This window comes from Acinonyx jubatus, chromosome X, assembly GCF_027475565.1.
Source record: "Acinonyx jubatus isolate Ajub_Pintada_27869175 chromosome X, VMU_Ajub_asm_v1.0, whole genome shotgun sequence".
NCBI classification, from domain to species: Eukaryota; Metazoa; Chordata; class Mammalia; order Carnivora; family Felidae; genus Acinonyx; species Acinonyx jubatus.
In genome coordinates, this window is record NC_069389.1 from 66189777 (window position 1) to 66333955 (window position 144179).

The following is a 144179-nucleotide window of genomic DNA, read 5'->3' on the forward strand; positions in this document are numbered from 1 at the left end:
AACTTCTTTTTTCTTTTAATGTTTTTTTTAATGTTTATTTTTGAGAGAGAGACAGAGACAGAGCATGAGAGGCAGAGGGGCAGAGAGAGAAGGAGTCACAAAATCTGAAGCAGACTCCAGGCTCTGAGCTGTCAGCACAGCCCGATGCGGGGCTCAAACTCATGGGTTGTGAGATCATGACCTGAGCTGAAGTCGGACGCTTAACTGACTGAGCCACCCAGGCGCCCCTAGCAACTTCTTAGTAGACATGTCTCTGGAAGTAAGAGAAATAAAAATTAAAATGAACTATTGGGACCTCATATTAAGGGATAAAACTAAATAAAGTTTTAATATAATATTTTAATAATAATAATAATTTTATAATACAATAAATAATTAAAAAACAATAAAACTAAAAGGCAACCAATGGAATGGAAGAAGATAGTTGCAAGTGACATAGTGGATAAAGGGTTAGTATCCAAAATATAACAAGAATTTAACAAATTCAACTCCCAAAAATCAAATAATCCAGTGAAGAAATGGGCAGGGGGCATGAATACACACTTTTCCAAAGAAGACATCCAGATACATGAAAATATGTTCTACATCACTCATCATGAGGGAAATACAAATCAAAACCACAATGAGATACAACCTCACAGCTGTCAGAATGGTTGAAATTAACTCAGGAAACAATAGATTTTGGTGAAGATGTGGAAAAAGGGGAATGTTTTGCATTGTTGGTGGGAATGCAAACTGGTGTATTCACTCTGGAAAACAGTATGGAGTTTCCTCAAAAAGTTAAAAAAAGAACTACCTTATGAAACAGCAGTTTCACTACTAGGTATTTATCCAAAGGACACAAAAATGCTGATTCAAAGGGGGACACGCACCCCAATGTTTATAGCAGAACTATCAACTATAGCCAAATTTTTCAAAGAGCCCAAATGTCCATTCACTAATGAGTGGATAAAGAAGAGGTGGTATATATATATATATATATATATATATATATATATAATACTACTTGACTATCAAAAAGAATAATATCTTGCCATTTGCAAAAACATGGATGGAACTAGAGTCTATTCTGCTAAGCGAAATAAGTCAGTCAAAGAAAGATAAATATCATATGATTCCATTCATATGTGAAATTTAAGAAACAATACACATGAATATTGAAGAAGGGAAGGAAAAATAAGATAAAAACAGAGTGGGAGGCAAACCTTAAGAGTCTCTTAAATACAGAAAACAAACAGGGTTGCTGGAGGGAGGTGTGGCAGGGGATGGGCTAAATGGGTGATGGGCATTACGGAGGGCACTTATGGGAGGAGCACTGGATGTCATATGTAAATGATGAATCACAGGATTCTAGTACTGAAACAAACACTATGTCATATGTTAACTTGAATTTAAATAATATTTAAAAATAAAATAATAAAATAAAGTAAAATAAATTCTTTATACAAAAGCAAATATTTCTTCATTGAAAGGTAGAGCACACACACATAAACACACACAGTATTTGTAAATTTTTCTGTTTTATTCATGTCAATCACAATATGAACATCAATCATTTAAATAAAAGGGTACTGCACAATGTTCTTATATTGCAATGAATATATTCTATAAAGCAGCTGTCCATTAGTGTCTCATGTCAGTTAATTTCATGAAAACTAAGATGTCTAATTAAGTATTAGTTTTTAACACAATGCTTTTTTTCTAAAGTATATGATGACTGCATCATTAATAAATCTTATACAGGATATAGAATTAATTTTTCTATTATGACAGATGTGTCATTTATATGCAATCAAATCCTGATTTACATTTTGTGGGAAATTTGAAATCATACTAATGCTTGAGAGTAAGTTCTCACAAAACCCGCTTACTTGGTATAATTTTGAATTATTTAGAGGGCTATGTAACTCTCCCAAATTTGAAATGGAACTTAAGGCTCTCAAATATCAACACTCTCAAGAAGTTTATCTTACCATAACCAACCCTGTTTCCACTAACTGACTTCATTTTCACATGCCAAAGAGGAGACTTATAGGAACAGAAATTGTACATTTGTTAGGGCTCAATCCAATGGAAGCTTGTATATTAATTTATTATCAACATATAGTGATAATGAATAGGTCCATGACAACTTGCCTAGATAGGAGCATTTTCATTTCTGAGGATTCCCAGCAGAATAAACTAGAGATCAGCAGTACATGATAGCTTCAATCTTTATGAAGATTGTAAACAGCATATATATATATATATATATATAGCCGACCTCTTAAATCCTCCATATTTTTGTTCATCGTAGCACCTTTCCTAGCCTTCACACTAGCCCTAACCATGTGAATCTCCCTATCCATACCGTACCCACTTATTAACATAAACCTAGGAGTACTATTTATATTGGCCATATCAAGCCTTGCCGTCTACTCCATCCTATGATCAGGATGAGCCTCAAATTCCAAATATGCCCTAATTGGGGCCTTGCGAGCCATAGCCCAAACAATCTCATATGAAGTCACACTAACTATTATCCTCCTATCAGTACTACTAATAAATGGATCCTTTACACTAATCAATACCCAATAATATATCACCTCTAGCTATAATATGATTTATCTCAACATTAGAAGAAAAGAACTGAGCCCCATTCGACCTAAAAGAAGGGGAATCAGAACTCGTCTCCGGGTTCAATGTAGAATATGCAGCAGGTCCTTTTGCCCTATTCTTCTTAGCAGAATATGCTAACATCATCATAATAAACATCCTAACAACAATTCTATTCTTCGGAACGTTCCCTACATACCAGAACTATACACCGTCAACTTTACAGTAAAAACCCTATTCCTGACAGTCACTTTCCTATGAATCTGAGCATCTTATCCACGATTCCAATAAGACCAACTTATACCCCTCCTATGAAAAAACTTCCTACCCCTTACTCTAGCCCTATGTATAAGACATGTATCCCTGCCCATTATTACAGCAAGCATTCTACCTCAAACATAAGAAATATGTCTGACAAAAGAGTTACTTTGATAGAGTAAATTATAGAGATTCAAGCCCTCTTATTTCTAGAATTATAGGAGTCGAACCTAATCCTAAGAATCCAAAAATCTTCGTGCTACCATTATTACACCACATTCTACAGTAAGGTAGCTAAATAAGCTATCAGGCCCATACCCCGAAAATGTTGGTTTATACCCTTCCCGTACTAATCTAACCCCTTATCTTTATATTAACTGTCATCTCAGGGACCATAATTGTAATAACAACCTCTCACTGACTTATAGTCTGAATTGACTTCGCAATAAATCTAGCTATTATTCCCATCCTTATAAAAAAATTTAACCAATGAGCCATAGAAGCACCCACAAAATATTTCCTAATACAAGCAACTGCCTCCATGCTCCTAATAATAGGAATTATTATTAATCTGCTATACTCAGGACAGTGAACTGTATCAAAAAATCTAAACCCCATAGCATCAGTCATAATAACCATTGCCTTAGCAATAAAACTGAGCTTGGCTCTATGCCACTTCTGAGTGCCTGAAGTCACACAAGGAATCTCTATATCCTTGGGCCTAATCCTATTAATGTGACAAAAAAATTGTACCACTATCAATCCTCTACCAAATCTCACCTGCCATTAACCCCAACCTACTACTAACAATAGCTATCATATAAGTCGTAGTCGGTGGATGAGGAGGACTTAACCAAACACAACTATGAAAAATCATAGCATACTCCTCAATTGCCCACATGGGCTGAATAACAGCTATCATACTATACAACCCTACAATAATAATCCTAAACTTAATTACTTACATCATCATAACATGGAACACCTTTATGTTATTTCTATAGAGCTCCACCACAACAACATCATCCCTATCACAAACATGAGACAAGACACCCCCAATCACCTCATTTATTTTAGTGCTGATAATATCTTTAGGTGACCTCACAACACTCTCTGGCTTTATCACAAAATGAATAATTATCCAAGAACTAACAAAAAAACAAATAATCATAATACCTACGTTATTAGCCATGACAGCACTACTTACCCTATATTTTACATACGACTAACATATGCCACAGCATTAACTATATTTCCTTCAACAAAGAGTATAAAAATAAAATGACGATTCGAAAGTACAAAAATAAAAATAACCCTCTTGCCCCCTCTCATTGTAATATCAACTATACTGCTACCACTTGCACCAATACTATCTATTTTGGATTAGAAATTTAGGTTAGAACTAGACCAAGAGCCTTCAAAGCTTGAGCAAGTCACACAGACTTAACTTCTGTACACCCAACCCTAAGGACTGTAAAAATCTATCTTACATCAATTGATTGCAAATCAAACACTTTAATTAAGCTAAGCCCTCACTAGATTGATGGGCTCCAACCCCACGACCTCATTAAAATCATTAACCACTCATTTATCGACCTACCTGCCACATCCAAGCATGATGAAACTTTGGCTCCCTATTAGGAGTCTGCCTAATCCTACAAATTCTTACAGGCCTCTTTCTAGCTATACACTACACATCAGACACAACAACCGCCTTCTCATCAGTTATACATCTGTCGTGACGTTAACTATGGCTGAATCATCCTATACAGGCACGCTAATGGAGCCTCTATATTCTTTATCTGCCTATTTATACATGTAGGCCGAGGGATGTACTACAGCTCCTATACCTTCTCAGAAACATGAAATATCGGAATCGTGTTACTATTTGCAGTCATAGCTACAGCTTTCATAGGATATGTCCTACCGTAAGTCCAAATATCCTTTTGAGGAGCTACTGTAATTACTAACCTCCTATCAGCAATCCCATATATTGGAACCAACTTAGTAGAAATGATCTAAGGGGACTTATCAGTAGACAAAGCCACCTTGACACAGTTCTTTGCCTTCCATTTCATCCTTCCATTAATTATCTCAGACCTAGCAGCAGTCCACCTTCTATTCCTTCAGGAAACAGGATCCAACAACCCCTCAGGAATAACATCCGTCTCAGATAAAATCCCATTCCATCCCTATTACACAAAGGCATCCTGGGCCTCCTAGTATTAATTCTAGTGCTCATATTACATGTCTTATTCTCACAGATCTACTAGGAGACTCAGACAACTATACTTACGCTAACCCTCTAAACACCCCACCTCATATTAAACCCGAATGAGATTTCCTATTTGCATGTGCAATCCTTCAATCCATCCCTAATAAACTAGGAGGAGTCCTGCCCTAGTCCTCTCTATCCTAGTTCTAGCAATCATCCTTATTCTCCACACTTCTAAACAATGAGGGATAATATTCCGACCACTAAGCCAATGCCTATTTTGATTTCTAGTAGCAGACCTACTAACCCTAACATGAATCGGCGGCCAACATGTAGAACACCCTTTATCACTATTGGCTAACTAGCTTCTGTCTTATACTTCGCGACCCTTCTAATCTTAATACCCATCTCAGGCATTATCGAAAATCACCTCCTTAAATGAAGAGTCTTTGTAGTATATAAAATACTTTGGTCTTGTAAACCAAAAAAGGAGAACATATGCCCTTCTTAAGACTTCAAGGAAGAAACAACAGCCCCACCATCAGCACCCAAAGCTGAAATTCTTTTTTAAACTATTCCTTGCCAATACTGCAACTTTCATAATTAATATATTGCATATACCCATATTGTGCTTGCCCAGTACGTCCTTATTTCCCATAAAAAAGACATGTGAAAAATCCCTATTACCACAACCCAGAACATATCATGTAAGATTAGTATATTGATTATTAACCCCATGAACATTAAACACGTACAACAACCCATTAATATCATGCAAAACACATTGCATACACTGAACATTAACTGCCAACTCACGAACATAAAGTGAGTACAATAATACATTAATATTGTACAAAACATACTATGTACATCATGCATTTTGTTTCATCATTGTGAAGGGAGAAAAAGTATTAATGAGGTAGAAAAAATTAAAATTAAAAAAATATTAAAATCAGGAAGTTAAACACACACACACACACACACACACACACAAATCAAATAGATGATACTAGATCCTAGGTGTGTTTTGATTTGTGTGTTGAAAGTGGTTTGATAGATTAGAGAAAAAAGGGGGAAAAAAAGGAAACATTTGAAAATGTGAAAAAACAAATACACTCAAGTAGACTAAAATGAAATAATGGAAGCAAAATAGAATTTGAAAAAATTTACAGAAAAGTAAATAATATAGTAGAAAAAATTAAGGGAAAATATTTTAATAAAAATTAAAAATAAAAATGTGTTTTTCTCTTTCTGTATTCTGTATTCTGTTTTTTTTATCTTTTACAATTCTTTTCTTTTTCTTGAATACACAAAGAAAAAAATTCATTTTTATTTTCAATTTAAATATCTTTCTTCTATTTTAATTACCATATTTTTTTTACTTTTGTGTATTTTTTTTCAAATTCTTCTTTACTTCCATCATTTTATTTTAGTCTACTTCAGTGTACTCACCTTTTCAAATTTTCAAACGATTTCCTTTGTTTTCTTTCTTTTTCTTTTTTCCATTTTCCATTTCTTTTCTTTTTCTTGAATGCAGAAAGAGAAAAACTTCAATTTACTTTCAATTTATATTAAAAATATTCTTCTTTAATTTTCATTACTATATTTTTTGCTTTTATGTAAATTTTTTCAAATTCAATTCTACTTCCATCATTTTATTTTAGTCTACTACAGTGTATTCATTGTTTCATATTTTCAAACAATTTCTTTTTTCTCTTTTTTCTCTTTTTTATTTCTTTTATTTTTTCTTAAATTCAGAAAATGAAAAAAGTTTATATTTATTTTTAATTTTTATTAAAAATATTTTCTTTAATTTTTTATATTTTATTCTTTACTTTTGTGTATATTTTTTTAAAATTCTATTTTACCCTCATCATCTCATTTTAGTCTACTTCAGTGTATTCATTTTTTCAAATTCTCAAATGATTTCTTTTTTTTATCTACCCCCCCTTTTTTTTCTCTAATCTGTCAAACCACTCTCAACTCCCAGACCAAAACACACCTAGGATTTAGCATCATCTATTCAATTTGTGTGTTTGTGTGTTTTTAATTTTAATTTAATATTTTTAATTATTTAATTAATTATTTAATTAATTATTTAATTAACTAATATTAATTTAATATTTTTTAATTTTAATTTTTTTAATTTCAATTTTTCTACCTCATTAATTACTTTTTCCCTTGAAAATGACAAAATGAAGGAATTCACTCCAAAAGAAGGAGCACAAAGGAACGAATGCCAGGGATTTAACTAACACAGATACAAGCAAGATGTCTGAACAAGAATTTAGAATCACGATAATAAGAATACTAGCTGGGGTAGAAAATAGATTAGAATCCCTTTATGCAGAGATAAAAGAAGTAAAAAATAGCCAGAATGAAATTCAAAAATGCTATAACTGAACTGCAATCACAGATGGATGCAGCAGCAGCAAGCATGGATAAGGCAGAACAGAGAATCAGTGATATAAAGGACAAACTTATAGAGAATAATGAAGCTGAAAAAAAAGAGGGAGATTAGGGCAAAGGAGCACGATTTAAGAATTAGAGAAATTAGTGACTCATTAAAAAGGAACAACATCAAAATCATAGGGGTCCCAGAAAAGGAAGAGAGAGAAAAAGGGGTAGAAGGGTTATGTGAGCAAATCATAGCAGAAAACTTTCCTAACCTGGGGACACACAGACATCAAAATTCAAGAAGCACAGTGGACCCCCATTAGATTCAACAACAAACTACCATCAACAAGACATATCATAGTCAAATTCACAAATTACTCATGCAAGGAGAGAATCATAAAAACAGCAAGGGAAAAAAGTCCCTAACATACAAGGGAAGACAGATCAAGTTTGCAGCAGATCTATCCATAGAAACATGGCAGGCCAGAAAGGAGTGTCAGGATATATTCAGTGTGCTGAATCAGAAAAATATGCAGCCAAGAATTCTTTATCTAGCAAGGCTGTCATTCCAAATAGAAGGAGAGAGAAAACGTTTCCCAAACAAAAATTAAAGGAGTTTGTGACCACTAAACCAGCCCTGCAAGAAATTATATACCCAAAGCAACAAAAGATAAGAAAGGACCAGAGAACACCACCAGAAACTCCAACTCTACAAGCATCATAATGGCAATAAATTCATATCTTTCAGTATTCACTCTAAATGTCAATGGCCTCAATGTTGCAAGCAAAAGACATAGGGTAACAGAATGAATAAGAAAACAAAATCCATCCATATGCTGCTTACAAGAGACACACTTAAGACTTAAAGACACCTTCAGATTGAAAATAAGGGGATGGAAAACTATCTATCATGCAATTGGTCAACAAAAGAAAGCAAGAGTAGCCATAGTTATATCAGACAATCTAGATTTTATAATAAAGACTGTATCAAGAGATGAAGGTCATCATATAAACATCAAGGAGTCTATCCACCAAGAAGACTTAACAATTGTAAACATTTATGTGCCACATGTAGAAGCACACAAATATATAAATCAATGAATCACAAACATGAAGAACCTCATGGAAAATAATACCATAATACTAAGATACTTCATCAACCCACTCACAGCAATGGACAGATCATCTCATCAAAAAATCAACAAGGAAACAATGGCTTTGAATGACATACTGGACCAGTTGGACATAACAGATATATTCAAAACATTTCATCCTAAAGCAGCATAATATACATTCTTCTCCAGTGCACATGGAACGTTCCCCAGAATACATCATATAGTGGGACACAAATCAGCCTTCATCAAGTACAAAAAGATCGAGATCATACCATGCATATTTTCAGACCACAACGCTATGAAACCTGAAATTAACCAAAAGAAAAAATTTGGAAAGGTAGCAAATACTTGGAGACTGAAGAACATCTTACTAAAGAATGAATGGGCAAACCAAGAAGTTAAAGAGGAAATTAACAAGTATATGGAAGTCAATGAAAATGATAACACCACAACCCAAATCCTCTGGGATGCAACAAAGCCGGTCATAAGAGGAAAGTGTAGAGCAATCCAGGCCTTCCTAAAGAAGGAAGAAAGATCTCAGATACACAACCTAACCTTATGCCTTAAGGAGCTGGAAAAAGAACAGCAAATAAAACCCCAAACCCGCAGAGGATTAGGAAATAATAAAGATTGGAGCAGAAATTAATGCTATTGAAACCAAAAAAAAAAAAAAAAAAACCCAAAAACCAAAAAACCAAAAAACAAACAAACAAACGAAAAAAAAAAACAGTAGAACAGATCAATGAAATCAGAAGCTGGTTCTTTGAAAGAATTGACAAAATTGATAAACCACTAGCCAGTTTGATCAAAAAGAAAAAGGAAAAGACCCAAATAAATAAAATCAAGAATTAAAGAGGAGAGATCACAACCAACACAAAGGAAATAAAAACAATAATAAGAGAATATTATGAGCAATTATATGCCAATAAAATAGGCAATCTGGAAGAAATGGACAAATTCCTAGAAACATATACACTACCAACACTGAAACAGGAAGAAATAGAAAATTTGAACAGACTCATAACCAGTAAGGAAATCGGATTAGTAATCAAAAATCTCCCAAAAAAACAAGAGTCCAGGGTCAGATGGCTTTCCAAGGGAATTCTACCAAACATTTAAAAAAGGGTTAACAGATGGGTATTGAGGAGGGCACCTGTTGGAATGAGCACTGGGTGTTGTATGGAAACCAATTTGACAATAAATTTCGTGAGCAGCTATTTTCTTGAAGCTGTTCAAAAAACAGAAATGAATGGAAAACGTCCAACCTCTTTCTATGAGGCCAGCATTACCTTGATTCCAAACCCAGAGAGAGACCCCACTAAAAAGGAGAACTATAGACAAATTTCCAATGAACATGGATGCAAAAATCCTGAACAAGATATTAACCAACCGGATACAACAACATATTAAAAAAGTTATTCACCACAACCAGGCAGGATTTATACCTGGGATGAAGGGCTGGTTCAATATCCACAAAACAATTAATGTGATTCATCACATCAATAAAAGAAAGGACAAGAACCATATGATCCTCTCAATAGATGCAGAGAAAGCATTTGACAAAATACAGCATACTTTCTTGATACAAACCCTCAAAAAAGTATAGATAGAAGGAGCATCCCTCGAGATCTTAAAAGCCATATATTAATGACCCAATGCTAATATCATCTTCAATGGGGAAAAACTGAGAGCTTTACCTCTAAGGTCGGGAACAAGACAGGGATGTCCATTCTTGCCATTGTTATTCAACATAGTATTGGAAGTCTTAGCCTCTGCAATCAGACAACACAAAGAAATAAAAGACATCCAAATCGACCAGAAGGAGTTCAAACTTTCACTCTTTGCAGATGGCATTCTACTCTATATGGAAAACCCAAAATATTCCACCAAAAACTGCTAGAATTGATTCATGAATTCAGCAAATTTGAGGGATATAAAATCAATGCACAGAAATCGGTTGCATTCCTATACACCAACAATGAAGTGACAGAAAGAGAAATCAAGGAATCGATCCTATTTACAGTTGTGTAAAAAAACATAAAATACCTAGGAATAAATCTAACCAAAGGGATGAAAAATCAATACACTGGAAAGTATAGAAAGCTTTTGAAAGTAATTGAAGAAGACACAAAAAAATCGAAAAAGATTCCATGCTCCTGGATAGGAAGAACAAATATTGTTAAAATGTCAATAATACCCAACACAATCTGCATGTTCAATGCAATCCCTATGAAAGAAACACCAGCATTTTTCACAGAGCGAGCAAATAATCCTAAAATTTGTATGGGACCAGAAAAGACCCCCAATAGCCAAAGCAATCTTGAAAAAGAAAACCAAAGCAGGAAGCATCAAAATCCCAGACTTCAAGCTCTACTAGAAAGCTGTAATCATCATGACAGTATGGTACTGGCACAAGAACAGACACATCAATGGAACAGAATACAGCATGCAGAAATGGACCCACAGACGTATGGCCAACTAATCTTTGACAATACAGGAAAGAATATCCAATGGCATAAAGAGGGTATCTTCAGCAAGTGGTGCTGGGAAAACTGGACAGCGCCATGCAGAAGAATCAACCTGGACCTCTTTCTTATAGCATACACAAAAAATAAACTCAATATGTATGAAAGGCCTCAGTGGAATTCAGGAAGCCATCAAAATCTTCAAGGAGAAAGCAGGAAAAAACCTCTTTGATCTTGCTGACAGCAACTTCTTACTCAACACGTCTATGGAAGCAAGGGAAACAAAAGCAAAAATGAATTACTGGGACCTCATCAAAATAAAAAGCTTCTGCACAGCGAAGGAAATAATCAGCAAAACTAAAAGCAACCGCCAGAATGGGAGGTGATATTTGCAAATGATATATCAGATAAACGGTTACTATCCAAAATCTATAAATAACTTCTCAAACTCAACACCCGAAAAACAAATAATCCAGTGAAGAAATGGGCAAAAGACATGAATAGACACTTCTCCAAAGAAGACATCCAGGTGGCCAATTGACACTTGAAAAAATTCTCAACTTCACTCATCATCAGGGAAATACAAATCAAAACCACAATGAGATACCACCTTACACCTCTCAGAATGGCTAACATTAACAACTCAGGCAACAATAGATGTTGGTGAGGATGCGGAGAAAGAGGATCTCTTTTGCATTGTTAGTGGCAATGCAAGCTGGTGCAGACACGCTGGAAAACAGTATGGAGGTTCCTCAAAAAACTAAAAAATAGAACTACCCATAAGACCCAGCAATTGAACTACTAGGCCTTTATCCACAGGATAAAGGTGTGCTGTGTTGAAGGGACACATGCACCCCTATGTTTACAGCAGCACTATCAACAATAGCCAAAGTATAGAAAGAGCCCAAATGTCCATTGATGCATGAATAGCTAAAGAAAATGTGCTGTATACAGTGGAGTATTACTCAGCAATCAAAAAGAATGAAATATTGCCATTTACAAGTACATGGATGGAACAAGTAGGTATTATGCTAAGTGAAATTAGTCAGTCAGAGAAAGACAAATACCATATGACCTCACTCATATGAGGACTTTAAAAGACAAAACAGATGAACATAAGGGAAGGGAAATAAAAGTAATATAAAAACAGGGAGGGGGGCAAAACAGAAGAGACTCATAAATTGGAAAACAAACTGAAGGTTCCTGGAAGGGTTGTGGGAGGGGGAAGGGGCTAAATGGGTAAGGGGCATTAAGGAATCTACTCCTGAAGTCATTGTTTCATATATGCTAACTAATTTGAATGTAATTTAAAAAAATAAAAAAATAAATTAATTAAAAAAAGGAAAAAAGAAAAATCTGTGTTTTGTTTTTAAATAAGTATCTCTTCCCCACTTACATCTTTACTTTCAGAATGGGGATACTAAAGACAGAACACAATCCAATGAAGTTAAATGAAAACACTAAACAATGAATATTAATGTTATCCACAGTTTTTGTACTCTCAGTATGTACCAAGATTGTGAATACTAAAAACATGTAAAATTATTGCCATTCTCATAATGCCTCTATAAAAATAATTACCGTTACGAAGTCTATTTTATAGATTAAAAACTGAACAAAAGGTAATCAGCTAGAAAATTCCACAGTTAAATAGAAATCCCAGTTTGTCTAATTTAAGATCTCAAACCATATTGATTTTATCATCCCCAAAATACCACACAGAGATCAGGGACATATATCAGAGAATGGCCATCCATGGTTTGACTGAATGAATTATTTTGACCAGGCTGATAGAACACCTTTCAAACTAGAACAACCACTAATGAGACACATGGTGCTTTTGGTATTGTTACAGAAGAAACAATATCAGTTACAGGTGTTAAGAAAATCAAGTCTGGAAGTAAAATGTGTACAAAAGTTTATGGTAACAGATAACAGGATGATAAGGCAAAATAGCATTACTTGTCTCAGACTTGCTGTGAAGTGTATGTTATTTATACTCTAAAAGTGCATAGACCATAAATAGAGAAGATGGCAATGGAGTAGGAGGACCCTAGGCTCCTCTAGCCACATGAACACAACTAGATAACTATCAAATCATCCTGCATACTCCAGAAATTTACCTGAAGACTTAAAGAAAAAAAACTCCTCAACTGAAGGGAGAAGAGGTCACATTTAAGAAAGAAGAAAGGGTGGAGACATGGTTTTGAGGAGAAAAGGATCAGGGTGTTGCAGAGGGGAGGGAGCCATGGTGAAGAAAATGGGAGAGAAAGAGGAGCACACAGGAAATGCACAAGGAGAACATTTACCACAAACCAATGGGCTGGAAAAATGAAAGAGCCCGTATTTTGTGAGTTCTTACAATCAGTGGGATTTAAACGCTGGAGTTTTAAAGGTCAGTAGGCTTGGGTGGGATAGAATACAGAGGGCAGTGACCTACACCTGGAGAGAAGGCAAGCAAACAACATAGGGACGGACAGTATGGAAAACAGTGATCTGAAGAACACCTGAGGGCATAGTTTTCACTAGTCTCAGAGCATAGTCTCAGATCACATCCTTGAGAGGCAGCTTTCATACAGATTGATCTCCAGGAACAAAGCATCTGGCTAGTGTCATTTCCCTCCCCTGCCCCTCATCATAAACAGAGATACCCACAGGAAGCAGTATAGCTTGGACATAAGCTGTCTAACTTGCTTACATTGCTTACATTGAGTCCCAGACCCCAGACCCCTGCACTCTGGCAGGATTGCCCTTCTCAGTCAACCTTGCCTCATTCCCAGTGCACCCCCAGAACACCAGCACAAGGCCCTGTCCACAACAATTCTCTAAAACCTGGAGTTTTAAAGGGTAGTATGTTGGGTTGGTATAGAACCTGTAGGAACTGTGCTGTACCTGGAGAGAAGGCAGGCAAAAAACCCAGGGGGAGACAGCTGGAAACAATGATCTGAAAAACACCTAGGGACACAGCAGGGAGATAATTTGATCTTGAAACACATTTCTGAAAGACAGTTTTCACAGACATGTCACTCAAATAATAAAGGAGCTGGTTGTTGCCATTTCCCTCCCTGTCTCTTCAGCATAAAAAAGAGAGCCACCTGCAGGAAGAAGCTCAGGGCTGACATTGGCTGCCTAACTTGCTTAGACCAAATCCCACACCCTACACTGGTCGGGCTGCCCCTCTCAGGCAAACTTGCCTCAGTACTTGCATGGCAGGCCCCTCCCCCAGAAGACCAGCACAAACCCCTACCCACACCATGTCTCCAGATAAGAGAGTTCATAGGTGCCTCAGTTCTCATGAAAGTGGCGTCAGGTCTCCTGTCACAAACACACCAGAGCACACCTAGTTAAAAAGCACCACATTCAGGTCAGGGATAAAACATTCTCCACAACAGGAGAGCCTATGCAGATGACTTCTCTGAAATATAGAGCAGCCCAAACACAACAGCAGAGGGCATGGAGCGCATACCAGAAACACTCCCTGAATCAACAGACCCTGGACATTACATGACCTCTTCTTCTTAAGACCATTACTTTCAGGATCAAGAGACATAAATGGCTTTCTTCACAGATAGAAGGTAGGGACTTAGGCAAAATGCCAAGACTGAGGAATTTATACTAAAGGGAAGAACAAGATAAGGCCTCAACCAGACAGCTAAGTGAAACAGATATAAGTAACATGCTCGATAGAGAATTTAAAGCAACCATAATAAGGATACTCACTGAGCATGAGAAAAGAATACAAGATATCAGTGAGACACTTGACACAGAGATAAAAAAGTTAAAAATAATCAGAGATGAAGAATGCAAAAAATGAGATTGGAAATAGGCTTGATGCAATAAACAGCAGGCTAGAATAAGCATAGTAATGAATTTGTGACCTAGAAGACAAAGTAATGGAAATTAATGAAACTGAACAAAAGAGAGGAAGAAATATAATGCAACACAAGAATAGACGTAGGGAAATCAGTGCCTCCAAAGAACATAAAAATGTTCATATTATATGAGTCCCACAATAAGAAGAAAGGGAAAAGGGGCAGAAAATTTATTCAAGAAATAATAGCTGAAATGTCCCTAATCTGGATATGGAAACTGAAATCCAGATTCAAGAAACACAGAAGACTGTCATTAAAATCAACAAAAGCAGGTCAGCATGAAGAAATATTGCAATTAATTTTTTAAAACATAGTGATAAAGATAAAAATATCTTAGCAGCAAGACTTAGGAATGTCCTAGCTTACAGAAGAAGATTCATAAAGCTGGCTGTAGATTTCTTAAGAGATATTTGGCAAACCAGAAGGGAGTTCCATGACATATTAAAAGTACCAAGTGGGAAATATCTGCATCTAAGAACAGAATACATCAAGGTTCTTATTCAGAATAAGAAAGATAAAGAGTTTCCCAGACAGATAAAAACCAAAGGAGTTAGTGACCACTAAACCAGCTCTGCAAGAAATATTGAAGGGGACACTTAAAGTGGAAAGGAAAGACCAAAAGTGAAAAAGACAAAAACAGAAAAAAAATCTCTAGTAACAATGACAAAACAAGTAATACAATGGCATAAATTCATTTCTATGATTAAATGGACTAAATGTTCTAATACACAGTGTGTCAGAAAAGATAAAAACAAGACCCATGTATATTATGCCTACAAGAGACACACTTTAGAGCTAAAGGCAGCCGTACATTGAAAATGAGGGGATGGAGAAATATTTATCATGCAAATGGATGGCAAAAAGAAAGCCAGAGTAGCCATACTTATATTTAAAACACTAGACTTTAAAACAAAGACTGTAAAAAACAGATAAAGTTGTTTATATCATACATAAATGATATGTAAGTTTATTATATCATAATAAGGGGTCTATCCAACAAGAAGGTCTAACAATTGTTAAGTATTTATGAGTCCAAACTGGGAGCACACAAATGTGTAAGTATATTAATAACATACATAAAGGAAGTAATTGGTAATAATACAATAATATTAGGTGACTTTAATGCCCCACTTCCATCAATGCATAGATCATCCCAGCAGAAAATCAACAAAGAAACAATGGTTTTGAATGACACACTGGGCTAGATGGATTTAACAGATAGATTCACAACATTCCATCATAAAACAGCAGAATACACATTCTTTTTAAGTGCACATAGTACATTCTCCAGAATAAATAAAGGTAAAAGTATGGAAAATAATGAAGATGAAAAGAAAAGGTAAAGAAATATATTGGATTATGAATGTAGACTTAGAGAATTCAGTGATTCCATAAAGGATAATAACAATCATATCACAGGAGTCCCAGTAGTAGAAGAGACGGAAAAAGGAGAAGAAAATTTATTTGAGGAAATAATAGAGGAAATCTTCCATAATCTGGGGAAGAAAACAGACATCCAAATCCAGGGGACAAGAGAATTCCCTTCAAAATCAACAAAAGCAGGTGAACACCAAGATGTATCATAGTTACTTTTGCAAAATATAGACATAAGAGTAAAATCTTAAAAGCAGCCAAACAAAGTAAGTCCCTATCTAACAAGGGAAGACAAATAAGGTTAGCTGCAGACCTCTCCACACAAAGTTGGCAGGCTGGAAGGCAGTTACTCAATATATTCAACAAGCTTCATGGAAAAAATATCCAGCCAAGAATTCTCTATCCATCAAGGCTATCATTCAGAAGAAAAGGAGAGATAAATAGTTTCCCAGACAAATAAAACTAAAATAGTTTGTGACCACTAAACCAGCCCTGCAAGATATATTGAAGGGGACTCCTTGAGTGGGAAAGAAAGACCAAAATTGACAGATAAAAAGGAACAGAGAAAATCGCCAAAGACAAATACTTAAAAGTAATAAAATAGCTCTAATTTCATATCTATCAAAATTCACTCTAAATATAAATGGACTAAATACTGCAATCAAAAGTAATAGAGTGTGAGAGTGGATGAAATAACAAGACTGATGTATATGGGGCCTATAAAAGACTCATTTGAGACCTAAAGAAACCTGAAGATTAAAAGCATGTGGATGAAGAAGAGTTTATTATGCTGATGGACATCAAAAGAAAGCTGGAGTAACCATACTTACATATGATAAACTAGATTTTAAACCAAACACTGTAACAAGAGATGAAGGACATGGTATATAAAGGCTTTATCCAACAAGAAGATCTGATAATTGTAAATATTTATGCCACCAACTTGGAAGCCCATAAATATATAAAACAATAACAAACATAAAGGAACTCATTGATAGTAAGAGTAGGGTACTTAAACACCACCCTTAACATGAATGGACAGATCATATAAGCAGAAAATAAGTACGAATACAATAGCTTTGAATGACACACTGGAACAGATGAATTTAACAGATGTATTCAGAACATGTCAACTTAAGAATCAGAATACATATTCTTTTCAAGTGCACATGGGACAATCTCCAGAATAGATCATATACTGGGTCACAAGTCACACCTGACAAAGCACAAAAATATTTACATAATATCCTGCATATTTTCTCATCATAACCCTATGAGTCTTGAAGTCAACCACATGAAAATATTTTGAAAATCCCCAAAACCATGGATGTTAAACAACATGTTACTAAAGAATGAATGCGTCAATCAAGAAATCAAAGATAAAGTGTAAAAAATACATGGAAACAAATGAGTGTGAAAACACAACAGTCCAAAAACTTTAAGATGTAGCTTACAATATAGGCCTATGTCAAGAAGCAAGAAAAATCTCAGAGGAAACACAACACAACCGTACTTTACATCTTAGGGAGCTAGAAAAAAAGAACAACAAAAGAAGCCCAAAGTCATCAGATTAAGAGAAATAATAAGGATTACAATAGACATAAATGATATAAAAACAAGAAAAAAAAACAAGAAGAAAACAACTAGTAGAACAGATGAATGAAATCAGGAGCTGGTTCCTTGAAAGAATTAATAAATTGATAACCCCCTAGGCAGATTTATCAAAAAGAAAAGAGAAAGAAACCAAATAAATAAAATCATGAATCAGGGAGGAGACATCATAACTAATACCACAGAAATACAATTATAAGACAATATTATGAAAAATAATAAAAAAATGTAAAAAATATTATGTAAAAAATATTATGTAAAAAAATGTAAAAAAAATTATATGTAGACAAACTGGGCAATCTGGAAGAAACAGATAAATTCCTATAAACATATAAACTACCAAAACTGACATAAGAAGGAACAGAAACGTTCAGCAAACTGGTAACAGCAAACAAATTGAATCTGTAAAAAAAAGTTCCCAACAATCACAAGTCTAGGGACAGAAATCTTCTCAGGGGAATTCCTCCAAACATTTAAAGAAGAGTTAATGCATATTCTTCTTAAAATTTTCAAAAAAAGTAGAAAAGGAAGGAAAACTTTCAAATTCATTCTACAAGGCCAAAATTACCCTGATTCTAAGACATGACAAAGACCCCACTAAAAAAGAGAATTATAGGCCAATATCCCTCATGAACATGGATGCAACAGTTTTAAACATAATACCAGCAAATTGAATCCAATAGAACATTAAAAGAATCATTCACCATGATCAAATGGGATTCATTCCTGGGCTGCAAGGGTGGTGCAATATTTTCAAATTAATCAATGTGATACACCACATTAAAAAAAAAAGGATAAAGGGGCACCTGGGTGGCTCAGTCAGTTAAGCACCCAACTTTGGCTCAGGTCATAGTCTTGCAATTCATGAGTTTGAGCCCCACATCAGGCTCTGTACTGACAGTTCAGAGCCTGGAGCCTTCTTTGGATTCTGTGTCTGCTCTCTCTAACCCTCCTCCGCTCAGACTCTGTCTCTATCTGAAAAATAAATAAACATAAGAGACTCTTAAAAACTGAGAATAAACTGAGGGTTGATGGGGGTGAGAGGGAGGGGAAAGTGGGTGATGGGCACTAATGAGGGCACCTGTTGGGATGAGCACTGGGTGTTTTATGGAAACGAACTTGACAAAAAAAAATCCATATTAAGAAAATAAACATTAAAAATTAAAAAAAAGAAATAATACGAACCATATGATCCTCTCAATAGATGCAGAAAAAACATTTGACAAAGTGCAGCATCCATTCTTGATAAAAATCTTCTACAGTGTAGAGATAGATAGAATATACCTCAACATCATAAGGCCATATACAATACACCCCCAGATAATATCCTCAATGGGGAAAAACTGAGAGCTTTTCTTCTATGATCAGGAGAAAGGGATTCCACTGTCACCATTGGTATTTAACATAGTACTGGAAGACCTAGCCCCAGAAATCAGAAAGCAAAAAGAAATTAAAAAAAATCTAAATTGTCAAGGAAGAAGTCAAACTTTCTCTATGCACAGACAACATGATACACTATGTAGAAAACCTGAAATACTCCATCACAACATTACTAGAACTGGTACATGAATTCAGAAAAATTGCAGGATACAAAGTCAACATACAGATATCTGTTCCATTTCTATACACCAATAATGAAGTAGAAGAACCAGAAATCAAGGAATCATGGTCATTTACACTTGCACCAAAAACCATAAGATACTTAGGAATAAACCTAAAGAAAACAGGTAAAAGAACTGTATTCTAAAAACTATAAACGCTTATGAAAAAATTTTAAGAAGACACAAACAAATGTAAAGACATTTTATGCTCATGGATTGGAAGAACAAATATTGTTAAAATGTTTGCAATACACTAAGCAATCTACACATTTAGTGCAATCCCTATCAAAATACTAAGAGCATTTTTCACAGACCTAGATCAAAGAATCCTAAAATATATATGGTACCACAAAAGTTCCTGAATAGGCAAAGCATTTTTGAAAAAGAAAAGCAAAGCTAAAGGTATCACGGTTTCTGACTTCCAACTATATTATAGAGTTGTAGTCATCAAGAGTGTATGGTTCTTCCTTAAAAAATAGACACATAGATTAATGGAACAGAATAGAAGACCAAGAAATGAACCCATGACTATATGGTCAACTAATCTTTAACAAAGCAAGAAAGATTATACAATGGAAAAAAAGACAGTCCTTTCAAAAAATGGTGTTGGGAAAAAGGGACAGCAACATGCAAACGAATGAAACTGGACCACGTTCTGGCAGCATTTTTTTGTTATAAAAATAAATTCAAAGGTTATTAAAGAGCTAAATGTGAGAGAGGAAGTCATCAAAATACTCAAGAAAGTAGAGAAAGTATCCCTTGACATTGGCTATGGCAACCTTTGTTAGATATTTCTCCTGAGGCAAGGGAAAGAAACAAAAAAAATCATTGGGAATTCATCAAAATAAAAAAGCTTCTTCACAGTGAAGAAAACAATCAACAAAACTAAAAGACAACATATGTAATGGGAGAAGCTATTTGAACATGACATATATGATAAAGGGTTAGTATACAAAATTTATAAAGAACTTTAAATTTCAACACCCCCAAAACAAATAATCCAAATAAAAATGGCAGAAGATACGAATATAACTTTTTCCAAGAAGACATAGGTATGAACAACAGACACATAAAAAGATGCTCAACATCACTCATCATCAGGGAAATGAAAATCAAAACTATAATGCAATATTATCTCACTCCTATCAGAATGACTAAAATTAGCAACACAGGAAACAATAGGTGTGGCAAGAATGTGGAGAACAGGGAATCCTCTTGCACTGTTGGTGGAATGTAAAATGGTGAAGCCACTCTGGAAAACAGTATGGAGACTCCTCAAAAAGTTAAAGACAACTACCCTACGACCCAGCAATTGCACTCCTAGGTATTTTCCCACAAAATACAAAAATACTAATTCAAAAGGATATATGCACCCTGATGTTTATAGCAGCATTAGCTACAATAGCCAATTCATGGACACTGTCCAAGTGTGCATTGACTGATGAATATATATATTATATATGCATGTATGTATATATATTCACTTTTAATATATATATATACGAATATATATATGAATATATATATATATATATATATATATATATATATTCACATATCCTATTTTTAGGGCTATATATCCTAAAAAAGAGGGAAATCTTGTCCCTACGACATGGATGGAACTAGAAAGTATTACAATAAGCAAAATAAGTCAGTCACAGAATGACATATACCATATGATTTCACACATATGTGGAATTTAAGAAACAAAACAAATGAGCCTAAGGAAAATAAGAGATAGGGATGAAGACCAAGAAATGGACTCTTAACTATAGAGAACAAACTTGTAGTTACCAGAGTGATTGTGGGTGGGGAATGGGTTAAATAGGCGATGAGCATTAAGGAGAGCACTTATTTTTATGTCTTGGTGTTGTAAGAAAATTAGATATAACAGAGAATGAGACAGACCATGTACCTATTCGTAAGGAACTTTAATTTTAGCAGAGGAAGAGAGAATGCACAAATGGATATCTGGATAAATTTTCAGGTCTTGACAAATAATAAGAAAAGATTGAAACAATTTAATGTTATAGAGAATTGAGAGGTACCTTAGATGGTCAGTGTAGGCTACTCCAAAGAAGTCAAATTTGAACAACAACAACAACAAAAGAGCCGTCCAAGCAAAACCTTGATGAAGAGCAGTCTAGATAGAACCAAAAGTGCAAAGGCTATAAGGCAAGAATAAGCGTGTTTTGTTTGAGTAAAAACAAAAAACTTGTGTTGTAGGAGAATTATGAGTGTGGGAGAAGGTAGGATGAGATAAAGATGAAAAGTAATTAAAGGTCAGATCATATAGGACCATGATATGCTTTTTACATTTTATTATAATTTTGATGGACTTAAGGTTCAGAGTTTTAAGCAAATAAATAAAATATATAATTTATAATTTTAAAACATTGGATTAAATTCTTTTGTGGAGAAGAGAAACTAGGGAACATAACAGAAACAGGAATACCAGTTAGGAAGCTATTTCAGTCATCCTGGATAGAATGGTTGGCATAAAGATGAAGAGAAATTTTGAAATAAGAGCCGACTAACATAGGCCAAAATTATGTAAATCTGTACAGTAGCAAAAGAATAGCATGTATTTATTAACTGAAAATCTCAATTTAAATTACATCTTCATATTCATTTAATGTAAGTTATTTAAGTAAAATTAATATTTATATCCTGTGTACCCTAAAAAAAAGTATGACTTGAGACCCCTTAAAATAAAAACTACAGACAAAATAATGATCATTATGATGGTAAAAAAAAAGCCAATAGATAAGAGGCAATATGAAAATTGGATAAAAAATTGTTTGCTGAAGTTGAGAATACATTTTTTTCCAAACTTCCTATTAGCTAGGACTAATTTATTAGGCAGAATACTATTTATCAAGAGGAATACATTTTACTCCTTTGAACTAAACTGTAATATAATGTTATCCTATGTATCTTTATACATAAGGATAAGGACATTAAGTGAACTAATAGATGATATTGGCTTCATTTTTAGTATAATTAGTACACTGTTTCTTTGATCCTTTTTGAATATAAACACTACCATTACTGAATAAGAATGCTGACTTTCCTCTAATGTATCTCCACAGCATCTAGTAAAAAGAAAATCTAGTCAAATCAGCTTATATGATTTTTAATACTCAATCAATAACCTTCCTCTTGCAATGCGCTACTAATCTTAACATCAGTATAATAATAACAGTACAAATAGTTTCACCTTTAGTAAGCACTTACTATTTGATATGCACCTTATACAGAATAATACCTATTACTATTATCCACATTTTATAAATGGCAGATTGAAATTTAGAAATATTAAATGATTGAAGCCCATAGTCACACCTAGAAACAAACCTGGAGCCCAAACTCAGATTTGGAATGGAAATACATGATCTTAATCATTATTGTATCTAAGTGGAGAGCATTTGTTAAGATTAGAAATGATGGTGTTTTATGAAGTTAGCTAATGCCAAATGATGGTAACCTCTATGGAATAAATTTAATCTTTGTCTCCCACCCCCTTGTGGATGGCTGAGTCAAGTGGTTCTGTACTCTTCTTTCTTTAACACTGTGTTCCATCTGTTTCAAAAATTACCATGTTTTCCTGGGACAATACCAATTTCTGCTTTTTGTCTCAGTACAAGTATTAATAGCCTCCTCTTTCAATCTCAGAAGCATTCAGTTTTGGATTATAAATTACTTGGTCACCTAATTTTCACCTATAGCAACACAAGTGGTTACTGGAAATTAAAATACCTTTCCCATCCCAGAACATTTTGGAAACAATTTTCCTCCTTTATCTTTTACTAAACAAAATCTTTCTTAAGTACCTCAGAAGAGAGGATAAGGTACAGAAAGCATAAATGGTGGTAGAGGGAGAGGTGGATGAAGATACACCTTGATGACATAATTTTGCCAAAGGCTAGAACCCCAATTGGATTTAATCTCATTTACCTATCTCATTAGCTTCTGCTTCTCTGTATGTTTGGCTTGCACTTTTAAATAACAGTTGTGTTTACTTTTATTAACAAATCCCATGTTCAGTTAAATACCAAACTCTAAATTTAAATACCAAATTGGAATTCTGCTTCTTGAGCCTTTGTGGATCTTATTTTTGTATAGAATCACTTTAATTCACATTTGTATAGTAAACAAAAGACATTGTTTAACAAAAGGACAATAATGAGGAAAAAATGCATTACTGGCCACGATATATTTTAGTAAATAGCATTCATTAGGAGGCAGCATGGTCCATAAATGGCAGGCTGTTCTAAAATGAGGGAGATTTCGTATCCAATATTGGCTCTACTTCAACCTTGTATATACTTGAGTAAGTCACATCCTTGTTGTAACCCTCAGTTTCTCCATATGTAAAATGAGAGCTATGTGTTTAATCTCTAAGCTTCTTTTCAGTTCAGACTTTCTTTGATTTTACTCACAAAAATTCATGACATGTTCATTCTCCAAGTGGCAGTTGTGATTTCAAATGCTTTGCAAGTAAACCTGAAATCATTCTACCAGAAATAAAAGCTGGACTGTCTGGCTGAGGGAATAATCTGGGAGAAGGGAGGGGTGAGTAAAATCATGCAAACATGATTACCAGGGGGAACATTTATCCCCCTTAAAAGAACAAACTGTTTTTATCACTTTTGAAGCTTCCATTTTCATATAAATCCATTTACACAAAAATTACTGATGACAAATAATTCTCAATTCATTACAGTAGCTCCCCGAGGCCCCATACTTGGCAACACTTTGTCAGCTTGGTTCAGGTTGCTGTAGCTCCTTGATTGTGGTAAAATTGCCTTTCAAATATTCTATCATTTTTCAATTATTTTTTTAAACAAAAAAAATTATTCAGACCCCTAATTAGACTGAATTAGCAAGGTTTCATATTACCACATTTTTTGTTTGTTAAGCTCTGCCAAAGCTCTAGCCATTGAATACCCATCTCCAGCTGTGTCCTGGCCTTTTCTCCAACTCAGTGAGTAGGAGAAGCACTGCTGCTCCATGAGTTTCCAATGTGCCAGGGAAAAGCACATGGACCTAATTGGAAAGTGTCTTCTCCTGTCATCCTAAAATATTTTCTTCCCACTTCATATTGGATGATTTCATGGGAGTCTATGCCAGACATTTCTTTTCATGAGCATGGCAGTTGGTTTGGGAGGAGCTAGGATAGACATGGTAAAACAATGCAGAAAACCACCATATCCTCAAAAAGTATCTGTAGAATTTTGAAACCAAACCGTCTCAAAAATGTTGTCCAAGAACTATGTGCATCAGCACCACCTAAGACACTTGTTTAAAATTCAGATTCTTAGAAAACACTTCTAGAATTATTGAGTTAGAACTTTTCAAGATGGTTGTCAGGAGGTATATTTTTTACATGCCTCTTGGATGATTTGGACACTAAATTATGAGAAGCATTGAAAGTCTATGTCACCAGACACAGAATGGCTTATAATTGAATGAAGAAAAAAACGAGCATTGGGAACACTTCTGAGAAAGTTAATCTTGGTATTCTTTATGGCAAGACAGTTCTCTCAGAGTCCACAAAGCTAGAACAATGTCAATAATAGTTGTTTATAACAGATAAAAATTATTGAGTACTTACCACGTGCCAGGCCTTTTGCTAAGTGCTTTATTATCGTAATTATCTCAGTTAATTACAGGCAGTACTTACAGAGCTTACTTCATTTTTTATTAGCTTTAGCCCACTGAATTTGCTCAACAGATCTATGGAGGAGGCATTGTTGTTGCTGTTGTCATCATCATCATCATTGTTATTATTATCCTTTCCCGATGGGGGGAAAAATCCTGAAGTTCAGAGAAGTTAACATGATTCTCTAAATTTTAAGTACCTAGTAAAGAGGTAGAGTCTGGAAGTAGCGTTTTCCTCACTAGACAGTGAGCTCCAACAAGGCAGGAACAAAACCTGTTTTGACTCTTGGTCCCATTTTCCAAAGTAGAGCTTGTACTCTAAAGTAGGGACATACCTAGAGTTGAACTGAAATGAAATTAAGGCTGTCCTAGAATGTAAAAGAGTGGAGTAAGAGCCTTTAGAGTAGGGTCATTTGGAGGACCTAGGAGCTGTGAAACATAAACTCCACTCTGACCACCTCCAGTAGGTTAAAGCACATTGGTTCCCGGAATCTCTCGCTTACCTTCTCCCCCATTAAACTTTATAAAGGACAACAGAATTGGAGTAAATAAAGCAGGAACAAGCAGACAATTCGTCCATAGCTATACCCTAATGGGGTCATATGCTCCTTTCCTCATCCTATACATGTTTTACCATTAAAAACAAATGCTGATATGACTAATAAAATGGGGTTTAGCTCCTTTCTTTATCCTTTATATCCCCTTAGGATGATTTAATTTTTCTTTCTAAAAAAATATTTTAATTTTATTTTATTTCAACTTCTTTAGTAATTGGAGTCCAACTAGCCATAAGACATGATTAAAGAGAATACTTAGGCTGCTTTCTGGTTAAGAAAAGTTGAATAGTTTCCAGCAGAAAAGAGATCACAATCTCTTCATCAAAATACAAAGCTTATATACAGCAAAAGAAACACTAAACAGAACTTAAAGGTTATGGAATGGGAGAAGACATTCGCAAATGACATATGTGACAAAGGGTTAATATCCAAAATATATTAAGAACTTATCAAACTCAATAACACACACACATCCAATTAAAAAGTGGGTAGAAAATATGAATAGACATTTTTACAAAGAAGATATAAAGATGGCTAACAGAAACATGAAAAGATGCCCAACATCACTGATCACCAGGGAAATAAAAATCAAAACTATAATGAGATATCTCACACCTGTCAAAATGGTAAAATCGACAATACAAGAAACAACAGTTTTTGGCAAGGATGTGGAGAAAGTGGAATCCTCTTGCACTTTGGTGGAATGCAACCTGGTGCAGCCACTATGGAAAACAATATGGAGGTTTCTTAAAACGGTAAAAGATAGAAACACCCTATGATCCTGTTATTGCACTCCTAGGTATTTATTCAAAGGACATAAATAATTCAAAGGGATACATGCACCCCAAACTTTATAGCAGCATTACATACAATAACCAAATTATGGAAATATCTCAAACGTCCATTGACTGATGAATGGATAAAGAAGAGGTGGAATGGATATATATATATATCTCATGACATCTTGCTCAGCCATACAAAGAAGGAAGCCTTTGCCATTTGTAATGATGTGAACGGAGCTAGTGAGTATTATGCTAAGAAAAATCAGTTAGAAAAAGACAAACACTATATGATTTCACTCATATACGGGATTTAAGGATCAAAACAGATGAACATACAGGAGGTGAAAAGAAAGATAGAGGCAAGCAAACCATGAGAGAGTCTTAAAGATACAGAACAAACTGAGAGTTGCTGGAGACGTGATTGGTGGGATGATAGGCTAAATGGATAACGGGCACTGAAGAGGGCACTTGTTGGGATGTGCACTGGGGTTGTATGTAAGTAATTAATCACTGAATACTACTCCTGAAACCAATATTGCAATGTATGTTAACTAATGAGAATTTAAATTAAATAATTGAAAAAAGAAAGGCAGCCAAAAAACATATTCTTAACTATAGAAACAAAATATAATGGTTACCAAAGAGAAGGTGGATGGGGGAGTGTTTTAAATAATTGATGAGGATTATGGAGTGAACTTGTGATGAGCATGTGGTGTGGTATGGGAGTGTTGAGTCACTAAACTGTACACCTGAGACTAATGTTACACTGTATGGTAACTAACTGGAATTTAATTAAATTAAAAAAAAATTGGCCAATGGACACATTTGGGTCTAACCTTGTTTTATGGGAAGAGTTTTCAGTACTAATTTAATTTCTTAATTTGTTATAGTTGTATTCAGAATTTCTATTTGTTTTTGAGGAAATTTTGTAAAATGTGACCTATTGGAATTTGTCTATTTCATCAAAGTTATAAAATATGTTGTTATAAAGTGTTTCATACTGTTCTATTATAATTTTTAATATGGAATCAGCAGTAAATTCTTTTTTATTCTCACTTTCCACAGTTTGCATATTCCTTCTTTTTGATTAGTCTGTGTAGTGATGTCAGTTTTGTTGAACTTTTCTTCTTTTTTTTTAATTTAATTTTTTTAAATTTACATCCATATTAGTTAGCATATAGTGCAGCAATTATTTAGCATATAGTGCAGCAATGATTTCAGGAGTATATTCCTTAGTGCCCATTACCCATTTAGCACATCCACCCTCCCAAAACCCCGCCAGTAACCTTCTGTTTGTTCTCCAAATTTGAGAGTCCCTTATGTTTTGTCCCCTTCCCTGTTTTTATATTATTTTTGTTCCCCTTCCCTTATGTTCATCTGTTTTGTCTCTTAAAGTCTTCATACGAGTGAATTCATATAATATTTGTATTTCTCTGAATAACTAATTTCGCATAGCATAATACCCTCTAGTTCCATCCACGTAGCTGCAAATAGCAAGATTTCATTAGTTTTGATTGCCGAGTAATACTCCATTGTATATACATACCACATCTTCTTTATCCATTCATCCATCGATGGACATTTGGGCTCTTTCCATACTTTGGCTATTGTTAATAGTACTGCTATAAACATTGGGGTGCATGTGCCCCTTCGAAACAGCATACCTGTATCCCTTGGATAAATACCAAGTACTGCAGTTGCTGGGTCATAGGGTAGTTCTATTTTTAATGTTTTGAGGAACCCCATACCGTTTTCTAGAGTGGCTGCACCAGCCTGCATTCCGACCAGCAATGCAAAAGGGATCTTCTTTCTCTGCATCCTCACGAACATCTGTTGCCTGAGTTGTTAATGTTAGCCATTCTCACAGATGTGAGGTGGTATCTCATTGTGGTTTTGATTTGAATTTCCCTGATGATGAGTGATGTTGAGCATTTTTTCATGTGTAGGTTGGCCATCTTGACGTCTTTGGAGAAGTGTCTAATCATGATTTTTGCCCATTCTTTCATTGGATTATTTGTTTTTTGGGTGTTGAGTTTGATCAGTTCTTTATAGATATTGGATACTAACACTTTATCTGATATGTCATTTGCAAATATCTTCTCCCACTCTGTCGGTTGCCTTTTAGTTTTGCTGATTGTTTCCTTCACTGTGCAAAAGCTTTTATTTGATGTGGTCCCAGTAGTTCATTTTTACTTTTGTTTCCCTTGCCTCCAGAAACATTTTGAGTAAGAAGTTGCTGCGGCCAAGATCAAGGAGGTTTTTGCCTGCTTTCTCCCCAAGTATTTCGAAGGCTTTCTGTATTACATTTAGGTCTTTCATCCATTTAGAGGTTTTTTTTTTTTTTTTTTTTGTATAGTGTAAGAAAGTGGTCCAGTTTCATTCTTCTGCATGTCGCTATCCAGGTTTCCTGGCACCACTTGCTGAAGAGACTGTCTTTATTCCATTGGATATTTTTTCCTGTTTCATGAAAGACTAGTTGGCCATACATTTGTGGGACCATTTATGGGTTCTCTATTCTGTTCCACTTACCTGAGTGTCTCTTTGTGCCAGTACCATACTGTCTTGATGATTATAGCTTTGTAGTATAGCTTGAAGTCCAGGGTTATGATGCCTCCTACTTTGGTTTTCTTTTTCAACATTGCGTTGGCTAATCTGGGTCTTTTCTGGTTGCATACAAATTTTAGATTATTTGTTCCAGATCTGTGAAGAATGCTGGTGTTATTTTGATAGGTAATGCATTGACTATGTAGATTGGCCAATTTGAACGCCTTTTATTTCTTTGTGTTTTCTGATTGCAGAGGCTAAGACTTCCAATACTATGTTGAATAACAGTGGTGAGAGTGGACATCCCTGTCTTGTTCCTGACCTAGGGGGAAAAGCTCTCAGTTTTTCCCCATTGAGGATGATATTAGTGTTGGGACTTTCATATATGGCTTTTATTATCTTGAGGAATGATCATTATATCCTTAGTTTCTTGAGGTTTTTTTTGAAGAAAGGATGCTGTATTTTGTCAAATGCTTTCTCTGCATCAATTGAGAGAATCATATGGTTCTTGTCCTTTCCTTTATTGATGTGATGAATCACGTTGATGTTTTGTGGATATTGAACCAGGCCTGCATCCCAGGTATAAATCCCACTTGGACGTGCTGAATATTTTTTTAATGTATTGTTGGATACAGTTGGGTAATATCTTTCTGAGGATTTTTGCGTCCATGTTCATCAGGGAAATTGGTCTCTAGTTATCCTTTTTTGTGGGGTCTATGTCTAGTTTTGGAATCAAGGTTGTGTTTGCTTCATAGAAAGAATCTGGAAGTTATCCTTCCATTTCTATTTTTTTGGAACAGGTTTAAGAGAAGAGGTGTTAACTCTTCCTTAAATGTTTGGTAGAATTCCCCTGAAAAACCATCTGGCCCTGAACTCTTTTTTTGGGGAGATTTTTGATTACTCATTTAATTTCCTTACTGGTTATGGTTCTGTTCAAATTTTCTATTTCTTCCTTTTTCAGTTTTGGTAGTATATCAGTTTCTGGGAATTTGTCCATTTCTTCCAGACTGCCCATGTCATTGGCATATAATTGCTCATAATATGCTCTTATTATTGTTTTTATTTCTGCTGTGTTGGTGTGATCTCTCCTCTTTCATTCTTGATTTTATTTATTTGGGTCCTTTTCTTTTTCTTTTTGATTAAACTGGCTAGGGATTTATCAATTTTATTAATTCTTTCAAAAAACCAGCTTCTGATTTCATCGATCTGTTCTAGGGGTTTTTGTTTTGTTTTGTTTTGTTTTTTGGTTTTTGGTTTTAATAGCACTAATTTCTGCTCTAATGCTGTAATCTTTATTATTTCCTGTCTTCTGCTGGTTTTCGTTTTGTTTCCTGTTCTTTTTCCAGCTCTTTAAGGTGTAAGGTTAGGTTGTGTATTTGAGATCTTTCTTCCTTCTTTAAGAAGACCTGGATTGCTATATACTTTCCTCTTATGGCCGCCTTTCCTGCATCCCAGAGGTTTTGGATTTTGGTGTTATCATCTTCATTGGCTTCCATCTACTTTTTAATTTCCTCTTTAACTGCTTGGTTAGCTCATTCGTTCTTTAGTAGGATGTTCTTCAGTCTCCAAGTATTTGTTACGTTTCCAAATTTTTTCTTTTGTTTGATTTCAAGTTTCATACTGATATGGTCTGAAAATATGCACGGTAGTATTTCAATAGTTTTGTACTTATTGAGGGCTGATTTGTCTCCCAGTATGTAGTCTATTCTGGAGAACGTTCCATGTATGTTGCAGAAGAATGTACATTCTGCTGCTTTAGGATGAAATGTTCTGAATATATCTGTTAAGTCCATATGTTCCAGTGTGTCATTCAAAGCCATTGTTTCCTTGTTGATATTTTGATTAATTTGTCCATTGCTGCGAGTGGGGTGTTGAAGTCCCCTACTATTATGGTATTACTCTCAATGAGTTTTTTTTTATGTTTGTGATTACTTGATTTATATATTTGTGTGCTCCTACTTTTGGCACATAAATGTTTACAACTGTTAGGTCTTCTTGGTGGATAGACACCTTGATTTTGATATGATGACCTTCATCTCTTGATACTGTCTTTATTTTAAAGTCTAGATGGTCTGATATAAGGATGACTACTCTGGCTTTCGTTTGCTGACCATTAGCATTATAGATGGTTCTCATTCCCCTTAATTTCAATCTGAAGGTGTCTTTAAGTCTAAAGTGGGTCTCTTGTAATCAGCATATAGATGGATCTTGTTTTATTATCCATTCTGTCACCCTATGTGTTTTTATTGGATCATTGAGTCCACTGACATTTAGAGTGAGTACTGAAAGATACAAATTTATTGCCATTTTGTTGATTGTAGCATTGGAGTTTCTGGTGGTGTCTTCTGGTGCTTCCTAATCTTTGTTGCTTTTGGTCTTTTTATTTATTTTTTCATCTTTTCTCCCCTCAGAGTGTCCTTAAAATTTATTGTGGGGCTGGTTTAGTGGTTACAAACTTCTTTAATTTTTGTTTGTCTGGGAAACTTTCATCTTTCCTTCTATTTGAAATGACAGCCTTGCTGGATAAAGAATTCTTGGCTGCATATTTTTCTGATTCAGCACATTGAATATATCCTGACATTCCTTTCTGGTCGCCAAGTTTCTGTGGGTAGGTCTGCTACAAACCTTATTTGTCTTCCCTTGTAGGTTAAGGACTCTTTTTCCCTTGCTGCTTTCATGATTCTCTCCTTTCCTGAGTATTTTGTGAAGCTGACTATGGTATGCCTTGTTGATGTTTGATTTTTGTTGAATCTAATGGGACTCCTCTGTGTTTCCTGGATTTTGATGTCTGTGTCTTTCCCTAGGTTAGGAAAGTTTTCTGCTGTGATTTTCTCACATAACCCTTCTACCCCTTTTTCTCTCTCTTCCTTTTCTGGGACCCCTATGATTCTGATGTTGCTGTTTCTTTAATGAGTTACTGATTTCTCAAATTTTTAAATTGTGTTTTTTTGCCTTAATCTCCCTGTTGTTTTCTGCTTCATTGTTCTCCATAAGTTTGTCCTCTATATCGCTGATTCTCTGTTTTGCTTCATGCATCCTTGCCACCATTGCATCCATTAGAGTTTGCAGCTCAGTTACAGCATTTTTTTATGTCATTGTGACTAGCTTTTATTTGTTTTATCTCCGCAGAAAGGGATTCTAATCTATTTTTGACTGCAGCTAGTATTCTTATTGTGGTAATTCTAAATTCTTATTCAGACATCTTGCTTGTATCTGTGTTGGGTAAGTCCCTAGCTGTTGTTTCTTCCTGCTCTTTATTTTGGGGTGAATTACTTCATTTCATCAATTTGAAGGGAGAAAAGGAATTAATGAGATAAGAAAAATAAAATTGAAAAAATAAATTAAAAAACATTAAAATTAAAAAATTAAAATAAAAAGAAACACACAAATAAGTCAAATGAATGATGGTATATTCTAGGTGTGTTTTGGTCTGGGTATTGAAATTTACACAAAATTTAAAAATATAGTAGAAAAAAAATGAAAAATATTTTTAATAAAAATTGAAAATAAAAATCAATTCTTTCTGTATTCAAGAAAAAGAAAATAAATGTAACAGAGAAAGAAAAATAGATGGTCCAGCGAACAGATTTATATAAGAGTGAAATTACTTTGTTTTCTCCTAGAAGTCAAACTATGAAGTACTTTATAGTCCATGAACTAAGCAGGCAGAGAGACTTGTGTTCTGGAAAAGCGAGGTTGGCCTAGTTGTGTGGGGCTTAGTGTCAAAGCTCTGTTCTCCCATAGAAGGTACTGCTTAGCTTACCAGGGTGGATTGTTGTGGCATTTGTAGGTGTGTATGAGCATGTATGGGATCAGTGAAAATGGTGTCACCCAGCTACCCAGTCTCTAGTATTGGAACTCTGTTGTCCCCAATCAGCAATCACACACCTGATCTTTGTCTTTGGTTTCTGTCCACTCCCCGCTTTTACACAGTCTGTAGCCAAGACCTAGGAAGCACCTCCCTCCTGAGTTTTGTCTCAGATGCAGCTGTTTTTCCCAACCTTACTTCTGAGGGACTACAGCTTTGACCCATTCTGCCCCTCTGCAGGAAAATCTCACTGAGCAATGGCCAGGTGCCAGCCATACCCAGGAACTTTTGCAGGACCAGGCTGCTGCTGATTCCCAGAGGCTGCATCCCAGTGCCAGCCTGCCCCAGAATAAGTTCACAAGATAGTGTAGCAGCAGATTTTTAGGGATTATGGAAAAACAACACACATTTGGCACCATGCTTCACCCTTAATGACTTTGTTCCAGCCCCAGCAAATGCAGTTGTTCTCCCAGGTCCCCTGGGGCCTTGCCATTGGGGCCCACACAACCTCTACCAGGATGTCCTCCTATCAGGGGAACTGCCTCTCTCCGTGTGGCCTGAAGAACCCTGTCCTCCACTCTGCTTCTGGGGATTTGCCCTTCCCACCATAGCACCTCCAGTTATCAAGCTGTGGAGTTTTAGACTCTGCACTCCCCCTGTTTATAGTCTTAATGGAATTTAAATGCTCTCCTTTCTCATTTCTCCCTTTTTAGTTCAGTCCCTGCAGCTGTTTCCACTTTTCCACTTTCTCTCCAGCTGCTTTTGGGGGGGGGGTGTGCTTTTCCCATATCCCTTCCCCCCATCTCTGTCATCTCTCCACATGCAAAAGTGGCTCCCTGCCATCCACAGCTCCTCTCTCCCCCAGTTGACCTCTCCACACCACATACTTGCTGATTTCTGTGGTTCAGGTTGTGCAGATTGTTGTTTTAATCTTCAGATCAGTTTTCCAGGTGTACAGGATGGTTTAGTGTTGGTTTGGCTGTATTTCATGGATGCAAGACACACAAAAAACTTCCATGCTGTTCCGCCATCTTGGCTCCTCCCTCTGAACTTTTTGAAGAATAAAGTTTACATATCATTTACTTTTACGATTATTTTCTCTGTTTTCCAATTGACTAAAATCAGTTCTAATCTTTATGTTTTTCACTTTTCTTATCTACACTTTGATTTGTTCTTTAATATATTAAAGGTGATATTAAGTCTATTAAGTTGAGAACTTTCTCTCTTCTAGTGTGGGAATTTAAACTTATAAATTTCCCTCTTGAGTTTATTTTTGTGTATGGTGTAAGAAAGTGGTCCAGGTTCATTCTTCTGCATGTCACTGTCCAGTTTTCCTAGCACACTTGCTGAAGACACTGTTTTTATCCCATTGGATATTCTTTCCTGCTTTGTCAAAGATTAGTTGGCCATACGTTTGTGGGCCCATTTCTCATTTCTCTATTCTGTTCCATTGATCTGAGTGTCTGTTCTTGTGCCAGTACCATAGTGTCTTGATGATTACAGCTTTGTAATATAGCTTGAAGTCTGGGATTATGATGCCTCCTTCTTTCGTTTTCTTTTTCAAGATTGCTTTGGCTATTCTGGGACTTTTCTGGTTCCATACAAATTTTAGGATAATTTATTCTGGCTCTGTGAAGAATGTTGTTGTTACTTTGATAGTGATTGCATTGAATATGTAGATTGCTTTGGGTAGTATCGACATTTTAACAATATTTGTTTTTCCTATCCAGGAGCATGGAATCTTTTTCCATTTTTTTTTTGTGTCTTCTTCAATTTCTTTCATAAGCTTTCTATAGTTTTGAATATATAGATTTTTCACCTTTTTGGTTAGATTTATTCCTAGGTATTTTATGGTTTTTTGTGTGACTGTAAATGGGATCAATTCACTGATTTCTCTTTCTGTCGCTTCATTGTTGGTGTACAGGAATGCAACCGATTTCTGTGCATTGATTTTATATCCTGAAACTTTGCTGAATTCAGGAATCAGTTCTAGCAGTTTTTTGGTGGAATCTTTTGGGTTTCCATATAGAGTATCATGTCATCTGTGAAGAGTGAAAATTTGACCTCTTCCTGGCTTATTTGGATGCCTTTTATTTCTTTGTGTTGTCTGATTGCAGACGCTAAGTCTTCCAATACTATTTTGAATAACACTGGTGAGAGTGGACATCCCTATCTTGTTCCTGACCTTAGGGGGAAAGCTCTCAGTTTTTCCCCATTGAGGATGATATTGGCATTGGGTAGTTCATATATGGCTTTTATGATCTTGAGGAATAATCCTTTTATCCCTAGTTTCTTGAGGGTTTTTATCAAGAAAGGATGCTGTATTTTGTCAAATGCTTTCTCTGCATCTGTTGAGAGGATCATATGGTTCTTGTCCTTCTTTTATTGATTTCATGAATCACGTTAATTGTTTTGCAGATATTGAACCAGCCCTGGTTCTTACTCAACACGTCTCTGGAGGCAAGGGAAACAAAAGCAAAAATGAACTACTGGGACCTCATCAAAATAAAAAGCTTCTTTGAAGCAAAGGAAACAATCAGCAAAACTAAAAGGCAACCGACAGAATGGGAGAAGATATTTGCAAATGACATATCAGATAAAGGGTTAGTATCCAATATCTATAAAGAACTTATTAAACTCAACACCGAAAACACAAATAATACAGTGAAGAAATTGGCGAAAGAGATGAATAGACATTTCTCCAAGGAAGACATCCAGATGGCCAACCGACACATGAAAAAATGCTCAACTTCACTCATTGTCATGGAAATACAAATCAAAACCACAATGAGATATCACCTTACACCTGTTAGAATGGCTAACATTAACATTAGGCAAAAACAGATGTTGGCAAGAATGTAGAGAAAGAGTATCTCTTTTGCATTGGTGGAATGCAAGCTGGTGCAGCCACTCTGGAAAACGGTATGGAGCTTCCTCAAAAAACTAAAAATAGAACTATCCTATGACCCAGCAATTGTAGTACAAGGCATTTATCCATGGGATACAGGTGTCCTGTTTTGAAGGGACACATGCATCCCTATGTTTATAGCAGCACTATCAACAATAGCAAAAGTATGGAAAGAGCTGAAATGTCCATTGGTGCATGAATGGATAAAGAAAATGTGGTGTATATATATATATGTATATATATATACACACACACACACACACACAATGCAGTATTACTCAGCAATCAAAAAGAATGAAATCTTGCCATTTGCAACTACATGGATGGAACTGGAGAGGATTATGCTAAGTGAAATTAGTCAGTCAGAGAAAGACAAAAATCATATTACTTCACTCATATGAGGGCTTTAAGAGACAAAACAGATGAACATAAGGGAAGGGGAACAAAACTAATATAAAAACAAGGAGGGGGACAAAACAGAAGAGACTCCTAAATATGGAGATCAAACTGAGCATGGCTGGAGGCGTTGTGTGTGGGGGGGATGGGCTAAATGGGTAAGGGGCATTAAGGAATCTACTCCTGAAATCATTATTTCACTATATGCTAATTTGGGTGTAAATTTTCAAAAATAAAAAAAATAAAATTAAAAAAAGAGAAGAATGTTAAATATTAAAGATTTTTCATAAATTTAGATAAAAATAGATAAATTTAGTCATATATTATTAAGAGCGCTTCATTTTTGTAATGATTTTACCTTTAAAAAAGGACAGTATACACTTGTCTATTTTTAACCCAGTCACTAAAATAAAATCTATGTATAACCTTAGGATATTTTTTAGGTATAAGTTGAATATATTGGGCTATCATATATTTTGTCATGGTTGGACTACACTATTAAAAATATATTAAAAATAAATTTAAACAAACAAAAAATAAACTTATAAATTTCCCTGTATCATTTCAATTGCATCTCATAAATTCTGACATCTGTGCTTTAACATTTATTCAGACAAAATTCTTATTTCTCTATTTATCCTACTTTCTACGTTCTAATTTATAATTATCAAGTATATTCCTGGAGTAGCTTGGTAAAATGACAGAATAGAAGGGCCATGAACTTAACCCATCCCACCTTTACAATTAGATATCAATTACCTTTATTCAGCCACCACAGCATATTGGGGCTTCTGGCATAGGATTAATGGCCTAACACAATTTTTTTTTTTATCACCACCATCCTGCTACCATGTTTCCTAGTGGCTGTGGCCCTCCTCAGCTAGCCCGCCTGGGTCACTCTAACATCAGAGAGAGCAAGCCCAGCCTACAAAATGCAGAGAATCAGTGCAGATGATTGTACTGAGCGGAAAAATGACTCAGATACAACAGCAAAGCTTAGGTAACACATATAGGATACTCTCCTGAAATGGCAGGTTCTGGTAAAAGAAGACAGAACACTGCAGAGTACTCTAAGATCTATTTTTCATAAAGTCACTACTTTCAAGAGCAGAAGACATGGCTAACTTTCTTAACACAGAGAAACAGATACAGAGAACAAAAAATGAGGGGACAGTGAAATGTACACCAAATTAAAGAACAGCAAAAGGCCACAGCCATAGATCTAAGTGAAACAGGTATAGTTATCATGCCTGAATCAGAATTCACAGCAATGATCATAAGAATACTCTCTGGATTTGAGAAAAAGAGTGGAAGATGTGAGTGAGATCTTTAACACAGAGATAAAGAAAAACAAAGTAGAGGTAAAGGGCTCAACAAGTGAAATAAGAAGCATGTTTGATGAAATGAACAGCAGGATGGAAGAAGCGGAGGAATGAATTAATATCCTAGAAGACAGCGAAATGGAAAGTAATCAAGTAGAACAAAAGAGAAAAAGGAATTATGCAATATGAGAATAGATGTAGGAAACACAGTGGCACCATCTAAAAATTGTAATAACATTCATATTATAAGAGTTCCAGAAGAAGAAGAGATAAAAGGGAGTGTGTGGGGAGGAGTGGAATAAAGAATGGTTTCAACCTTAAATGACCATCAACTTATAGTAACCTACTATATGCAGAAGAGGTTATATACAAACCTAATGATAACCATATATCAATAGCCACTAATATATATGCAAAGAATAAAGAGAAAGGAATTCAAATATCTCTAAGAAAATCAGCAAACCATGAGAGAGATAAAGATTATAAAGGATCAGAGAACATACCCAGGAACAACCACAAAAAATAATGAAATGGCAATAAATACATGCCTATACATAATTACTTGAATGTAAATAGACTAAATGCTCCAATCAAAAGACATGGATTGCAAGAACGGATTAAAAAACAATACCCCTGTATATGCTGCTTATAGGGAGTCATTTTAAATCTAAACACACATACAGATTGAAAGTGAGAGGATATAGAGAAACATTGACCATGCAAATAGATGTTAAAGAAAGCTGGAGTAGTAATACTTATTTAAAAAAACTAGAGTTTAAAACAAATTCTTTAACAAGAGACAGAGAAGGAAAGAAAGTCACTATACAATAATAAAGGGTGAAACTGAACCAGAAGATATAACAATTGGAAATGTTTAGGCACCCAAAATATGAGCACCTAAATACATAAAACAATTAACACCAAACATAAAAGAACCAATCCATAATAATACAGTAATAATAAAGGATGTTAATACTTCACTTACATCAATGGACTGATGACATAAACAGAAAATCAACAAGGAGGGGAAAGGTGAATTTAATAGATATATTCAGAAAATTCCATCCTAAAACAATAGAACAAACATTCTTTTCAAGTGTATATGGAACATTCTTCAGAATAGATCACAAATTAGCCCACAAAACCACACTCAGTAGATTCAAGAAAATCTGATTCATACCATGCTTCATTTATGACCACAGTGCTATGAAACTAGTAGTTAACCACAAGAAAAACTCATAAAAGAAAACAAATACATGGAGGGTAAATAGCATGCTACTAAACAATGAATGGGTCATCTAGAAAACATAGGAAGAAATAAAAAATGTACATGGAAACAAATGAAAATAAAAACACCAATGTTCCAAAACACTTGGGAGACAGCAACAGCAGTTCTAGTAGGGAAGCATATAGCAATACAGGCCTACCTTAAGAAGTAAGAAAAATTGCATATAAAAAAAAACCTAACCTTGCATCTAACAGAACTAGAAAAATAACTACAAACAAAAGCCAAAAAACATCAGCAGGAAGGAAATAATAAAGATTAGAGCAGAAATAAGTGGTATAGAGTTAAAAAAAGTCAATGAAACCAGGAACTGGGACATTGAAAAAAAGAATAAAATTGATAAACTTTTAACTGGATTTATTAAGGAAAAAAGAGAAAGGACTCAAAGGATTACAATCACAAATGAGACAGGAGAAATGACAACCAACACCACAGAAATACAAAAAAATATATATAAGGAAAATATTATGATAAATTATATGCCAACAAATTTGACAAGCTAGAAGAAATTGATACATTCCAGAAACATATAAACTACCAAAACTGAAAGAGGATGAAATAGAAATTTTGAACAGACTGATTACCAGGAAAGAAATTGAATCAATAACCAAAAATCTCCCAGAAAACAAAAATTCAGGATGAGATGGTTTCACAAGTTAATTCTGCACACATTTAAAGAAGAGTTAATACTTATTCTTCTCAAACTATTCCAAAACATTTTAATAAAAGGAAGGAAAATTTCCAAACCCATTGTATAAGGTCAGCATGTACCCTGAAACAAAAACCAGAAAAAGACTCCACAAAAAAGAGAATTATAGGCCAATATCCCTGAATAACATGGATGCAAAAATACTAAACAAATTACTAGAAAACCAAATCTAGCCATACATTAAAAGAATCATTCACCATGATCAAGTGGGATTTATCTCTGGGTTGCAAGGGTGGTTCAATACATGAATATCAATCAATGTGATACATCATATCGATAAGAAAATGGATAAGAGCCACATGATCATTTCAATAGATGAAGTAAAAACATTTGACAAAGTATAACATACATTCATAATAAAAACCCTCAAAAAAGAAAGTTTAGAGAGACCATAAAGCAACTTACTATAGGCCATATATGAGAAACCCATAGCTAACATCATTCTCAATGGGGAAAAATTGAGAGATTTCCCATAAGATCAGTAACAAGACAAAAATTTCCACTCTCAACACTTTTACTCAACATAGTATTGGAAGTCCTCGCCACAGCAATCAAGCATTAAAAAGAAATAAAAGACATCCAAATTAATAACGAAGAAATAAAACCATCATTGTTTGCAGATAATGTGATACTAAATATAGAAAACCTGAAAGACTCCACCAAAAACTGCTAGAACAGATAAACAAATTAAGGTCATAGTATACAAAACCAGTGTGCAGAAATCTATTCAATATTTATATACCAATAATAAAGTAGCAGAAATAGCAATAAAAATCTAATTTATAATTACACCCTGAGCAATAAGACATCTAGGAATAAACCTAACCAAAGAGGTGAAAGAAGTGTATTCTGAAAACTATAAAAAACTGATGAAAGAAATTGAACACATCACAAAGAAATGAAAAGATATGCCATGCTCATGAATTGGAAGAATGAATAGTGTTAAAATGGCTATACTACCCAATGCAATCTATCCGCTTAAGGCAATCCCTATCAAAATACCAACAGCGTTTTTCACAGAGCTGGAACAAACAATCCTAAAATTTGTATGTAGCCACAAGAGACCTGAATAGACAAAGCAACCTTGAAAAAGAAAAACACAGCTGGAGGCATTACAATTCCAAACCTCAAGTTATATTACAAAGTTGTAGTAATCAAAAGAGTATGCTACTGGCACAAAAAGACACACATAGATCAATAGAACAGAATAGAAAACCAAGAAACAAATGCACAATTACAAGGTCAAACTTTGACAAAGAAAGAAAGAATATCCAGTTGGAAAAGGATACTATATTCAACAAATGGTGATGGGAAAATTGAACAGCCACATGCAAAAGAATGAAACTGGACCACTTTCTTACATCATACACAATAATAAATTCAAAATGAATTAAAGACCTAAATGTGAGACATGAAACCTTAAAAATCCTATAAGACAACACAGGAAGCAACTTATCTGACGTCATCCATAGCAACTGTTTTTTTACCTTGAATTTTTATTCAAAAGTCTATTAGTTTACATACGCTTTAACGTTAGTTTCAAGTGTACAATATAGAAATTCAACACCTTCCCACACACCCGGTGCTCATCACAACACGCACTCTCCATAGTCATCATCATCACCTATTTAACCCATCCCTCAACCCACCTCCCCTCTTATAACCATCAGTTTTTTTTCTCTACTGTTAAGAATCTGTTTCTTGTTTTATCTCTCTCTCTATCCCCTTAACTCATTTGTTTTGCTTCTTAAATTCTACATATGAGTGAAATAATATGTTAACTTGTTTTCTCTGACTTAATTATTTTGCTTAGCCTAATACTCTCTAGCTTCATCCTTGTCATTGCATATGGAAAGATTTTATTACTTTTCTAACTATGTAATATTCCATATATTATTCTCCTTCATCCAGTCATCAGTCAATGGACATTTGGGCCATTTCCCTACTTTGGCTGTTGTGGATAACACTGCTATAAACTTAAGAATGCATATATAACTTTGAATTAGTATTTTTGTATTCTTTGGGCAAATGCCTATTAGTGCAATTGCTGTTTTGTGAGACACTTCTGTTTTTAACTTTTTAGGAATCCCCATACTGTTTTCCATATTAGTTACACCATTTTCATTCCCATCAACTGTGCAAGACTGTCCCTTTTTCTACACCCTCTGTAACAACTGTTGTTTCTCATGTTATTTACTTTATTCTGAAAGGAGTGAGGTGATATGTCATTATAGTTTTGATTTGTATTTCCCTGATATTAAGTGATGTTGAAAATCTTTTCATGTGTCTGCTTTCCATCTGTATGTCCTCTTTTGAAAAATATCTATTCATATTTTTGCCCATTTTTAAAATGTGTCATTTGGCTTTTGAAAGTTGAGATTTAGATTTTATTTATATATCTTTGATAGTAACCCTTTATCAGATATGTCATTTGCAAATAAATTCTCCCATTACATAGGTTGCCTTTGAGTTTTGTTGATTGTTTCCTTCTCTGTGCAGAAGTTTTTTTTTAATGAAATCCCAATAGTTGATTTTTTTTTCTTTTGTTGCTTTGCCTCAGGAATCGTATCTAGAAAGAAGTCAGAAAGAATTGTCAAGGGATAACTGCCTGCATTCTCCTCTAGAACTGTTATGGTTTTCTGTCTCACATTTAGGTATTTAATCCATTTTCTATTTATTTTTGTGTATAGTATAATAAATTTGTCCAGTTGCATTCTTTTTTATATTGCTCTACTGTTTTGACAACACCATTTGTTCAAAGTACTACCTTTTTCCCTTTGTACATTCTTGACCATACAGTTGTGGGCTCAACTCTGGGTATTCTATTCTGTTCTATAGATCTATGTGTCCATTTTTGTGCCCATACCATACTGTTTTCATCACTACAGCTTTGTAATATAACTTGAAGTCCAGAATTGTGAAGCTTCCAGCTTTGCTTTGCTTTCTCAAGGTGGCGTTGGCTATTTGGCATCTTTTTTGGTTCCATACAAATTTTAGGATTGCTTATTCCACCTCCGTGAAAATTGCTGTTGATATTTTGATAAGTATTGCACTAAATGTGTAGATTTCTCTGGGTAGCATAGACTTTTTTAAGCTTATTTATTTTTTGAGAGAGAGAGAGGGAGAGCAGGGGAGGGGAAAAAAGAGTGGGAGTGGGAGAGAATCCCAAGCAGGCTCTATGCCCAGGGTGGAGGCTGACATGGGGCTTGATCTTATGAACCTTGATATCATTACCTGAGCAGAAAACCAAGAGTCAGATGCTCAGGGCGCCTGGGTGGCTCAGGCAGTTAAGCATCTGACTTCACCTCAGGTCATGGTCTCGCAGCTTGTGAGTTTGAGCCCCACATTGAGTTCTGTGCTGACAGCTCAGAGCCTGCTTCAGATTCTGTGTCTCCCTCTATTTCTGCCCCCCCCCGCCCCACTCACTCTCTCACTCTCTCTCAAAAATAAACAAACATTTAAAAATTAAAAAAAGAGTCAGTCACTCAATTGGCTGAGCCACCCAAGTGCTCTGGGTAGCATAGAATTTTTAACAAAATTTGTTTTTGTTATCCATGAGTATGGAGTGTCATTCCATTTCTTTGTGCTCTCTTCAATTTCTTTTGTCAGTGTTTTATAGTTTTCAGAAGACAGGTATTTCACCTTTTGGTTAGGTTTTTCCTAGGTATCTTATGTACTGTGGAAGTGGGATAAATTCCTTGATTTCTCTTTTTGATGCTTTATTATTAGTGTGTAGAAATGCAACATATTTCTGTACATTAATGTCGTATCCTGGAACTTTACTGAATTTGTGTATCAGTTCTAGCAATTTTTTGGTGATTTCAGGTTTTATATAGAGAGTATCATGTCAACTACAAGTAGTGAAAGTTTTAATTCTTCCTTGCCAAATTGGATGACTTTTCTTTCTTTTTATTGTCTGATTGCTTTGGTTAGGTCTTCCCATACTATTTTAAATATCAATGGTGAGAGTGGACATCCCTGTATTGTTCCTGACCATAGAAAAAAAGTTCTCAGTTTTCCTGATTGAGGATGATTTTAGTTGTGGGGTTTTTATATATGCCCTTTTGTGTTGGCATATGGTCCCTCTAAATCTATTTTGCTGACAGTTTTATCATGGAAGGATCTTACACTTTTTCAAATGTATTTTTCTGCATATATTGAAAAGGTCATATGGTTCTTATCTTTCTTTTATTAATGTGCTATATCATGTTGAGTGTTTTGTTAATATTGAACCATGATGGCAACCCAGGAATCAATCCCATGGTGATCATGGGAATGATTCTTTTAATGTACTATTGGATTGGATTTGCTAGTATTTTATTGAGAATTTTTGCATCCATGTTCATCAGGGATATTTTCTCATTTTTTATGGAGAAACTTTGTCAGGTTTTGCTATCAGCGTAATTCTGGTCTTCTACAATAAGTTTGGAAGTTTTCCTTCCTTTCCTATCTTTTGGAATAGTTTGAGAAAAAGACTCTTCAAATAAACATTTGCTAGTATTCATGTGTGGAACCATCTGGCCCTGGAATTTTGTTTTGTGTTAATTTCTAGATTACTGATTAAATTTCCTTAGTTGTCTGGTCAAATTTCTATTTCTTCCTGCTTCAGTTATGGTAGTTTATATGTTTACAGGAATTTATCCATTTCTTCTGGGTTGTCCAATTGTTGGCATATAGTTTTCATAATATAATTGTTTTTATTTATGGTGTACTGATTGTTATTTCTCCTCTCTCATTTGTGACTTTTATTTAAATTTTTATCTATTATTCTTAATTGATCTATTTAGGGTTTATCAATTTTATTCATTTGTTTTTCAAACAACCATCCCTAGTTTCATTGACCTTTTCTATATTTTTTTTAGTTTCTATATACTTTATTTGTTCTCTAATCTTTTTTTTCTTTTTCCTTTGTCTTCCTGGCTATAGGTTTCATGTTTGTTCTTTTTCTGGGTCCTTAGGTATAAGTTTATGTTGCGCATTTGAGATTTTTCTTGCTTTCTAAGGTAGACCCGTATTGACATATAACTCCCCCTTACGGCTCCTTGTACTGCATCACAAGGTTTGAATCATTATGTTTTCACGTTCATTTATTTCCATGTATATTTTTAAATTTCTCCTTTGATTTCATCATTGATCCATTTATTCTTTAGTAGACTGTAGTTGAACCTCCATGCTTGAGGTCTTCCCAAACTTTTTTTCTTCTTATTGACTTCTAGTTTCATAGCATTGTGGTCAGGAAAGATACATAGTATGATTTTATTTATGTTATATTTGTTGAATATATATATATATATACATATATATATATATATATATGTATATGTATATATATATGTTAGTTAACGTATAGTGTGGTCTTGCCTTCAGGAGTAGAAAGTAATTCATTTCTTATATATAACACTCAGTGCTCATCCCAAGTGCTCTCCTTAATGCCAGTCACTTGTTTAAGCAACTATGCTCCCAACCCACCTCCAACAATCATCAGTTTGTTCTCTGTATTTAAGTCTCCTATGGTGTACCTCTCTGTTTTTTTTATTTTTGTTTCCTTTCCCCTATGTTCATCTGTTGAGTTTCTCAAATTTCACATATGAGTGAACTCATATGGTATTTGTTTTCACTGACTGACATTTCACTTAGCATAATACCTTCTGGTTCCATCCACATTGCTATAAATGGCAAGTTTTCATTCTTTTCATTGCTGAGTACAATTCCGTTGTGTATATATACCACATCTTCTTAATCCATTCATCACTTGATGTACATTTGGGCTCTTTCCATTATTTGGCTATTGTTTATAGTGTTGCTATAAACATTGGAGTACATGTGCCCCTTCAAATCAGCATTTTTCTATCTTTGTATAAATTCCCAGTAGTGCAATTGCTGGGTCATAGGGTAGTTCTATTTTTACTTTTTTGGGTAAACTCCATACAATTTTCCAGAGTGGGTGCACCCGTTTGCATTCCCACCAACAGTGCAAAAAAGGTTCTTGTTTCTCCACATCCTTGCCAAAATCTGTTATTTACGGACTTGTTAATTTTAGCCATTTTGACAGGTGTGAGGTGATATCTCAGTGTGCTTTTAATCTGTATTTCCCTGATGATGAGTGATGTTGAGCATCTTTTCATTGGTCTGTTAGCCATGTGAATGTATTCTTTTAAAAACTGTCTGTTCATACCTTTGGTCATTTATTCACTGGATTATATGATTTTGGGGTGTTGAGTCTGGGAAGTTCTTTAAATTTTTTGGATACTAACCCTTTATGTGATATGTCATTTGTAAATAGCTTTTGTCATTCTGTTCATTGCCTTTTAGTTCTATTGGTTGTTTGCTTTGCTGTACATAAGCTTTTTATCTTGGTGAAGTACCAATAGTTCATTTTTGCTTTTAATTCCCTAGTCTCTGGAGACATGTCAGGTAAGAATTTGCTGCAGCTGAGGTCAAAGAGGTTACTGCCTGTTTTATCCTGTAGGATTCTGATGGTTTCTTGTCTCACATTTAGGTCTTTCATCCATCCATTTTAAATTTATTTTTGTGTATGATGTAAGAAAGTAGTCCAGTTTCATTATTCTGCATGTTGCTGTCCAGTTTCTCATCACCATTTGCTAAAAAGAGACTGCATTTTTTTCCATTGAAGACTTTTCCCTGCTTTGTCAAAGATTAGTTGGCTATATACTTGTGCGTCCATTTATGGGTTCTCTATTCTATTCCTTTGGACTATGTGTCTGTTTTTGTCCTAATAGCATACTGTCTTGATGATTTCAGCTTGTAATATAGGCTAAAGTCCAGGATTGTGATGCCTCCAGCTTTGGTTTTCTTTTTCAACACTTTGGCTATTGGGGTCTTTCTTGGTTCCATACAGATTTTAAGATTGCTTGTTCTAGCTCTGTGAAGAAAGCTGGTTTTATTTTAATAGGGATTGCATTGAATGTGTAGATTGCTTTGGGTAGTATCGACATTTTAACAATATTTTTTCTTCCAATCCATGACCCTGGTATTTTTTTTCTATTTCTTTGTGTCTTCTTTAATTTATTTCATAAGATTTCTGTAGTTTTCAGTGCACAGATATTTTACCTCTTTAGTTAGGTTTATTCCTAGGCATTTTATAGGATTTGACACAATTGTAAATGGGATTGATTTCTTGATATCTCTTTCTGTTGCTTCATTATTGGCATATAGAAATGCAACTGATTTCTGTGCATGGATTTTACATCCTGTGATTTTGTTTTACTTGTGTATCAGCTCTAGCAGTTTTTGGTGGAGTCTTTTAGGTTTTCCATGTAGAGTATCATGCCATCTGCAAAGAGTGAAAGTTTGACTTTTTTGCCAATGTGGATGCCTTTTATTTTGTTTTCTTGTCTGATTACTGAGGCTAGGATTTACAACACTGTTAAACAACAATGGTGAGAGTGGACATCCATGTCATGTTCCTGATTTCAGGATAAAATATCTAAGATCTTGCCCTTTGAGGATGATATTTGCTGTGGGCCTTTCATATATGGCTTTTATGATGTTAAGGTATGTTCCTCCTATCCCTACTTTCTTGAGGATTTTATGAAGAAAGGATGCTGTATTTTGTCAAATGTATTTTAGGCATCAATTGACAGAATCATATGGTTCTTACCCTTTCTTCTATTAATGTGGGGCAGTATGTTGAATTATTTGTGAATATTGAACCAGCCTCAAATCCCAGGAATGAATCACATTTGATCATGGTGAATACTTCTTTTAATATACTGTTGAATTCGATTTGTTAGTAACTTGAGAAATTTTGCATCCAGGTTTATCAAGATTTTGGCCTGTAGTGCTCCTTTTGGTGGGGATCTTTGCTCTTGTTTTGGAATCAAGGTAATGGTGGTTTCTTAGGATGAGTTGGAAGCTTTCCTTCCATTTCTTTTTTTCTTTTTTTTTTTTTTTGGAACAGTTTAAGCAGAATATGTAGTAAGTCTGCTTTGAATGGCTGGTAGAATTCCCCTGGGAAGCCATCTGGCCCAACACTCTTACTTGTTGAGAGATTTTTGATAACAGATTCAATTACTTTGCTGATTATGGGCCTGTTCAAATTTTCTATTTCTTTCTGTTTGAGTTTTGGTAGTGTGTGAGTGTCCAGGAATTTGTTTTTTTCTTCCAGGTTGTCCAGTTTTTTTGTGTTTTTTTTCATATATATTCTTTCAAAAAAAGCTCTTTGTTTCATTGAACAGTTCTATTGCTTTTTTTTAATTCTATGTCACTAATTTCTGCTCTAGTCATTATTATTTCCCTTCTGCTGCTGGCTTTGTGCTTTATTTGCTGCTACTTTTCTAGCCCTTTAAATTTTAAATTTAGGTTGTGTATTTGGGTCCTTTCTTGTTTCTTGAAATAGGCCTGAAATGCAATGTAGTTTCTTCTTAAGACTGCCTTTGCTATATTGGAAAGGGTTTAGACTGTTGTGTTTTTATTTTCATTTGCTTACATATATACATATATATTTTTTTCATTTGCTTCCATATATATATACATATATATATATATATACATATATATATGTATATATATATATGTATATATATATATGTATATATATATATATATATATATATATATATATATATAATTTCATTCCTGGTTGACCCATTAATTCTTTAGTAGGATATTTTTTTTAACCTCCATGTTTTGGGAACTTGATAATTTTTTTTTTGTTGAGGTTGATTTTAAGTTTCATAGCATTGTGATCTGAAAATATGAATGGTATGATCTCAATATTTTAGTACCTGTTGAGGAATGCATTGTGACCCAAAATGTGATCTATTTTGGAGAATGTTCCATGTGCACTTGAGAAGAATGTTTATTCTGCTGCTTTAGGATAAAATTTTCTGAATATATCTGTTAAGACCATCTGGTCAAATGTATCATTCAGAGCTGTTTTTTCCTTATTGATTTTCTGCCTAGATTATCCATCCACTGTTGTAAGTAGAGTTTTAAGTCTCATACAGTTATGGTATTATTATTAAGTTTGCTTATGTTTGTGGTTAATTGATTTATATATTTGGGTTCTTCCACGTTGTGGGCATAAATATTTACAGTTGTCAGCTCTTCTTGATAGACACCTTAATTATGATATAATACCCTTCTTCATCTCTTACAGTCTTTCTCTTTTTTTAATATAATTTATTGTCAAATTGGCTTACATACAACACACAGTGCTCATCCCAAATGCCATCCTCAATGCCCATCACCCATTTTACCTCTCCTCTACTCCTCCCATCCACACTCAGTTTGTTCTCTATTTAAGGGTCTCTTGTGGTTTGCCTCTCTCCCTCTCTGTTTGTAACTATATATTTCCCCTTCCCCCAAAATCTGGTTTTCTGTTAGAGATATGGCTTCTCTGGCTCTCTTTTTATGTCCATTAGCATGATAGATGGTTCTCCATCCCCTTACTTTCCATCTGCAGGTGTCCTTAGGTCTAAATGTGTCTCTTGTAGGGAGCATATAGATGGTTCTTATTTTTTTACCCATTCTGATACCCTATGTCTTTTGATTGGGACCTTTAGTTCATTTACGTTCAAAGTGATTATTGAAAGAGATGGCTTTAGTGCCATTGTTTTATCTGTAGATTTGATATTCGTTGTGATGTCTCTATTTCTTTGTGGTCTTTGCTGCCTTCAACTCTGAGAATCCCCCTTATGATCTTTTGCAGGGCTGTTTTAGTGGTCCCAAATTCCTTTAGTTTTTGTTTGTCTGGGAAAGTCGTTATCTCCCCTTCTATTATGAATGGCACCCTTGCTGGAAAAAAATGATTCTTGGCTGAGCATTTCTACTATTCAGCACAATGAATATTTCTGTCCTGCCACGTTTCACTGGACAGGTCTGCTACTACACTTATGTGTCTACTTTTGTAGGTTAAGGACCATTTTTTCCTAACTGCTTTCAGAATTCTCTCTTTATCTTTGTATTTTGCCAGTTTTACCATGATATGTCATGGTGTTGACCTGATTTGTTGATTTTGAAGGGAGTTCTCTGTGCTACTTAAACTTGGATGCCTGCTCCCTTTCTCAGATTAGGGAATTTCTCAGCTATAAATTGTTCAAATAGATCTTCTGTCCCATTCTCTTACTCTTCTTCTCCTGAGACTCCTGTGATAAGGATATTGTCATGTTTAATGGAATCACTTAGGTCTCTAATTCTCCCCTCATAATCTGGTAATTTCTTTTCCCTCGTTTTTTAGCTTCATTATTTTCCATAATTTTTTCTTCCCTTTCACCTATTCCTTCCTCTACTTCTTCCATCCTTGCTGTAATTTTACTGAGTTTATTTTGCATCTCCGTTATAGCATTTCTTAATTCATCCTGACTAGTTTTTAAGTCTTTGATCTCTACAGCACGAGTGACATTGCTGTCTTCTATGCTTTTTCCAAGGCCAGATATTAGTTTTACCACTGTTATCCTAAATTCTTGTTAATATAAATTGTTTAAATCTGTTTTGTTCTCTGATTTCTTCTTGAACTTTCTTTTGGGGAGAATTTCTCTGTTTTGTCATTTTGGCTAAGTTTCTGTATTTTGCATGTTTTAAAAGCTTGTTATGTGTCCTTCACATGAGAATACTACTATATTAAAAAGGGGTCATATACTGTCCAGGGCTTGACACTTCAGGAAGTGGTTTTGGTGTATGTTGCATGCACTCTGTTGCTGCGTTTTGGCTGCTCTATCCCACTGGTCAGTCCTCTGATTATCTCTTTCTTGATTTTGGTGGTGGAGTCTTTGGACCTGCAACCAGGTGTGCTTTGATATGTTTATTGAAATAACCCTGGGAAAAAAAAGGAAAAGGGATGGGGAAACCTGATCCCATAAAAAGAGAAAAAATGAACAGGAGGAAAGAAAACCAAACAGAGAATCAAAAAACTGTAAGGCTAAATCAGAGAAAGAGGAAGAAAACTAAAGGTCTAGAAAAAGAACAGGTGGAAGAAGAATAGAATAAAAATTCCTGATTAAACAAACAACTACAACAACACTGTGTGTGTGTGTGTATACACACACACACATATATATAGCATTTATTTATATATACATATATATAACACTCATGTGTATATATATATATGTATAACTATGACTATAACTATATAACAACTATATATGTACATATATATATAACATATATATGTACATATATATGTATATACATATGTATATAGCAATTATATATATAGCAACTATATGTGTGTATGTGTATATATAAATGTATATATAAGTGTGTGTGTGTATATATATATATATATATATATATATATGCCTGATTATAAAAGACAAATAGAAGATGAAAGAAAGAAGAATTTTTAAAATTAAAAAAAAATTGTCTGTCGGTGGTGCCTGGAACCAGTCACTGTGCTGGTCTGGTAGAAAGGCTGGCTGAGTTGGGTGAGTCAGTCTTGCTCTAGGAGATAGTTGTTGCCAGGAACAAGGGGCGGGGTTTGGTGTAAGCACGTGGTGCCTCCACTGTGCTGCTCTCTGAGGTCCCATCATGTTGATGTTGGGGAGGAAAATGGCAACACCCCCATCTCTCCTCCCCATACTGGGTATTAAACACCATTGCTATTCAGGCAGCCCTCAAAGAATAGCGATGGTGGTCACCCTGTCCTGTTATAGTTCTCTCTCACCTTCTAGGAACTTGTCTGGAATTCAGACCCTGAAGTCTTACTGGACCCAGCTTGGTGTGGCTCCTCTCCCTGTTCCAGAGTAAAGCCACTCTACCTTGCTGATCAAAAGCTCTTGGCTGGTATCTGCAAGGGCTTCAGTCCTTGGGAAGACAATAAATCCTCTTCCTAAAGTACTCCCGGAAGGGGACTGTTCTCTCCCAATGTGCCTCTGAGATTGCTACATTGCACTATGTGCTCCAGGGCTGGCTTCCCCCTCCACAGGAGTAGGCACCAAGGCTCCCAGATTTGCTCCAGAAAAAGTCACCCACTTCTGAACCTCTGAGTTTCAGCTCCTAAGGCTGTTTGCAAAGAATAAACTGGCACTCTCCGTATTCTTTGTTCTCCAGTCCATGATCTGGAGAGGTTTTCCTCTTGTGCTAACTCAATGCCATATTTTCATAAGCCTCACTCTTTCTCTCCCTTTTGTCTCTCCAGAGAAAGGGTTCCCACTGCTCTGTGCCTATGCTATTTATCTCCTCCAACTCATATACATGAACCTTGATCCTGCCAAGTTGTCTCCTTCCAAATGTGGAGGTCCTTCTGCCACTCTACAGATTGATTTCCTGAGTGTTCCAAGTGATCTAACCTCAGTATGGTTGTGTTTGAGGCATGAGGAAAATCCTGGTCCCTCTACTTCTCTTCCATCTTAACTCCCCACTTCCCTGAATATATCTTAAGTCCAGCTGGTCCACTGTGTCATTATAAGCCATTGTTTCCTTGTTGATTTTCTGTTTAGATGATCTGTTCATTGATATAAGTGGGGTGTTAAAATCCCCTACTATTTTTGGATTTATTATGAATGAGTTCCTTTGTGTTTTTATTAATGGTTTTATACATTTGGGTTTTCCATGTTGGGGGCAATATTTACAATTGTTAGATCTTCTTGTTGGATTCCTCCCTTTATTATCATATAGTGTCTTTCTTTGTCTCTTGCTATAGTCTTTGGTTTAAAGTCTAATTTGTTCAATATAAGTATTGCTACTCTTTTGATGTCTTTTGACATCCATTGCATGATAAATGTTTCTCCATCCTCTCATTTTCAATCTGCAGTTGTCTTTAGCTTTAAAGTATGTCTCCTGTAGGCATGATATACATGGGTCTCATTTTTATCTGTTCTGACATCCTATGTCTTATTGGAACATTTACACCATTTAATTTGAAAGTAATTATTCATAGATATCTACTTAATGACATTGCTTTACTTGTTTTATCATGATACTAGAGATCTTTTCTGTTCCTTTCTTGTCTTTTTCACTTTTGTTCTTTCCTTTCCACTTTAAATGTCCCCTTTAATATTTCTTGCAGGGCTGGTGTAGTGGTAACAAACATTTTTTAGTTTTTATTTGTCTGGAAAACTCTATATTTTTCCTATTCTGAATGCAGCCCTTGCTGGATAGAGTGTTCTTGATGGCATATTTTTCCCATTCAGCACTGTGTATATATCATAGCACTCCTTTCTGATTTGCCACATTTCTGTTGAGAAATCTGCAGCTATTCTTATGGGTCTTCCCTTGTAAGTTCAAGACTTCTTTGTCTTACTCCTTGTAAGAATTTTTTTTCTTTTCAGTATATTTTGCAAATGTAATTACAATATCTCTTGGTATTAATCTGATTTTGTTGATTTTTATGGGTATTCTCTGTGCCTCGTGGTTCTGAATGTCTGTTTCCTCCCTTAGATTAGAGACATTTTCAGCTAGTATTCTCAAATGTATTTTCTGAGCCTTTTTAAAATTGCTTCCTCTTCTGGAATTCCTATAATGTGAATGTTATTACATTTGATAGTTTCACTGATTTCCCTAAGTCTATTCTTTTGTTCCATAATTATTATTTTCCACACTGTTTCAGCTTTATTATTTTTCATTATTTTATCTTTTATGTCACTCAATCATTCCTCTGCTTCTTCCAGTCTTTTCTTCATTGCATCAAGCCTAATTCTATTCTCATTTATTGCATTTTTTTAATCTCTGATGATTCTCTTTTAGCCTTTTTATCTCTGGTAATGGTCTCACTCATGTCTTTTATTCTTTTCTCAAGCTCTGTGAGTATCCTTATGATTGTTGTTTTACATTCTCCATCAGGCGATGGTACCTACACCCCTCTCACTTAGATCTCTGGCTGTGGCCTTATCTTATATTTTCATATAGGATAAATTCCTCTGTCTTGACATTTTGTCTATGTCTCTGCTTTCTTCTCTGTTTTAAAATAGCCAGTCATGCTTCCTCCATCTGAAAATACTGGCTTTATGAAGAAGTCATGTAGCATCCAAGGCCTGGATCTTCAGTAAGTGTCCTTGGTGTGTGCTGTATGTGTTCTAATATTGCATTTTGGTTGCTCTATGATTCAGGCCACTTGTCTGCAGAGGAACTTTTGCTTTATAATTATTGCCCCTAATGTGGTAAATTAACTAGATGTGTTCTGATCTGTCTGTAAAATGAGACCCACTTCCACTTTGAAGAAAACTGAGGCCTTGTATAATTCTATGGTTAGGAGACATAGTGTGAGCAGGACATTTGCTCCAGTCTTCTGGAGTAGGGGCCCACTTCAATGGGACTAGGCAAACTGGACTGAGAAAGGCAGTCCTTCCAGGGTGCAGGCATGTGAGGCTTGGTTTATGCAAAAATTCAGCCAGAGTTAATGCAGCTCTGTTTCTTGAAGGTGGCTCCTGTTTATGCTGAGGGGCAGAGGAGTGAAATGAGGCCAGCCAGCTACTTTCTTCCTGGATAAGCATCTCTATGAATGCTTCCTCTCAGGGAAGTTTTCAGAGAAGATCAAATAAATGCTCTCACTACTGTGTGTCTCAGGCATTTTTAAGATCTCCGTTTCTACACTGTCTGCAACTAGGCTTTTGCCTTCCTTCTCTCCAGGAGCAAGATAGTTCCTTCAGGGTTCTGTTCCAACCAAGCCAGCTTACCTTTAAATCCAGGTTTTAATGAGCTGATGGTTGCATGCACTCAGGAAATTCAGCCCTTCATGCTTTTCATGCAAATAGATTTGGGGAAATGTTTGCGTGTGTACTCATTGTGCTATGTGTTCTGATAAAGAGATATTTATCCAAAAGAGACATACAGATGCCCAACAGACTCGAGAGAAGATGTTCAACATCACTTAACATCAGGGAAATGCAAAATGAAGCTACAATGAGATATCACCTCACATCTGTCACAATCAACAACACAAGAAACAAGAGGTCTTGGTTAGGATGTGGAAAAATAGGAACACTCTTTCACTGTTGATGAGGATGCAAACTGGTGCAAGCACTGTTGAGAACAGTGTGGAGGTTTCTTGAAAACTTAAAAACAAAATTACCCTATGATCCAGCAATCGCACTGCTAGGTATTTACCGAAAGAATACGAAAACACTAATTCAAAAGGATACATGCACCCCTATGTTTATAGTAGCATTGTTTACAATAACCAAGGTATAGAATCAACCTAAGTGTCCATTAACTGAAGAGTGGATGAAGAAGATTTTGTAGGTATACAATGGAATAGTATTCGGGCATAAAGAAGAATTAAATTTTGCTATTAGCAAAGACATGGATGGAGCTAGAGAATATAATGCCAAGTAAAATAAGTCAGATAAAGAAAAATACCATATGATAGTACTCATATGTGGATTTTAAGGAACAAAACAAATGAGCAAAGGGGAAAGAAGGAGAGAAAGAAAGAAAGAGAAATCAAGAAACAGACTCTTAATGATAGAAAACAACTTGAAGGTTATCAGAAGGGAGTGTGGTAGGGGGGTGGATTATATAGGTTGGCATTAAGGAGTGCACTTTTCATGATGAGCACTGGGTGATGTATGAAATTTTTTAATCACTATGTCGTACACCTGAAAATAACAACAGTGTTTGTTAACTAGCTAGAATTAAAATAAAAATTAAAAAATATATATATGTATTCCCATTGAAATGACTATTTCATCATTATAAAATGTCCTTCACTGTGCCTAGAACAATTATGCATATATTGGTAAACTTCATGGTGTTCCACATGTATCTTTGTTGATTCATTTTTATTGAAATACAATAAGCATGTTATTGTGTATAATTTAAGTTGTATGATGCATTAACTTAATAAATTTACATATTATAATATGATTACCACTGTGGTGTTAGCTAACATCTCTATCACATCACATAATTATTACTTTCTTGTGAGAACTATTAAAATATAATCTTTTAGCCACTTTGGTGTTTATCATATAGTGTTTTTGACTATAACCTCTGTACTGTCCATTTGATCTCCAAAACTTATACACTATTTGCAAGTTTGTACATTTAAATGACATATCCTTATATTCCCTACACCCATGCCTCTGATAACCACCATTCAACTTTCTATTTTAATGAGTCTGGCTTTTTCTGATTCCACATATAAATGATTGCATACAATATTTGTTTTTCTCTGTCTGACTTTTTTTCACTTAGGATAATGCCCTCAAGGTCCATTCATATTCTTGCAAATGGCAAGATTTACCTCTCTCTCATGGCTGAATAATTTCACTGTGCATCTGTATAAGTGTGTATAGATATATAGATACAAATATAGATATAGGTAAATACCATATCATTTTTATTCATTCATCCACTGGTGACACAAGTTCTTTTTTATATAATGGCTATTGTAAATAATGCTGCTTTAAACATGGTAATACAGATAGCTCTTGGATATCCTGTTTTCATTTCCTTTGGATGTATACCTAGAAGTGGGATTGCTGGATCATATTTTTCATTTTTATAGGAACTTTCATGCTGTTTTCCACAGCAGTTGGAACAACTTACAATTCCACTACAGTGTAGAAGTGTGGCTTTTCCCCCACATCTTCATTATCTTCTTTTCTTGATGATAGTCATTCTAATAGGTGTGAGGTTATATCTCATGGTGATTTTAATTTATATTTCTATGATAATTTGTGATATTGAGCTCCTTTTCATGTACCTGTTGGTCATTTGGGTGTTCTTTTTGGGAGAAATGTACTTTTTTTCTTTCTGTGTTCATTTTTCAAGCAGATTGTTTTATGTTATCGAGTTGTATGTGTTATTTATAGATTTCAGAAATTAACCCCTTATCCTATACATATTTGGCAAATATTTCTTTTTTCCCCACAACCCATTCCATAACTGTGAAGTTTTGTTAACTTTTATTCTCTCTTTTCTTACTTGTTATTCCACAAACTGGATATTACCAATTGATCTATATTCAAGTCTGGTGATAAAAATCACGTTTCTATGTCAGTTCAAATCTGCTGTTTAGAGTATAAAGTGAATTTTTCATTTTATTTATTGTACTTTTACTTTTTAGCTGCAGAATTTCGCTTTTCTTCTTTTTAAAAAAGAAATTGGCCTCTTATTGATCTTTTCTATTTGGTGTGATTTCATCCTTATACTTTCTTTTAGTTTAGTAAGCATGGTTTCTTTTAGTTATTTGACCATACTATAATTGTATATTTAAAGTATTTGTCTAGTCAGTAAGTCCAAACTCTAGGTTTTCTTTTTTTTTCAATATATGAAATTTATTGTCAAATTGGTTTCCATACAACACCCAGTGCTCATCCCAAAAGGTGCCCTCCTCAATACCCATCACCCACCCTCCCCTCCCTCCCACCCTCCATCAACCCTCAGTTTGTTCTCAATTTTTAACAGTCTCCTATGCTTTGGCTCTCTCCCACTCTAACCTTTTTTTTTCCCTTCCCCTCCCCCATGGGTTTCTGTTAAGTTTCTCAAACTCTAGGTTTTCTAATGGACTATTTATATTATTTTTACCTGCATTTAGACCATAATCACCTATATATTTGAATATTTCCCATCCTTAAAAAAACACTGTATATTTTAAATATTACATTGCAATATAACAACTATGGAAATCCTAAATCCCTCAAAATTTCTCATTATTGCTTTTCCTTGTTATTATTTTCTGCTTGTTTATTTAGTGACTTTGCTGTAAAACTTCTATAAAGTCTGTATACTTTGTTGTGTGTGTCCACTGAAGTCTCTGCTTGATTAGCTTGGTGGTCAGATAATAAATAGACAAATACTTCCTTAAATGCTTTGAACCAATAACACTTCCACATTTTTCCAAGGGGTTATGCATGTTTTGGAGCATGAATTCATCACTCATATAGTATAAAACTCTGCCATAACTTTCATTTCCTTTTTGTACATTTGCTCAATGTCAGAAAGAGGTGAAAGATGGGGGATCTCTGAATTCTTACCTGAGAATGCACAGAGCCCTGCACATGTGTCTGGACTTCCATCTCCCCAGGAGGAACATATCAGAGTTTTTCAAAGCTCTTTATGGGCATTATGTTTCCTAGATATTACTTCTAATTTTTTGGTCAAGCACTTGTTAACAACTATAGTTATCACAGCTTCACACAGCTGCAATATTAAACAATTGTTTCTGACTGCTGTTAACACTTTGGGAATACAACTTTTCCTGAAGAATTAACAGAGTTAAGTGAAAAAAAAAAACACCCTGAAATGGAAGCTTTTACAAGGATCTAAGAGAAAGTTCAAATAAGGATAAGACTTTGAGAATGGGGCTTTTTCAAGAGCTCCAAACCTGGTCTGCTTGCTACAATGACTGTAAGATTGATGTTTTTCACAACTACCATAATTGTGAGCTTTCTGGTTGTCAGTGCTACAGTGAAACTGAGAAGAAATGGATGAATGCAAGCCAAATTAAACCATCACAAACTCTAGTGTTCTTAACAAACTTGAGATTTTTTTTCTTGAAAAAATACTACTCAGATTTTTGTAAGCCTTTGCTTATATATAAGAGTCTGATAAAAGTTGATTTTGACCAATTTTTTCAAGGGTTTTTGGTCAGTTTTACAAAGGAGTAGATTTATAAAGGTGTTCACTTCACCATTCAAGAAGTCCTATTGTCTATATAGTTTAATTTTAATACATATGATTGCATCTTGCCAAAGTGGGTATATAAAATATCATGCATATTTACTAAATTAAACCTGTGTTTAAGTATTCACCACTATATATTGGAAATAAAATATACACATAATACTTTGAACCTTGGGGAAAAATTATTCTGCATCACAGCACTAACAATCACATGGTCTCATAACACTGTGTTGTACAAAATCATACTGTGGCATATTTTTTTTTTTGGCTAAATTTACTAGACTACCACAATGAATCTACCTAAATCTCAACCAGTAAGGTGTTTTCCTTATGAAAAGTGAGAGCTACATATATTCAAAAGAAGAAAATTTACTAACCCATGGGTTTCTGCATTATATGCTGACAGATTGCATTTTAGTTTAGCTTTATTGGCATTAATGCTAACTGTCCTAAGGCAGTGGTCCCAAAGATACCTAACAACATATGCATCTTGTTCTTTACTATTTTACTCTGTTTTAAAAGTTTAGTGGGGAAGATCCTTCATGATTCATATGGTTATGACAAAAAATACTCCCAAATGCATATTGAACCTTTCAAAATAACAAAAAATGTTGAAAGATGGTCATTACATACATGCTGGACTTATGCTTTTTTTTTTCCTAAGTAAAAGATGAGGTTTGTTTAATCACTTGGAGAATTACTCATTAGTGGTTGTACTTATGTTACAGAGCTGTGATTCAAGGAAGAAACTGAAACACCCTTCAAAAATGTGCAAAACTCGATGACAATGTACTAGTTCATGAAGCAATGAATAATTATTTTGTACAGTTTGCTGTCATGAGGAAGTGAACCTGTTCCTTTGCTACCAGACACCTCAAGAAACTTTTTACAAAATATGGCCTTTTTTTGAAAATTGGAATTAGATCTGGTAAGATTTACTTATCTAGAGCATACCAGCCATAGGATGGGATTCATAGTTCATTTTTTTTATACTCAATAATTTACATATGCATCCTTGATATTCACCACCTTTATAATTTGTTGTTTACATATGTATATCTAATATTATCCATGAATCCTTTTTAAAAAATAAGTGTCATATTTTTCTTTACCTCTAATGCATATCAAAATGTCTACTACATATGTTAGAGTAGGCAGTTAGATTAGGTTCTAAAAGGACACCTGGAGACCAGCAGAGAGGAAGTCATGGCCAGCTATCTGGAAAGTCAGATGCCAGTACTGGCAGCATTCCACAAGAAGCTGGACCAAATCAGACAAGCCCAAGATGGTGGGTGCCATGACAGGTACCCTGACCGAATAAGGGGAGAAAAAAAGCATAAGACCCTGTTTCCAAGAAATCCCTGCCCGAGGTAATGAATATTCTATCCCCTAGTTAACAACTGTCAATTTGATATAGAGACCAAAACCCCAGGGTGCACAGTGACCCCCCATCTCTCTCTCTCTCTCCCTCTCTCTCTCTCTCTCACACACACACACCGTGAGAGTTTACTTTCACTTTAGTAAACTTTCCTACTTGTGTTGCTCTTGTCCGCGGTGTCATATCTGTCCTCGAATTCATTCTTGTGATGAGCACAAAATGTCCATATCATCTTGAGGATTGAATGGATTGAGTCGGCATGGCCCAGGGTCTCCCTAATTCACCTGGTAACATACAGGAAGTGCTTAACTAATATTTTTTAAAAGTAAACAAAATTGTCATTCCTGAATAAAAATGCTACGCAAAGGTTAAACACCAAAATACTGAATAAAGGAGGAGAAAGATTTACTGAGTGTTTACCAACTGCCAAACACTGTTGTAGGCACTTTATGTGCAGTAACTCCTTTAATCCTTTTAAAAACAAATAATTAAGAGATAGATATTTTACATTTGAAGGCACTGCAACAGAGAAGTTAAATATCTTGCCTCAAATCCCCACATTTAGTGATGGATAAAAGGAATAAATCCCAGACAGTGATAGCAAGTGAAGCAGTGGTTCATATACTTAAAAAAAGTAAAGTTCTATGGTAAGTTTTGTTTTTGTTTTTGTTGTTTGTTTTTTTTTTTTTTGCTTTTGTTGTCTTTTGTTTTTGTTTTTTTTTGTTTTTTGGCTAATTGAACCCCAGGACAATTATTCATCAATAACTCTTTCTGGGGTTTTGGATACCTTTTCAAGTTGTGCTAAGGAGACTGTAGAGGAGTAAAATCTAATAACCATTTGCCTAGTTCAAGAGACGCTATCCTAAAAAATAATTAATAGAAAGACAAAGCATGTGATTCTGAAAAAGAAAGTCAACTAGCTTCACTATACATTTGAATAAAATTATCTCCATATAGGAAAGGTTCATAAAACACAGTTATTGGTTTTACTAGATAGTTGGGTAATTACCAATTCTTTTGTGTTAGACATGGAGAAATTCCAAGCGGAATTATTATATATATTATAATATTTATAATATATATTATATGTTATATAATATATATGTATATGTATGTAATATATAAAAATTATTATAGATGAGGCTTCAACATAAGTTCTCCACATACATGCTTTCAGATCCAAATTTCTAGACTAATTAGTCTTTCTGTACCTCGGTTTGTTTATTCATCTAAAGTGGCAGAAATGAATAACTATCTCATAGGGTTGTTTTAATGATTAAATAAAATAATGTGATTTGTGTCATGTAATATGGTATGTATCAGACAATAAAATGTGTGTCAGATAAAATACATTATTGTATTTAATCTGTTTAAGTGATAAAGATAATGATAATAATCTTGGCATTTACTTGGCAAATACTTGGCATTTACTGATGGATGACTCTGAGCCAGGCATTGAATTAAGCACTTTTTATTAAGTTTTATAATCCTCACAAAATTATAAGGCAAACACTATTATTATTTCCGTTATACTGATCAGTTCACTGAGTAAGATGAAATTAAGGAAAATTCTGAACATCAAATAGCTAGTACTTTGCAGAGCCACAGTAGAAACTTAGGCAGTCTCGTGCATTTGTTGAGTTAATACAGATCAGGACTTTTCCTTCTTTTATTTTGTGGAACCCACTTCTATCCAACAATGTGGTAAAGCATACCAGTAAATATGGCCTTACTGGCCTCTGTGCAAATACTTCTGATATTTGCAACAACAAAACTTTATTCCTTTATGGAAGGATGCTGAAGTAACAGCAAGGAAGCCACCAAGTGAATTATTGCAGTAATTCACTTTTCTTTTCCTTATGTGACAATGGTTATATGGTTTTTATTCTACTTGGAATTTCTCCATGTCAAATTCATAGTGAAGCTAGTTGACTTATTTTTCAGACTCACATGCTTTATCTTTATATTATTTTTTAGGATAGCATAACTTGAACTAGGAAAATGGTAATTAGATTATACTCCTCTACAGTCTCCTTAGCACAACTTGAAAAGGTACCAAAAACCGAATATATAATACAATAATAAATTGTAGATTCCTAGTTGTATTACAGTTGAAATATCCCTCATCGGTCTGACAAAACAGTTAAGCACATGAGTTCCAAAGTTAGATCATTTGATTCAAATCATAGCTTCACCACTTATAAAGGCTAGAATCTTTGACAATTTACTTAATCTCTCTAAGCTTCATTCGCCTCATCTATAAAATAGGGATATACAAGTATCTGCTTTGGGGGATTATTAAGATTGTTACTATATAAGAAAAATGCCTATTATAGGACCAGACACATAGAAAATGTTCTGAAAAGGTTAACTATACACACTGAAAATGAGAAATGCACATATCCCATGTACTATGATTTTCATAAGCAATTATCTTTCCAGACATATTTTATATCTTCGAATCATGACATGCTCACATTGTACACAGCTTACACATTAAGCCCACCCAAAGTAAAGTATGTGCTTTTAATCGTTTTCCTTCAGTAGTAGCAACGGATTTGCAGAAAAACATCTTTATTGCATCTACTTTTGTAAATAAGATCCCCTTTTGCCAGATTACCAGCCAGAAACAAAAGGGTATATGTTGCCCATTAAATGATTGACCTCTTGAATAAAGTATTTCTAGGTTACCCTAACAAGCCAGGGATAGAAATAAACAGACATAGTCAGTTAAATTGACTTAGCCCTTGTTTTAGGAGCCATTTCTTGAAACTCAGGGTCTTATTAAATTTCAGTCTTCATTGATAATTTATCAAAAGTAAAATATCTGTTTTGCAGACAGAATGGGAGAATCTGTAATAACTGGATTTCCACATATTAAAAAATCAACTTTTCATCAGGATTTTAAATAGCACTTACAACTATACATAGCTGTTGGAAGGCTTTCTTTCTTTCTTTCTTTTTTCATATCTCTGCATTTCCAGTACTATTAATGGAGAAAATCTGTTTCTAAAAACATAATGAATGAATATATGGGCTTTCCTCAACAACAACACAATAAGGTCAATAAAATGCCCAGTTGCATAGTGGGTGCTTGCCTGGATCATTGAGAAGAGTGTGCAACTCTTTATCCTGGTCATGGGTTCAAGTTCCACATTGGGGCTACATAGAGATTATTGAAAAAAAAAACTTTAAAATGTAACTTTGCTCTGGATTCCTTCTTTAGTTATTTATTAAGAATGGTTCCAAAAATTAACAGACAACCATGCGGTCACTATTACCACTAGGTAAGCAACAAAGTTCTAATTTCTTTTTCTTTTGATTTTACTAAGTATTATATCCTTAGAATAATTTTTATTAAAATTTATGTAAATTGAATTTGAAATTCCTTATTTATACTTTTCTTTATTTCTATTTTACTCAGGATCTGTATTGTTTCTGGTATTGTTAGCTTTTGTGAGTTCCTTCAAATTTCAGAATTTTCTATAAAGTTAGCCTCAAATAATGTTATATCCTAGATGATATTTTAGCAATATTAATGATCAGTCTTCTTACAGAAAATCCATAGTGTGGGAATCTTCAAATAAACTTTTCAAACTCAAATTTAAGCATGAAGAACTGGTCCCTTGAGAAGATCCTGTGAAAAGAAAGTGACAATAATATGTACCTTCTTCACTGCTTAATGTGGATTTCTTTATTAATGCCATTGTTTTTTTTAATGCTTGTTTATAATTTTATACAAATACAAAAACGGTTACTGGGACCACTAAATCTTTTCAAAAACACAAGGGAGTAGCAGAGAGGAAACAGGTAGGATCTATTGAATTTAATAAGGCTTATGTAAAAATAAGTGCATTTGTCATTTGGCAAAAAGGAACTCTAAACTTAGATGAAAAACTATACCTTTGGTTTTAAAAATGAAAGAGGGAGTGTTCTGACTCCAATTAATGAGTTTGAAAATAAATGTGTGTATTTTAAGATATTGGTTTATTGAAACAATGAAAATGAAATTAATTAAAATCAGGTAAAATGAGATTATATATATATATATAAATTTGTTGTCAAATTAGATTCCATTCACCCAGTGCTCATCCCAACAGGTGCCCTCCTTAATACCCATCACCCACTTTCCCCTCCCTCCCACCCCCAATCAACCCTCAGGTTATTTTCAGTTTTTAAGAGTCTCTTATGGTTTGCCTCACTCTCTCTCTGTTTTTTTCCTCTTCCCCTCCCCCATGGTCTTCTGTTAAGTTTCTCAGGATCCACATAACCGTGAAAACATATGGTATCTGTCTTTCTCGGTATGACTTATTTCACTTAGCATAACACTCTCCAGTTCCATCCACGTTGCTACAAAAGGCCATATTGCATTCTTTCTCATTCCCAAGTAGTATTCCATTGTATATATAAACCACAAATTCTTTATCCATTCATCAGTTGATGGACATTTAGGCTCTTTCCATAATTTGGCTATTGTTGAAAGTGTTTCTATACACATTGGGGTACAAGTGTCCTTATGCATCAGCACTCCTGTATCTCTTGGGTAGATTCCTAGCAGTGCTATTGCTGGGTCATAGGGTAGATCTATTTTTAATTTTTTGAGGAACCTCCACACTGCTTACCATAGTGGCTGTACCAGTTTGCATTCCCAACAGTGCAAGAGGGTTCCCATTTCTCTACATCCTCTCCAGCATCTATACACTCCTGATTTTTTTCATTTTAGCCACTCTGATTGGAGTGAGATGGTATCTGAGTGTGGTTTTGATTTGTACTTCCCTGATGAGGAGTGACGTTGAGCATCTTTTCATGTGCCTGTTGGCCATCTGGATGTCTTTTTTAGAGAAGTGTCTATTCATGTTTTCTGCCCATTTTTTCACTGGATTATTTGTTTTTCGGGTGTGGAGTTTGGTGAGTTCTTTATAGATTTTGGATATTAACCTTTGTCCCATATGTCATTTGTGAATATCTTTTCCCATTCTGTTGGTTGCCTTTTAGTTTTGTTGATTGTTTATTTGGCAGTACAGAAGCTTTTTATCTTCATGAGGTCCTAACAGTTCAATTTTGCTTTTAATTCCCTTGCCTTTGGGGATGTGTCAAGTAAGAAATTACTGCGACTGAGGTCAGAGAGTTTTTTTTTCCTGCTTTCTCCTTAAGGGTTTTGATGGTTTCTTGTCTCACATTCAGATTTTTATCCATTTTGATTTTATTTTTGTGAGTGGTGTAAGAAAGTGGTCTCAAATAGATAAAATCATGAATGAAAATGGAATTATTACAACCAATCCCTCAGAAGTACAAGCAATTGTCAGGGAATACTGTGAAAAATTTTATGCCAACAAACTGGACACCTGGAAGAAATGGACAAATTCCTAAGCCTCCACGCACTTCCAAAACTCAAACAGGAAGAAATAGAAAACTTGAATAGACCCATAACCAGTGAAGAAATTGAATCAGTTACCAAAAATCTCCCAACCAATAAGAGTCCAGGACCAGATGGCTTCCCTGAGGAATTCTACCAGAAATTTAAAGCAGAGATAATACCCTTTCTTCTCAAGCTGTTCCAAAAAAATGGAAAGGGAAGGAAAACTTCCAGACTCATTCAATGAAGCAAGCAATCAATCTAGCCTGATTCCCAAACTAGACAGAGACCCAGCAAAAAAGAGAGAGAGAGAGAGAGAGAGAGAGAGAGAGACAGAACTACAGGCCAATATCCCTGATAAGTATGGATGCAAAAATTCTCAGTAAGATACTAGCAAATCAAATTCAACAGCATATAAAAAGACCTATTCACCATGATCAAGTAGGATTCATTCCTGGGCTGGTTCAACATTCGCAAATCAATGTGATACATCACATTAATAAAAGAAAAGATAAGAACAATATGACCCTGACAATCGATGCAGAAAAACCAATTGACAAAACTCAGCATCCTTTCTTAATAAAAACCCTCAAGAAAATCGGGATAGAAGGAACATACTTAAACATCATAAAAGCCATTTATGGAAAGACTACAGCTAATGTCATCCTCAATGGGGAAAAACTGAGAGCTTTCTCCCTGAGATCAGGAACACGACAGGGATGTCCACTCTCACCTCTCTTATTTAACATAGGGTTGGAAGTCCTAGCATCAGCAATCAGACAACAAAAGGAAATCAAAGGCATCAAAATTGGCCAAGATGAAGTTAAGCTTTCACTTGTTGCAGATGACATGATGTTAGACATGGAAAACCTGATAGGCTCCACCAAAAGTCTCCTAGAACTGACACATGAATTCAGCCAAGTTGAAGGATACAAAATTAATGTACAGAAATCAGTTGCATTCTTATACATTAAAAATTAAACAACAGAAAGACAAATAAAGAAACTGATCCCATTCACGATTGCACTTCTAGGAATAAACCTAACTAAAAATGTAAAAGATCTCTATGCTGAAACTATAGAAAGCTTATGAAAGAAATAAAAGTAAATACAAAGAAATGGAAAAACATTCCATGCTCATGGATTGGAAGAATAAATATTGTTAAACTGTCAATATAACCCAAAGCTATCTACAGATTCAACGCAATCCCAATCAAAATTGCACCAGCATTCTTCTCGAAACTAGAACAAGCAATCCTAAAATTTGTATGGAACCACAAAATACCCGAATAGCCAAAGTAAGTTTGAAGAAGACCAAAGCAGAAGGCATCAGAATCCCAGACGTTAGCTGCTACTACAGAGCTGTAATCATCAAGACAGCAGGGTATTAGCACAAAAACAGATACATAGACCAATGGAATAGAATAGAAACCCCAAAACTACACCCACAAAAGTATGGCCCACTAATCTTTGACAAAGCAGGAAAAAATATCCAGTGGAAAAAAGATGTCTCTTTAACAAATGGTGCTGGGAGAACTGGATAGCAACATGCAAAAGATTGAAACTAGACCACTTTCTTACACCATTCACAAAAACAAACTCAAAATGGATAAAGGACCCGAATGTGAGACAGGAAACCATCAAAACCCTAGAGGAGAATGCAGAGGAAAACCTCTTTGACCTCAGCTGCAGCAATTTCTTACTTGAAACATCCACAAAGGCAAGGGAATTAAAAGCAAAAATGAACTATTGGGACCTCATGAAGATAAAAACCTTCTGCACAGCAAAGGAAACAATCAACAAAACTAAAAGGCAACCAACGGAATGGGAAAAGATAGTTGCAAATGACATATCAGACAAAGGGCTAGTATCCAAAATCTATAAAGAGCTCACCAAACTCCACACCCAAAAGACAAATAATCCAGTGAAGAAATTGGCATAAATCATGAATAGACACTTCTCTAAAGAAGTCATCCAGATGATCAACAGGCACATGAAAAGATGCTCAACGTCACTCCTCATCAGGGAAGTGCAAATCAAACCACACTCAGATATCACCTCACGCCAGTCAGAGTGGCTAAAATTAACAAATCAGGAGACTATAGATGCTGGAGAGGATGTGGAGAAATTGGAACCCTCTTGCACTGTTGGTGGGAATGCAAACTGGTACAGCCACTCTGGAAAACAGTGTGGAGTTTCCTCAAAAAATTAAAAATAGACATAACCCAATGACTCAGCAATAGCACTGCTAGGAATTTACCCAAGGGATACAGGAGTGCTGATACCTAGGGGCACTTGTACCCCAATGTTTATAGCAGTACTCTCAACAATAGCTAAATTATGGAAAGAGCCTAAATGTCCATCAACTGATGAATGGATAAAGAAATTGTGGTTTATATACACAACGGAATACTTCATAGCAATGAGAAAGAATGAAATGTGGCCTTTTGTAGCAACGTGGATGGAACTGGAGAGTGTTATGCTAAGTGAAATAAGTCATACAGAGAAGGACAGATTACATATGTTTTCACTCCTATGTGGATCCTAAGAAACTTAACAGAAGACCATGGGGGAGGGGAAGGAAAAAACATGGTTAGAGAGGTAGGGAGCCAAAACATGCGACTCCTGAAAACTGAGAACAAACTGAGGGTTTATGATGGGTGGCAGGGTGGGGTGAGTGGGTGATGGGTATTGAGGAGGGCACCTTTTGGGATAAGCACTGGTTGTTGTATGGAAACCAATTTGAGAATAAATTTATTGATAATAAAAAAAATAAATTAATAAAAAATTATGGAAAAAGCCAATATGTCCATTGTCGGATGAACAGACACACAATGGGCTATTAGTCAGACATAAAAAAAGAATGAAATCTTGCCATTTGCAATGATGTGGATGGAACTAGAAACTATTACACTAAGTGAAATAAGTCAATCAAAGAAAGTCAAATACCATATGATTTCATGCAAATGTGGAGCTTATGAAACAAAACAAATGAACGTAAGAGGGAAAATAAGAGGAGCAAACCAAGCAACAGAATCTAAATTATAGAATACAGACTGAGGGTTACTGGGGGGATGAGTAAATGGCTGATGGGTATTAGCAAAGGCTCTTTTGATGAGCACTGGGTGTTGTATATACATATTGAATCACTAAATCCTACACCTTAAAAAATATTATATTGTATGTATGTTAACCAACTGGAATTTAAATAAATAATTGGGGAAAAATGAAGTATCACTCAGGTATAGTGTTAGAAATAAACTAATAATGAACTGATGTGGGAGATAGGCCAAGTAGGAGTTTATTACAGGGTGATCCAGGGAGGAGATTGTGGTGTTTCAGACCATGACTGTAACACAGTAAGAGATGACAGGGTTTAGATTCTTGTATTTTGAAGACACAGTCAAGAAGATTGGTTAATGGATTGGATGTGGAATATGAAAGAAAGTATTGTCAAGGATAACTCTAAAGTGAACTCTGCCACACACTTCCCCAGAGACAATGAAATTATATATGAGAAAAGGGAATGATGGCAGAGGGGAACAAAATGTTATCTCAAAATTATATTCAGCCATGACTGCTTTAACATTTTATTGCTCCCAGAAATTTTATTCAAAGATAAAGAACCTAACTTACTCTAACATTAGAAACTAAAAGATAAAGGACCTAAACTAGTGTAATAATAGAAACTAATTTATAAACTACACCTCATAACTATGAAATACGTGTGGTGTGTTCTGAAGGCAAATTGTCTGAATAACACTAAGTTTCAGTATACACAGTGACAAGGAAGAAGCTGTGGATGCTTTAACCCAAACTGTGTTTTATATTAATTAGTACAGTACACTAAGTATGTGATATACTTAAGTGTTGAATCAGCTCAAATTTAAATTGAAATAAGTAAAAGTAACCAGACTTTCCTATAAAATGATAGAGAGACAAATACCCTTGTCAGAAAGTGAATTTTGACCTTGAGGAATCCTAGGACTAACTCATGTGACAATTTCCACATTTAATATCTATCGTTAATAAGAGTTTCAAAAAGTTTGTTATTTTTGTTGTGCTCATTATTAATTAAGTGGAGGTAACAAAGGCATGTCAAGAATTTGGAAGATGGCAGCATAGGAGGACACTGGGCTCACCGGGAATTGCTGATCACTTAGATTCCACCTACACCTGCCTAAATAACCAAGAAAACCACCAGAAGACTAGCAGAATGGAGTCTCTGGAGCCAAGTGCAGACTAGAGGCACACAGAAGAGGGTAGGAAGGACAGAGAGGCGGTGCGTGCTACACGGACTGGCAGGAGGGAGCCGGGGCAGAGGGGCAGCCCACTGGCAAAGCAGAGCCCACGAGTCTAGCTTGCAAAAGCAGAGGGGGCAGATGGAGTGTGTTCTGACAGCAAGCGGGCCTTAACATCTGGAAAGTTATAAGCTAATAGCTCTGCTTGGAGAACGGAAGGGCTGGAGGACAACGGGAGGGAGAGTTGTTGAGCCCCAGATGACAGAGCGCAGCTTAGCGGGGAAAAAAGGCACTTGCCAGTGCCATCTACCTGGCCCATCCCCCAGCGAAAATCCCAGAGGGAGCCAGTTCCTGCCAGGGATCTTGCTTGCACAAAGCAAACACCCAACACTGTACTTCTGCAGATCCATCCCTCCAGTGGGTCTGACTCCCTCCCAGTGCCGCAGGGCCCCTCCTGAAGCAGATCTCCTAAGGAAAAGCGAGCTGAGCCTGCTCCTCCTGCCCCTGTGCACCTTGCCAATCCACCCCAGCTAATACACCAGATCCCCAGTACCACAAGCCTGGCAGTGTGCAAGTAGCTCAGACGGGCCACGCCACCCCAGTGAATCCCGCCCCTAGGAAAGGGAAAGAGAAGGCACACACCAGTCTGACTGTGGCCCCAGAGGTGGGCTGGGGGCAGACATCAGGTCTCACTGCAACCCCACCCACCAATGCAAGTTATTCAAGACAGCACAGGGGAAGTGACCCGTGGTTCCACACCACTCCAGGGACTATCCAAAATGACGAAACGGAAGCATTCCCATCAACAAAACATCCAGGAAATAATGACAGCTAAGGAACTGATCAACAACGATTTAAACAATATAACAGAAAGTGAATTTGGAGTGATAGTCATAAAATTAAACACTGGGTTTGAAAAGAGTATAAAGGACAGCAGGTAAAATATTGCTACAGAGACCAAGGGACTAAGGAACAGCCAGGAAGAGCTAAAAAATGCTATTAATGAACTGCAAAATAAAATGGAGACAACCACGGCTCGGAATGAAGAGGCAGAGGAGAGAATAGGTGAACTAGAAGATAAAATTATGTAAAAAGAAGAAGCTGATAGATCCTGGGAAGATGGCGGCGTAGGAGGACACTGGGCTCACCGCGCATCCTGCTGATCACTTAGATTCCACCTACACCTGCCTAAATAACCCAGAAAACCGCCAGAAGACAACAGAACAGAGACTCCAGAGCCAAGCACAGACGAGAGGCCCATGGAAGAGGGTACTAAGGGTGGAGAGGTGGTGCGCGCTCCACGGACTGGCAGGAAGGAGCCGGGGTGGAGGGGCGGCCCGCCAGCCAAGCAGAGCCCCCGAGTCTGGCTTGCAAAAGCGGAGGGGCCAGATGGAGTGTGTTCTGACAGCAAGCGGGACTTGACATCTGGAAGGTTATAAGCTAACAGCTCTGCTCGGAGAGCGGGAGGGCTGGAGGACAATAGGAGGGAGAGTTGTTGAGCCCCGGACAGACGACAGAGCTCAGCTTGGCGGGGAAAAAAGCGCTTGCCAGCGCCATCTCCCTCGCCCATCCCCCAGCCAAAATCCCAAAGGGAACTGGTTCCTGCCAGCGAACTCGCTTGCACCTGCAAACACCCAACTCTGTGTTTCTGTGGATCCATCCCTCCAGTGGGTCTGACTCCCTCCTGGTGCTGCAGGGCCCCTCCTGAAGCGGATCTCTGAAGGAAAAATGAGGTGAGCCTGCCTCCCCCCGCCCCTGTGCACCTTGCAGATGCACTCCAGCTAATACGCCAGATCCCCAGCACCACAAGCCTGGCAGTGTGCAAGTAGCTCAGAAGGGCCACGCCATCCCACAGTGAATCCCGCCCCTAGGAGAGGGGAAGAAAAGGCACACATCAGTCGGACTGTGGCCCCAGCGGTGGGCTGGGGGCAGACATCAGGTCTGACTGCAACCCCCCCCACCAATGCAAGTTATTCAAGACAGCACAGGGAAAGTACCCCGCAGTCCAGCACCACTCCAGGGACTATCCGAAATGACAAAACGGAAGAATTCCCTTCAGAAAAAATCCAGGAAATAACACAGCTAACGAACTGATCAAAAACTATTTAAACAATATAACAGAAAGTGAATTTAGAATAATAGTCATAAAATTAATCGCTGGGCTTGAAAACAGTATACAGGACAGCAGATAATCTCTTGCTACAGAGATCAAGGGACTAAGGAACAGCCAGGAGGAGCTGAAAAATGCCATCAACAAGCTGCAAAATAAAATGGAGACAACTACGGCTCAGATTGAAGAGGCAGAGGAGAGAATAGGTGAACTAGAAGATAAAATAATGGAAAAGGAAGAAGCTGAGTAAAAGAGAGATAAAGAAATCCAGGAGTATAAGGGGAAAATTAGAGAACTAAGTGATGCACTAAAGAGAAATAATATACGCATAATTGGTATCCCAAAGGAGGAAGAGAGAGGGAAAGGTGCTAAGGTGTACTTGAAGAAATAATAGCTGAGAACTTCCCTGAACTGGGGAAGGAAAAAGGCATTGAAAACCAAGAGGCACAGAGAACTCCCTTCAGACATAACTTGAATCCATCTTCTGCACGACATATTATAGTGAAACTGGCAAAATACAAGGATAAAGAGAAAATTCTGCAAGCAGCTAGAGATAAACGTGCTCTAACATATAAAGGGAGACCTGTAAGACTCGTGACTGATTTCTCTACTGAAACTTGGCAGGCCAGAAAGGAATGGCAGGAGATCTTCAATGTGATGAACAGAAAAAATATGCAGCCGAGAATCCTTTATCCAGCAAGTCTGTAATTTAGAATAGAAGGAGAGATAAAGGTCTTCCCAAACAAACAAAAACTGAAGGAATTCGTCACCACTAAACCAGCCCTACAAGAGATCCTAAGGGGGATCCTGTGAGACAAGGTACCAGAGACATCTCTACAAGCATGAAACCTATGGACATCACAATGACTCTAAAGCCATATCTTTCTATAATAACACTGAATGTAAATGGACTAAATGCACCAACCAAAACACATAGGGTATCAGAATGGATAAACAAACAAGACCCATCTATTTGCTGTCTACAAGAGCCTCATTTTAGACCTGAGGACACCTTCAGATTGAGAGTGAGGGGATGGAGAACTATTTATCATGCCACTGGAAGTCAAAAGAAAGCTGGAGTAGCCATACTTAAACAAACTAGACTTTAAATTAAAGGCTATAACAAGAGATGACGAAGGGCATTATATAATAATCACAGGGTCTATCGATCAGGAAGAGCTAACAATTATAATTGTCTATGCGCCGAATACGGGAGCCCCCAAATATATAAAACAATTACTCACAAACATAAGCAACCTTATTGATAAGAATGTGGTAATTGCAGGGGACTTTAACACTCCACTTACAGAAATGGATAGATCATCTAGACACACAGTCAATAAAGAAACAAGGGCCCTGAATGACACATTGGATCAGATGGACTTGACAGATATATTTAGAACTCTGCATCCCAAAGCAACAGAATATACTTTCTTCTCAAGTGCACATGGAACATTCCCCAAGATAGATCACATACTGGGTCCACAAAACAGCCCTTCATAAGTATACAAGAATTGAAATCACACCATGCATACTTTCAGACCACAATGCTATGAAGCTTGAAATCAACCACAGGAAAAAGTCTGGAAAACCTCCAAAAGCATGGAGCTTAAAGGACACCCTACTAAAGAATGAATGGGTCAACCAGGAAATTAGAGAAGAAATTTAAAAAAAAAATATATATATATATGGAAATATATATATATATATATATATGGAAATATATATATATATGGAAATATATATATATATATGGAAAAAAAAAAATATATATATATATAGAAAATGAAAATACAACAATGCAAACGCTTTGGGATGTAGTGAAGGCAGTCCTGAGAGGAAAATACATTTCAATCCAGGCCTATCTCACGAAACAAGAAAAATCCCAAATACAAAATCTGGTTTTTCTGAACAAAAATAAACAAAATTGATAAACCTCTAGCCAGGCTTCTCAAAAAGAAAAGGGACATGACCCAAATAGATACAATCATGAATGAAAATGGAATTATTACAACCAATCCCTCAGAGATACAAACAATTATCAGGGAATACTATGAAAAATTATATGCCAACAAATTGGACAACCTGGAAGAAATGGACAAATTCCTAAACACCCACACTCTTCCAAAAGTCAATCAGGAGGAAATAGAAAGCTTGAACAGACCCAAAACCAGAGAAGAAATTGAATCAGTCATCAAAAATCTCCCAACAAATAAGAGTCCAGGACCACATGGCTTCCCAGGGGAGTTCTACCAGACGTTTAAAGCAGAGATAATACCTATCCTTCTCAAGCTATTCCAAGAAATAAAAGGGGAAGGAAAACTTCCAGACTCATTCTATGAAGCCAGTATTACTTTGATTCCTAGACCAGACAGAGAACCAGTAAAAAAAGAGAACTACAGGCCAATATCCCTGATGAATATGGATGCAAAAATTCTCAATAAGATACTAGCAAATCGAATTCAACAGCATATAAAAAGAATGATTCACCATGATCAAGTGGGATTCATTCCTGGGATGCAGGGCTGGTTCAACATTCGCAAATCAATCAATGTCGTACATCACGTTAATAAAAGAAAAGATAAGAACCATATGATCCTGTCAATCAATGCAGAAAAGGCCTTTGACAAAATCCAGCACCGTTTCTTAATAAAAACCCTTGAGAAAATCGGGATAGAAGGAACATACTTAAACATCGTAAAAGCCATTTATGAGAAGCCCACAGCTAACATCATCCTCAACGGGGAAAAACTGAGAGCTTTTTCCTGGAGATCAGGAACATGACAGGGATGCCCACTCTCACCGCTGTTGTTTAACATAGTGCTGGAAGTGCTAGCATCAGCAATCAGACAACAAAAGGAAATCAAATGCATCAAAATTGGCAAAGATGAAGTCAAGCTTTCACTTTTTGCAGATGACATGATATTATACATGGAAAATCTGATAGACTCCACCAGAAGTCTGCTAGAACTGATACATGAATTTAGCAAAGTTGCAGGATACAAAATCAATGTACAGAAATCAGTTGCATTCTTATACACTAACAATGAAGCAACAGAAAGACAAATAAAGAAACTGATCCCATTCACGACTGTACCAAGCAGCTTAAAATACCTAGGAATAAATCTAACCAAAGATGTAAAAGATCTGTATGCTGAAAACTATAGAAAGCTTATGAAGGAAATTGAAGAAGATATAAAGAAATGGAAAAACATTGCATGCTCATGGATTGGAAGAATAAATATTGTCAAAATGTCAATACTACCCAAAGCTATCTACACATTCCATGCAATCCCAATCAAAATTGCACCAGCATTCTTCTCGAAACTAGAACAAGCCATCCTAAAATTCATATGGAACCACAAAGGCCCTGAATAGCCAAAGTGATTTTGAAGAAGAAGACCAAAGTAGGAGGAATCACAATTCCAGACTTTAGCCTCTACTGCAAAGCTGTAATCATCAAGACAGCATGGTATTGGCACAAAAACAGACACTTAGACCAATGGAATAGATTAGAAACCCCAGAACTAGACCCACAAACGTATGGCCAACTCATCTTTGACAAAGCAAGAAAGAATATCCAATGGAAAAAAAGACAGTCTCTTCAACAAATGGTGCTGGGAGAACTGGACAGCAACATGCAGAAGATTGAAACTAGACCACTTTCTCACACCATTCACAAAAATAAACTCAAAATGGATAAAGGACCTGAATGTGAGACAGGAAACCATCAAAACCCTAGAGGAGAAAGCAGGAAAAGACCTCTTTGACCTCAGCCGTAGCAATTTGTTACTTGGCACATCCCCAAAGGCAAGGGAATTAAAAGCAAAAATGAACTCCTGGGACCTTATGAAGATGAAAAGCTTCTGCACAGCAAAGGAAACAACCAACAAAACTAAAAGGCAACCAACGGAATGGGAAAAGATATTTGCAAATGACATATCAGACAAAGGGCTAGTATCCAAAATCTATAAAGAGCTCACCAAACTCCACTCCCAAAAAACAAATAACCCAGTGAAGAAATGGGCAGAAAACATGAATAGACACTTCTCTAAAGAAGACATCCGGATGGCCAACAGGCACATGAAAAGATGCTCAACGTCGCTGCTCATCAGGGAAATACAAATCAAAACCACACTCAGATATCACCTCACGCCAGTCAGCGTGGCCAAAATGAACAAATCAGGAGACTCCAGATGCTGGAGAGGATGTGGAGAAACGGGAACCCTCTTGCACTGTTGGTGGGAATGCAAATTGGTGCAGCCACTCTGGAAAGCAGTGTGGAGGTTCCTCAAAAAATTAAAAATAGACCTACCCTATGACCCAGCAATAACACTGCTAGGAATTTACCCAAGGGATACAGGAGTACTGATGCATAGGGACACTTGTACCCCAATGTTTATAGCAGCACTCTCAACAATAGCCAAATTATGGAAAGAGCCGAAATGTCCATCAACTGATGAATGGATAAAGAAATTGTGGTTTAGGGGTGCCTGGGTGGTGCAGTCGGTTAAGCGTCCGACTTCAGCCACGTCACGATCTCGCGGTCTGTGTGTTCGAGCCCCGCGTCGGGCTCTGGGCTGATGGCTCAGAGCCTGGAGCCTGTTTCCGATTCTGTGTCTCCCTCTCTCTCTGCACCTCCCCCGTTCATGCTCTGTCTCTCCCTGTCCCAAAAATAAATAAACGTTGAAAAAAAAATTAAAAAAAAATTGTGGTTTATATACACAATGGAGTACTACGTGGCAATGAGAAAGAATGAAATATGGCCCTTTGTAGCAACATGGATGGAACTGGAGCGTGTGATGCTAAGTGAAATAAACCATACAGAGAAAGACAGATACCATATGGTTTCACTCTTATGTGGATCCTGAGAAACTTAACAGAAACCCATGGGGGATGGGAAGGAAAGAAAAAAAGAGGTTAGAGTGGAAGAGAGCAAAGCATAAGAGACTCTTAAAAACTGAGAACAAACTGAGGGTTGATGGGCGGTGGGAGGGAGGGGAAGGTGGGTGATGGGTATTGAGGAGGGCACCTTTTGGGATGAGCACTGGGTGTTGTATGGAAACCAATTTGACAATAAATTTCATATATTGAAAAAAAATAAAAAATTAAAAAAAAGAATAGAATAGAATAAATAGAATAGAATACCTAGGAGTTAATAAATTCTAAAAAAGACTTGCTCTTGCACCGCTATGAAACCCAAATCCATGTACTCATGAAAGGCGTAATAGAACATGTCATTTCTCTATCAATAATCCCATAATGTTTAAAGGCTGAACTACTAGCATGCCAGTATTATTTATTGTTTTGGTTTGTGCTTTAATGATTTTATTGCATGTGTCACCTTACCCAAAGGTCCTGTAAGTAACTCAAAGACTAATATGTCTGAAATCCAACTTACTCCCTACCCATCCCAAGAGAAAATTTCCATCGCTTCCAGTATTCTCTATTTCAGGAACCACCTTTATACTTTCAAAACTTGAAAATTTTCTTTCTAAATATCTCTCTAATGTGTAAGCTTCTGTCCTCCATCACTGGAACCATTGTAACATTGCTGTCATCTCTCACATGGGCTACCACAGTAGTATCCTAATTTGTCTTTTTGCTTCCATTATGGCATCCTTCTATCAATTTTGTACACATTGACCAATGTCCTATTTTCAAAACATAAATCTATTATGTCATTTTTTCAATTCCTACTTAAAACCCCTCAAAACTTCCCTTTGTTGCTGTGTGCACTGACCCATTTCTCTCTCTTACCTCATCACTCACATCTTACTCACCATCTCTGCACTCATTTCATACTAGATATTCACTTTCTCAAAAGTACCATGTTTCCTTCTTATATATATATAGACCCTGTCTCTGCTTATATCATTACCTACTCATCCCTCATATCTCATCTAAAGAAAGATATCCTTTACTCCCCAGGCCAGGTTTTCATAATAGTATAGACCTCTGTGCCATTGGAATTTTACAGTTATTTGTGTGATTTTTGAATAATGTGTTTTTTGAAGCCAATAACAATAACATTTAAGTTCTATGAGGGAAATACAGCAACTGTTTTTGTTAGCAAAATGGCAATGACTTTCATATAGTCTGTGTTCAATAAATATTTATTAAATAAATGAGTAAATCAAGTGTTCAGTTTTTGTTTTTATAAGCTTCAGTATTATCTAGCTAGTATTATCTAGCACAATTCTGAAATCATAGCAATGGCATAATAAGTTCTTTGGGGCCTATGGCTTGATATTTTACCTTAGACTGAACAACAACAAAATGGTCAGAATTTCCACATTAACTTTATAACCAGGAACCTAAATTTGGAATTTTAAGTTTAAAAAAAAAGGAAATTAAAGAAAATATAGTGACCAGTTTCTTAAAAATGTATGTTTTGAAAATGCAGATAAATAAAAACATCAAATCAAATACAGTGGATGTCCTTTCACTAAAATAAATTGAAAAGTGAAACATTCTGACTTAATATATTCTTGATTAATAGGTTACACATATTAATTCCCAACTTTTGAACATCTATAATAAAATAAATGAGAAACATGCAATGCTAAAACTATACTGAACTTACGTACATTTTATTTTGAGTATTTGAAATGTATTTTAATATCTTACAGTGCTCCAGAATCATCATTGTAAACACAAATTATCACTGCCTTTCAAGCTGTCTGGATACACCTGCTTAATGAAATATTCCAGTTAAGGGAACATATCTTAATGTTTTTGCATAGCAATAGGTCTAGTATAACTGAAATGATGGATCTGAGGGTGATCTTCATTAACATATATACATGTTCCTTTAGTAGCAGGTTTCAAAACAGAATACAACTGGGTGTGAATTTGTACAAATTCATATTTGCATTTGGCATAAAGGTGGGCATCCTCCAAAAGGTCTTGTCTGCAGATGGATATTGCATTGCAAATTGCCAAACCAAAATAGCCAGGCATTGTAGGAAACTTTTTAACCTCTATTTTTTTTTTTTGTACAGAGCCAGGGAGTCTCCTTCCTCCATTAACTACTCTGAAGTAGACCAAATTTAATATGTTTTCATTTAGTTATGATTTCCAAAGCTACTGGTAAAGAATGTGAAATGTATAAACAGACCCATGGATATGAGGAAAAATGTGAAGGGAAACAAATGTTTAATTAGGACTAATTAAAGTGATTAAAGTGAAAGAAGAAAACCTAGCATATTTCACTTGATATTCGCTTAATATATAACACTGTGTAGAAGCATGGATGAGACATTTTCAAGTAGAAAATGTATTTCAACAAACATATACGAAATCCTGTTATTTAAACAGTTTTCAGTAAATGTGGCCAGTGTTTTAGCAACTGAACTGTGACTATTTGATAAAATATTCAGAAACAAATAAGTTGTAGAATTAATTCTGTTCCCTTCCACAATGGAACTTTGAAGAGTTAATTATTTCATCAAAGTCATAATGGTATAGCTACCTGAAATTTTTACCCCTTCCCTCCAGGTGGCTCAAAGTATTGGCTAGTCCAAATTTTTATTATTTAAGAGAGTAAAAGAGGGAGAGAAAGTGGGGGAGAAGGACAGAGGGGGAGAGAGAGACTCTTAGGCAGGCTCCATGCTCAGTGAAGATCCGGATGTGGGGCTTGATTCCACGACCCTGGGATTGTGACCTGAGACAAAATCAAGAGTTGGATGCTCAGCAAACTGAGCCCCCAGGAATCCCTTGGCTAGTCCACATTTTGTACTGAACCTATATCATATGTCTAGTACCCCCCAAATATTGCCCCATTTACCTAGTATCCCCCAATCCACTCTCCCATCACAGCAACTGGAGACCCTAAAAGGAACAGGCAGTAAGGGAAAGGAGTGGTATTGGGCCATTAGAGTTGAGGGGGTCATAAAAGAGAGACATAGTAGGAGTAGTGTTCTCAGTGAATGGCAATAAATATAGCTATCCTTACTTCTAGGTAAAGAACAAATACAAGACTTCCACATATAGTTTAACTGAACCTTGCTGCCATTAATCTCCCTCGACTTCCACACACACCAATAGGTCATGTTATGGTCAGAACACTTGTGTCCCTCCACCTTCCTCAACTTCATAAGTGGAAATCTTTAGACCCTTCATGAACAGAATAAGTATTTTTATGAAAGAGATTCAACAAAGATTTTTCACCCTTTCCACTATGTGAGGACACAGCAAGAAGGTGCCAGTTACAAACCAGGAAGAAAGCCTCACCAGAATGCAATCATTCTGGTATCATAATCTTGAACTTCCAGCCTCCAGACCTTCAGAAATAAATTTATGTTGTTTACAATGCACTCATTCTGTGTTATTTTGTTATAGCAGCCCGAATGGAATAAGACAGCCAACCAAATAACCTATTAGCTTTCTAGGAACTTTTAGATTTATGAAAAGCCTGCATTAATTTTTTGTAGTACTTACAAAGCTTCTGATATGTTGGGCTTTGTAAGATCAGAACTGAGCTCCTTGAATTCCCAAATAGGGATTTGTGTCACTCTTCAGAAAATGCTAAAAGCCGTGATAAAGACTGAGCTTTACTCACTATGCCACTATTTTTCAAAGTGTGGTAAGGAGAATTCGTACATTAGCTGGAAGCTTATTAAAATTCAGATAAGTGAGCTCTATCCCATGCTACTAATCACATCCCTGGGGCTGGAACTCAGGCACCTATATTTCAGAAAGCTATCTAGGTGGAGCTGATACATAGTAAAAGCCAGCTATTTCTTCTTGGCAACTGGAGGAGAATAAGCTGAATATTCCCATCCATATTCTGGTTTTGATGTGAAAGAAAAATTGGAATGGAAGGAAATGGGAATCATGGAGACCAGTTAAGACCAATTTCAATTATCCAATTGGTAAATAATGAGGGCTTGAACATTCAGAAGTTCAATCAATAAAATTTTGTAATGTGGCTTGACCGTGGTTGAAATTTACATAAAAAGAAAACTCTGGACTAAACTATCTGAATATATGTCGTAGTATCTCTATACAGCAAAATAAGGAAGAATTTTCCAACTAAATGCCTCCTTAAAACTTACACCATTCTAAGTACAGTAACAATTACATTTAAAGTACAATGGTATGTCCAGTTCAAAGTATTTGAGGCAGGAGATCTTAAATTCCACCTTCCTATAATCTATATTAACGATAAGACTGGATATACACATAACAAGTAAGAGAAAACAGGACACAAGTAAAATGTCCATAATCTCTTCTATTACTACCAATCTTGATTTTTAGAGCTTACTAAAAATATTTTGAATAGTCTATGATTCATATCTGCCCTTAAAATCCTTTAAGGGTGACAGCATATCTCTATTCTTATTAAAGACAAAAAAATTAAACTAAATTACTACCCTATTGGACTAGTTAAAACTTCCTTAGACTTAGAGGAAATTTTATGTATTATTACAGCTGTGTAAATCTCTTCTATTAATCCTAATCTCTTGTATTTTACATACATTATGAAAATACAGGTAGTAGAAAAGGGCTGTAGTACTAGATTTCAAATGGTACTACCTAAAATCTATTAAAGAATGTCCTTTATTTACTTCCAGTCCCATTTCTCTGAAATAATGGCTTTACTAAAATCTAATTGTGGCAGTAATGAATTTTGCCATTTCTTTTTCAGGATATGGAATCTCTCCTCTGAACACTAGTTCTTGGCGAAGGCCTTAATACCTACAGATTGCTTTCCCTGATGACAGATTTTGCCTGCTTATTTGGCTTTCCAAATGTCACCTGTCCCTAACTTCCTTACTGCTATGGTCAGATGACCCGTCAAGGTAAATTGTTATTCCATGTTAGGTCTCCCTGTTGCCAACTGTGATATTAGACTCTTCCCCTTGTTTAAACAAGTTTTGCCTGGAGACTGGTTTTTCTTTGGAGAATTGTTCCTTCTAAATGAGAGTTGAAGGTTTCAGAAGCTAATAGTAATAAGCTGATTTATTTATTGCCCTTCTGTTTTAAAATGTTTATGTATTTATTTTTGAGAGGGAGAAAGCATGAGCAGGGAAGATCAGAGAGAAAGGGAGCCAGAGAATCCCAAGAAAGCTCCATGCTGTCAGCACAGAGCTTGATGTGGGGCTCAAACTCACAAACTGAGAGATCACAACCTGAGCTGAAATCAAAAGTTGGATGTCCAACTGACTGAGCCATTCAAGTGTCCCTAGTTATTGCCCTTTTATGGACATGCATACATAGCCTATCTAACTCATAAACAAGATAATGTACTCTTATTCTGAGATTATATAAGAGAATACTAATACAGAATTTAACAAGTTGGTATCACAGAACTAAGAAATCATCTAATTTCAGATTCCATTTCTTCTACTTAGTCCAATCAGATTCCATTTCCTCTACTTAGTCCAATTCACTGTGGTAATTGAAGCATCATCATCTTGTCACAAGATGTAATCGACAGTTGTTAAACCTAAAATTAATATCAATGGGCATTCTAACCTGAAATACACACACACACACACTTACTTTTCTGAGTTCTTCAGTTTAAAAGACCAATCAGAACACTTAAACAGTTTTTATTACAGTTTGGAAATTGGGGCATCATTGCTTTTTTATATTAACATTTTATTGAGTGAGTTCAGTTTAAGGCTTATTAAATTCCTAGAGAAATAATACTAGACCTGGATAAATAACACAACTGTTTCAAAAATGATCCAAATGTATAATTGCCATGTATTACAAAATACCTAAAAGGATATAATCCATATGCATATAGGAATATGGGTCTCCAGTTTCAAAGTGAATGCAAAGTGAACAATACATAAATGTAAATTTGGGTGGGCTAAAATTAAAAAAAAATGAAGTTGGCATACATGTATATATGGAGAAAAAAGGTGCTAGCATCTTTTAAAAACCAAACCAAACTAAATTCAGAGGCCTCATTGAATTTCAGTCATATTTCAGACAGTGGCTTTTATAGTTTTGCATTCTTTAATAATTGTGGTGCTGGGACCCAGCTATATCCCACTACTTCACATGCTATCATTGACATTTGTTTGGCCAAGTTATTTTGCATGTCTTTTCTTTGTGAAGCAAACAATACCAATTATTCTCCTTTTTCAACAATATCTACAAACATGCTTCATAGCTGCTAAGTGTATGACACTTCTAAATCAAGATTTTGCTAGAGTGTAACTTTTGACATATAAGGCCAGAAAATTATTTGCTGTGAGATGTTGTCCTATATGTTGTAAATCTTTATTTAGCATTGTTGGTGGCCTCTACCCAATACATACCAAATACCTTACCCTACCAGTTGTGATAACCAAAAATGTGTCCAGATATTGCCAAATATTCCCTGGAGGACAATATCACTCTCAGTTGAGTACCACTGATCTTAACAGAAAACTAGTCAATTAACTACATTTCTTATATTACTCCCTCAACAAATTCACCGTCCTTTTCAATGGAAAAATTTGTTATCTATGATCAAATACTGGGTTGCTGCTTGGAAATTCTGAAGTACAGTTAAAGCATGGAAGCTTTACTACTCCGTGGAGTGGATTTTAACAATTAGTTTAATTTGGGTTTTAAAGTCACGACTATTAATTTGAGTATTTATTCTATGTTCCCTGACATGGGAACACACACACACACGTGCGCGCACACACACACACACAATTAATAAATATACAGTTTATGTCTTCTATCTGCATGACCACATCTCTATTCATGACTGCATATGTATGATTCAAAAACAATTATTTAATATACTAAATATACAGAATAAGACATTTGTCTTTGATTCATTTATTTCCCCCTTTATACTTTTCTCTGACAAATACTTCCTTAAGGTTCAACTGTGGCAGGGATGGAGAAGGGAGCCCTTTATGGAGAACTCATTCAGCTGCTTAGTCCAGCAGCATAAATTTGATCTCGTAATTGGTATTCAACTCAGCATCTTGGACAGAAACCAGTGTTACAGCCAAGAGGTGGTTTAAATCACGTAAATCATAGATCAATGGCAGAACTCAAAGCACTAGATAGATTATAAAAGTAAAGCTTTAGTTAAAAATAGATAACTGTTTGCCTGCAGGAATTTTTAAATTCTCAAAATATATAAAACAAACAAAATTATATTGAATCATTTTTGGTAACATACACATGTAAGTTGAGATACACTTTCCCTTAACAGCCACAGTGATGTTTTGGAAATGTAGAAATGTAAAAGTATTCTCTTACCATGAAAATATTTCACATTTCTAAGACTTTATGCACAATATTGTAAGAAACATAAAATACATGTGTTATAGTAGCAACTACAATAATGATGTGAAACCTGTTTTGAATTACTTTATGAGCATCAGATTTTTAACTTAAAACTCAACCAAAAATATATTTCTAAAGAAACAATGTATATCATTCAGTCTAAATCTTGTAACTACCAAAGTTAAAGATTTTGAGGTTACAGTAAATAAAACTACTAAAAATGGTAGATTGTATGAGTTTTATAATACAAAATCATCCCATCACCAAATAATCAGCTTAGTAGCTCTTTCCATTTGAATTCAGAATTTTTCAAAGTTATGCAAAAATGACTTGTAGCCATTTAAATATATACATCTTCAAATGTGGCATATATAAAGTTCTCAATAAAATTGACAATTCAACTTTAAGTGTCATTAAACCTTCACTTTTCTGGAAAACCAATTCCTTCTGCTTGAAACTAGAAATAGTTTTTTATTACTGGCACTGAGGAACAAAATAAAAAAGGATAGGTTTTTTCATTCAACTTCAGACGACTGTGAAAAACAAAGAAAAAAAAAAAAGTAAAATGAAGACAGTTTAGATACATACCCTGTTACTTAAGATACTCTTTCTTGGAGGAGGTAAATCAACTTGAAGGTTAAATTAACTGGAAAAATGATCAAATATAATGAAAGAAGCTAACATTATGCAATTGAATTTTACAACTGTTACTCTTAAGGAAAGAAAATTAAAATATATCTGGTATGTACCAATTACAGAATCAATATCAACATATTAAAAGTATCTTTATGTTAAAATGAAATAACATGTAAGTAATTTTTTCACTGTGTTTCCTCTCAAGTTTTATACATGTGAAATGTGAGATGTTCTTGTGGCTCTTCTTTATGAGGAAAACGAAAATATTATCAGATCTTAATTTTATTACTAAGCAACAAGGTAAATAAAAGTCTTTGGCAATAAAATTTGTTTGTATGTATCTTTAAAATATGATACTCAAAAGGAAAATTTCATTTTATTGTTATTAATGGCTGCATAAAAACGTTTACAAGTTAAAATTGGTAAGAAAACATGTTAACTATTTACAGCTTACCAAATATTGTTTTACAACTTAGTCAAACTACTTAGTTAGATTAAGTTTTATATTTATAAGTTTCTAAAAGAATTATGTAAAATTCAGAGTGTATCGCTGATGTTTGGGTTAATTTATGTAAACCTACAATTAATAAATAAAAATAGAATAAATAATTAAATATGATAACATATGTTGTCTTTTTATTTTCAGTCTCCAAGCCTACCTGTGGTTAGCTTATTCCAAATTATGTTTCCACTCTTTGTCTACCATAATCAAAACCTTAAGATTTTTTAAAAGTACAATGTATATAAATAGAATCAATTTGTTAAAAAACCTTGGTCATATTACTAGAAATCCAATGAAAACATATTAAGAATCCACAGGGTGCTCAAGCATGCTCCATCAGTGGATTACAAATCACAAAATCTCTTTCAATAGTTTTAGATGGTAAATTTTCAAGGTCTCTGCTGTTTAGATACATTTAACGAGCAATGTAAACAATAGACATACTCAAATTCAAAAGAAAAAAATAATTTTCCAAAAATACAAGTAGCATCTGAGGATAAAAAAAATCCACAACAGAAACTAGTATTTCAAGATGTAAACATATATTTAAAGTTGGCATTTGAAATATTTATTTTCAACCATTAGAAATGAGATAAGTTTACAGCACTTGAGCTTTCCTTCCATTCAATTTATAAGGAGTAAAAGGATGCCACATTACATTCAGTATTCACCTGATGAAATGTGGGAGTCATTAAATGAATTAAGCAGAAAATGCACGCATGAGAGTTCATCATTTTATCTTGTGGCATCATTATGTCAATTTCTAAGTCACATTTTTCATTCAAAATGGAAATAACTTAAAAACAGAAATTAATATATCATTGAGAAAGTTTTTCAATGGGATTCAAACTCACAAATGTGTATGCATTTTAATGAGTCAAGATATCAAATGTTTTATAAGAAAAAAATAAAGGACGAGAGAGGAATTTGGGAAACTTTCTCATCTGTTGCAAACTAATGGAATTTTTAAATACCACGTAATGCAAATCACACTCTATAGCTAGTCATAAGATTAAAAGATTTTCAAGTTGCTATCTTGGGAAAATTATTTCAAGGAAATTACTACAAAGCCTTGTTTTAGTACATTCCCCTACTGTGCTTCCCACTGTGTTTTTTTAATAAGGAAAGCTATCCATCCATAGAGGTGTATCCTGTTTTCCATGCTTCAGTGTCTAGCAGCAGGCAGATACAGTAGATGCTTAAGTGTTTGACTCCTTAATTTTCATTCCATAATGTACATTCCTGCTTTTGCTGACTGAGGCATGTATCTTCACGGTTGTTTAACTATGAGTGGGGACAGATTTCCCCATACCATAAACTCCCCCTTTTCAAGTTACCCTCAACCAAAGCAATACATAATCTGAGGTGTCTCTACATTAATAAGGTAATAGATGCTTGATGTAATCATATAAAAAATATCAACCTGTACGGTTCAAATTATTGAAAAAGAGAAAGCAAATTTAATTACATAGAATCAAATTATTTTATTATTAATATATAACAAGTAAATATCAGAAACTACTTTAAAATTCTGCATTTTAAGTTTCATTAATAAAAGATCACTGAAAAAAATTATGGACTTAAAGTATCTTATCAAAATTTGCTTTCATACCATAAAAAATCAAATTATCAGAATTAAATTAACAAAGAAAGGCAAATATTATTTTTAGCACATAGGGATCTCTTTGTTATTTTAAAGTTAAAACACCAATTGTCTGTTATGGGGAAAAATGACATAGACCCTTTTGATTAAACAAAACCGTAAAATAATGTGTTTTTTTTAAACAAGAACAAATAAATGTATACTCACAAATAATGAGAAAACATATTGGCCATTATACTCTAAAACATATTGGGCATTATACTTTATAGGCAACCAACTATGAATTTGGCTGTTTGCAAATTAGTTGACTTTGTCCCTAGAGACACTTTGTGTTACTGTATAACAAAATCTAATTTTTTCATAATCCTAAAATTCTTGCCTTCTATAGAGTTGTGTATTGTTTTTAAAGTCCCAGATATGGCCATCAGGTCTGAGGCCAGCATTCTTATGACCAATTTTTTTCACTACCAAGATTAGTTACACCAAGAAAATGTGTACTTACTCTGTCTTAATAAGTTCTTTATAATTGATGGCATAGATTTTGTAAGAAGATGAATGAAACATGCAAAATTTTCTGTAAATTCAGAAAATAAACATGCTGTTTTTATTATTTTTACTACCTGTGTCTACACAACTCACCCACAAAAGAGTATGAATTGACTGAGTTAGGAAAAAAAATGATTTTGTTATAAAAAAAGCAGTAAAATTCATGGTCTTTTGTTTTGGATTTTCATAACAAATAGTGACATAAATATTTTGTTTAAAAAGAATGTTTAAAAAAGCATTCTTATGCTCAAAAATTTTCAATAGATTCTAATATTTTAATGTTTCAAATATTAAATATAGCAAGTTTTTTTAATATAGTGATAGAATTTTACATGCAATATTCTTAAACTTGGTAGATTAAAATGAGATTGTAGAAAGACTAGTGATACAGTGCCACTAGTATTGGGTTGTGCTGCATCCATGACAACAGAATGGAAGGTTGGTTTTAATACTATTATCTTGCATACTCACAGCTGAATGCTAATGCAGCTTTACTGGAAAAAATCAAGTTTCAGATTTGAAACCACTGAACTTACATACACTATGCACAGAGTTGCAAATATAGAAAAAAATAAAAAAAACTAATATTACAACTTGAAAATCTCTCAAATGGTCATTATTTCAAAATGTACATAAATGAATTAATTAATTGTCAAATACTGAAGGAATATTTATTGATGCAAAAACAAATTCAGTGACATGGAACGTTTTGCTGCTAGTTTGTTTTTGAGAGCATAATCAGTACACTAAGAGATTATTTAATTTTTCTCTGTAGTGAAACTGATGATCACTTCTTTCAAATAAACATTGACTCAATAGGGTGTTGCTTGATCTACTTTTGAAAAAGAGACTGATAAAAGGGGAAGCAAAATGCAACTATATGTCTTTTACTGATTTTATTAAGTAAAGCCTAGCTGTCTTTAAAAAAAAAAAGGAATACAGTACTCAAGTTTCAGATTCTTCACTTCACTTGTTTTAAAGATAAGAATCTAGTACTCTTTATAAATAGATGATAATAAATTATAGAGTGATAGACTATAGATGATAGTTTAGGTAGGTAGATGATGAGTAAATAGATGAGAGAGAGAGAAGGAGGAGGAGAGAGAGAAATACCCATGAATCTCTTGTCTGAGGCAATCCCATTTGGATCCAAATGATACAGGTGTCCGTAATTTAGTAAAATCCATGACTAAGCTGCCTTATGATGGAGATTCTAATTACATTACTGTTAACCTTGCATTTTCTCAGAAGCTAAGAGAACCTTTCTATAAATTCCTACGTAATACCTATGTAATATCTCCTTTTTAACTCTAATGAAATGATTTCTTTGTCTATACACAGGCAGTGTGAAATATAAATAAGGGCTAATTCTGTCCATTATAAAATTTAGAAAGAGATATGGAAATTAGCCAACTCATTGGAATAATGTCTACTGCCAAACTAGAAAACCCAATACAAATAGAAATACACATACATAGTATGAAGTAAAGCTTGAATTATGCATTATAGAGCAGTGCCTCCAAACAACAATATCATGAATTAGTCCAAAAAGTTAAATGTTTAGTTCCCAGATTTCTTTCCACCCTGTCTACCTTGACAGTGTTATACTGCTATCTCTAGTAATAAATTTAGATTGCACTGGTTTATAGAATAATTTGAAATGTGGAATATTTGTCTTGAGTCAAGTATCAGATAAAACTGAAATTATCCCTTTTTCCTTTCACTTTGTTTTAGGAAATCCTCAGTGTAAAGTTTAGGCAATTAAAACAACACCTCAGGAAAAGAAGGTACTACTAAATCAAAAGTGAGATATTTGTCTTGCCTAGTAATTTACATTGATTAACTATGATGGGTAAGTGCCCAGCTTTCTTCTTCATTACTATACTAACATGGTCAGATTATCTTACAAATTTGACTATATACATTAATTCATTCATTGTCTCTAATTCATGCAATAAATGTTTACCAAGCATTTATTGGTGTGTCAGGTACTGAACTTTCTAATAAGAAGCAGTGCAGTATAGTATTATGGACTCTAGTGCAAAACTGCCTGAGTTCAAAATCCAGTTCACTTAATAGAGTTATGTGGTCTTAGGTAAGTTGCTTGTCCTCCCTGTGCCTCTGTTTTCTCATCTGTAGAATGAGGATGATGATATCACTATCCATGGGGTATTGTAAGGATTAAATTAGGTAACTGAAGTAAAGCACTCAGCTCAAGAATTGTCATATGATAGATGCTAAAATGTGTTTGTTAGCATAATTTCCTTTATCCAGATGAACCACCAATAAAACATGTAAAGACAAAGAATAGTCCAAATATGACGAAGACCACAATCTTAATTAAAATTCTGATACATGACAGAAATTGGAAAAAAATTAAAAGGAGGAATATGAAGCTTCCTTAATCGAGTTACCCTAGCAATAGTGGATTCAGGTGGCTGATCATTTCAACCTCTGAATCCAACTACTATTTATGACTAAAGAAGGCTATCTTGAAAAACAATAAAAAGCCTAAATTACAGCATTTTGTTGTCAAAATGCCAAATTACTACATGCAATGCTTTATTATAACAAACTAGGCTTTTGTTTTCACTTAACAGTTAACTTGTCTATTTATATGTGTCATATTGTTTTCTTACCCACACACCCAATTTATATTTTCTTCTATTTAATTCTCATATCTCTTCTAGGGTCTGTTCCTCTCACTAGCTTTGCCTATTATTTATCAGCTCAACTCTAAACACTTTTTTCTACCTTAATGTACCATTGCATTGAATTACACAAAAACAGCTTTTCTGGTTACAATGATATTAGTAGCTAATATTCATGGACTACTTACTAGGTACCAGGGTCATTGCTAAATGATTCACAATGATCTTACTTAATATGTATAATATCACTATGCAATAAGTGCTATTATTGTCATACTCATTTTATGGAAGAGGAAAATTGAGGGTCAGAAATGATTAGTGATTACACTTTTAGTGTAGAACACATTTCTAATAATTAATAATTATTTACATGACCCAATATAGAAAGCTGCCCTTGTGGAGCTGTAAGAAATGCTTAAAAAGTGACAATATCCTTGCCATTGTTTTTTTTTCTTTTTTTTTTCTTTTCTTCCCCAATATTTATTTAAATTCCAGCTAATTAACATACAGTGCAATATTAGCTTCAGGAGTCTCTATACGATATTTTTTATATCCTTGTCTAAATGTTGTTGCTTATATTGGGCCAAATAATTTTTAATGTTGCCAAAAGTAATATTTTTTAGCATTTGATTTGTTTATGAGTTCTTAAACCATGTGCTAGGTTAAGGAGATGGATATGAATAAGAAGAGCATTATATTAGATTCTGAAGACATCTAGGCTTATCTTAGAGAACACCAAAACATTTGGGTCATTTAAGTAATTCAATCATTCTTCAAAATATTTTATTAAGTCACTCAATATAATTTCTCACCCTGAACTAAGACATATGAGGACAATGGGGTCAAATATTTGAAATTAGAACCGTCTTAGAAAATACAGGGCATATGGTCACTATATCTATATAACAAAAAACAAACAAACAAACAAACACAAGTAGGACTGAACTGGCCAAATATTTTAGCACCATATATACATAAGTTTATTTGTAAAGATTTTATACAAATTTGAGAAACCACTGTATAACTATGTTTTAAAATTGTTCTGTTTTGTTTGTTTTAAGGTGTTTAAAATATTCAGAACAACAAAGGGCAGAGTTCATTGTGAGGATCAGTACAGTTCTGAGAGAAAGCCAGATTGGAAAATGTAGAATTTAGTTAAAGAGATCCTCTATGATGTAAATTACCTATAAAGAGAAGGTAGTGTTCCCTGAGGCTCCTGGGAAAGAAAAGTTTTAAAGTAGCCAATTCTCTGCAGTTTTAAGGAAAGACAATTAGATTCTTGTACAAGGAATAGAATTGCTGTGTCCTAAATTTCAAAGTACTAAGGCTGATAAATTGACTTAAACTAGGTTAAATTCCAAATATCCAAAAGTGATTCTGACAGAGAAGTTCATCTAAGGAGTTACACTTTCTAACTCAAGCTGAAGTGATAACAAATACTTAACATGAGTTCACCAATAGACAATCCTACCAAATTAAGCAAATATCCCTTTTTGACGGTTCATAGATTAATAATCAGCCCCTTTCTCTTCACAAACTTGAACCAATTATTCCTTTCATTGACTCATCAAAGTACATTATCAGAACTTCTGCTTAAACACAGCTTAGTGTACATTACAGTTAATTATATTATAGTCTTTTTTTTAACTAAGCTGTGGGTGCTTTAAAGTCAATAGTCTGTTGTTTAACATAGTGCTGGAAGTTCTAGCATCAGCAATCAGACAACAAAAGGAAATCAAAGGCATCAAAATTGGCAAAGATGAAGTCAAGCTTTCGCTTTTTGCAGATGACATGATATTATACATGGAAAATCCGATAGACTCCACCAAAAGTCTGCTAGAACTGATAGATGAACTCAGCAAAGTTGCAGGATACAAAATCAATGTACAGAAATCAGTTGCATTCTTATACACTAACAATGAAGCAACAGAAAGACAAATAAAGAAACTGATCCCATTCACAATAGCACCAAGAAGCATAAAATACCTAGGAATAAATCTAACCAAAGATGTAAAAGATCTGTATGCTGAAAACTATAGAAAGCTTATGAAGGTAATTGAAGAAGATTTAAAGAAATGGAAAGACATTCCATGCTCATGGATTGGAAGAATAAATATTGTCAAAATGTCAATACTACCCAAAGCTATCTACACATTCAATGCAATCCCAATCAAAATTGCACCAGCATTCTTCTCGAAACTAGAACAAGCAATCCTAAAATTCATATGGAACCACAAAAGGCCCCGAATAGCCAAAGTGATTTTGAAGAAGAAGACCAAAGCAGGAGGCATCACAATCCCAGACTTTAGCCTCTCCTACAAAGCTGTCATCATCAAGACAGCATGGTATTGGCACAAAAATAGACACATAGACCACTGGAATAGAATAGAAACCCCAGAACTAGACCCACAAACGTATGGCCAACTCATCTTTGACAAAGCAGGAAAGAACATCCAATGGAAAAAAGACAGTCTCTTTAACAAATGGTGCTGGGAGAATTGGACAGCAACATGCAGAAGGTTGAAACTAGACCACTTCCTCACACCATTCACAAAAATAAACTCAAAATGGATAAAGGACCTGAATGTGAGACAGGAAACCATCAAAACCTTAGAGGAGAAAGCAGGAAAAGACCTCTCTGACCTCAGCCGTAGCAATCTCTTACTCGACACATCCCCAAAGGCAAGGGAATTAAAAGCAAAAGTGAATTACTGGGACCTTATGAAGATAAAAAGCTTCTGCACAGCAAAGGAAACCACCAGCAAAACTAAAAGGCAACCAACGGAATGGGAAAAGATATTTGCAAATGACATATCAGACAAAGGGCTAGTATCCAAATCTATAAAGAGCTCACCAAACTCCACCCCCGAAAAACAAATAACCCAATGAAGAAATGGGCAGAAAACATGAATAGACACTTCTCTAAAGAAGACATCCGGATGGCCAACAGGCACATGAAAAGATGTTCAGCGTCGCTCCTTATCAGGGAAATACAAATCAAAACCACACTCAGGTATCACCTCACGCCAGTCAGAGTGGCCAAAATGAACAAATCAGGAGACTATCGATGCTGGAGAGGATGTGGAGAAACGGGAACCCTCTTGCACTGTTGGTGGGAATGCAAATTGGTGCAGCCGCTCTGGAAAGCAGTGTGGAGGTTCCTCAGAAAATTAAAAATAGACCTACCCTATGACCCAGCAATAGCACTGCTAAGAATTTATCCAAGGGATACAGGAGTGCTGATGCATAGGGGCACTTGTACCCCAATGTTCATAGCAGCACTCTCAACAATAGCCAAATTATGGAAAGAGCCTAAATGTCCATCAACTGATGAATGGATAAAGAAATTGTGGTTTATATACACAATGGAATACTACGTGGCAATGAGAAAAAATGAAATATGGCCTTTTGTAGCAACGTGGATGGAACTGGAGAGTGTGATGTTAAGTGAAATAAGCCATACGGAGAAAGACAGATACCATATGGTTTCACTCTTATGTGGATCCTGAGAAACTTAACAGAAACCCATGGGGGAGGGGAAGGAAAAAAAAAAAGAGGTTAGAGTGGGAGAGAGCCAAAGCATAAGAGACTGTTAAAAACTGAGAACAAACTGAGGGTAGATTGGGGGTGGGAGGGAGGAGAGGGTGGGTGATGGGTATTGAGGAGGGCACCTTTTGGAATGAGCACTGGGTGTTGTATGGAAACCAATTTGACAATAAATTTCATATACTAAAAAAAAAATGAAAAAAAATAAAGTCAATAGTCATATTTGTAAGTTATTAAGTAGCAAATTCTAAAAAAGAGAAGGGGATGGGTGAAATCTGAAGAGGATTAAGAGGTACAAACTTTCTATTATAAAATAAAGAAGGTACAGGGATGAAAAGTACAGCATAGGGAATATAGTCATAATATTATAATAACTTTATATTGTGGCAGATTGCAACTACACTTACCGTAGTAAGCATTTGGTAATGTATATAATTGTATACCTAAAATTAATTTAATATTCTATGTCAACTATATTTCAATTTTTTAAATAAATAAAAATGGTTTTTCAACAAATGAGAGGATGTTATAACTATAATGTAGGTTTATTTTAGTAAAATCCTTGATAGTTTTCTGGAAATCATAAACTATATAATAGTGCTATTAGGTTAGATTGTGTTTGGTTTAATAGTCATAAAAGAATATGAGTTAATGAATGCATATTAAGCTGAAAGAAGTTCCCTCTCCTGTCCAACATTTATAGATACTTCAAAGATATTAATGGCTTATTGCTCAATTCAATGCATGACAAAATTCTAAGAGATTGCTCAACTCAACACATGACAAAATTCTCTGAGATAAGGCAAAATTCACAAGTCTAGATTAGAAGAAAACTAGAAGGATGGAAAATGGACAAGAAAACAATGTAACTTCTCTATTAAGGATTGAGTAAAAGTAAACTGTAAGTACAGACTAAATTTAATTATTATTTGTGTAAAATAGGAGACCTCAAGGTTATATACAGGAATAAAATGAGCCAACAAGAGAAGGATAAATGAATCAGTCGCTCAGGTGGCTTGGAAGGCAGCATAAAGTATAAGTTTACAGCCATTTGTGGAGTTAAGCAAGTTAATCAACTCAAGATTTGAGTTCAAATCTGCAATCTATTTTCTATGAATTCTTGGGCATCTTACTCAACATTTGTGTTTCTCAGTTTCTTCATCTATGAAATGGAAATAATAAAAGCACCTACCTAGTTGGGTTGTGGGGAAGATTAAATTAGATAATGCATATAAAGTACAAAGGAGTTTCTGACACATACTAAACACTCAAAATAATGGTATCCCATAGCAGAAAAACAAAACAAAACAAAACAAAACAAAACAAAAAAAAACGTTTCTTCGGATACAAGTTATCCTTCTGCCATCTGCACTGTTCCTAATAAAACCATAATATATCCCCATTTGTGATTCATTTTTAAGAATAATTTTGGCTCACTGGAGATGATGTAGCAAGAGCTCATTGGATCTTAAAAGATCTGGAAAAGTTTTCATATAAGAAATTCAAATAGATTGGAAGACAGGAAGGGCACGATTATGTTGTTTTAAGTGAAGAAATGTCATCCTATAAAATAGGAATTAAATTTGTTCTGTATTGTCCCATATGGGATAAAAATAACTATATATGCAAATAACAAAGAGATAAATGTTAGGTTAATATTTGAAAGGATTTTCTTTTTTTTTTCAGTTTACTTATTTTTGAAAGATCCAGAGACAGAGTGTGAGTTGCGGGGGCGGGGGCGGGCAAAGAGAAAGGGAGACAGAATCTGGAGCAGCCTCCAGGCTCTGAGCAAGCTGTCAGAACAGAGCCTGATGCAGGGCTTGAACTCACAGACTGCGAGATCAGGACCTAAGCCGAAGTTAGACGCTTAACCAACTGAGCCATCTAGGAGCCCCTTGAAAGCATTTTCTAACAATCTTCTCAGATGGTAAATTAGGCTGCCTTTAAAAAAAAATGAGCTCCTCGTTTTGAAGGTACTTAAGCAAAAGCTAAGTGAGTTCTCATTAAAGATGCTGAAAAATAGATTCCTATGCTAGTAAGGCTAGATCTTTTTTACTCTAACATTTCTGATTCTATAAAACAAAGACTATATTCATATGAGGCAAATAAACTATTATTTTGAACTCCAAATACTTGAAATTTCCACAAAGAATTTATTGTTTATCCACAAAAAAAATCAATCAAAGTGACCAATAAAGGGTGAGGGTGACAATGGTTGAATGTAACTGAGGGTTGATCTAAACATATCTGTATAGTCTAGTGGAAAGAACATAGGACTGGGGAAACTATATATTAATAATCTCTTTATCCTTAATGAGATATCCACTTTTATTTGGTCTCAGTTTTCTATCCAAGAAACAAGCAGGTTGGACTAGATTTTCTTTAAAGGTATTTTCCTCTATTATAGCATCCTATTATTTACTCTTTGGAGCATCATTTACCTATGCATCGATAGCCAGCCAAAACAGTAAAAAATGGTCAAAATTGATTATTCTCCTTTCACACCATTGTAGTCATATAAAATTCCTATTGATTAAGCATTTTCACTAAGCTATCTCTTTCACTAGTGTTGAACCCATTTCTTTCAAACATTTTGCAGAAGAGATTTTAATAGTGAATGGTGCTACCCAAAACTCCCAGTCACACATATTTGTCAAAACTTTGGTTTGCATTAATATAATTCTATATACCATTAGTGCATGAGGGAGTAACTTCTTCCTAGTCACAACACATCTGTTGGTTTTCAGAAAGCAAGAATGAAAAACATAAATATTTTCACTGTTTGTAGTATGAGCCAAATAATTGTATGATGATAAACATAACAAATTATGTTATTTTATATTAGAAAAATAAATTATAAACTTGAACATCATTGCATACTATGCACATGTTTATTCTAGCTCTCTCTCTCTCAACTTTCTTGAAACATGTATCAATTACAATTAGTTCTGCACCCTAGGTACCCCACTGTTCCTTTCTTCCTTGGGAAAAAATAGCAACTTTTCTTTTCCTTCACCTATGTCTAGTAGCAAATTAATGTCACTGGGATTCAAGAGAGATTTTAAAATCCCATTTTGAAGGGCTTCCACCCATGGATTTAACACTTTGGACTGTTGCCAAGGGGAAACGAATCCCCAAGAAAATGAAAGAAGGCCTAGAAGTTGGAGAAAAGGCTTTAGTTTTTGCTAAATGGTCCAAGGTGGCACAACATTTGACCTTCTGATGACCTCATTGAAGACAAATGGGTTGTAAGTTAAAGCATCTTCTATCTATGTACTCTTTCTACATTCATATTTCTAAATGAGCACCATGAAGAAATTCCATTATTGTTAATGTTCTTTTTCCAGATCTACATTTCATATAATACCCGTCCTTCCACTTGATCACTTCTACAAAACGAAATTTGAAGGAGGAAGCTGGTGAGCTCATTTTCCAGTTCAGAAATTCTTAAAATAAATTAGCCCTTAGGTAGGTATTTTACTGTAAATTATTTTTAAATACTGTAAGAAATGACCTCTGATATTGTCCCATCTATTTCTTTTGATGACAGTCTTGCTATTTGAAGTTGTTCTTCAAGTTTCGCCAGCTCAAGGAGAAGAGTTCCTTTGTGGAAATTTCCAAAAAGAATCTGCACCCCAACAACTATCATTAGCTCTCCAGAAGCCATAAAAATTCCTTAGGGCTTCCTCCTTCCATTTGGGTAAAACTTGGGAGGTTCATATAATTAAAACACAGCTAAGTCTCTAAAGTTACATTTTTGTTACATTTCAAACATGTTCTATACTGACTTACACAGTCAGTTTTCTTAGAATCTGAGAAACCTTTAAGGGCATAAATATATTCCTGGTTGTTAATATAGTACTATATAGTTAACATAGTAATATAGTAAATGTGAAAAAGCAAAAAAAGAGAAAGTGTGGAAAAATGGGAAGTCAGCTGTTCTGTTATTTAGTATGTGACTAGTCAGTGTTGTTGGCTTAATCATGGCATTAATGAAAACATGGCAAGTAGTCTTATCTCAGGAGGGCCAATTAGCATCACTTCTTTTCTTATTTTAATGCTTATTTATTTTGGAAAGAGAGAGAGAGAAAGAGAGTGAGCAAGGGGAGGGGCAGAGAGAGAGGGAGACAGAATCCAAAGCAGGCTCCAGGTTCTGTGCTGTCAGCACAGAGGCCAACGTGGGGCTGCAACTCATGAGCTGTGAGATCATGACCTGAACCAAAGTTGGACGCTTAATGTAGTGAACACCCAGGTGCCGCAGCATCACTTCTTTTCAATAAGACAAACTGCAATCATTGACTTAGTGAAACAAAAGCAAACACCTAATTTTGTCACAAAGGAAACGAGGTGAATGTGACTAGCTCAGTGTAAACTCCGTCCCATGACCTGGAAACTTCTTTCAAGAGGCAAGCTCTCCCGATAACTCTCCATGTACAAAATCCAACATAAATAGGAAGAGAAAAAGAACATTTGTGTGACATATTTTTGTCTGTAAAGCATATTCGTATATATTATGGTATTTGATCCTCACAATGGTTCTATGAGGGAGGTGATTATCTTCATTTTACAAAGAAGGAAAAATTTATTATACTTTATGCAGACTATGATGGACCCTATTAAGTCCTACAAGTAAAAAGAAAATTTCACAGCTTCAAGTACTAAAAGGAATAAAAATAATTTTGTAGCTTTGAAACATTGTAAATAGGGGTAAAATGTTAATTTTTATAGAATTTGCATAAAAAGAAAGGAAAATATAAAGCTGGCTCAAATCACCATAAATATTTCCTTTAAAATAATCAAAAAACCTAAATCTAAAGTGAGGTTTCTATTTTAATTCTCTGAATAATGGCTTCAATTTACCATTTTATTACATACATATACACATAATATACAATATTGAAGGATTTCAATCAGATAAAGCTTAAAAATTATTTATTCCCATTCTAACACTTGCAATGACTCCATGAAGTAGATATTTTCTCTATTTTTATAGGTAAGGAAGTAGACTCAGAGAATATGTGACTTACCCATTTTAGGTACAAAATCCTTTGCATTTAGGAGTTACACAATCAAAGATCTATAAATAATGAAAACCCTCCTCAGACAACATTAATTTGGCCATCAAATAAGAACTGCCTGTCTTGTTTTTAGTTCCACTTTGACTCATAATTCCATAGACCCAACCTAAATTACAAGCAATTACCATAAATAAGCAGAAGGTACTCTCAGATTTTTCAAATTTTTTTAAATTATGTATTTATTTACTTTGAGAGAGAATGAGCAGAGGAGGGACAGAGAGACAAGGAGAGAGAGAGAATCCCAATCAGGCCCCACAGCATCAGCTTAGAGCCTGACATGAAGCTTGAACCCATGAACCATCAGATCATGACCTGAGTAGAAACCAAAGGTTGGGCTTTTAACCGACTGAGCCACCCTCAAATTTTTTAACCCCCATTTGACTAGTCTTTCCTTCTGTAGATGCTGTAGTTCTAACTATACAGATATTCTAAGTAATGTCTTTTCTTTTTGTCTAAGGTTAAGAAAGTATTTCCTTTCTCACCATAAGATAAAAGAAAAATGAGTTACAGAGACATGTTGGAAGCAGAACTAACAGTAAGAGAATATTTACTTTCTCACCCCAAGATAAAAGAAAAATGAGTTACAGAGACATGTTGGAAGCAGAATAGCTAGACAGTTTTTCCTAGGTTATTTATTTGTTGTTGTTGTTGTTGTTGTTGCTAAATTCATAGACTATGGTAAAAAATGCCCAGGTTTTCTGTTTTGTATTTTCTTTTTTTTTTGAGTGTTTCACAAAATTTTTTTTTAAAAATTACACTGTGTCCTAATAATCTATTTTTAGCAACATCTTGCAGGTGACATAATAAAGGATTTTATGTGGGGAAAATTAAGATTTTAGAAATGTTAAAATACAGTAGTCATCTCTATTCTGTACATCTCTCTAGCTTCACTTTCTACAACAAGGGGGGAAATTCAAAAGAGAAAAACAGATTTTTGCTAAGGGAAAATCTTGTCAACATTATAGCATCAACACCACTTTTTTCATTTACATAATTTGTAGATCCAACAAAATGTAAAATTTATCAGTTTTCTCTTATATGAAAGGTTTTCTGTTCAGTACAATTGTTTTTGTAATCCATTCTGATTAAGTTTTCAAAGGTCCACCAGTGACCTCAAACATATTGCATTGCAGTTATCCATATTAATATACAAAGGAAATCTTCAGAATTTCTCTAATGAAATTCATTCTTTAATATGATAGTTGCTGATGATCTAACATTTTTAGAGAGTGAGAAAATAGTTAAATTTGTCAGTTTTCATGTTGGAAATTATCAATGAAGTAAAACTTTAGTCTCTTTTTTTGAGGCAATATATTTAGTGTTAAATAGGAAAAATCCTTGACATTAATTGTATATAGTCAATTAAAAAATGCTGTCTTACTTTGAGGTAGCTGTCTTAGGGATTAATACTGTCACTAAATGTTGATTCTATCTTGTTAAGTCAAAGTTGTACTAAAGTGATTGTTGCAAAAACTACATAGAGTTAACAGAATTTATTTTTAAAGAAGGAAACTCATCAATCTTAAAACATCTTTTTTGGTTTGCTTACTTATTTAATTTTTATTTTTATCTAGAAAAAGTAGACTAAAGAGCAGCAAAATGCAGGGGGAGTCAATTAATATTTAATCAGGCATGTTTTAAATTAAGAGTTTTTGTTTGTAAGTTAATTTATTTATTTTGAGACAGAGACAGAGAGAGTGGGCAAGCAGGTGAAGGGCAGAGAGTAGGAAAGACAGAATCCCAAGCGTGCTCTGCACTATCAGTGCAGAGCCCAATGAGGGGCTCAAACTCATGAACCATGAGATCATGACTTGAGCCGAGATAAAGAGTCAGACTCTTAATTGAACAATCCACCAACATGCACCTTAGTCAGACATTTTTATCCAATACAATATTGGCTGAGAGTGTACATAACAGTCTACTTGAAGGATTTCTTAATAAGATATGGGTTTTTTTTTGTTTTAGTATAACGTTCTGATGTATAATAACCTGCCTCATAATAAAGGGCATTTCTATTAACATCTTTAATTTCCAGATAAGTGTGACTAGAAAACAGTCACTGTCTATTTCCAGATCTTTTTCTGGACCAAAATATTTGATTTTAAAAATTCCACATACTTTTCCGTATAGATTGTAAATATATAAAATCTTCTGTTTCAATTTTCTCTTAAAATTGATCTCCATCCCTACCCCCCTAAATAATTTACATACCTCTAGATCACATAGCTACTTAAATCTTTACTGTTTTTCAAATTTCAAAATTCTAATTTGAAGTGGAAATAAAGGCAGAAAGCCAAATCATGAGAATGCAATGAAACAGTCATCTAATCTACAAAATTTTGTCTATGGAGCCTTTGTTTAAATGTCGTAAGTGTGAGCATGCATGCATGCCCAGAAGCACACTCTTGAGTCTGCCAAAACCATTTATGCCATTTCACTCTCTCTTCCTTTGATTAACCTTAACCTGACCTCACTTCTTAAGGGAGTTTCAGGTTCTTTTGTTTCTGCATTCAAATTCTTCAGTCAAGCAAATGAGTTTCTTAAAGGTTGGTCATTAAAAATATCCTCAGAAGCAGTTTTTTGTAATTTTTGCAGACATTTGTCATAAAAATAAAATATAATACAAAAATAAAAGTATTTCACATAAATATAACAACCAGTTGTGATTATTCAACTAGTAGGGCAACTAAATTTACTATGGACGGACATAAACTAAGTAGTTCTGCAATTTTAGCAATTTTTCCTAAGTCAGTGAAATCAGCACAAACAATATATAAGGAGAGAAAGAAATTATTATGATCATACAAAGTGGTTTGCTACAACTGAGATGGGATAGTATACTGTGAATGAAAAGAGATTTAAAAAAACCTTGTTTTTAAAAAATTTTGCAAAATATTTTTTGTACTACATCATGGTCTTAAAAATCACTGTTTTCTATGAAAGCAGTTGCTTGAAAACATGGATTTTTTAAGCAATTTCCTAATTTTGTCATAATTGAAAGCACATATTTGAATTTTCTTTATGTTGATTTCTAAAATAATATATCACCAGGAACTTGCCAATATTCAGAGAAAGTAAGGATATAGAAATTGAGAAAGGATAGTCTTAAGCACCAAAAATTAAAAGATCCTTGGAAAAGAATGGAGAAGGTAAATAATCACATCCTGTGATTTTCTAATATCCCTGTTATCCCTACCCTTTCTTTCATCTTTTAAAATTGCATAGCAAAAAGTATTATTCTACTTGGTAGTTGCAAGAGAGAAAATAAAACTTTACAATGGAGAAACCAAGTTGTTACAGTCTTAACCAACAATCACTCACCATCACTAGTAGTGGGACAACACACAACACATGTCTTTTGTAAAATGTAATAAGATATATGGAGAAGTACCTATGCAATATACTTGTCCAATATCTTATGCAGTCTTTAGACCTAATTTTCAATTTCAGGAAGAACGGGGTTATGGGAAATAAATTAAATACCACAAGAAAGGAACTATCTAAATTCAGAAGATCAAACATTCTGTAAAACCATGGTCCCCATCTCCTTAACAGCTCAAGTTTGTAAAGAAAAAAAGAGAGAGATCTGTTAGATTAGAAAAATTATTCATGATGTTTGATTGGATGCTGATTTGTGTAAGCTATAAAAAAATATTGTGTGGACAATAGGGGGTTAAATACAGACTAAAAATTAAATTATATCTAGGAATTTATCATTCATTAATAAGCATGATAATGACAGTTTGGTGATATACAAAGATGTATTCATTTTTTTAGAGATGAATATTGGTAAAATATTCAGATGTTTACAGTAATCTGCAAAATAGTTAAGGAAAGGGGAACCTGGGTGGCCCAGTCAGTTAAGCATCCAATTTCAACTCAGGTCATAATCTCATGGTTTATGAGTTTGAGCCCCTCACTGGGCTCTGTGCTGACAGCTCAGAGACTGGAGCCCACTTTGGATTCTGTGTCTCCTTCTCTCTCTATCCTTCCCCCACTCATGCTCTGTCTCTCTCTCTCTCTCTCTCTCTCTCTCTCTCTCTCTCTCTCTCAAAAATATATAAACATTAAATTTAAAAAACAAATTAAATAAACAAACAAACAAATAAATAAATAGTTAATGGAAAAGCAGATGAAGCAAATATGGCAAAATATTAAGGGTCATTAAATCTTAATAGTGGGTATATGGAGTTCATTATATGATTCTCTTAGCTTTTCTGTATGTTTAAATTATTTTATAATAGAGTTAAAAAAAACACACCCAAAGACCTTAAAGTAGACTACTTCAGCCAACCTTGAAATTCTAAAACAGCACAAGTTACTTGTTTTCTCTCCTTTCCAATTGCATCTTAAGTAGCATTCAATGCCCACCCCCAACAAGTCTATGATCCAGAGCCCAATATTCACTGTTTCCCTGGTGCTGTGACTGCTTTCTACTTCCTCATAAAAAAGGATCTCAGGTTCTTGGTATATGTAAACTTTAGTGTCTTGATGCATACTAACTACTATTTCTTTTCAGAAAATTGGAGGGTAGGTCTTGGAGCAAACCTGTTTGATACCCTTTTAGGCCTCAGATACTTTTAGATTTAAAAGCTTATCCTTCATCATGCCAAAAATATGAAAATATATATCATTGTATATTAAATACACTTTTGGTGAAAAACATCTAAAGAATATCATTAACGTTATAACTTTGAGCTCTGTTAAGAAAAATATGTTGTATGGAGGTTCCCAAAAAAGTTAAAAATAGAGCTACCCTATAATCAGGCAATTGTACTACTAGGCATTTACACAAAAGATACAAAAATACAGATTCAAAGGGGCACATTCACCTAGATGTTTATATCTGCATTATCAACAATAGCCAAACTATGGAAAGAGCCCAAATGCCCATCAACTGATGAATGAATAAAGAATAAGTGGTATTTATATACAATGGAATATTACTTGCCCATCAAAAAGAATGAAATCTTGGGGCACCTGGATGGATCAGTCGGTTGAGTGTCTAACTTTGGCCCAGGTCATGATCCCGCACTTTGTAGGTTCAAGTCCCATATTGGGCTCTGTGCTGACAGCTCAGAGCCTGGAGCCTGCTTCAGATTCTGTGTCTCCCTCTCTCAATGCCCCTCCCACACTCTTTCTCTCTATCTCCCCAAAATAAATAAACATTTAAAAATTATTTAAAAAAGAATGAAGTCTTGACATTTTCAATGATATGGATGGAGCTAGAATGTATTATGCTAAGTTGAATACATCAGAGAAAGACAAATACCATGTGATTTCACTCATGTTTAATTTAAGAAACAAAACAGATGAATATATGGGAAGGAAAAAAGAGAGAGAGAGGGAAGCAAACCATAAGACACTCAATGATAGAGAACAAACTGTGGGTTGATGAAGGGAGGTGGGTGACGGATGAGCTAATTGGGTGATGGGTTTTAAGGACAGCTCTTGTTATAATGAGCACTGGGTGTTATATGTAAGTGAGGAATCACTAAATTCCACTCCTAAAACCAATAATACACTATACGTTAACTAACTAGAATTTAAATTAAAATTTGGGAGAAAAAATGAAAAAATATGTTGGGACTTAAACTTTATTATATTTATATATAATTATTTAATAATTGAGTGATAGTTAATTAGTTGATGTGTTATGTTATCTAAATTTTAAACACGTGTTTAAATTGTCATTTTCTTTGCACATTTTAGAGCTGATACATTTTTTTCAGCTTCTGAGAATGTTTATAGGTTCTTAAAAAGCTGGATATAAAATGTGGATGTAAAAATGTGAGCCCATCAAATAGAACAACTAATCTTGGGGAATATCCCTGCCTATCCCAAGTTTTACGTATTTTGACTGGGCAGTTATCTTCGTTAGTATGTAGCGTGCATAAATAAATTACACATCATTGAATTAGAAATACAGAATCATATTTTGTTAGAATTTAAAAGGTTCTTTTTTTTAACTGGAGTCTATGTATAAGCTTTAGTGGGGGGCACATGTCACTTCAAATTGTTGGTAAAATGCTTTGTGAATATGTGTGGGGTGAGGGTGGCTGTTATGACTTTTTGCCATTTTCTGATGAGGGGTCCTGAGTTTTCACCAGAGTTTCAAACTTTTTGTGACCATCAGTATCTCATCTACAGAAAGTCACTAATTCTAGTCTAATTTCTCCCTATTAAAGATAAGAAAACTAAGACCAGCAAGAAGAAGGGAATTGCTTAAAGGGAATTGCTTAGGGTCTGAAGTTTAAGTCCCCTAACTTAAACTTTTCTATCCTTTTCTTGAATTTGTTTTTACAGTCCATCTTAGACTATTGTGTTGTCATTGTATTATTTTAAGCTTAAGCATTTTGAGTGAGCACCCTGATTTTCACATGTTGTAAGATATTATTGTCTTAAAGTCAAGCTGCTGTATGTTTGAGCTGTTTGAAATGAAGACCCTCCTTACCTTTGCTATGCTGAATCATAATCTAGTGTTCTCTGGCATCAAAAAAAAATCTCTCTTGATTTTATTGTGCAAACATTCTTAGCAACACCGAGGTAGAATTTATTTTAGAAATCCTCTGAAAGGACCATAATCACTAAGAGGAAGCAAGTCATCTATGGTGGTTTCACAGAGCAGTCTGAAGGTCTAGGTTTCTTCTCCATTCAGCTAGTAAAATGTAGAACTGAACCACAGGGTTGGGTAATTATCTTGGTGCAGTCACTGAACCACTGTGTGATTAGTGTCTTTCTCTAGAAAATAGCAGTATTGGTTCTGGGACCACATACATATGACCACGTGGCCCCTGAACACTAAAACATTTGTAGGAATTTTTGGGGTGCCCAGGTGGCTCAGTTGTTTAAATTTTCAACTCTTGATTTTGGCTCAGGTCATGATCTCACAATTTGTGGGTTCGAGCCCCGCATTGGGCTCACAGTCAGTATGGAGCCAACTAGAATTCTCTCTCTCCTCTCTCTCTGCCCCTCCCCTGCTCGCTCTCTCTCTCTCTCAAAATAAATAAACTTAAAAACACATTTGTAGGCATTTTTATGATTTTCATTCAAAAGTCTCCCCATCAGTGATAAATCAACAAAAAGACAATGCAATCTGATGTGTGATTTCCTAAAAAGAAATATCTCTGCTACTACTGACCTTTGACTTCAAATAAAAACTTATTCTTGATAGTTTTCTTCTCCAGGCCTGTTCAATTTCATTTCTGAATTATAACAAGGAAAATTGGATATCTATTATAATAGATTTTATAAAAAAATCTATACACTAGGCAGTTGGGTTTTTTATAATGGAAAATTTCTTCTATTCAGAATTATAGTAATGAAATAAAGCAGTAAATCCTAAAGTATGCCCTTCCTCAGGCTGCAGTTGTATTAAAAACGACTATATAGTACAATAGTTATTAATCCTTTTTCATTTTGACAATTAATGTAAATATAATGTGTGTTGTAGACTCTTTATAATACAATATCACAAAAGTTCATATCTAATTTATTATTCTTTGTTCCACCCAGCAAAAGTGCACCGTATCAAAACTGTTAGTGTCAGATTGATACTGTGCTGAAGCAAAAATGCAGATTAGCCATTAAAGTCTTCTCTTTTTAGCTGCATTTATGAATGACTTTGTAAAGTCCAAGCACTGTGGTGGAGGAAAAAAAAATTCAGGAGGTAATTTTTAAATTGAGTGGAAAAGTAAGTAGAAAAAAGAGGTCTTATAAAGGTTGCATTCCAAAAATTCACTGGTATAAATTTAAGAAATTTACTTATTTAAATAAAACACTGATTGCAGTTAGCATGTCCAGATATTGAACCTGAAACTGGAAACTACTGGTGGAGAAGGCATTCATTCCTATTTGCATTGGCTTCCAGTTTTTGCAGTTCAACAATAACTGAACATATGGAACATACATCTCAACATAGCTCTACTTAGATACCAAAATTAAAAGTGTTTGAACAGATTGGAATAGTTTGGTTCATGTTAGTGACTCAAACTTACTGAACTTAGAAGCTAATAGATCCTAGTTGAAGTACAAAGTGCTCATTGATTTTAAAAAGAAATATCTCTAACTCCACTCATTCAATGGATGTTACAAGGAAGGATGAAATGTCGTTAGTTTTGTCGTTAAGTTAGGCCTATTCAGAAAATTCATCAGACTTTTTCTGCCTCTGTCCCCATTATCACCTCACTGCTGGGGGTCAGAAGGATATACAGCCCCACAGGGTTTTAGACTAAAGAAGAGAAGAGAGGAAATATTTGACCACGAGCCTATTTGAGTAAAACTGCACAAATCCTGAAAATAGATGCTGAATTAGTGGATTTTTATGCTGTCCTCAGACATTGATAACATTCAACTTGTATGCATATTTGTGTTTGTGTATTCTACTGTTAAGTAGGAAACATTTACCACAGCAAACCACCTGGCAATTCACCTGGCAGCTTTCCTATTTTAATAAAGCCATAAGATTGTTTCTCATAGAAAAAAATACACACATATAGCAGTAAAAACAGTGTGTTATATATAATTCCTTTACTGTAGAAGACATTCATCTCACACTATTCTTTTTTATATCATCTTGCTGGTTAGTGGTAGAATTTGAGAATGTATTCCAGATTGTTGAATCTGTATCTCTTCCCATTTTCTATTCAAACCCTACTGAAGTTTATAAGATTTTCAGTGAATTGATATTGGTCATTTTTTTTCCAATTGTCAATACTAATTTGAATAGAAGGCGTATACATAAGTATTTTCTATTCTTCATTTGGGCTTTTCATTTTTACTCTATTCTTATGGGAATGACTGCTTTAAATATTATGTAAGCCATTAATAGTGAATTTAGCTTTAATGTTTACACAGAGACAGAGGATGAAAGAATTAGGTTGTTAGAAGAATAATCCCACATAATTCTTTTCAATGGAGTTTAGCTCATGTAGGTTTCAAGTCAAGGACTGAAGGCTTTCAGGACACCTGGTGGCTCACTTGGTTGAGAGGTCAGCTCAGGTCATGATCTCATGATTTGTGAGTTCAAGCCCCACATTGGGCTCTGTGCTGACAGCTTGGTGCCTGGAGCCTGCTTTGGATTTTGTGTCTCACTCTCTCTCTGCCCCTCCCCTGCTTGCTCTCTTTCTTTCTCTCAAAAACAAATAAACGTTAGAAAAGAATTTTTTTAAAGAACTGAAGGCTTTCAAATGTAAGATATATCCAATAGAAGTCTTCAGCTAGTTACAAGCACAAAATTTTATCCCATTGATGCAAAAACACAATTGCAATGGGAAATAAAATTTCATTTCCTGAGAATTTTGTTTTCCATTTCTGTGAAACCGCTTTTAGTTTCTTGTGATGAAAGTTTGTCTCTTTCTGCCTTAATTACACAAAAAATAATCTTGTGACAGTGTTTGTATTTGTTTTCTGCAGCACTATACTCTGAGTATCTCAATACCAATTTCCTTTAGACATTTGATTTATAGGGTACAGGCATAACTCATTTTATTTTGCTTCACTTTATCGCACTTCACAGGTATTCTACTCTACAAATTGAAGGTTTATGGAAACTCTGTGTTTAAGCAAGTCTATTACAGCCATTTTTTCAACATTGACTCACTTTGTATCTCTGTGTCATATTTTGGTTATTCTTGCAATATTTTAAACTTTTTAATTATTATATTTCTTATGGTAATCTGTGATTAGTGATCTTTGATGTTACTATTGTAATTGTTTTGGAGTGTCACAAATCAGACCCATATAAAATGGCAAATGTAATTGATGAATATTGCGTGTGTTTTGACTGCTCTACCCACCAGCTAGTCCCCCATTTCTCTCTCTTTTCTTGGACTTCCTTATGCCAATAGACATAGCAATATTAAAATTAGGTAAATTAATAACCCTACAATGGCCAGTAAGTGTTCAAGTGATAAAGGAAAAGTTGCATGTATCTCACTTTAAATCAAAAGCTAAAAATAATTAAGCTTAGTGAGGAAAGCATGTGGAAAGCTGAGATAAGTCAAAAGTAGACCTCTCAAACAAAATAATTAGCCAAGTTTTCAATACAAAGGAAAAGTTCTTGAAGGAAATTAAAAGTGCTACTCCAGTACATACACATGTGAAAAGAAAACAAAACAGGCTTATGGTTGATATGGAGAAAGTTTAATTGTCTGGATAGAAGATTAAACAGGCCATAATATTTCTTTAGACCAAAACCTAACCCAGAGCAAGGCCCTAACTCTCTTCAATTCTATGAAAGCTGAGAGAAGTGAGGAAGCTGCAAAAGAAAATTTTGAAGCTGGCAGTTTGGTTCATGAGGTTTAAGGAAAGAAGCTATCTCCATAATTTAAAAATGCAGGGTGAAGTAGGAAGTGCTCATGTAGAAGCTGCAGCAGGTCATCAAGAATATCTAGCTATGATAATTAATAAATATATCTATATAAAGCAACAGATTTTTACTTTATATGAAATTGTTTTGTAAGCTACATTATATAGAAGAGAATGCCTACTAGAACTCGCATAGCTAGAGAGAAGTCAGTTCCTGGTTCAAAGCTTCAAAGGACAGACTGACTCTTGTTGGGGGCTAATGCAGCTGATGACTTTAAATTGATGTCAGTGTTCATCCACCATTCTGAAAATCCAAGGGTCCTTAAGAAATATGCCAAGGCTACTCTTCCTGTGCTCTATAAATGAAGCAACAAATATGAATGGCAGCACATCTCTTTATAACATAATTTACTGAATATTATAGGCCCAATGTTGAAGATTTCTGTTCAGAGAAAAGGATTTCTATTAAAGTATTACTGCTTATTGACAATGCACCTGGTCATCCAATAACTCTGATGGATATGTGCAACAAAATTAATGCTGTTTTCATGCCTGTTTACACAATATCCATTTTGTAGCCCATGGATCAAGGAGTCATTTCAACTTTCAAGTCTTATAGAAGAAATATATTTTCATATGGCTATATCTGTCATAGATCATGATTCTTATGATGGATCAGGGCAAAGTAATCTGAAAATCTTCTAGAAAGAATTCACCATTCTAGATGTCATTATGAACATGAAGAGGTAAAAGTATCAACATTAACAGGAATTAGAAAGAAGTTAATTCCAACCCTTATAGATGACTTTGATGGGTCCAAGTGTGCAGTGAAAAAACTTAACTGGAGACGTGGTGTAAATAGCAAGGGAAGTAAAATTACAAGTAGAGCCTGAGATATGACTGAATTGCTACAATCTAAAGATAGAACTTTAACAAATGAGGAGTCGATTTTATGAATGAGCAAATGAAGTGGTTTGTTGAGATGGACTCAACTCCTGGTGAAGATGCTGTGAAGATTGTTAAAAGGACAACAAAATATTTAGAATATTACATAAACTTGATTGATAAAGCAATGACAAGGTTTAAGAAGATTGACTCTAATTTTGAAAGAAATTCTATAGGTAAAATCTATTGGTAAAATTCTATCAAATAACATCAAAAGTTAAGGAAAAATCATTCATAAGGAAAAGACAATGTGGGAAACTTTTGTTTTTTACTTCCAAAATGGTTAACATACATTTATATCAGTTTCAGATGTACAATGTAGTAATTCAACAATTCCATACATCACCCAGTGCTTATCACAAGTGCACTCTAATGCCCAAGATTCCCATCCCATGACCACTTTGTTCTGTTAACCATCAGTTTGTTCTCTGTAGTTGAATATGTTTCTTGGACTGTCTTGCTCTTCATTCTTTTTCTCTTCCCTTTGAATATTTGTTTTCTTTCTTAAATTCCACATATGAGTGAAAACATTTGTTTTTCTCTGACTTATTTTGCTTAAACATTATACTTTCTAGCTTCATCCACATAATTGCAAGTAGCAAGAGTTTGAGGAGAATAGTTATTAACTCTTCTTTAAATGTTTGCTAGAATTCTCCTGTGAAGTCATCTGGTCCTGGGCTTTTTTTTTTCCCCCTGGGAGCTTTTGAATTACTAATTCAATCTCCTTATTGGTAATATGTATGTTCAAGATTTCTATTTATTCCAGCTTCACTTTTGGTAATTTATATGGTTCTAGCAATTTATCCATTTCTTCTAATTTGCTTAATTTGTTGGCATATATTTTTTTCATAATATTCTCTTACAATTATTTGTATTTCTCTGGCATTGGTTATTTCTCCTATTTCATATGGGATTTTGTTTATTTGAGTTCTTTATGGTGTGTGTGTGTGTGTGTGTGTGTGTGTGTGTGTTTTAATGAATCTGTGTAGAAATTTATCAATTTTGTTGATCTTTTCAAAGAACCAGCTTCTGATTTCATTACTGTGTTCTATTGATTTTTTTTTTTTTTGGTATCATTTGGTATCATTTATTTCTGCCCTTACCTTTATTGTTTCCTTCCTACTAGTGGCTTTGGCTTTTGTCTGTTCCTATTTTTCTAGCTCCTTTCAGTGTAAGATTAAATTATTTATTTCAGATCTTGCTTCTTTATTTATAAGCCTATATTGCCATAAACTTCTGTCTTCAAACTGATTTTTCAGCATCTCAAATGTTTTGGATTGCAGAGTTTTAAGTTGTATTTGTTTCTATGTACTTTTTTTATTTTTATTTTTTTTTATTTCTCAGGTGACACATTCATTGTTTCATAGCATGTTACTTAACTTTCAAGTTTATAAGGTCTTTCTGTTTTTTTTCTTATGGTTGTTTTCTCATGCCATACCATTTGTGGTGAGAAAAGATGCATGGTATGATTTTTAAAATGTTGAATTTGTTGAGGATTGCTTTGTGGCCTAATACGTGATCTATTCTGAATAATGTACTGTAGGCCCATAAAAAATGTGTATTCTGCTATTTTAAGATGGAGTGTTTGAATATATCTGTAAAATCCATCTGATCCAGTTTGTCATTGAAAACCATTGTTTCTTTTTTTTTATTTTTTATTTTTTAAATTTAAATCCAACTTAGTTAACATATAGTGTAATAATGGTCTCAGGAATAGAATTTAGTGATTCATCACTTACATATAACACCCAATACTCATCCTAACAATTTCCCTCCTAAGTGCCCATCACCATTTACCCCTTCACACAACCCACCAACCCTCCAGCAACCCTATGTTTGTTCTCTATAGTTAAGAGTCTCTTTTCATTTGTCTCCCTCTCTGTTTTTTCTTTCTTATTTTTCCTTCACTTCCCCTATGTGCATCTGTTTCTTAAATTCCACATAAGTAAATCATATATTTGTCTTTCTCTGTCTAACTTATTTAGCTTAGCATGATGTACTCTAGCTACTTCCACATTGTTGCAAATGCCAAGATTTCATTTTTTTAATTGCTGAATAGTATTCCATTGTGTGTGTGTATGTGTGTATATATATATATATATATATATATATATATATATATATATATATGCCATACCTTCTTTATCCATTCATCAGTCAATGTACATTTGGGCTCTTTCCATAATTTGGCTATTGCTATAATCATTGAGGTGCAAGTGCTCTTTCGAATCAGTATTTTTGTATCCTTTGGATAAATACCTGGAAGTGAAATTGCTGGGTTGTAGGGTAGTTATATGTTTATTTTTTGAAGAATCTCCATACAGATTTTTTGAGCCACTCCATATGGAGTGGCTGCACCAGTTTTCAACCCCACAAAAACTGCAAAACTGTTCCCCTTTCTCTGCATACCCGCCAACATCTGTTGTTTCCTGAGTTGTTAATTTTAACTACTCTGACAGGTATAGGGTAGTACCTCATTGTGACTTGATTTGTATTTCCCTGATGATGAGGGATGTTAAACAACTTTTCATGTGTCTGTTAGCCAACTGGATATTTTCTTTTGAAAAATGTATGTTCATGTCTTCTGCCAATTGTTTTTTTTTGGGGGGGGTGTTGAGTTTGATAGGTTCTTTATAGATTCTGGATACTAACCCTTTATCCACTATTCACTTGCAAATATCTTCTTCCATTCCATCAGTTGCCTTTTAGTTTTGTTGATTGTTTCCTTCCATATGCAGAAGGTTTTTTTTTATGTTGATGAAGTACCAATAGTTCAATTTTGCTTTTGTTTCCCTTACCTCTATAAACATGTCTAGAAAGAAGTTGCTGTGGTGGCCAAGGTCAAAGAGGTTGTTGCCTGTTTTCTCTAATATTTTGATGGTTTCCTGTCTTATATTTAGGTCTTTCATCCATTCTTAATTTATTTTTGTGTATGGTGTAAGAAAGTGGTCCATGTTCATTCGTGTGTTGCTACCCAATTTTCCCAATGCCATTTGCTGAAGAGACTGTCTTTTTTTTTTCCATTGTATATCATTTCCTGCCTTATCAAAGATTCATTGGCCATACAATTATGATCCATTTCTGGGTTATCTATTCTGTTTGATTGCTCTATGTATCTGTTCTTGTGCCAGTTCCATACTGTCTTTATTATTGCAGCTTGTAGTCTGAAAGCCTGATGCCTCCATATTTGGTTTTCTTTTTCAATATTTCTTTGGCTGTTTGGGGTCTTTTCTGGTTCCATACAAATTTTGGAATTGTTTTTTCTAGTTCTGTGAAGAATGCTGGTGTTATTTTGATAGGAATTGCATTGAAGTTGTAGATTGCTTTGGTTAATGTAGACATTTTAACAATATTCGTTCTTCCAATCCATGAGTATGGAATGATTTTCAATTTCATTGTGTCTTCTTCAACTTCCTTCATAAGCTTTATATAGTTTTCAGTGTACAGATCCTTTACCTTTTTGGTTAGCATTATCCCTAAGTATCTTATGGTTTTGGTGCAATTGTAAATGGGATAGATTGTTTGGTTTCTCTTTCTGATGTTTCATTATTGGTGTATAGAAATGAAACTGATTTGTGTGCACTCATTTTATATCCTAGGACTTAGCTGAATTCATGTATTCGTTCTATCAGTTTTTTGGTGTAGTTTTTTTCGACTTTCCATGTAGTGTTTCTTGTCATCTGGGAAGAGTGAATGTTTGACTTCTTCCTTGCTGATATCTCTGCCTTTGATTCTTTTTGTTGTCTTATTACTGAGGCTAGAACATCAAGTACTACGATAACCAACAGTGGTGAGAGTGGCCCTCCATGCCATGTGCTGGACCTTAGGGGAAAAGATCTCAGTTTTTCCCCATTGAGGATGCTATCAGCTGTGGGTCTTTTGAATATGGCCTTTATGGTGTTGAGGTATGTTACTCCTGTCCTTACTTTCCTAAGGGTTTTTATCAAGAAAGAATGCTGTATTTTGTTAAATACTTTTTCTGCATCTATTGAGAGGATCATGCGGTTCTTATTCTTTCATTATATGATGTATCACATTAATTTGCATATATTGAACCACCCTGTAGTCCAGGAATCCATCCGACTTAATCGTGGTAAATAATTTCTTTAATGTGTTGTTGGATTCAGTTTGCTAGTATCTTGTTGAGAATTTTTGCTTACATGTTCATAAAGGAAATTGGTCTGTTATTCTCCGTTTTAGTGGGGTCTATAGTTTTGTAATCAAGGAAATGTTGGCCTCATAGAATGAGTTTGGATGTTTTTCTTCTGTTTCTATTTTAGGAACAGTTTCAAAAGAATAGGTACTACTCTTAATTAAATGTATGATAGAATTCCCCTGGCAAGCCATTCAGCCCTGGACCCTTGTCTATTGGGAGATTTTTGATTGCCAATTCCATTTCTTTGCTAGTTATGGATCTGTTCAATTTTGCTATTTCTTTCTGTTTCCGTTTGGGTATTTTATATGTTTCTATGAATTTACTCATTTCTTCCATATTGGCCAATTCTTTGGCATAAAATTTCTCATAATAATATCTTATTATTGTTTGTATTTCTGTGGTGTTGTTTGTGAACTCTCCTCTTTCATTTGAGGTTTTATTTATTTGGGTCTTTTTCTTTACTTTGTGACAAATCTGGCTAGCAATAATCAATGTTGTTGATTATTTCAAAGAACCAGATCCTAGTTTCATTGATCTGTTCTACTGTTTTTTGGTTTAGATATTATTTATTTCTGTTCTAATCTTTATTTCCTTTCTTCTGCTGGTTTTGGGCTTTTTGTGCTATTCTGTTTCCATATTATTTAGGTGTAATGTTAGGATGTGTATTTGAGACATTTCTTCCTTTGTAGGAAGGACTGGATTGTTATATAATTCCCTCTTATGACTGTCTTTGTTGCATCCCAAAGTTTTGGACAATTGTATTTTCATTTCTATTAGTTTCCATATGTGTTTTTTATTTCTTTTTTAATTTTTTGATTAATCTGTTCCTTCTTTAGTAGTATATTCTATAACCTATTGTATTTTCAAATTTCTTCTTATGTTTTATTTGAAGTTTCATAAAGTTGTGGTCTGAAAATTTGCATGATAGGATCTTGAGCTTTTTGTACTTGTTGAAGGCTGATTTGTGACCAGTATGTGATCTATTCTGGAGAATATTACATGTGCAGCCAAAATAATGTGTATTCTGCTGTTTTGGGATGAAATGTTCTGAATATACTGGTTAATTCCATTCAGACCAGTGTATCATTCAAAGCCATTGTTTTCTTGTTGATTTTTTGCTAGATGATCTGTCCATTTCTGTAAGTAGGGTGTTAAATTCCCCTCCTATTATTCTATTTTTATCAATGAGTTTCTTTATGTTTATGATTAATTAATTTATATATTTAGGTTCCCCTAAGTTATAGGCATAAGTATTTGAAATCATTAATCATAGATGACTTAAAATCATTCTTGGTGGATAGACCACTTAATTGTGATATAATGCCATTCATCTCTTGTTACAGTCTTTGTTTTTAAATCTAGTTTGTCTGATATAAGTGGAGTTGCTCTAGCTTTATTTTGATGTCCATTAGCATGATACATGTTTCTCCATCCCCTGAGTATCAATCTGCAGGTGTCTTTATGTATAAAATGAGTTTGTTTGTTTTTTATCCATTCTTATACCCTATATCTTTTAATTAGAGCATTTAGTCCATGTACGTTCAGAGTGTTTATTGAAAGATATGAATTTAGTTTCAATGTTTTGCCTGTAGAGTTGGTGTTACTGGTGATGTTCTCTGGTCCTTTCTAGTCTTTGTTGCTTTTGTTTTGTTTTGTTTTGTTTTGTTTTGTTTTCTCCACTAATAGAGTACTACTTAAAATTTCTGGAAGGGCTGGTTTAGTGGTCATGTACTTCTTTAGTTTTTGTTTTTCTGGGAAACTCTTTATCTCTCCTTCTATTTTGAATGACAGTCTTGCTGGATAATGAATTCCGGGCTGCATATTTTTCCCATTCAGCACATTGCATATTTACTGCCACTCCATTCTGGTTGGCTAAGTTTCTGTCAACATATCTGCTATGGGCTTGATCTGTCTTCTCTTGTAGGTTAAATTTTTTTCCCCTTCTTGCTTTTATGATTCTTTTCTTCCTTGTCTGTGTACTTTGTGAATTTGACATGACATGCCTTGGTGGTGGTCAGCTTTTGTTGACTCTAATGGGAGTTCTCTGCACTCCTTGGACTTTTTGTCTGTGTCCTTACTCAGATAAGAGAAGTTTTCATTTATAATTTTCTCACATAAACCTTCTGCCCTTTTTGCTCTCTCTTCATCTACTTGGACTCTTATGATATGAATGTTATTCCTCTTTAATATATCATTGAGTTCTCTAAGTTTTGTATCATTATCTTTTGACTTTTCTTCCCTCTTTTTTCTGTTTCATTGTTTTCCATAATTTTTTCTTCTATATTACTGATTCTCTGTCCTGCTTCATCCATCTGTGCCATAAGAGCAGCCATTCGAGAATGCATCTTGGTTATGGCACTTTTAACTTTGGCCTGAATAAATTTTAGTTCTTTTATTTCTGCAGAAAGAGATTCTCTGGTGTTCTATGCACTTTTGCAACCTGAGTATTCTTATAACCATGGTTTCAAATTCTAATTTGTACATTTTACTTTTTTTCTGTGTTGATTAAAACCTTGTCTGTAATTTCTTAGTGCTCTTTTTTTTGGAGTGAATTCCCTTGTCTTGGCATTTTGGAAGAAGAAAAAAATTAATAAATTAAAAAATAAAAATGAAAAACAAATTAAAAACAAAACAAATAATTAAATAGAGGAAGCTAGATCCTAGGTGTGTTTCTGTCTGCTTGTTGGGAGAAGCTTGATAGATAAGCGAAAAAAGAGAAAAAATGTTTAAAAACTTAAAACTTTTTAAAAATTTAAACAATAAAATAGAATAACATAAAATAAAGAAAATAAAATAGAATAAAAAATTTACTTTCTGCATCCATGAAAGAAAAGGGAAATAAAGAAAACAGAAAACAACATAAGCAAAAATAGAAGCAAAGAAAACAAACAAACAAACAAGCAAACAGAATGAAACCTGAATGAAGTTAGTTCCAGTTTCCCCTAGAACTGAAGTCTTGCAGTACACTATGGTCCATGGACTAAGTGGGTGGAAAGGATTTGTGCTTGCCTTCTGTGGGTTGTGCCTGGAAGTCACAGGTGGGTTGGACTTTCTGTGAAGGCTCTTCTCTGCACTTGGTGGCACTGCTTATCTCACTGTGGTCAATCAGTGTGTGTGCCAACACACGTGCACTAGAGATGAAAATGGCTTCACCCATGGTGTAAATATTTCATGCCCTCATAGATGTGCAATCAGTCACTCCTTTGTCTCAGGCTTCTGTCAGTTCCCAGCATTTACCCTGTCTGTGTCCAAGCTGTCTGCCTTTCAGGCAGCACCTCTTTCTAGAATTTATCTCAGATGGTGATGTGTTTTAAAACCCAACACTCCAGAGACACCTGCAGCATGGACATGTACAGATTATCCCAGTAAGGGTCTTGCTGAGCAATGGCAGGGTACCATCTTGTCCCAGAAATTGTTCTCATGATTTCACAGTGGCAGAGGCTCAGAGTTTATGATAAATCACAACACAAAGCCAGTGCCAGGTTTTTCTGTACTCATCTGGCATCTTTGTTCCAATATCAGTAAACGTGGCTGCTCTCCAGTGTCCACCAGGACTTTTGCCCACATGGAGGCTGTATCACCTCTACCAAATGCACTCCAAGCAGGGGAACCATTTCTCTACGTGTGACACATGGATCCCTCAGACTCTGCTGCCTGCTTCTGGGGATTAGCCCTACTTCCAGGCTGAAACACTCGAAGGCCACTGATCTCTGAAACTTCAGCCTCTGTGCTCCATGTTTATAGAAACCTGCAATATTGAAACACTCTCCTATTTCCCTGTCAATGGTTTTAGGGAACAGATTTCTTGTTCAGTCTCTTGCGAGTGTTTTCACCCTTTCTCTCTCTCTCCCTCTCTCCAACTAATTTCAGGGTGATTACTTTTCCTCCTTGATTCCACTATGCTGTGCTCCCCCTCCTTCTTTTCTCTATATTTTTCTGTCCTCTCTCCACAAAAATACCTCCTTACCATCTGTGGCACATTAACTTTTCTATTCCCAAGTTTACCTCTCTGAACCACATACCTGCCATATTCTGTGGCTCAAATTATGCAGATTGTTGTGTTAATCCTCAGATCAATTTCCTAGGTGTCCAAAATGGTTTGTTGCTGATATAACTGCGTTTTAGGGACAAGACAATCTCAGAGTCCCGATTCTACTCCACCAACTTAACTCCAAAGTCACTGTTTGCTAGCTGGCTTTTTGTTTTGTTTTGTTTTGTTTTGTTTAAATGGTCTGTCCATCTATGTAAGTGGGGTATTAATGTCCCCCAGTATTATTATATACTTATCAATTAGTTTATTTATATTTGTTAATTGTGTTATGTATTTTGGTTCTCGCATAAAAATTGACAATTGTTATATCTTTTTGTTTCATTGTACTTTTTATTATTATTTAGTGTCCTTTTTTCATCTTTTGGTATAGTCTTTGTTTTAAAGTCTAATATTTCTGATAAAATTGTTGCTGCTCATGCTTTCTTTTGAATTCCACTTGCATGATAAATGTTTCTCCATTCCCTGACTTTCAATGTGCAGGTGTTTTTAGGTCTGAAATGAAATGATGTATTTTTTAAATTATTATTCACTCTGTCACCTTATGTCTTTTGATTGGAACATTCGGCCGATTTACATTCAAAGGAATTATTTATAGATATGTATTTGCTGCAATTTTGTTACTGTTTTGTGGTTCCTTTTGTAATTTTCCTCTGATCCTTTTTTATCTATCTTCCATGGTTTGCTGTTTTTCTTTAGTGATATACAATAGATCCCTTTGTCTTTAATTTTGTCACATCTATTACTGATTTTTGATTTGTGCTTACCATTAGGTTTGTATATTACATCTGCATATAGCAGTCCATATTAAGTTGATGGTTGCTTAAGTTTGAATCCATTCTTACTCTTCTGCCCCCCAAGTTTTAGGTATATTGTGTCATTTGACATCCATTTATTTTCTTACCCTCTTGATTTTTTTTAAATAAATACCTATTTTTATTGCTTTTTGTTTCCTATGTGTCATACTTTCACTTATGGTCTTTCCTTTCCACTCAAAGAATCCCGTTTAATATTTTTTGTAGGGTTGGTATAATGGTCTTGAGATACTTAGTTTTTGTTTGTCTGAGAAGCTGTTCATTTGTCCTATTCTAAATGATAACCTTGATGGATAGAGTATTTTTTCTGCAGGTACAGGGTACAGTGCAAGCAAGTTAGGTAGTGTGAACCAGCTTTGTGCTGCTTTCTATAAGTGTCTATGTGTCTGTGGTAAGGGGTGGGAGAATCTGCCAGCTCTTCTTTTCCTGGAGAAGTCCCTTGTGGGAAACTTCTATTTTGCCTTATTTTAAGAAATTATAACAGCAACACCAACCTTCATCAGCCCACCATCTTAATCAGTGCACAGTCAGCAACATGGAGGCAAGATCATCCTTCAATAAAAAGATAATGACTCAGTAAAACCTCAGAGGTTGGTTGGCACTTTTTTAACAAAAGCTTTTAATTAATGTACATTTTTGACATAATGTTATTGCACACTAAATGAACTAGAGCATAGTGTAAACAAAAGTTTTATATGCATTTAGGAAACATAAAATTTATTTGACTTATTTTATGATGATATTTGATTTAAAGAATGTGGGAGGCTGTGGAGTTTGGTGAGTTCTTTATAGATGTTGGATACAAGCCCTTTGTCTGATATGTCATTTGCAAATATCTTTTCACATTCCATTGGTTGCCTTTTAGTTTTGTTGATTGTTTCCTTTGCTGTGCAGAAGCTTTATAAACTTAATGAGGTCCCAATAGTTCATTTTTGCTTTTAATTCCCATGCCTTTGGAGATGTGTCAAGTAAGAAATTGCTGTGGCTGGGGTCAAAGAGGTTTTTTCCTGCTTTCTTCTCTAGTGTTTTGATGGTTTCCTGTCTCACATTTAGGCCCTTTATCCATTTTGAGTTTATTTTTGTGAATGGTGTAAGAAAGTGGTCTAGTTTCATTCTTCTGCATGTTTCTGTCCAGTCCTCCCAGCACCATTTGTTAAAAAGACTGTTTTTTTCCATTGGATATTCTTTCCTGCTTTGTCAAAGATTAGTTGACGATACTTTTTTGGGTTCAATTCTGGAGTGTCTATTTTATTCCATTGGTCTATGTGTCTGTTTTTGTGCAATACCTTGCTGTCTTGATGACTGCAACTATGTAGCAGAGGCTAAAGTCTGGGATTGTGAGGCCTCCCATTTTGGTCTTCATCTTCAATATTACTTTTGCTATTTGGGGTCCTTTGTGGTTCCATACAAATTTTAGGATTGCTTGTTCTACCTTTGAGAAGAATGCTGGTGCAATTTTGATTGAGATTGCATTGAATGTGTAGACAGCTCTGGGTAGTATTGACATTTTAACAATATTTCTTTTCCAATCATTGAGCACGGAATGTTTTTCCATTTCTTTGTATATTCTTCAATTTCCTTCATAAGCTTTCTAAAGTTTTTGGCATATACATCATTTACATCTTTGTTTAGATTTATTCCTAGGTTTTTATGATTCTTGGTGCAATTGTGACTGGGATCAGTTTCTTTATTTGTTTTTCTGTTACTTCATTATTAGCGTATAAGAGTGCAACTGATTTCTGTACATTAATTTTCTGTCCTGCAACTTTGCTAAATTCATGTATCAGTTCTCACAGACTTTTGGTGGAGTCTATCGGATTTTCCACGTATAATATCATGTCATCTGCAAAAAGTCAAAACTTAACTTCATCTTTGCCAATTTTGATGCCTTTGATTTCCTTTTGTTGTCTGTTGATGCTAGCACTTCCAACACTATGTTAAACAGTCCAACACTAAGCAGTGAGGGTGGACATCCCTGTCATGTTCCTGATCTCAGGGGGAAAGCTCTCAGTTTTTCCCCATTGAGGATAATATTAGTTGTGGGCTTTTCATAAATGGCTTTGATGATGTTAAGTATGTTCCTTCTATCCCCACTTTCTCGAGGATTTTTATTAAGAAAGGATGCTGAATTTTGTCAAATTCTTTTTCTATATCAATTCACAGGATCACATGGTTCTTTTCTTTTCTTTTATTAATGTGATGTATCACATTGATTGATTCGCAAATGTTGAACCAGCCCTCCAGCCCAGGAAGGAATTACACGCGATCATGGTGAATAAGTCTTTTTACATGCTGTTGAATTCTATTTGCTAGCATCATATTGAGAGTTTTTGCATTGATATTCATCAGAGATATTGGCCTGTGGTTCCCTTTTTTTGCTGGGTCTCTGTCTGGTTTAGGAATCAAAGTAATGCTGGCTTCATAGAATGAGTCTGGAAGTTTTCCTTCCCTTTCTACTTTTTGGAACACCTTGAGAAGGAAAGGTATTATCTCTGCTTTCAATGTCTGGTAGCATTCCCCAGGGAAGCCATCTGGCCCTAGACTCTTATTTGTTAGAATATTTTTGATAACTGATTCAATTTATTCAATGATTATTGGTCTGTTAAAGTTTTCTATTTCTTCCTGTTTGAGTTTTGGAAGTGGGTGGGTGCTTAGGAATTTGTCCATTTCTTCCAGGTTGTCCAGTTTGTTGGCATATAATTTTTCCTAGTATTCCTTGATAATTGCTTGTATTTCTGAGGCATTGGTTGCAGTAATTCCATTTTTATTCATGATTTTATCTATTTGGGTCATGTCTATTTTATTTTTGAGAGGCCTGGCTAGAGTTTTATCAATTTTGTTTATTTTTTCAAAATACCAACCCTTGGTTCATTGATCTGCTCTACGTTTTTTTAGATCCAGGAAAGAAATGGGAAGAAGACATGAATAGACACTTTTCTAAAGAAGACATCCAGATGGCCAACAGGCACATGAAAAGATGCTCAACATCACGCCTCATCAGGAAAATACAAAACAAAACCACACTGAAGATATCATCTCACACCAGTCAGAGTGGCTAAAATGGACAAATCAGGAGACTATAGATGCTGGCGAGGATGTGGAGAAATGGGAACCCTCTTGCACTGTTGGTGGGAATGCAAACTGGTGCACCTGCTCTGGAAAACAGTGTGGAGGTTCCTCAAAAAGTTAAAAATAGATCTAACCTATGACACAGCAATAACACTGCTAGGAATTTACCCAAGGGATACAGGAGTACTGATGCATAGGGGCACTTGTATCCCAATGTTTATAGCAGCACTTTCAACAATAGCCAAATTATGGAAAGAGCCTAAATGTCTATCAACTGATGAATGGATAAAGAAATTGTGGTTTTTATACACAATGGAATACTACTTGGCAATGAGAAAGAATGAAATATGGCCTTTTGGAGCAACATGGATGGAACTGGAGAATGTTATGCTAAGTGAAATGAGTCATAGAGAGAAAGACAGATACCATATGTTTTCTCTCTTATGTGTATCCTGAGAAACTTAACAGAAGTCTATGGGGGAGGTGAAGAAAAAAAAGAGGTTAAAGAGGGAGAGAGCCAAACCATAATAGACTCTTAAAAACTGAGAATAAGCTGAGTGTTTATGTGGGGTGGGAGGTAGTGGAGAGTGGGTGTTGGGAATTAAGGAGGACACCTGTTGGGATGAGCATTGGGTGTTGTATGGAAACCAATTTCAGAATAAATTCCATATTAAAAATTGAAAAAAAATTAAAAACTAAAAATAAAAATAAAGAATGTGGGAGGTCATTCAAATTTCCAGGTACGTTTGGAAAAGGAATTTAATACTTATTTTTAAAATCTTTCTAACATATATTGAATTATTCATGGGTAAAAGTATATTTGATCTGGGATATAAAATATAATTCAACAGCAAGAAAGAGAATAAGAATGGCAAAATTTTTATAATTCTTAAAGTTGGATATTATATACATGGAATTTCATTGTTAATTCTCTTTATACCTTTGGGTATATTTAAAAATTTTCATAGCAAATAAAAGCAAAATCTAAAATATAGTTGTTTCAAGATTTTCACTAGTAGAGTTTAGTAAATGTAGTTTAATTTTCTTTTACTTGACTGAAGAAATAACTAGAGACCTATATGCCCAAAACCTTATTCATGTTATGTCATTTACTTATTCATACCATCCATTTTATGTAGATACTACTGAATTTTACAGATAAGGAATTGAAAGTTGAGAATTGGTGGCAGGCAAGTCTGACTACAAAACCCACTTGGTTCTGAATATCTCCACTTTAATAAAGACCTTCCAAAACATAAGAGACTCATAAAAACAGAAAAAACTGAGGGTTGATTGGGGGTGGAAGGGACGAGAGGTTGGGTGATAGGTATTGAGGAGCGCACCTGTTGGGATGAGCACTTGATGTTGTATGGAAACCAATTTGACAATAAATTTCATATTAAAAAAAGAAAAAAAAACATGATATATTAATAAAATGCATAATCTGAAGAATTTGCTAAACTTTAATGATATTATTACTTACACAAATAATAAAGCATAGAGATGTAAACCTTAAAAATAAAAAGACCTTCCTCTCACCATGTGGGACTGGAGACACTAGTAAGTATGGGAGAGTAGACTACATGTGTCCTAAGATCTGTGATATATTTGTGTTTGGTTTTGTTTTTTATTAATTCCTTAATAAAATTTTTTTGATCTTTTTTGTTATTCTAAATCATTAGTTTTATTCTCTAAAAAGCAGAGAATAACATTTGGGGTGCCTGGGTGACTCAGTCGGTTAGGCGTCCAACTTTGGCTCAGGTCATGAACTCGTGGTCCGTGAGTTCGAGCCCTGCATCGGGCTCTGTGCTGACAGCTCAGAGCCTGGAGCCTGATTCAGATTCTGTGTCTCCCTCTCTCTCTGACTCTCCCCTGTTCCTGCTCTGTCTCTCTCTGTCTCAAAAATAAGTAAACATTAAAAAATAAAAAGCAGAGAATAACATTAAAGTTCAGGTCATAAATTTGAAAGTTAAAATCCACGACAATATTTGAAGCATACTTATACTAAACAATTAGTTAATTTAGCTCTGCATCCAACTGTATTTTTTTTTTATTTTTAAATCTAACAATAGTAGGTAGATTATTTGGATCATTATGAATTGAAATTCATATAATTCATATAAACACATATAATTCATATAAACACTGACAGGAAAATGTAAACACCGTCTCCATTAAAATGGAGAGACACTTTCAAATTTGATATATTACTGAAAAGTATGACTTTATCCACAAAGAGGTTCAAAATACTAAGTAGAATATGATCCAAATTTTCCATAATGAATAGATACTGTTTTGTAATAAAAAAAGCCATTTTTCACAAACAAATTGAAAGATATCCAATGTTCCTGGATTGGAAGAATCAATATCATTAATATTCCCATACTACCCAAAAGAATCTACACATTTAGTATGATCCCTATTAAATACCATCTGCATTTTTCACAGAACTAGGTAAAATCAAACTAAAATTTGTATGGAACCACGAGAGATCTGAATAGTTAATTCAGTCTTGAGAAAGAACAACACCACTTGGAGGTATCATAATCCTAGATTTCAAGATATAAGACAACGCTCTAGCAATCAAAATGGAATGGTAGTGGCACAAAAATAGACACATAGATCACTTGAACAGAGTAAAGAACCCTGAAATAAACCCACTCTTATATGGTCAATTAATCAATGACAGAAGGGGTGAGAATGTTCATTCCATGAAAAGACAGTCTTCAAAAATGATGCTGGAAAAACTGCACATCAATATGCAGAAAAATAAAAGGGACCACTGTCTTATACCATACACCAAAATAAACTCAAAATGGATTAAAAATCTAGATGTGAGACCTGAAACTATAAAACTCCTAGAAGAAACCTAGGCAGTAATTTCTTTGGCATTATCCATAGAAACATTTATCTAGATATGTCATCTCAGGAAGGGAAACAAGAGCAAAATTAAACTATTGGTATTACACCAAAAAAAAAAAAAAAAACTTGTGCTCAGCAAAGAAAAATATCAGCAAAACAAAAAAGCAACCTATAAATGGAAAAAATATATTTGCAAATGAGATATCTGATAAGGGGTTAATAACATAAATGCACAAATAAATTATACAACCCATACAAAATATATAAAGAAAAATGGGCAGAGCGCTATACATACAAGCCCACAGCAAATATAGGCCACAGTGAAAGATTGAAAGATCTTCATCTAAGAAGATTAATAATACAAGGTTGACAACTTACATCATTCTTATTCAACATGGTACTTGATGCCATGACGAGAAATCAGGCAAGAAAAAGGGGGGTAAAATCCAAAATATAAAATAATAAAGTTGTACCTCTTTGTAAAAGACATGATCTTATATCCTGAAGACTTCACACATACACACACACTTGCACACACACACAGAAATAATAAATTCAGTAATTTGGCAAGAAACAAAATACATACACAAAAATCAGTTGTGTTTTAATGCAGTAATAGTGAACTATTAGAAAGTTAAGTAAAAAACAATCCCATTTACAATAGCATCAAAAAGAATAAAATGATCAGGAATAATTTAAGATGAGGGGTGAAAGATTAGTAAACTGGAAACTACAAAGACATTGTTGTAGGAAATTGAAAAAAACACAAATAAATGGAAAGATATATTGTGCTCATGGATTGGAAAAAAAATAAAATTCTTAAAATGTTCACACCCCTGAAAACACAGAAGACCCCAAATAGCTAATGCAACCTTGAAAATGAAAACAACAACAAAGAAACAAACAAACAAACAAAAACCTGGAGTCACTGAGTTCTCTAAGTCTATTCTAGTTATCCATAATTTTTCTTTCTCTATTTTGTTCAGCTTCATTATTTTTTCATTATTATATCTTCCAAATCACTTATTCGTTCCTTTGCTTCTTCCATTCTTGTAGTCATTCACTAGACTGTTTCAAATCTCAGTTACTGCATTTTTCATTTCTCATTGATTGTTTTTTAACTCTTTTATGTTTGTGGTACGGGTGTCCCTGATGTCTTGCATGCTTTTCTCAAGCCCAGGGTGTACCCTTATGATTCTTATTTTAAATTCTGCATCAGACATCTTATTTATACCTGTTTAGATTAGATCTCTGGCCGTGACCTTGTCTTATTCTTTCTTTTGGGATGAAGTTTTCTGTCTTGACATTTTGTCTAAGTCTCTGTCTTCTTTTCTGTGTTAGAAAACCCTTTTATATATTTCTTGCTCCTGAGAATAATGGCTTTATGAAGAAGAGATAACGTAGTGTCCAGGGTCTGGAAATTCATGGAGTGTCTCTGGTGTGTGCTGCATGCACCGTGCTGCTGAGTTTTGGCTGCTCTATCATTAAGGCCAGTAATCTGCAGAGATTTTCCTTGCCTACAGTAGACAGTGTTGGGACCTTGGCCAAAGTGTGGCAAGTTTTAACTAGTTGTGCTCTGGTCTGTTTGTTAAATGAGTCCATTCTACTGGCTTGCAGAATCCTCTGGTCAGTAAATGTGGTGTGTGCAGTTGTTTCCACTGGTCATCTGGTGAAGGGGCCTGTGTGCTGGGCCTTAGGAGCACTTGCCACAGAAAAGCACTTTCAGCAGAGTGCAATGGGGCAGGATTTAGTGTAAGCAGGTTAGGCAGCGAGTGTTGGCACTGTGCTGTTCACTGAAGTTGGCCTATGCTGGAGGGCTGGGGACAGAAATGGTGCCAGCCAGCTCCTTTGTCCCCTGAGATGGGTCTCAATGCTTCCTCCTTTCAAGGAAGCACTCCCAGAAGAATGAATAATTTCCCCTCGTGTGTTCCAGATGTTTTTCAGATCACTGTTTTCACACTGTCTGTCTCTGGGTTGCTTGCCTGCTCAGAGCAGCCCAGTGCATTTTGGGCTCTATCCCAGCCAAGACATTTTGATTTTTAAACTCCAAAATTTAGAGACTTGGTGTGGTGGGGACCTGGGCTGGTTCTTTGTGTGAGGGTCTTATCACACTGGGACTGTTGCAGGTTTGACGGAAAAGGGCCGTTCTCTCAGAAAGCAGGGGAATGGGATTTGGAACAAAGAAGGCTAAACAGCCAGTGTTGAGGTTAGCTGCCTTCAAGCAGGTGTCTCTATAACTATGTTGAAGCACAGGAGAGTGAAATGGTGCCCACTGGCTCTTTTGTCTCCAGAGAGCCAATGCCACCTCTCACAAATGCCCTCTAAGAAGAGAGGACAGTTCCTCCCCATGAGGTTTAGGGGATTCTCACATGACACCTTCTACCTGGGGCTATTTGCCTACCTTCTCTCTAGGATTAGGGCAGCACTCTCAGGTCTCTATCCCAACCAAGCCCATCAACCTTTAAAATTACAGTCTGTGAGAAGCCTGGGTGTCTCAGTCAGTTAAGTGTCTGACTTCAGCTCAGGTTATGATCTCATGGCTTGTGAGTTCAAGACCTACATTGGGCTCTGTGCTGACAGCTCAGAACCTGGAGCCTGCTTTAGATTCTGTGTCTACCTCTCTATCCCTTCCCCTCTCACACTCTGTCTCTTTCCCCCTCTCTCTCAAAAATAAATAAATAAAAAACAACTCCTGTCTTTGAGCCCCACTGGTTTTAGAAACTCATGAAAATCAGCCCCTCTCATTTTCCCAGCCCATGGTTTTGGGGAAGTATTATTGTGCTTATCCCCGTGCATTCAACTCTATCTCACCTTTCTCCATGATCAGGTGTCTGTCCCCTCCACAGCACCTGTGATCCATTTCTCCCCCACACATCTTCACACTTCATACCTTCCTTGATATGGCCTCTTCTATCCCTGTAGTTGTGCAGTTTGTTCTGTCAGTACTCAGGTAGATTTCTTGGGTATTCAAAATGATATGATAGTTATCTAATTGTATTCAAGGGATAAGACAAGTCTATGGGTCTTCCTGCTATGCCACCGTCTTAGCTCTCTTCAGTCCACAGACTTTAAATCAGGATGTTAATGAGCTGAATTATGCCTCACCAAATCCATATGTTCAAATTATAACACATAATACCTCAGAATATGAATGTATTTGAAAATAGAATCTTTAAAAGGGTAATTAAGTTAAAATGAGGTCCTTAGTGTAGGCTCTAACACATTATTGCTGGTGTCTTTATATTAGAGAAAATTAGAACATAGATGAATACAAAAGAAAGGCCATGTGAACACACAGGGAGATGAAGGTTATCTACAAGCTAAGAAGAGAGGCCTCAGAAGAAATCAACACTGTAAATCCTTAGATCTCAGATTACCAGATTCCATAAGTAAGTCAATTTCTTTTTTCTTTTAAAAAAAACTTTTTAAACTAAATTGTTGTTGTTTAAGCTACTCAATCTGTAGTACTTCATTATGGGAACCATAGCAATCTAATACACAGGAGCTACTTAAGGTGACATTCTTGAAAATAAATAGGTGCTAAAGCATTTTTCAACTTCTCAAAGTATATCATTTCTTCTATTTTTATAATTATTTTTCTATGTTACCCTACTGTTAACTTCATAAGCACCTCAAATCCTTTTAAAATTAGGTAATATGTAAGTAAATGGGGAAAATCTATCTAATAGCATTGTACAAATAGGTAATAATTAAATAACTGTAAGAAAGCTTTTATATTTGTCAACATTGATCCCAGTAGGCCATTTTATAAAGAGTAAATATTTCATAAATAATATATTTTAAAATAAGCAGTACAAGGAAAATTTTGTCCTAAGAGTTTTTCTAAGTAGACATAGAATGCATCATTGTACAAGGTAGCAAAGTCATTTAAATAAAAATCCTCTTTAGTTGGTACACGTTAACCAGAAGCTTTGGAAGAGGCTTAGAAAAATAAATTAATTATTCTAGTCAGTAAATAAAAAATTATTGAGAAATGTTGTTTATAAATAATTTTAAATTCAATGTTTATTACTACTTTACAACTGCATAACACTAGAGTTTATGTATATAGTATGTTGTTATAATAAATGATATTTCCAGAACCATATTAGAAAAAAAATGTTGAGCAATTTCTTATAAAGGTAAATGTATACTGACCATATTGTTCCAGCAATCTCACTCTAGTTGTTTACCCAAAAGTTATGGCAATTTAAGCTCATTTAAAAACGTGTATGGTGATACTCACAGAAGCTTTGTTCATAATCACCAAAAATTCCCAAATATCTATCAACCAGTGAGCACATAACTCAATTGTTATATAGTCATACAATGGAATATTACTTTATAATAACAAGGAAATATAAAAATTAGGACAATAAATACTAGGCTATAATGATAAAAACATATCAAAGTCTGTATGAAGCTATATATGGGGGTGGGTTGTTGATTGCAAAATAGATGAAGAATAATTTGGAAATTTATATCATGATTGTGGTGATGGTTACACTAGTTTTGAAAACTTATGCAACTATACACTCAAAAATGTGACTTTCATGGTATCTAAAGTATATCTTAAAAGATCTGATTTAAAATAATTAGGTAGTTCTGTACAACAGTTACATTGTCCTCATTTCACATATTCAGGGGCTAAGTATAAGGACTTGTGTTTTCAGAAAAGATATAGTAAATCCTTCCAATTAAATATGGCTAACCCCCCTGAGTATTATGTATAAAATAAACATACGAAAACTCTGAAAGGTGAACAGAACTGATGCAGACCAAGGATCTTGATATGTAATGAACAACACACCTGTAAGTTCCCTGGGTTTTTCTTTTCCCTCCCAAATTCCATACTTTGTGAAGGAGTATTCAAAAACTCAGAAAAACTAACAAGGGTAGAAAAAAATGTTCCAAGACACACCTGCCCTCTCTGCCCAAAGAAGTACGAAAGGGTGACCTACCAAGCCAAAAATATTTTTGACAATACCAGTCTCAATTCAGGCAAATACCACAGAAATAAATGCTCTCCACATTCCTTATAACCAGTAGAGGCAGGAGAGGGAACTTGAATGTCTGCCCCCATTTAACTTTAACAAGGACATATTTTCCCCCTTAGTGTTAATGAAGGCCAAATGTGAGTATGGACCTCCATCTTTACCTAGTAGTAAGAAGGCACCCTTCCTTTTCTCTCCAATGTCAGCAGAGACCAGGTGAGATGCCTGAACTTCCATTACCACTCTATGGCAATAAAACATCCTTGCTCCTCTCAGTGGAAGATGAGTGGTGAGTCTAGACTTCTACCTTTGTCCAGGGGTCACCAAGGTTCTCTCCCATATCAAGTGTAAGTGGAAGCTGAGTGGAAAACCTGGACTTCTACCTACACTCAGCAATAATGAGACAGAATACTCTGCTTTTCCCACATATGCACTGTGAGAATAGTCCCATTCAAATATACAATTTAAATACTGTACATAATCTCAGACTAATCACAATGTTCATGTTACAACTGAAAATCTTTCACCATATTAATAACCAGAAAAATCTCAGCTTGAATGAGAAAAAAAAAACAGCAACCAACAGATGCCAACACCAAAAACGACAGAAATGTTGAAATTACCTGGAAAGAATTATAAAGCAGCCATCATGAATTTGTTTCTACGGGCAATTATAAACATGCCTGAAACAAAATAAACTAGGGAGAAACATAGTTACATGACTTGCTCTTTATCATACTGAGAGGCTAAGACTACAACCACTATCTCTTGACTCACAACATTGCCACAAACGTGAAACCTAAAATGAATTCTAAAACCAGTCACTTAATAAAATTTATTTGGTTTATTATTAAAACTGGTAGATTATTTTCAAAAAAATCTTTTTGTATGCCCAAAGTTAAATTTTAAGTAAAAATATAACCCTGAAAATTGTTATATGTTTATACATTTACTTAAATGTATATTTGCTTTTTCTCTGCTAGTAGACAAGAAGTTGCTTGAGGGAAAAGAAAATCTCTCAAGCTCATATATATCTCTTATAGTGACTAAAATAGTACCAGAAAAAAATGAATTTTCTGTAGATGTTTATTGAATATAAATAATATCTTATATTTTATAACAGATTAAGAGAGCATCTACCTCCTCCTTTGGGATGAATGTTTGTTGTTTGTGTACCCTCAAAATTTATATTGAAATCCCAGTCTCTGATGTGATGGTATTTGGAGGTAGGGCTTCTGGGAGGAAATTGGATTTTAATGAGGTCATAGAAGTGAAGCCACCATGATAGGATTGATGATACTATAAGGGGATAAAGAGATGAAACTTTCCACTATGTGAAGATATAACAAGATGTCCATCTGGAAACCAAGAAGGGTCCTCACCAGACACCAAATCTTCCAGCACTTTGATCAGGGATTTCCTAACCTCCGGAGCTGTGAGAAATAAATGTTTGTTGTTAAAACCATCCAATCTATTGTAAATTGTTATACAGCCTGAATTGACTAAGATACTACCCCATACCAAAAAAGTCAAATCAGTAAAAATGTGTAAAATTGGTTATTAATTAAAATTAGGGAAGCAATTGGTTGATTAAATTATTTGTTTCTATTCATTACGGCATAACATAGATACAATGTTAAAATATGCCCATCTAACATAAGCAATTTTAGACTGCGTAATGACATAAATAAAACATGAGATATATGATCCTTTACAATGTGTATCAATCATCGCAAGTATTTTACAAATAGTAAATGAGATAAACCATTTATGTCAGAGCATCATATATTAACCATTCTGCATAGAGTCATAAACCATTAGAATCAAAACAGATTTTGAGATACAGTAGCCCAAGTTTTCATTTCACAGATTAGAAAAGCCAAAGCCCAGAAAAGTGATGTGGTTCATCTATATCCCACAGTCTGTGGGAGGTGGCTAGAAGAGAAGGAAGATCTCCAGGATCACACAACCTGATTCTTTCCAATAATCTTGGAAGCTTCCCCTTGTAAACATTTTAATAGGTACTGATATGCATTTGGGAATAACATGCAGAGTTAGCATAACAAATAAAAGCCCAGGACCCAGATGTCTTCACTGCACAATTCTACCAAATGTTTAAAAAATGATTTAGTCAATCTTCAAATTCTTAGAAAACCGTGAAGATAAGTAAACACTACCAAATGAATTCTATGAAGCCAGAATTATTCTGATAACAAAGCCAAACAAAAATACTACAGGAAAATAAAAGTGTAAACCAGTATATGTGATAACTATTGGTGCAAAAATCCTCAAAATAATACAAACAGAATTCAGCGGCACATAAAAAGTATTATATACAATGACCAAATAGGGTTTATTCCTGGAATACAAGAATGGTTTACCATATGAAAATCAATAAATATAATACATTAACAAAATAAAGGCAAATGAAATACATGATTATCGTACTTGGCGAAAAAACATGAGACAAAATTCAACATACTTTCATGATAAAAACAGTTAACAATTTTGGAACTGAAGAAAACTTTTTTCTTTAATAAAAGTATTTTAACATTATAAAGTTTATAAATTAAGAGCTCACAGCTAACATTATACTCAATGGTAAAAGATCATTGTTTTTCCTCTAATATCAGGGAAAAGACAAGAATTTCCTCCTTGGGGATCTCTATTCAACACTGTACTGGAAGTTCTAGCCAAACCCATTACACACACACACACACACACACACATATGGCATAAAAATTGGAAAGGTAGAAGTAAGTTTATCTCTGCTCACAAAGGGTATAATCTTATATGTGCAAAAACCTAGGTAGTTCTTATGCACACACACACACACACACACACACACACACACACATGCACAAACTGTTATGAACAATCAAACAGAATACTTTAAAGATACAAAATAAACACACATATCAGTTACATTTCTATATAGTAGCAATGAAAAATCCAAAAAGGAAATTAGGACATATATTCCTTTTTTTAAGTTTTTGATTTACTTCTACTTAGTTAATACACAGTGCTAACTATTTTCAGGTATACAATATAGTGATCAAACAATTCCATACATCACCTCCTGCTCGTAACAAGTGCATTCTGTAATCCCCATAACCTATTTACCCATCCTGCCACAACTATCCCCTCTGAGTCTGTTTCTTGGTTTGTTTCTCACTCTTTTTTACCCCTTTGTTCATTTGTTTCCTCTCTTAAATTTCACATATGAGTGAAATCACATCGTGTTTGTCTTTCTCTGACTAATTTATTTCGCTTAGCATTAATCTCTCTAGCTCCATCCTTGTCATTGAAAATGGCAACATTTCAGTCTTATTTGTAATTGTGTAATATTCCATTACACACACACACACAGAGAGAGAGATACATACCACATCTTCTTTATGCATTCATCAGTTAAGGGATATCTGGGCTGCTTTCATGATTTGGCTACTGTACATAATGCTGCTATAAACATAGGGGTGCATTTATCCATTTGAATTAGTACTTTTTTATTCTTTGGGTAAATGCCCCTAGTGCAACTGCAGGATGATAGAGTAGTTTTATTTTTAACTTTCTGAGGAAGCTCCATACTGTTTTCCACAGTGGCTGCACCAGGTTGCATTCCCACCAACAGTGCAGGAGTGTTCTCTTTTTTCCACATCCTTGCTAACACTTGTTGCTTGTGTTTTTGATTTTAGCCATTTTGACAAGTGCGAGGTGATATTTCATTGTACTTTTAATTTGCAATTCCCTGATGATGAGTGATGATGAACGTCTTTTCATGTGTGTGTTGGCTATTTCTATCTCTCTTTTGGAGAAATGTCTATTCATGCCTTCTGCCCATTTTTAATTGGATTATTTGTTTGGTAGGTGTTGAATTTTTTAAGTTCTTTATATATATTTGGATACTAACCCTTTATTGGATATGTCATATCTTATTCAATTATATAGGTTGCCTTTTAGTTTTGTTGATCGTTTACTTCACTGTGCAGAAGCATTATACATTGACATAGTCCCAATAGCTGATTTTTGCTTTTATTTCTCTTGCCTCTGGAGATGTATGTAGAAAAAAGTTCCTTCAGCCAAAGTCAAAGAGCTTACTGCTTATGATCTCTTCTGGGATTCTTATGGTTTCCAACCTCACATTTAGATCTTTCATCCATTTTGAATTTATGTTTGTGTATGGTATAAGAAAGTGGTCAGTTTATTTCATTTGCATGTTGCTGTCTAGTTTCTCCAATAAGATTTGTTGAAAAGAGTTACCTTTCCCCACTGAATATTTTTTCCTGCTTTCTCAATGATTGGTTGACCATACAGTTATGGATTCATTTCTGTGTTTTATATTCTGTTCTAATGATCTATGTGTCTATTTTTGTGCCAGTACCATATCCTTTTTAATTATTACGGCTTGGTAAGATACCTCGAAGTCTAGAATTGTGATATCTCCAGATTTGTTTTTTTGTTTTTCAAGATTGCTTTGGTTATTTGGGGTCTTTTGTGGTACCATCAAATTTTAGAATTGCTTGTTGTGGTTCTGTGAAGAATGCTATTTTTAATTTTATAGGGATTGCAATAAATGTGTACATTGTTTTGGGTAGTATAGACATTTTAAAAATATTTTTGGAGTATTACTCGACAATCAAAAAGAATGAAATCTTGCCATTTGCAACTATGTGGATGGAACTGGAGGGTATTATGCTAAGTGAAATTAGTCAGAGAAAGACAAAAATCATTTGACTTTGCTCATATGACTCATATGAGGACTTTAAGAGACAAAACAGATGAACATAAGGGAAGGGAAACAAAAATAATATAAAAACAGGGAGGGGACAAAACAGAAGAGACTCATAAATATGGAAAACAAACTGAGGGTTACGGGAGTGGTTGTGGGAGAGGGGATGGGCTAAATGGATAGGGGGCACTAAGGAATCTACTCCTGAAATCATTGCCACACTATATGCTAACTAATTTGGATATAAATTTAAAAAATAAAAAATAAAATTAAAAAAATATTTTTTTCTTCCAAACCATATGCATGGAATGTCTTTCCATTACTTTTGTCATCTTTAATTGCTTTCATCAGTGTTTTACAGTTTTCAGAGTACAAGCCTTTCAAAAATTTGGTTAGTTTTATTCCTAAGTATCTTATTATTTTGGCTGCAGTTGTAAGTGGGATTGATTCCTTAATTTCTCTTTCTACTTCTTCATTATTGTTGTAGAGAAATGCAACAGATTTCTGCACATTGATTTTGTACCCTGTGACTTTACTAAATTTGTGAATCTGTTCTAGCAGTTTTTTGGTGGAATTATTTTCTTTTATAGAGTATCATGTCATTGGCAAATAGTGAAAGATTTTCTTCATTCTTACCAATTTTGATGCCTTTTATTTATTGATGTTGTCTGATTGCCATGGCTAGAACTTCCAGTACTATGTTGAATAAAAGTGGTGAGAGTGGACATCCTTTTCTTGTACCTGAACTTAGCTGAAAAGCTCATAGTTTTTCTCATTAATGATGATGCTGGCTGTAGGTGTTTCATAGATGGCTTTGCTATTTTGAGGTATGTTTCCTCTAAACCTTCTTTGTTGAGATTTTTTTTTAACATGAATGGATGTTGTACGTTGTCAAGTGCTTTCTTTGGTGTCTATTGAAATGATCATATTCTTCTTACCCTTTCTCTTATGATGTGGTGCATCACCATGACTCATTTGTGAATATTGAAACACAGAACCCTGGGAAAAAATTCCACTTGACTGTGGGGAATGATTGCCTTAATGTATTATTGGATTCTATGGGCTAGTATTTTGTTGAGGATTTTTCATCAGAGATATTGCCCTGTAGTTCTCTTTTTTTTTTAGTGGTGACTTTATCTGGTTTTGGTATTGGGGTAATGCTGGCCTCATAAAATGAATTTGGAGTTTTCCTCACTTTTCTATTTTTTGAAATAGTTAACTCTTCTTTAATGTTTAGTAGAATTCTTCTGTGAAACTATTTGGTCTCGGGCTTCTATTGGGAGTTTTTGATTACTGATTCAGTTTCCTTGCTGGTTATCAGTCTGTTCAAGTTGTCTATTTATTATTGTTTTAATTTTTGTAATTTATGAATTTCTAGAAATTTATCCATTGTTTCTAGCTTGTCCAATTTGTTGACATGCAGGTTTTCATGTTTCCTTATAATCGTATTTCTGTGATGTCAGTTGTTATTTCTCCTCTCTCATTTGTGATTTTATTTATTGAAATGTTTTCTGTTTTTTTTCATGATAAATCTGTCTAGAGGTTTATCAGTTTTATTGAATATTTCAAAGAGCCAGTTCCTGGTTTCATTTACAGTTTCTCTATCTCTTTCTCTCTCTCTCTCGTTTCCCTATCTCCTGTTTCCCTTCTAATTTTATTATTTCCTTCATTCTACTGGTTTAGGTTTTGTTTGTTGCTCTTTTCCTGAAACGTTTAAGGTTAGGTTGTTTATTTAAGATGTTTCTTGCTTCTTGAGGAAGGCTTGTATTGCTATGAATTTTCTGTGTAGAACTATTGTAGCTGGAACCCAAAGCTTTTGGACCATTTTGCTTTTATATTTGCTTCAGTGCACGTTCTTAATTCCTATTTTATTTCCTTGTTTACCAATCCTTTGTATAACAGCATGTTATTTAACCTCCATTTATTTGCTTTTTCCATATTTTTTTTCTTGTAGTTGACTTCTTTCATAGTGATGTGGTCAGAAAAGATGCATGGTAGGGGCACCTGGGTGTCTCAGTAGGTTAAGGATGCGACTTCAGCTCAGGTCATGATCTTACAGTTCATGAGTTCAAGCCCTGCTTCAGGCTCTGTGCTGATATCTCAGAACCTGGAGCCTGCTTCAGATTCTGTGTTGCCCTCTCTCTGCCCCTCTCCTGCTCATGTTCTGTCTCTCCCTCTCTCTCAAAGATAAGCACTACAAATTAAAAAAAAATGCATGGTATGACTTCAATCTTGTTAAATTTGTTGCGGTTTGCTTTGTGGGCTAATATATGATCTATTCTGCAGAATGTTCCATGTATGCTTGAAAATAATGTGTATTCTGATGTTTTAAGATGGAATGCTCTGAATATATTCGTTAAATTCATCTGTTCCTGTGCGTCATTCAAAACCAGTCTATCCTTATTGATTTTCTGTTTAAATTATCTCTCCATTGATGTCAGTGGGGTGTTAAATTCCCCTACTATTATTATATTATTATTATTTAGTTCATTTATATTTAAGTGTGTTATGTATTTGCATATCCCTATGTTGTGTTGTGTGCATATATATTTACGATTGTTATATTTTCTTGTATATTTCCCTTTATTATTATATAATGTTACTCATTATCCCATGTAACAGTCTTTGTTTCAAAGTCGACTTTGTCTGAAATAAGTACTGCGACTTCAGCTTTCTTTTGACATCTATTCATGATAGATGTTTCTCCATTTCCTTTCAATCTGCAGGTATCTTTAGGTCTAAAATCAGTCTCTTGTAGGCAGAATCTAGATGAGTGTTTTTAAAATCCATTCTGTCACCCAATATCTGTTGATTGGAGTATTTAGTCCATTTACATTCAAATTAAATATTGATATATATGTATTTATTGTCATTTTATTATTTGATTGTGTTTGTTTCTGAAGATTTTCTCTCATCTTTTATTTCTTCTGTGGTTTACTCATTTTCTTTAATGATACATTTGGATTTATTTCTCTTTAGTCTTTGCATATTTATTAGTGGCTTTCGATATATGGTTACCATTAGGTTTGTATATAACATCTTCTGCATATAGCAGTCTTTATTAAGTTGGGTTTTACATTTGAACCCATTCTTTTCTCTTTTTCTTCAGACATTTTAGGTATGTGTTGTCATATTTTACATCTTTTTATCTTGTGATTTCCTTGAATGATTTTTACACAAATATACATTTTTAATGCTTTTGTGTTTCCTACCTTTATACTGTCACTTCGGGTGTCTCCTTTCCAAAGAGTTCCTTTTAACATTTCTTACAGGGCTAGTTTAGTGGTCATGAACTTCTTTAGTTTTTGTTTGTTTTGGAAATTCTTTATCTCTCCTTCTATTCTGAATAATAGTCCTGCTGGATACAGTATTCTTGGCTGCAAATTTTCCTAATTCAGAACTTTGAAAATATCATGCCACTTAATCTGATTTGCAAAGTTTCTACTGAAAAAGCTTCTACTACCCTAATGCTTTTCCCTTGAACGTTGCTGTCTTCTTTTGTCTTGCTGTTTTAATTTTATATCACTATATACTGTCAATTTAATTATGATATGTCTTGGTATTGGTCTGCTTTTGTTGATTTTGATGGGAGTTCTCTGCACCTTCTTAATCTCGGTATTTGTTTCTTTTACCAGATTAGAGAAGTTTTCAGATATTATTTCTTCAAATAAATTTTCTGCCCCCTTTTCTCTCTCTTTATCTTCTGGGACTCCTATAATAAGATTATTACATTTAATGGAGTCATTGATTTCCCTAAGTCTATTCTCATTTTGCATAATTCTTTTTTTTCTCTTTTTTTTTCCATCTTGATTACTCTATATTCTAGTTTACTAATTCCTTCCTCCCATTCTTCCATCCTGCTATTTATTCCAAAAAGCATGTTTCTTGTTTCATTTTTTCTACCCTTTCTCTCTGCTATGTTATTATGTTATGTTATTATCTCTGTGTTAAGGGTCTCATTCATATTTTCCACTCTTTTATCAAGTCTAGTGAGTATCCTTATGATAATTGCTTTAAGTTCTCTATCTGGCATGTCACTTATATCCGTTTCACTTAGACTTCTGGCAATGGCCTTGTTCTTTACTTTCATTTGGGATACATTTCTCTGTCTTCTCATTCTAAGACTTGGTACCTATTTCTGTATGTTAGGAAAGTCAGCTACATCTCTTATTTTTTATGGTAATGGCCTTATGAAGAAGAGGTGCTGTGTGGTATCCCTTGTTTCCCAGGGCCTCATGCTTCCAGGAATGTCTCCAATGTGTCCTGCTTATGCTCTACTTTTTTGTCCTGGCCACCTTTCCTTCAGGCCAGTCATCTGTAGATGCTGTCTTTGCTTTTTGTGGGAAGTGTTTTGTCTCTGGCCTGACAGTAGCACATTTTAACTTGGCGTGTTGTGGTCTGCTTGTGAAATGAGACTTGTCACCATGGCTGCCTGAACCAAGGTTCTGCAAAACTCCCCCATTAGGAGATGCAGTGTGAGCAGGCATTTGAGCTGGTTTTCTGCAGGAGGGGCCTGCAGTGCTGGGAGTGTGGCAAGTGTAACAAGGATGGAAGCTTACACACGGATGGGGATGCTATGGTTTGGTATAAGCAAGTTAGGTAGGGAGTGTTGTCTGCACTAGTTCCCTCAGGCTGCCCTGTGTTTATGCTGAGGAGTGGGGAAGGGAAATGGAATAGGGCAGTTTTTGTTCTCATAGAGGTCTCTCTGTGAACTGTTGTCTTTCTGAGATGTTCTCCACGATAAGCAAATAGCCTCCCACTGTATGCCCTAGGCACTTTTCAGATCACTCTTTCCAGGCTACGTGTCTGTGTGTTGTTTTCTTGCCATATCAGCAAGAGCAGTGCAATGTCCACAGGGATCTATCCCAGCCAAGCACACTGACCTTTAAAACTCGAGGATTTAAACCCACTTGTTGCCAAGAATAACAAAATTCATCTCCAGTCACTTTCCAAGCCAGTTGCTATGGTGATTTGTTTTCCCTGTGCACTCCCCTGTGTGTTAGTCTGTCTCTTGCCCTTCTCTGTGACTTCAACTCACTCCCCACCACAAAAGCCATGATTTATTTCTTTTTGAATCTGCATCTCTATACTTCCTATCTTCTTCCTTGTGACATCTTCTTTACCTTTAGTTGTGGAGTTTTTTCTGCCAATGTTCAGGTAAATTTATGGAGTATTTTAGTATCTAGTTGTAATCATGGGAAGAGGTAAGCCTTGAGTCCTCTTATTATGTTGCCATCTTCCATGAAATAAATTCTATTATTTTTTTAATATATGAAATTTATTGTCAAATTGGTTTCCATACAACACCCAGTGCTCATCCCAAAAGGTGCCCTCCTCAATACCCATCACCCACCCACCCTTCCCTCCCACACTCATCAACCCTCAGTTTGTTCTCAGTTTTTAACAGTCTCTTATGCTTTGGCTCTCTCCCACTCTAACCTCTTTTTTTTTTCCTTCCCCTCCCCCATGGGTTTCTGTTAAGTTTCTCAGGATCCACATAAGAGTGAAACCATATGGTATCTGTCTTTCTCTGTATGGCTTATTTCACTTAACATCACACTCTCCAGTTCCATCCACGTTTATAGCAGCACTCTCAACAATAGCTAAATTCTATTATTAATAACATCAAAAATAAGAATAAACTTGACCAAGGAAAATAAATATTTGTACAATGAGTATTATAAAACTTGGCTGAGAGAATTTAAGATGACATCAGTAAATGGAACGATATTTAGTGTTCATGAATTGGAATGCTCAATATTGTTATGATACCACTACTAATCAAAGTGATCTATAAATGTGATTCAACTCCTATAAAAATTCCAATTTTTTTAGTAGAAATAGAAAAATTCATCCTAAATGTCATATGGAATCTCAAGAGACTCCAAACAACCTAATTAATTTTCTAAAGAACAAAATTGGCAATCGTGCACTTCCTCATTTCAAAACTTACAACAACCTACAGTAAAAACAAAACAGTCAGTGCATTACTGGCGTAAAAATAAAAATACAAACCAAAATAATAGAATACAGAGCACAGAAAGAAACCTTCACATATGTGGGCAAATTCTTTTTGACAATAGTTCCAGGAAAGTTCAATGAGGATAGACAGTCTTTTCAGTAAATGGTGTTGGGAAAACTGGATACCCCTATTCAAAAGAATAAATTTGTACCCTTACTTTAAGCCACATACAAATGTTAACTCATAATGAATTAAGACCTAACTGTAAAATCTAAACTTATAAACTTCTTAGAAAAAAAAAACACAGAAGCAAAACTCCATTACATTAGATTTGGCAGTGGTTTCTTGGATATGATATTAAAAGCATAAAAGTACAAGTAAATACATTGGAATACTTCAAATGTACAAATTTTTGTACATCAAAGAAAATCATCAACAGAGTGAAAGGCAACCAATGAAATGAGAAAAAGTACTTGGAAATTATGTATCTATTGATGGATTAATATCCAGAGTACATAAATATTCCCACTCAATAACAACAACAAAAAAATAAACAACCTGATTAAAAACATGGGCAAAGGACTTGAATAGTTATTTCTCAAAAAAGACATATAAATAACCAATAAGGACATGAAAAGATGATCAACTTCACTAATTATTAGAAAAAAGAAAATCAAGACTACAAAGATATACCTCTTCACATCCATTAGCATGGCTACTATGAAAACAAAGAAGCAAACAAAAACAGAAAAAAACAAGTCATGGTGTGGTTGTAAAGAAATGAGAATTATTATACGCTATTGGCAGTAATGTAAAATGGTTCAGATTCTATGGGAAACAGTATGGAAATTACTACAAAAATTAAAAGTCAAATTACCATATGACCCATCAATTCCACTTCTTAAAACAAGATTGAGGAAATCTACCAGGTTCATTGCAACATTGTTCACAATATCTAATATGTAGAAACAACCCAAATGGTCAATGATAGATGAATGTTTTAAGAAATAAAAAAATATATAACAGAATATTATTTTTCCTTAAAAATGTAAGAAGAAGTCTTATCACATGCTAAAACATAAAAGATCTCTGAGAACATTATGCTAAATGAAATAAGCTGATCACAAAAAAATATGTTTTATGACTCCACTTGTAGGAGGTATCTAAAGCAGTCAAACTCAGGAAAACAGATAATAAGATTGTGGTTGCAGGGACTGGTGGAAGTGGGGAATAGGGAGATGCTGTTCAACAGATATAGACTTTTGGTTTTACCAGAAAAAACTTTCTGGTGATCGGTTCCACAGCAAAGTAAATATAAATTAATACTACTGAACTGTACAGCTTAAAATAGTTCAGATGATAAAAAAATTCACAAAGACCATAATTTTGCAATGTGACTTCACTGGAACAATAGATAGATATTAGATAGATAGATAGATAGATAGATGATAGATATAAATATATCTATATATATATATGTGTGTGTGTGTATAGAAAGAACATTTTTTATATCTTTATATATTTAATTTTTAGTCTGTAAATATATCATGAATAATAATTTATTCAAAAATAATACTGTAACATTAATAATATGTATTTTTAAATGTGAGCATCAGATCTAAACTTTGAACTCACCAAATAATATACACAGATGGCAAATAAACATAGGAAAAGATGCTGGGTATCATATATCATTAGGATATTTCGAATTAGAAGAGCAAAGAATAAAGTAGTTGTGGTATACATATACAATGCAATATTATCCACGAAAAATAATGAAATCTTGCCATTTGCAATGACATGGATGGAGCCAGAAGCTAAATAAGTCAGTCAGAGAAAGAGAAATACAATATGATTTCACTCATCTGTGGGATTTAAGAAATGAAACAGATAAACAGGGGGAAAAAGGGTCAAACTATAGAGAACAAACTGAGGATTCTTGGAAGGGAGGTGGGTAGGAGTATGGGTTAAGTGGGTTATGGTATTAACGAGGGCACTTGTGATGATCACTGGGTGTTGTAAGTTATGAATCACTAAATTCTACTCCTAAACCTAATATTACACTATATGTTAGCTAACTGGAATTTAAATAAAAATTTGAAGCAAACAGACAAAAAATAACAGCAATGAGATCCCACTGCACACCTATTAGAATGACTAAATTCCCAAACATGACAACACCAAATATAATGAGGATGTGGAAAAGGAACTCTCATTGATGATGAGAATGCAAAATAGTATAGCCACTTTGGAAGAAACCTGGAAGTTCCTTATAAAGCTAAATAAAGTCTTACAATACAATCTTGCAATCAAGCTTCTAGTTATTTATCCAAATGAAAACATGTCCATACAAAAACATGCACATGAATATTTATGAAAATGTTATTCATAATTCATAGAATCAACCAAGAACATAGAATCTCCAAGATTTCCCTCTTAGGTGAGTGGATAAAATATAATATAATAATACAATGGAATGTTATTCAGCAATAAAAAGAAACTATCAAGCCACAAAGAGAGAAAAACTTAAAACCATATTGCTGAGTGAAAGAAACTAATGTAAAAAGCTCCATACTGTATGACTCCAACTACATGGCATTATGTAAAAGGCAAACCAATATAGAGAGTAAAATGTTCAGTGGTTCTCTGCTATTAGAAAGCGGAGGAAAAGAGAGATGAATAATGGAATACAGAGATATTTAGGACAGTGTAACTATTCTGAACAATAACTGAAATGATGCATACATGACAGCATGCATATATCAAAACCTATCGAATTGTACAGCACAAAGGGTGAACCTTATTGTAAATTATGGCTTTTAGTTAGTAATCATGTATCAAATTGTAAAAAACAAAAGTGTCAATTGTAAAACATATACCACATTAATGTAAGACATTAATAACAGGGAAATTTGTGGGGGGGGGGATGTGAGGTATATGGAAACTCTATACTTACTGCCTGATTTTTCTCTAAACCTAAAACTGCTTTAAAAAATAAAGTCTAGGGGCGCCTGGGTGGCTCAGTCTGTTAAGTGTCTGACTTCGGCTCAGGTCATGATCTCACAGTTTGTGGGTTTGAGCCATATGTCGGGCTCTTTGCTTATAACTCAGACCCTGGAGCCTACTTTGGATTCTCTTTTTCTCTCTCTCTGTCTCTGTCTCTCTCTCTCTCTGTCCCTCCCCCACTCACTCTCTGTCTGTTTGTCTCTCTCTCTCAAAAAATAAAATAAACATTAAAAAGGAAATAAAGTCTAGAGAAGGAATAAACCATAAGAGACTCTTAGCAATAGAGAACAACAGGGTTGATGGAGGGAGGTGGGTGGGAGATGGGCTAGATGGGTGATGGGTATTAAGGAGAGCACTTGTTATAATGAGCACTAGTTGTTGTGTGTGATGAATCACTAAGATCACTAAATTCTACTCCTGAAACCAATATTTCACTGTATGTTAACAAAATCACATTTAAATTAGGAAGAAAGAAAGAAGAAAGAAAGAAAGAAAGAAAGAAAGAAAGAAAGAAAGAAAAAGAAAGAAAGAAAGATGTTAGGAGCACCCGGCTGGCTGAGTAGTTGGAGCATGTGACTCTTGATCTTGGAGTTGTGAGTTCAGGCCCCACATTAGGTGGAGAGATCACTTAAAAATAAAATCTTAAAAAAAAGAAATAAAGTCTATTAATTTATAAGAAAACAAACAAACAAACAAACAAAAATGATGAAAAACTCTGTGTATGAAAAAGAGGACCACGCATTTGTTAACTTGAAAAAGGAAGATGCGGGGCGCCTGGGTGGCGCAGTCGGTTAAGCGTCCGACTTCAGCCAGGTCACGATCTCGCGGTCCGTGAGTTCAAGCCCCGCGTCAGGCTCTGGGCTGATGGCTCGGAGCCTGGAGCCTGTTTCTGATTCTGTGTCTCCCTCTCTCTCTGCCCCTCCCCCGTTCATGCTCTGTCTCTCTCTGTCCCAAAAATAAATAAAAAACGTTGAAAAAAAATTAAAAAAAAAGGAAGATGCAAAACAGTGTGTATAGTAATCTTCCATTTGTGTAAAAATGATATAATGAAGAAATAAATATTTTATAAGTTTTTACATAAAAATTAAAATATCTGGAAGGATATACTCACAAGAGGTTAATAATACTGGTAATCTGTTATGTTGGGAGGAAATGTAGAGGGATAAGAATAAGAACAGTACTCAACAGAAAAAAATGTTTTATTATCTGTATTTAATATTTGAGCCACATAGATATATTTTCTTCTAAAATATTAAATAATTATTATTTTTTTAAATTTTACAACTTGAAAAACTCAAGACTTAATACATTAACATCTAAACTACATCCATATGTACATTTGATATATTTTTCCACATGTGTATAAACTACTTTCTAG